This window comes from Leptodactylus fuscus, chromosome 1 (assembly GCF_031893055.1).
Source record: "Leptodactylus fuscus isolate aLepFus1 chromosome 1, aLepFus1.hap2, whole genome shotgun sequence".
NCBI lineage: Eukaryota > Metazoa > Chordata > Amphibia > Anura > Leptodactylidae > Leptodactylus > Leptodactylus fuscus.
This window is the reverse complement of record NC_134265.1, coordinates 292,524,925-292,669,103: the sequence shown is the minus strand read 5'-3', so window position 1 is coordinate 292,669,103 and position 144,179 is coordinate 292,524,925. Positions and strand designations below refer to the sequence as shown.

Here is a 144,179-nt window from a genome sequence, read left to right as displayed (position 1 = left end):
CATCGGGCTAATAGAATGCATTGGCCAATCAGCGCTGGCCAATGCATTCTATTAGCGTGAACTGAGTTTGCACAGGGGTTCTAGTGCACCCTCGGCTCTGCTACATCAGATTGCTACATCTGATGTAGCAGTGCCGAGTGTGCATCAGATGTGTAGTTGAGCAAAACTGACTCAGCACTGCTAAGTCTCTGCATTCGCATAGGAATGCATTGGCCAGCCTTCGGCCAATCAGCGCTGGCTCTGCCGGAGGAGGCGGAGTCTAAGGTCGGACCTGAATGGAGACTGGTGTGGAGCGATCTTAGACTCCGCCTCCTCCAGCAGAGCCAGCGCTGATTGGTCGAGTTCCGTACTCTGGCCAATCAGCGCTGGCCAATGCATTCTATTAGCCCGATGAAGTAGAGCTGAATGTGTGTGCTTAGCACACACATTCAGCTCTACTTCATCAGGCTAATAGAATACATTGGCCAATCAGCGCTGGCCAATGCATTCTATTAGCTTGATGAAGCAGAGTGTGCACAAGGGTTCAAGCGCACCCTCGGCTCTGATGTAGCAGAGCTGAGGGTGCACAAGGGTTCAAGTGCACCCTCGGCTCTCCTACATCAGAGCCGAGGGTGCGCTTGAACCCTTGTGCAGCCTCGGCTCTGCTACATCAGAGCCGAGGGTGCGCTTGAACCCTTGTGCACACTCTGCTTCATCAAGCTAATAGAATGCATTGGCCAGCACTGATTGGCCAGAGTACGGAATTCGGCCAATCAGCGCTGGCCAATGCATCCCTATGGGAAAAAGTTTATCTCACAAAAATCACAATTACACACCCGATAGAGCCCCAAAAAGTTATTTTTAATAACATTCCCCCCTAAATAAAGGTTATCCCTAGCTATCCCTGCCTGTACAGCTATCCCTGTCTCATAGTCACAAAGTTCACATTCTCATATGACCCGGATTTGAAATCCACTATTCGTCTAAAATGGAGGTCACCTGATTTCGGCAGCCAATGACTTTTTCCAATTTTTTTCAATGCCCCCAGTGTCGTAGTTCCTGTCCCACCTCCCCTGCGCTGTTATTGGTGCAAAAAAGGCGCCAGGGAAGGTGGGAGGGGAATCGAATTTTGGCGCACTTTACCACGTGGTGTTCGATTCGATTCGAACATGGCGAACACCCTGATATCCGATCGAACATGTGTTCGATAGAACACTGTTCGCTCATCTCTAATCAGGACAAAATAAAATAAAAAAAAGTCCTTCAAGGTGTATTCCAGTTCCCTTAGAGCAGGGTGTGATGTTGTTATAAGTAAGTTCTGTATGTTCTGTTCTGCTTACTTATTCTGCTTTGTCTGCCTAGCAACAGTGAGGTAGTAATGGAGGAGGAGCTGAGCTTAGGGGGAGGAGTTGTTAGACAGGGAGCCATGATGGAGCATGGAATGATGCAGCAGAGAATCAAGCTAAACTTATAGAGAACACAGACTGTATACCAGAGCAGCCATCTTCTGTAGCAAAGCTCACTCAGAAGCCACATGTGCCTCACACACAGGCTGCAGCCTGCTACAACTGTGGAGGTCCTTATCCTCATCAGAAACCATGCCCAGCAAAGGGAGTAACTTGTCATATCTGTGGGAAACAAAATCACTTTGCAAAAGTCTGCAGATCAAAATCACAATCTTCTCTCTCTGCTAAACAAGCCTGGCCACAGAAAGTTCAGGCAGTGCAGTCAGTGTCCCCTGCTGATGAGCCCGGCAGCACCTGCTTATTCTCAGTGACTGAGGGGTCTCGCAATGTGCATGCAATGTCTAATCCTAAACAAGTCATCTTAATACATGGCAATCCGGTGGAGACACTGGTAGATACAGGGGCGTCTGTCAATGTTATTAGTCATGCCACTTATAGCCAGCTAAAGAACAAACCTGCTTTGCAATGTACTAACCTGAAGATATATCCTTATGGTTCAGCTACTGCATTACCCCTATGTGGCAAATTTCAGGCATTACTAACGGCTGAAGGGAAATCCATCACGGACACTTTCTATGTAGTGGAGTGTTCTGCAGACACTCTTCTCAGCTGCAATAGTGCGGTATCTCTGGGCCTAGTGAAACTGGCAAACAGCGTAACACACTCTTCTGTCCAAGCTATTATGCAGAAATATCCTCAACTCTTTCAAGGCATAGGAAAGCTGAAAGACTTTCAAGTGAAATTACACATTGACCAGTCAGTCCAGCCGTCAGTTCAACCTCACAGGCGCATCCCATTCCATGTCCGCAAGCTAGTGGAGAAAGAGCTACAAGACCTTGAGACAGATGATGTTATTGAACGTGTCGAGGGCCCAACTCCCTGGGTCTCACCAATTGTTGTTGCGCCTAAACCTAAGCAGCCTGGTAAAATCAGGTTATGTGTGGATATGCGACATGCCAATCGAGCCATTCAAAGAGAAAGGCACATTACGCCTACCATTGATGATATTCTCACAGATCTAAATGGTGCAAAAGTATTCTCAAAAATTGATCTAAAATCTGGTTATCATCAGCTTGAATTGCATCCAGACTCCAGATATATCACAACTTTTAGCACTCATGTCGGTCTAAGAAGGTTCAAGAGGCTGAATTTTGGCATTTCATCGGCTGCAGAAATCTTTCAGAATGTTATCAGGCAGGTTCTTTCAGGAATACCTGGAGTCCTCAATGTTAGTGATGACATCCTTATCTTTGGCACAACCCAAGAGGAACATGACAATCACCTAGAACAAGTCTTTCAGAGACTGCAAACCTGCAATTTAACTGTTAATCCATCAAAATGCGAGTTCAACAAGACGTCATTGAACTTTTTTGGCTACATTTTTTCTGAAAATGGTGTTTCTGCAGACCCTGAGAAAGTAGCTGCCATAACCTCTGCTAGCCAGCCACAAAATGTCTCAGATGTTCGAAGTTTTCTTGGTCTGGTCACATACTGTGGACGATTTATACCTGATCTGGCTACTGTTTCTGAACCCCTACGACAACTCACTAAAAAGGATACTCCTTGGTCATGGACAGTTGAACATCAATCAGCATTTGATACACTTAAGTCCAGTCTTTCTAGTGACACGGTCATGGCCTATTTTGACCCACTAAAGTCTACTGAGCTCATTGTGGATGCCAGTCCTGTAGGCCTTGGTGCAATTTTAACTCAGGTGTCCAAAACTGGCAGTATCTCTACAGTCTCCTATGCAAGCAAGGCTTTAACAGAAACGGAACAGCGCTATTCTCAAACTGAGAGGGAAGCTCTCGCAGTTGTATGGGGATGCCTTCATTTTCATCTTTACCTCTTTGGTCGTCCATTCACAGTGGTCAGTGATCATAAACCACTCATTCCAATCTTCAATAAACATTCATCAAAGCCACCCCCACGACTTGAACGCTGGCTACTCCGCCTGCAGAACTATCGCTTTCACTTGAGATATGAGGCAGGAGCTGGGAACCCTGCAGACTATTTTTCAAGACACCCTTCACCACAGTCTACCAAAGACGACTTGCCTGCCACTGTCTTAGCTGAGGAGCATGTAAATTTCATTGTTACCCATTCTGTGCCAAGAGCAATGACCCTCGAAGAAATTAAACATGCGGTGGATTCTGATCCCCAACTTCAGTTGGTAATTGACACTGTTCGGTCTAAGAACTGGAACTCTTTTCTAGCTGAGACTCGTCTTCAACCGCAGGGCCAAACAGCATATTTGCAGGCCTTCTTTAATGCAAGACACTCTCTTTCTGTATCTGACTCAAACATACTACTACGTGACAACCGCCTGGTCATTCCTCAGAAACTTCAGAGTAGAGTGATCGATCTGGCCCATGAGGCCCATCAAGGTATAGTTAAAACAAAGCAATTACTTAGGGAGAAAGTATGGTTTCCTGGACTAGATAAACAAGTGGAAGCACTTATTGCCACATGTATACCTTGCCAAGCAACTACGGTGGACCATAGCCGAGCACCAGTACAAATGACACCTCTGCCAGACAATCCATGGACTGCTGTGAGTGTTGATTTCTGCACTTTGCCAGATCATTCCTATTTACTGGTTGTCATAGATGATTTTTCTAGGTTTCCAGTCATTGAACCCGTTTCCACCACCTCTGCAAGAGCTGTCATACCAAAACTGGACAAAATCTTCTCTGCATATGGCATACCTGAAACAGTGAAGACTGACAATGGGCCACCTTTCAATAGTGCAGATTTTCAGTCTTTTGCAACTTATCTTGGTTTTAACCACAGGAAAATAACTCCTTACTGGCCTCAAGCCAATGGTGAAGTGGAGCGCTTCATGCAATCAATCAACAAAACTCTTCGGATTGCTACCATGGAACACAAGGATTTGCAGCAAGAATTGTACAGATTCCTTAGACAGTACAGAGCCACCCCACACTCTACTACAGGAACTCCGCCAGCGACTGCGCTTTTCGGCAGGCCTTTGCGCATTAAGCTTCCATACATCCCAGTAGTTCACGTCCAGACTCCATTGGTCCTCAATGATTCCCTTGCCAAAGGCAGGATGAAAAGATATGCAGATAAGAGAAGTTGTCGCTTCAAACAGCTGGATGTGGGAGACTGGGTCCTTGTTAAAAGGCTGAGACCCAGTGACAAGTTATCATCCCCTTATCATCCAGAACCCTTTCAAGTCACACATGTCAAAGGTACCATGGTTACTGCTCAACGCCAGGGTCATCAAGTGACACGAAATGTCTCCCATTTTAAAAAGCTTCATGACTACAACCCAAGAGCAAGTGCAGAGGAGACAGATGATGAGGAAATTTCACCAGGTACAACTGGTTCAGCAACACCAACAAGAGATACCTCCGAAAATTCACAGACTGTTTCTGATAACGAGATGTCTCAACGCTACCCGACAAGGATAAGTTGAAGGCCACCAACGCACCTCAGGGACTATGTTCTGCAGTAAAATTTTCTTTTCAGTTCGGACCTTTTATTTATTGTTCATTTATAAAGTTTGCATTTTATTTTATTTTTTTTTATAAGAAGGGGAGAGATGTGATGTTGTTATAAGTATGTTCTGTATATTCTGTTCTGCTTACTTATTCTGCTTTGTCTGCCTAGCAACAGTGAGGTAGTAATGGAGGAGGAGCTGAGCTTAGGGGGAGGAGTTGTTAGACAGGGAGCCATGATGGAGCATGGAATAAAGTGTTCTGATCTACAAGAGTAACCATCTCATAGTGGACTTATTCCAGAAGACCTGCATCCTCACTACAACACTACACAGGGGTGCCCAATATGTCGATCGCGATCTACTGGTAGATCGCAAAGGACGTATGGGTCGATTGCGGGATGCAGGGATCCCCGGTGTCTGCTTGTTCACAGTGCAGGCTGAGAATCATCTCCGGACACGGGCAGGCGGGGCTGCCGCAGCCTCAGCCTGCCAGTGTCCAGAGATAACTCTCAGCCTGCGCTGTGAACAAACAGACACCGGGGATCCCTGGGCGGCCACAGAACGCTGCTGTCTTGCTCTCGCGATCCGCCCGCCCCTCCCACATGCCCGGCCCCGCCCACAGGTCCGCCCAGTCCCGCCCTAGTAGATCTTTTGCCTTGGTCAGCTAAAAAGTAGCTCACACACTGAAAAAGTGTGAGCACCCCTGCCTTAGAGAGACCTAAACTATTAAACACTATATACTCACCTCTCTGTTCGGCCAGTGATCCAGTACAGAGTCTCATTGCTGGTACTTGTTTGCTTTCCGCTAACATAAGCGTGTCAGCCAATCAGTGACACGCTTGGTTTTATCCCTACTACTACACTACTCAGTTATTGAGTGGCTGATGAGCCCCCTTGGATAGACAAGACTGATGTCCAAAGACTTAGCCAGTGGTTCAGCATAGGGGGAAAACATGTCCAATGTTATCACCATACAGTGAACATATAGTGACAAATACCAACTCTACACAGGGCTCTAGAGTCCATTTAAGTGAATACAGGTGACGTCTCTGACTGTAATAGTTCACATTTCCTGTCTCTTCCATCTTTACCACCATGACCATTTCTTCCAGCTGTGATTTGTCTCTGTAAAGTTTGTAACACAGAAATTTTTGGCTGCTCACTTTTCCAGACACCTGACATTGTCCTCACCTATATATAGTCTGCATTTACTTTTCTGTTAGCCCCAGGTATAAACTCCCCAGAATGAATAATACTACAGAGTAAATTAATAATGTCCCTGTGTCCCCCTTAAATAGTGCCCCTGATTATTAATGCCCCATGTGCAATAAAGCGGTTTTCAAGATGATCAATAAAAAAAAATCTGTAGGATTCTAACACCTGGGACCCTGACTGATCAGCTATTTGAATAGACCATGGCACTTGTGTAAGCGCTGTGCTCCTTCTCTGTTTATATTGTATCATTCAGTTCATAATGGCCATATAATATAACTACAGCCTCATCCTATATACTTCTGTGACAAGGCTGTAATTACAGTGCTTGGTGTAAACAGGCGCCATGGCTCCTTCAAACAGCTGAAGTGGCTTGCAGTTTACAAGAGCTGCAGGATGCATTCTAACTAGATCAATGTCTTGTAGATGCCGATCTAGTTAAAAGTATAGCATGTATATAGGATGAATCATTGATCCCAGAAGCCTCTGCCCCCCACTAACTTTGCCTCTGTTGATGTTCTTTGCCCATAAAGCAAAGGACAACCATTACTGCAAGTTATTACTGCTAAAGGTGGTTCCCTTACATCCCACCAGCAGCACAATAGAGGGGTATTTCTGTCCCTGTATGCTGCTAGGACAGAATGGAACTTTTAATGAACAAACAAATGGTTAAATATTAACCCTTCCTCTTCCTTAATATAAGGAAGGAAATACCTCCTGCCCCCTTCCCAATGTGTTTTGTTTAGAGATGAGCGAACAGTGAAATGTTCGAAGTTTGGTTCGAGTAGCCGCTCAATACTCGACTGTTCGATCGAATCATCATCAGAGATGTAGCAGAGCTAAGTGTGCACTGAACCCTGCTGCACACTCAGCTTTGTTGCATCAGAGATGCACTGAACCCTGCTGCACACTCAGCTCTGCTGCATCAGAGATATGCCGGAGGAGGCGGAGTCTAAGATCGGTCCACAGCAGTCTCCATTCTGGTCCGATTTAGACTGCGCCTCCTCAGAGACGAGCCTCCAGCAGAACCAGCGTTGATTGGCCGAATGCTGTACTCTGTATGGCATTCGGCCAATCAACGCTGGTCAATGCATTCCTATGGGAAAAAGTCAGCTTCCGCATATCGCAAGCTGACAGGGATCCGGAACCAGCTAGAGCCCCAAAGAGCTGGGTGAGTGACATTCCCATCTAAATAAAGATAATCCCTAGCTAACCCTGCCTGTACATCTATCCCTGTCTCACAGTCACATAGTTCACAGTCTCATATGAACCGGATATTAAATCCACTGTTCGTATAAATTGGAGGTCACCTGAATTAGCCAGCCAATTACTTTTTCCAATTTCTTTTTGATGTCTCCGTTGTCGTAGTTCCTGTCCCACCTCCCCTGTGCATAAATAAAACAAAAACAGAAAACAGCACCGAGCTGCATATGGTGAAGTACTGTAAGGTAATTTGAAAAAATAGGTAAGATAGCCTCTCACCTTGGATGGTTGTATACACAACCACTTATTTAGGCTTTTGAACCACTTAGGGAGGGGGGTTCTGCCCTGGACAATGAGACTGCAGGATCCTGTACCACCCTTGGTGTCAGTCGAATATTAGAAGAGGACCCGAATACAGAGAAGATCACTGCGCTCAGTTGATGAGTAAAAAAGTCCTTTATTTCGGTAGAAGAAACACAACGCGTTTCGGGCATCTGCACCCTTTCTCAAGTGTATGTACTTGGGAGTGGCTTTATCTTGGGGTTAACTATTGCCTCCTGCTTGGTAAAGTACTTTGTAATACCTGTCCTCAAGTAATCCCTGGACAGTGTAAAACCCTTGAAGCCAAAAACAGAGACACTGCTTTATGTGGAAGGCGTAGAATACTCTTATACAAAGAACATGTATAACCTTGAATGAAGATAACGCAACACCATCATGGAGGTGCACCTTTTCTATGTTGGCATCATTTTTGCTACATAAATAATGAAATGGGGGAATGTGTTGTGTGTTGTATGTCTAATCCTATATTTACCCAATTTTAAGACCTTCTAAGGACTAGATTTTTTCTTTTTATTATGCAGTTATACATAAAATCCCTAGAATTCAAAGAGAATGTCATTGTTTTTCTCATCACTGTGGGTCATAAATAGATCATCCATAGTGGGGTTGACTCCTTCCAACTCCACAATCAGCTGATTGCATGGCCAGGCACAGCCCAGTACATGGAAGTGTAAGGTGGTGGTAGCCACGATCTTTCACAGGGTAGCGTTATGCGTTGGACTAACATGAAGATTCCATTGAATATAATCCTGTGTACTATTGTGTACATTCATTTATTTTAATTTCAAATGCACTCATAGTTCTGACATTCTACCATCACGCCTTTTAGGAATCAAGTCTAGTCCAATATGGAACCTTAGTGTGATCTGTGTGAGTAGTGTCTGTAGCATTATCTGGGCTTCTTCCCAAAAGCTAGCAGTACAAATGGCAACAGTAGCCAGGAGTAGCAGGAGCAGTGAGACCTGTGCACAATCCTTGTACGGACAGGAACACTGTAGTGTGCAACTGCTGTACGAACAGGAACACTGTAGTGTGCAACTGCTGGACTGCACCTCCAACACTGTCTGTGAAACTACTATAAAGCTTCTGTGAACTGTTGTGAAGAGCTGTTGTAACCTAAAAATATTTCAAGTAAAATGTCTGGAGAAAGTTCTGGCCTGTTCACTCCCTTGGGTAATCTGGCTCAATGGATGGAGTGGTGACTAGCCGGTCAGAGCTGTGCTGGTTTGTGCAGAACACTAGGCTCTCCATTTGGATGATTGGTGGGATGCTTAGAGTCAGACCCATACTGATTGACTATTGATGACCTAAGAATAGACCATCAATAGTAAATTCTGGGGAAACCCTTTTAAAGGTATGAGTGCATGAGATGGTCTGCGTGATGATACTCTGCAGGCAGTCTTTCTAACAACATACTTCAGTACTATCCTCTTTACATTTCTTTTGATGTTACAGTCTCTGTAAATCCTAGGATGCACACAGTTTAATTTTATGGATAACAACTGTCTCTATTTTTATTCTTAAGACGTTAAAAGTGTCTAGCCCAAATTCCTAAGTGATAATTTATTTTGTGCAGCTATGTAGGTATTTGTGTGAAGTTCATGGAAAGAAGTGTGAAGAAAACTTATCCTTAGCTGCAGATCTGCTCGGGAACACATTACATGCTGTTAGATTTGATGTCTGATATGCTATTTAGTCTCTGTACTGTCATGAGGGCGGTGTCAGGCAGGAGCAGACAAGGGCTGTCATTCTGAGCTCTGACGCTGGCTGCCTCTGATTGGAAGTCTAAGTCACACCCCCTGTCTGACACTGCCCTTCTGACATTACAGAGCTTAAATGGTATCAGGCACCAAAACTAAATCTGCCAGAATCAGTGCAGCGGCACCTATTAACAGATACTAAGAACTTGTATTGGTGGAGGTAGTGAAAGGTCTTCTTTAAAAGACTTGCAGACATTTATTGAAATCACTCTGACATCCCCTTTAAGCTTGGTATTTTAGTTCAGCCCCACTCTAGCAAAAGAATGGGAAATTCAGACATGGCTCATGGACAAAAGTGATGGTGTTTCTGTTTTCTCTAATCTCATACATACCTTTAAAAAATATTAAATTTGTGATAACCCTAGGTATATTCTACTGTCTGTAGTTTACACATATGGATGCACATTCATTAAGACTCTATGCTGGTCTCATCTCTTTTGCAAAAAGTGGGTGAGGCATGGTGGGTCGGGGCCAATGGCCATAACAAATTTACTAAATAAGGCTAGTGCCCCACTTAGCGTACACTGGCTAATCCCATCCACACATTGCAGATACATATTTACAGTGGACATGCTGCGATTTCAAAAACTGTTGTGTTTTCCCTATACAGTGGCTTACAAAAGTACTCATACCTTTGAACTTTCTCACATTTTGTCACTGTACAATAGCAATTTTAAATGTGTTTTATTGAGATTTTAAGTGATAAATACATTTAAGTGGTTGTAAGGTGACAAAATGTGAAAAAGTTCAAGGGATTTGAATACTTTCACAAGCCTCTGTAGGTATAATTGAAGAAAGCAGAAAGTCTGCAGAGGAAAACTCTATGGACTCTCTTTGAAAAGCACTGCGGAAAAAAACGTGCTGCATTTCCTCAGCACTTTTTGACTGCAGCTCGCTATGTGGGGCCTTAGCCTAAGGACTTGTTCACGCGGGGCACGGGACTGCGTATTTTGGTCCCGATTCTGATGCAAAGTTGCAGCTTTCCCCTCCAGAATAGGCTCAAATGAATGGGCCTAGTCCGGAGGGTGCTGTCGCGAGGCAGACACGGGGGATGAATCAGCTGCGGAATCCGCCTGAAGAAAAGGCAGCTCGCTTCTTTTTCCGTGAGCAGGAACATAACGCTCATGGAAAAAAGGAAGCTAGCGGTCTACATAGACCTCTATTATGTGGGGGCGGATTCTGAGGTGGATTTGGCATCAGAATCTGCCCCCTCTTGCCCCTTGTGAATGAGCCCTAAATGTCAACAGAGATCTGCACCAGCTATGACCAGTGGAAGCTGTGTCTGACAAGGCAAAGGTATCATCAAGATATGCAGTAAAAGGCTTTGTTTACAGATCAGTATGCCATCCGTCCGTTTGAATTCAGTTTGAAACTAAAAACGGACTGATGCACATACTGATTGTATACTGACACCTTTTTATGCTGATAGCAAACCATGTGTGTCCCCTAGAGGACAGATAAGGGGATTAAAAGTAGCAATTGTTTCCTATCAGCATAAAAAGGTGTCAGGGCTCGTTCACATCTGCGCCCGGCACTCCGTACTTCAGGTTTTCGTTTCCTGTATAAAACAGAGCAGGAAACGGAAACCTGCAGAAGTCTTTCTCAACCATTCATTTGATTGGGTGAGGAAGATGTCCGGCCGTGAGCGTTTTATGTTCTCCGCCGCGAAACCAGGTTTTTTAATCCAGACACAGAGTCAGACATGCAGTACTCTGTGTCCGGATTAAAAAAAAAACGGTTTCGCAGCGGAGAGCATAAAACGCTCACCGCCGCTCACGGCCGGACCCGGTCTGTGGTTTCGGTCTTCTTGCATGCAGAAGACGGAAACCACAGAACGGACTGCTGAACGCAGGTGTGAACCTAGTGCCAGTATGCAATCAGTATGTGCATCAGTCCGTTTTTAGTCTCAAACTGAATTCAAACTGACAGATGGCATACTGATGTGTGAACCAAGCATAAGGCACCATTCAGGAAAAAAAAAATTGTCGAAAATGCATATACAGACATAAACATTAGGTAAAACAACGCCTCTTTACATAAATGTGGGCCAATAAATATTTAATATATCAAAAGACATGTGTAATACATATGTACTATAAAACATAGACATCTAGTTATAGACTCACCATTCACGTAGAATTAGAAATACTATGATAGAAAAGAAACATATCGGAATACCATAATAAATCTAAAACTACTGTATTTCTATCATTCTTATATAAATATACGGACACATAATGTGCAGTAAATCTGAAAAAATATAAACTCAGCCCTATATATATATATATATATATATATATATATATATATATATATATATACACATTCAGTTGAAATACTTGCTATTTGGGTGTCCCTACATTCCAGTAATACACAGCATCGTGGAACTTACACCATCTGGTGGTTAGAAACAAAACTGCTAGGAAGATGCTGTTTTTTTGTAACTTTTTATTGAATTCTTTGTTTCCGTTCCATTCAAGATTTAGTGGATTATAGGAATTACACACATATTCTGAGTTTACCATTGCCTCACCAAACAAGAAGAAACAATATGACATACAGTAATGTGCAGTCTCTTACAGTCAATGATACCAAATAATCTGCAATTTCCTGATCCATAATAAAGTGTCCATAGGTTACACTGGAGTACCCTACAGGAAATGTTCCGAGGAGACACTCTTCATCTAAACAGAACCTGTATTTGTGGACTATTGATGGCAGCGTAATCCTTTCCATTACATGCACACAGTTCATGTCATGACTACAGTCTAGTAGCCTATTGAGAATCAGGTATATAGGCTCCTAGGAATTAAATGCTAGTAATAGGCTTTATAATAATCTCCAAATGGGATGTCATGCTGCAGCTTGTTACTGTGTCACATCCAAGGCCCACTGAAGGGTATGCCATAAATGTCCACTTCTGGGACCCCCAGGGCTCTCCGACCCGCATCTCATGGCTACAGTGGAAGAAGAGTACATCTAGAATTAGAATACATGGATGCTTTTTTCAGAAAGAGCTCCAGTTGTTCTTCTCGGACACTGTCACCTCTATTAGTCACATGCCAATAGAGATGGGCGAACCTTTCAATATTTGTTTCACTTCGCATGGCTCAGGTCCCAGAATCGTTTCGATATGAACCACAACTAAAACTAGCTTAAAACATAGTTATTAAAATGTCAGAGCTCCTAGGATACTAGGTTAGCTCTCTAAGGGAGGGTTCACACGGTGTAACGTGCCGCGTGATGTGGCACGTCTACGCCGCGGTACCCTTTGCGGGCCGTACACGCTCCCATTGATTTCAATGGGAGCGGGGATCGTATGCGCAGCGCTAGTTTGCGGCCGTGATGTTGCGGCCGCAAAATCACGGCCGCAAACTAGCGCGGCGCATACGATCCCCGCTCCCATTGAAATCAATGGGAGCGTGTACGGCCCGCAAAGGGTCCCGCGGCATAGACGTGCCACATCACGCGGCACGTTACACCGTGTGAACTCTCCCTAAGGCAAACATAGCCAAGATTACGTCAAAGTGAAGGGACATGTATCTCTATGGAAAATGGATGGTAAGCAGAGGATACAAACTACGAGTTTAACCATACACTGCACTGTCACGCACTGTAATGCATTTTAAAACTGAAAACGCTCCAAAAACGACCCTTTTTGGGGGAGAAGGTGTCTGTGGTTACTTATACAAAAGTGACAGTTATATTACAAAAAACTATTATTTTGTAGGAATAATAGCTGTTTTAATGACTTGTAAGTGCTACAGGCTTGTTATTTAGGAGACACATTTCTGGCTGTGTGCCTAGTTGAAAAGCCATAAAAAATATCCTTTTATAGGAGCAGATGTGAAATCAAAATGGTTTTGTTTTTTGATGCCAACACTGTGGTTATGCCAACATTACGGTATAGTCAGGGCCACTTTAACCTTAGAGCCAATGGTGCAGTTGCATCAGGCCCTATGGTAGGACAGGTTGCCCATGTGGGGACAGGTTGCCCAAGGCAGAGGGTCCGGGCTGCCCAAGTTGCAGACAGTGATGTAGTAGGGAGCCGTTCGCTTCCTCCTTCACCACCTGGCCGCTATTTTTTGCTCCCGGTGTCCTGGGAGCAAGAAGCGCAATGTAGTGACATCACTTACATGGCACCTACAGTATTTCTCTTTCAAGTCTCTGGGCCCAGAGAGAGGAGTGAATTGGGGAACGGGGAAAGATGAGTATTAAGGTTTGTTTTTGCTTTGCATTTATACAGAGGGGGACATGAAACTGTGGGAGCAACCTGGGGGGGGGAGACCATGACACTACAGGGGCAACCTGTAGGGGTCATGACAGTGTGGGGGACATACTGTTTGGGCAATCTGGGGGTTGGAGGGACATGATACTGTGGAGGCAACCTAAGGGGAGACATGACACAGTGGGGGAAAACCTGAGGGGAACATGACACTGTGGGGGCGATTTGGAGGGAGGACATGACACTATGGGGACAACTCGGGAAGGAGGGACATGACACTGTGAGGGCAACCTGGAGGGGGACATGAAAATGTGGGGGCAACCTGGAAGGGGACATTATGAGGGGGCATTATAGGCAGCGCCGCACCTCCCATGAGGCGACCTGAAGAGAGCGCTTCAGGCGGCGCTATGCCAGGGCCTCAGGGAGGGCGGCATTTTTGGTTACCTAAGCCAGTCCAGGACAAGCTGTCCTGGACTGGCTTAGCACCGAGCGGTGGTTTGGGGAGGCCACTGGAGCAGCGCTGCTCCAGCAGCCTCCTCTCACGCTCAGGCAGAGAGCAGGTCGTCTCCGTGCCTGCTCTCTGCCAGCGAACGGCGCTAAGCCCCGCCCCCTGAACTTTGCCACGCCCCTCCGCTCTGCCCCCTCCTCCCGGCAGGGGGGGGGCGGCTTTCTGTAGTTCGCCTCGGGCGGCGAAAGGGGCAGGTTCGCCCCTGATTATAGGGTCACTAGAGAGGCATTATACTGTGTGGGAGCCACTACAAAGAGTTATACTAAGTGGGGGCTAATGAGAGGCATTATAATTTATATTTATGATTATAATTTATAATCTATGTAGGTCATGTATTTTTAGGTGGTGGTGATGGGGGGGCACAGTATAATGCTCAAGAGTGGCCCTCACCAGTATTATATGCTCCACAATGGTACAGGGTACTCCAAATACATCAAAATAAGCCTCAAAAACCAAAATCAATAATAACCCAAAAAATGAGACAATACAAAAATACTATGAAAATACAGAAGTAATTTATTAAATATCAAAGATACGTAAAAAAACATGCAAGACACAGGGAAACAAACAAAAGAAGGTTCACCACATTGTGGCAAACAAATACCAAAACCCCTCTCACTAACAATTGAGCAAGGAATCCCCCAGTTAATAAGCACAATGTTAGAAGGGAAGTACCAAAAAAAACAAAAATGACCCAAAATAATGATAAAAATGATAAATAAATAGAATCACCATAAAAAATAAAATAACACTACATACCCAAAGTCACGTTGAATATTAATGGACGCCAAAATAGGGGAGAAACGACTACACATTGAGATTGAGACTAAAATTACAGTGCTTGACACGCGTTTTGCCGAAATGGATTCTACTAGCAGAATGGCCAGTACATGCACAGTATTGTATTGGGAATGACATGGCCGTGGAGCACTACACGTATGTGTGAGATTGAACTGTGGGAGCTGTTATGCAGACATAACACACAGAGCCCCACCACAGTATATGCTCCATATGGTATATAATGCTCCACAGTATAAAATGCTCCCCTGAGCCCTCCACAGTTTCCCCACATTGTATATAATACTCCTCAGTGGCCCCACACATTGGCCCCCCATAGTTGCCCCACGTGGTATATAAGGCTCCACACAGTATAAAATGCTCCCCAGAGCCCTAACACAGTATAATACTCCACAGTGGCCTACACAGTATACTACCCATTAGTGGCCCCAGATAGTACAATATGCTTCCTTTCTAATGATCTTTTTACTCCTAGGCTAGTAACAGTGACAAAGGGACATCCTCTCTGTCTGGAGGAAAGAAATTTTCACCACCAACAGACGGGGATTCTTCACAGTAAGATCAGTGAAGCTATGGAACTCTCTGCCCCAGGAAGAGGGCCTGGATGCCTTTCTTGAAGAGAACAATATTACGGGTTATGGACTGTAGATTTTAAGGACACGTTGATCCAGGGTTTTTATACTGACTGCCAGATTGGAGTCGGGAAGGAATTTTTTCCCCTGAAATGGGGCAATTGGCATGAGCCTCATGGGTTTTTTTGCCTTCCTCTGGATCAACACTGTAGGGATTGTAGGGTTATAGGTAGGACTTGATGGACAACCTCATCTACTATGTAACTTTGTAACTATACTCTGGGGTCTCTTCAGACCCTAAAGTATAATAATCAAAGGCTCAGGAAAGGTAAGGAAAAATAACAGTTATACTCACCTTGCCTTACATCTCTTGGTAGGAAAATTTGTAAAAAGGATGGGATCCAGCGTTTTCTTCTTAATTAAAAACTTCTTATATTGAGTCAACATGTTAAAAATATATCAGCATTAATGGTTAGACATGGATGATGAACAGCATAGTAAAAATTGCCACTGGCTGACATGTTTCAAACGAAACAACCGTCCTTAGTCGTAGCCTAGTGCAACTAAGAATGACCAGTCTATAAGTAGTGTGGGATCCCGTGAAATCACCTTACATCTCCTGGGCCACCCTGTGCTTCTCCGCTGTCCCCGTCACTGACGGTTTCCTCTTCTCTGTGGCTGAGGTCACACGTTCTGGGTATCACTGCTGAGGCCTGTGATTAGGCCTCAACGGTTACGTAGGACAGGCTGCCAGAAGATTATGCCGGATGCCTAAGACAGGTGAGTAAAAATGTTTATTATTTTTACTCAACTTGGAAAGGAGCCCTGCAGCACCTGACACTGGGTCCATTTCTGTTTTTTCCAGGCTTGACTCCGGGTTCATAAGATCCTTTGGGTACGGGGGCCCTGGGCAATTGCCTAGTTTTCCCCTAACCCCAATGCTGGCCCTGCCTATGGCCATACATAAATAATAACATCTATATACCAGGAGTTGTCTTGTACTGTAGATTGAACAACTAAGGATATGGATGCTAGTGTAGTGGTAGATATTGACTCTATACAGAACTTTGCAGACCATTTAGGTGAATACAGTGCGGAAATATTTACCGTCTTACAGATTATGTCTCTGACTAATCGTTCACATTTCCCATCTCTTCCATCTGGACCACCATGACCACTTCTTCCAGTCTCTATGCAGTTTGCAATACAGACATCTTTGGCTCCTCACTTTTCCAGTCACCCGACCCAAATTGTCTTTACCTGCACATCCATCCTGCTGCTATCCCCAATTATAAAATATATAATATAACCCCTCTATAATGAATAATACCCCCAAGTGCATCTTTATATTATTAACTTTCCTGTGTACCACCTTTAAGTAGTTTCCCTTATTAATAATGCCCCAGGAGTTTCCTAATTAAAAGGTAAAAATGAAATTAGTGGGGTTCCAAAACCCTCGACCCCCAGGATCAGCTGTTTAATGAACTGTGGTACCTGTGTATGCCCCATAGCTGATTCTCTGCTTACATAGTGTCATTCATGTAATGTAACTACAGCCTGGTCCTATACACATCTATGTGACTAGGTTGGAATTACATCACACGATCACTATAAACAGATAGCATGTGATATAAAGAGGCACAATGGCCCCTTCATACAGCTGATCAGCGGGGGTTCACTTATCTTTTATTGATAATCTATTCTCAGGATAGACCATCTATACAAATGATCTGGAAAACTCCTTAGGGCCAGGACTGCAGGTGGCGGAAACATTGTTTTCTGCAGCGTTTTACAATTCCTGCAAATTCTAGAGAATCCCATCCACACATTGTAGAAAGATAGGTGCAGCAGACACACTGTGATTTCCAAAACCATTGTGATTTGGAAGTCACAGCATGTCAATTATACTGGCGGTTTCCCTATAGGTATAATGGAAGCAGATAGTCCGCAGAAATCTCTTCCTGGGAAAAAACATGCCACGGTTTTTCCCGCAGCACTATTTTGTTGTAGTTCGCTATGTGGGGTCCTAGCCTTAATAAAGGCCAAGAGCCACCTTAATTAAATTAATGACCCCCTTATAATATGCCCCTGATTCCCCCTGACATAAATACTGCACCTCAATGACCCCTTATATAAATGACTACCCCCTAATGACACCTTATATAAATAACCTCCCCCCCCCATATTCATAATACTCCTTTACATAAATAACCCCCCAATCATATTATTTCCTCCAATGAATCCTCCCTTATAGTGATAATCTCGCCACCAAATTACCACCTTATACTGTTAAAATACCCACAATAGCGCTAAAACCCCCTAAAAATATAAATTATACTTATCTATCTGCGATCCTGATGATTGAAGCTGCAGACTCCTTTTCGTGACCCGCGCTCTATGTGCAGTGTTCACACACAGTATGTCTGTGTTTCAGTGCAGGAGTCGCTATGATGTCATCGCACTCGCCTGTGCCGAGCAGCAGATATACTCTGTGTGACGTCTTGGTGTATTGTAAATCGCAGGTCTGAAGTGTCTTGTGGCTTACAAGACAGTTAGTTGCAGAATGCGTTCTAACTAGATCGGTGTCTGCAGCAGGTACTGATACAGTAAATAGTAAAGCATGTTTCAATGGCGGCCCAAGGCCAGCCGCCCACTCTGCCCTCCCGCTAGCTACACCAGTGCATCTCCCCCTAAAATAAGCCATACCATGACCATTATAGATATCTGACCACTCATAAATGAAACCTTTCTAACATATTACATTGAAAGAACACCAAAGAAACATCTCCTCCCCTGTATACCCAGATATGTAGGTAGATGAGGGGATCTATACATTCATAGCTATGGAATATATAGTAATGTATCTGGATTATTTGGGTTTCTACACAACTACACTTATTCTGAAATGCTAGCAGAGATTCTGGTGGACTATGGGCATCACTGCCAACCCTGACCTAAAGTCACAACATCTGCCCCATCATCAGATAATAAAGCATTAGAAGAACCAGCCATAGAGTTCTCCATTCCTCTGGACACTGGACTATCAGTCATGATGCCCACATCCTATATGGCAGAGCTGGTACATGTAGTACTGGCAGGCAGGTGGCATCATGTGACCTGCACACGACTAACTGACGTTTAGTCTCAACTGTCGACGGCAGAGATAGGACTGGACTTCAGGATTACCTGCGGATTTATAGAGAATGGCTTCTACTGGACAACAAAGAGAAGGTGAAAGGAAGAGAGAGGAGAAGAGGAAGAGAGGGGAGGAGAAGAGAGAAGAAGGGAAGAGAGTGGAAAAGAGGAAGAGAGGAGAGAAGAAGAGAGAAGAAGGGAAGAAAGTGGATAAGAGGAAGAGAGAAGAGGATGACAAGAATGGATCAAGAGATATAAAGAAGAGGAGAGAAGAGAACGCCAGAATATTGGAGGATGATGAGCCAAGACCGGGCAGCAGCCAGGACCCTACAACATCCAGCCATTTGGCAAAGTAAGTGATATAACTTCTTACTTTTTGATAAAGGGAAAGAAATAATTTTGTATTTTATTTGTTTTTTATCTGTAAGCAAGCTATTGTTTCCTGTTATCAGCCAATGAATGTATATCAGTCTAACTGTAGTTTCTACCAATTGCATGAATTTTAGAATGTCTAGAAATGTCCTGTTCACGCCTTCATATCTCATATCTCCAGTAACTTTACATCCATATGTGTGACTGTATCAGCAGCCCTTTCTGTATATACCATTGCACTGTAATAAGCCTCTGTATTAAGTGTCGTCTGCTAGAAAGGGCTAACCAGTGTGATGGAAAGCTTGTCTCAGGGAATGAAGGGCCTGTTGTATATTTGCTAATATTTGGTCATTCCCATAAAGTCCCCAAGAGCAGACATTATATTTGCTAACTTCTGCTGTAGGGTCTGGTTGCCCCCTGACTGACTGACCATTCAGTCCATCTCTCTGTCACAGGTAGCAGAATAGCCAGAACCCCTGCAGATAAATCCTCAATGTAATAAATGTTATAGAATTTCCCCTGTAACCAGTATTAATGATTTTTTTTTATCTTTTTCTTCAGGTGTTCCTGACATCATTACCCGGCAGAAACACCTTCATGGCCGTCAAGGTTGTCACCAAGACAGGACGCAACACAGCAGTTCTAATAAGAGAGCAGCAGATACTCCAGAAGGTCCGAGACTGCCCATTTCTTTGCCACAAGTCTCGGGATGCCGCGTATTTCATCACGGAGTATCTGTCTGGCGGCAGCCTGGAGGATTTACTTAGAATGTGCGGCAGTCTGAACATCGACAGCGTAAGGCGAGTAAATGACGGGGGAAAAAGACTGAAAGTGGACTGAAGGAAGGAAAGTATAGGGTGACATGACAGATCAGGTATAGAAGAGACTGGAGGGATTACAAGTGGCCAAATACAGTGCCTCCGCTATCCTGCTGGAGACTGACACTTTAATATTAATGGGATATTAAAGAAGTACTAGAGAAGATTTCATGTCACTGACTTTATACTCTGTCCTCAGATTCTACACAGCAGAGATAGCATGCAGACTCCAGTTCTTCCATGGACACAACATCATCCACAGGTAAGTAGAAGATGGTGGAAATAATGTACCCAGCTTTTCCAGAGTCCTGATTGATACCTGGTTTTGCTATAATACATGCCATGTCTCACATGTCATCACCTCCTTGGATAGATTTGCCAATCACTTTTATAATGTGTCATCTGTCTTCTTTCATTGCAGAGATATAAAGCCAGCGAACATAATGTTGGATGGAAATGGTCACATCGACCTGGGGATTGTCCGCGATGGTGTCACCTCCACTAGTAAGATCCGTGGAAAGGCGGGCACACCAGGTTATAAGGCCCCCGAGGTGCTTCTCAGGCAGGAATTCAACACAGCAGTTGACTGGTGGAGCCTGGGGATTGTTGTATCCAGGATGGCCATCGGATTCTCCCCATTTTATCATGGCGGCAACATCACCACAGACAAGCCAAAGCTTCCATCTTGGCTGGATGCCGACCTAAAAGATCTGCTCCTAAACCTGCTGGAGATAAACCCTGAGAAGCGGCTAGATGTGAATAGTAACATCAGAGACCATCCATTTTTCCACACCATCTGCTGGGAGGATCTGGAGAGTAGGAGAACACCCTTCTTCACAGCAGCGTCTATAGAGCTGTACTTTGAGACCGGGGAGGAACGCCGCCCCTCCCCTCCTGATTGTGCTTGTCCATAGACTAGTACTGGGGGAGGCATGTTCCTGACTGACTGTCAGGAACACCCTTCTGACTGTGAAGAGCTACGGTACTGGCACCGATCGCTCTTCACCTGGGGCACAGATCGTGAAAGCCAACAGTGTGCTGAATTCAGCACACTGTCGGCTTTCCAGCGGTATATAAAACCGCATGTGCCCCAACTCTCGAAAGGTCCTCTTTAACCGTGAAAAAAAGAAAAGTCCTCAAGCCCAAGGAAGGGGCAGACAGACATCCAAAAGCCCCCCTCCCCCTTCCCCAGCATCTCAAACCCCCCAGCACTCCAACCCCCCCTATCATCATCAATCTACAGATAGGAGATAAATACTTGGAAAATCACTTTTTTTACTATATTTTTGCAGCAGAAGCTTACTTACTTCTGCTCTCCAGCCTGCGCAGCAGTCTTATGACTGGAGACCGCGTAGGAGGGCAGACACACGTCAGGTGCGGGCCTGATTACGTGGCTACGTCACCTGGCGTGGGGGGGGGGGGGCAGGGCCGGTTTTAGACAAAGTGGGGCCCTGGGTAAAATTAAAAGTGGGGCCCCAAATTTTTAAATATTTTACCTGCTACATAGTTATGAGGAGGCCGGGAAAGGTGAATAATAAAACCCAAACTCACTTGTTCCTGGTCCTTCTACCCCTGTCTGGTCCAGCCGTGCCCCAGGGCTTGTTCCAGCGGCCGTCCTCACCACATCTAACCAATGAGGCCAATCAGGAGCCACAGCAGCCTAAAAAAAGGAACCGGGCTGCCTCACATATGTCACCTGTGATAAAGTGTCCTTTCCATTGGCTGCTGATCGGCCTCAGCAGTCACGTGTAGCAAGGACTTGTGCTAGAAAAGGCCAGAGCCACTGGAGACATCGGGGACAGGCGAGTATGGGTTTTCTTTTTCTTATTTTTCACCTTCCCTGACCATTTTGCAGAAAACTGTAATTCCTGGGCAACCCCTTTAAAGGGGCACTGTCATTTGAATAACGTGTTTTTTGATATTCATATGCCTGAATTTAAAAAGGCTATTCAGGTGCTGCTATTCTTTTTTTAAAGGACTCCACCCCCCTGTTTTTATTACATAACTGTAAAAACAATAGGTAAATGAGCCTGTCTGTTTATCCCGGGCGTTCCTCCAAGCCTCCGGCACCTCCCTGCATCATACCTTCAAACTGCCCCCTCTTTAGCTTGCGCTCAGAAAATTCCTCCTCCTCTCTCTCTGTAACCGCCTTCAGTGTCTCTCTTCTCACTCCTTTACATTGAAATGTTGGGCATGAGCAGTAATGCTCCATTCTGAGTGCTACTGCACATGTCGAGCGCCATTTTCTTGTGGACAGTGGAAGAAAGCACACAAGAAAAGGTGATGAGACGCTGGAGGCGGTTACAGGGAGGGAGGAGGAGGAACTTTCGAGAGCACAAGCTAAAGAGGGGGCGGTTTGAAGGTATGACGCAGGGGGTGCACGGAGGCTTGGAGGTACAACCAGGGTGCACGGACAGGCTTGTTTACATATTGTTTTTACTGGTATGTAATAAAACGGGGGGGGGGGGTCCTTTAAAAAAAAAAAAGGCTATTCAGGCATATGAATGTCTAAAATCACGTTATTCAAATGATACAGCCCCTATAACATCTCAATATACAGAAGCCCAGTTCTCATCTGCGTTCGGGCCATTCTGTTCCCCTATCTGCATGAAACATGCGGAGAGAAAAGTCCTAGAAACAGCACTTTTCTTTCCACATTTTTCATGCGGAAACCACACGGACCCCATTATAATCTATGGGGCCCGTGGGTTATCTGAAGGTAACCGCTTTTTAATGCTTACAGGGTTCCGTTTGGGGGGTCCCCATGCAGACTCCATGAACGGAAACCTGATGTGATGAACGCAGATGTGAATCAGGCCTAAGCAGCACATTATAAAATACAATTCTAGTATGTACAATGGTAGACAGGTATAGAAGCAAATACAGATGGATAGATAGACAGAGATAGATAGATAGATAGATAGATAGATAGATAGATAGATAGATAGACATTGATATGCTGTATATAACTACACATATACCCATCTATTCACACACATACATTCATATACAACATATACTTACACACACACACATACCCCTATCTACACACATACAAGACTCACACAGTTAACAAATATACACATCTATACAAATTTTACCCAAAAAGGTGCAGCTCTGTCTGGCAGTGAAGAGATCAGCTAATCGCACAGGACTTCTCCTCTCACACTCCCTGAGGAGGAGGGGGAAGGGCGACACAGGAAGCTGCTCAGTGCAGGGAAACTTTCGCAAGCAGAGATCGGCAGCCCCTGTATCTGCCAGTGATTTCTCCCCTGCCGATTGAGCCCTAATGTTAGGGAAAGTATGGGGCCCTTGGGCGATTGCCCAGTTTGCCCCCCCCCCCCCACACACACACTATAGGGGACGTTAGGATGCGGAGAGCAAGGCAGAGAGCCTTGCTTTCCGCTAAGGATAGGGGGAGGCCGCTGGCAATAAGCGAGTGATGAAGGAGTGTTGCGTCCACAGAGCCATCCCAAGCCAGGGCTCTCTTCCCCTGCTGTGACACTAAGCCAGTCCAGGACAGTTCGCACGCAGCTTGTCCTGGACTGGCTTAGGTCAGTAAAGATGTTGACACCCAGCATAGCGCCGCCTGAGGCAGTTGCCTCGACCTCACCTCATTAGAGGTCCGGCGCTGATTAGATGTCCATATATTATTCTGATAAATGAGTAATTGTCCCTAATGTCATCTTCTCCAAAAGTCAAGATGTGCATGTCCTATACATCTAGGAGAGATTCTTCACCTATGTGTTAGGTTATATATCACCTGTCCACCAGTCATTACATGATAGGAAATGTTCTACACAGGGCCGCCGATAGGCCAGTACTACTGCTACTGGCGTCAGGGGCCCGGCCAAATTTAAAAATGGGGGGGGCCCGGTTTTGGCCCGCCACCGTGTGCCGGCCCCCTGGCGCCGGCAGCAGTCATTGTATGTCCTGTTTCAACTCAGATCTGCGTCCAGAGGACGCAGATCTGAGTTGAACACATACGCGGCTGAAGCGAGGAGCTGACACAGGTCAGCTCCTCGCTTCGCCACTGCCGCCTCTCTTGCTGACACAGCCTCTCTTGCTGACACATATGCGGCTGAGCCGGAACCCGGCTCAGCTGCATATGTGTCAGCGAGAGAGGCGGCAGCGGCAAAGCGAGGAGCTGACACAGGTCAGCTCCTCGCTTCAGCCACATATGTGTCAGCGGCAGCGGCGAAGCGAGGAGCTGACACAGGTGAGCTCCTCGCTCCACCGCTGCCGCCGGCTACCCGGCAGTGTAGACGCGATGTGATGACGTCACATCGCGTCTACAACTGTGCGCCAGTAAGAGAGAGAGGCGCGTAGAGAGCAGCGGGGGAACGAAGGAGAAGGTAAGTGTAATGTGGAACGTGAAACTGGGGGCAGATGAAGGAGAGGATGGCATGACACTGGGGGCAGAGATGGAGGCACATGAATCTGGGGGCAGAGATGGAGGGACATGAATCTGGGGGCAGAGATGGAGGGGACATGAATCTGGGGGCAGAGATGGAGGGACATGAATCTGGGGGCAGAGATGGAGGGACATGAATCTGGGGGCAGAGATGGGGGGACATGAATCTGGGGGCAGAGATGGAGGGACATGAATCTGGGGGAAGAGATGAGGGGACATGACATTGGGAGCAGAGATGGAGGGGACATGAATCTGTGGGCAGAGATGGAGGGGACATGGATGTGGGGGCAGAGATGGAGGGACATGAATCTGGGGGCAGATGAAGGAGAGGACGGCATGACACTGGGGGCAGAGATGGAGGGACATGAATCTGGGGGCAGAGATGGAGGGGACATGAATCTGTGGGCAGAGATGGAGGGGACATGAATCTGGGGTCAGAGATGGAGGGACATGAATCTGGGGGCAGAGATGGGGGGACTTGAATCTGGGGGCAGAGATGGAGGGACATGAATCTGGGGGCAGAGATGGAGGGATATGACATTGGGGGCAGAGATGGAGGGGACATGAATCTGTGGGCAGAGATGGAGGGGACATGGATGTGGGGGCAGAGATGGAGGGACATGAATCTGGGGGCAGATGAAGGAGAGGACATGAATCTGGGGGCAGAGATGGGGGGACATGAATCTAGGGGCAGAGATGTGGGGACATGAATCTGGGGGCAGAGATAGAGGGGACATGACATTGGGGGCAGAGATGGAGGGGACATGGATCTGGGGGCAGAAATGGAGGGGACATGAATCTGGGGGAAGAAATGGAGGGGACATGAATCTGGGGGCAGAGATGGAGGGGACATTAATCGGGGGGCAGAGATGGGGGGACATGAATCTGGGAGCAGAGATGGAGGGACATGAATCTGGGGGCAGAGATGTGGGGACATGAATCTGTGGGCAGAAATGGAGGGAACATGAATCTGGGGGCAGAGATGGAGGGGACATGAATCTGGGGGCAGATGAAGGGTGTATATGAAGCTGGGGGAGAGACGGAGGGGGGACATATAATTTACGGGTGACTGTAGGAGGATTATAACGTGTGCGGGCAAATGGAAAATTAATGAGTGGGCGTAGTCAACATAACAGTGGGTCGGGCAAAATTTCCAGCGGCGTGCAAAGCTTTTTGGTTCTTCAAAAGTTGGGAGGTATGGGTACGGGGGGCAATGGAAAGATGTTAGAAGGTGGAAGGGGGGGGGGGGGATTGTTGGGGCATTGGGTGTGCAGCACTGCGGAGAGGGAATTGGGGCAATAATATATAATATATAAGTTTTTAGCTGGAGAACTACAAAGCGCACAATGCCTCCAAAGGTATGTGTGCTTTGTATTAATAATGATGTAGACTGCTATGTTACTAGCATAGCAGCCTGTTTGGGGGTGGGACTTTCACTTTAAAGGAGTGTTCACATTGCGTTTTTGGCCTCCCTTGCCGGGATACGTTGGTAACCAGTCACAATCAGCTCCCCACTTATCCCTGCACGGAGAACTGCAGGCCCCCTCTTTTTTTTTAATGGCCAGTTCTTCGTGCAGGGATAAGTTGACAGCTGATTCTGACTGGTTACCAACGTATCCCGGCAAGGGAGGCCAAAAACGCAATGTGAATAAGCCCTGAGGATTTATTAGGAGGGCTCTTATAGATGGTGTTGGCTCTCTATAGGCGCTGTCACACGTAGCAGATTTTACCTGCAAATAGAATCTGATTAAGCCTTGTAATGCTGCTAAATAAAGGGAAATGTAATACAGAATTGGTATGACGCAAAATAAGGTAGTTTTAAAATGGCGGGGGAGGGGGGGGGCAGACACTTAGGCTGTATGGGGCCCCAAAATTCCTGATGGCGGCCCTGGTTCTACATATCTGGTTGGCACCTTTATAGGTATCCAGCACATGTGCACAATACTGTACAAGATGGAGGCTGAAGAACATATTATAGAGTTCAGGGTCTTTTGGCTGTATAGGGCCCAGGGATTTCTTATGGTGGCACTTGGCACAGTCATCTCCTTATACAGGGTCGGACTGGGGTGTCTAGGGCCCACCAGTGGAATTGTTTCTAGGGGCCCACCGCCGGGACCCTGCAGATCAGCGGCGGTACCAAGACACGACGACTAAAGGTAATAACAAGTCGGGAGCCATGCTGCTCAGCCACTATAACATGTGCACTACCTCAATGTACTGCTACACCTTGTATGGCAAATGAACAGCATGGCTCCTATAAATGCTACTATTACCTGTAGATGTTCGGTCCTGGAAAAGGCTGATCTGCATAGGTCCTGACTGTTGTATCATCGCAGATGTAATATTGATGGCTTATCCTAAGGACAGACCATCAATATTAGAAAGATGAATAAATCCTTTAGGGCTACTTCACACGGAGATACATGAACTCTGCATGTGAACATTCCGTCGCAGATGCCAGGCATCCCGTCATGGCATCCCGCTCCGGATTAGGCCCAAATGAATGGGCTGGAGCCTCGCGCCGCGCATGCTGAGACTGATTCAGCCACGGAATCTGCGGCAAGATAGGGCGGCTTGCTTCTTTTTTCCGCTACTAGCTAGCGGAAAAAAGAAGCGAGACGCTCCCACTGAAGAGCAATTGGGAGCAATTTTTGGCAGCGGATTTTGCGGCAGATTCTGCCTCAAAATCCGCTGCCAACTTCCCCGTGTGAACGAGCCCTTAAAGTGGTTGTCCAGGAATTGGAGCAACTCCTGTCCCAGGCGGAAAGTGTTAAATAAAAAACAAATAAATAAAAAAGCATACTCATCTGTCCCTGTCACTCCATTGTGCGCTGCCAGTGTCCATTCGGACTCGTGTTGGCGCCTCCTTGCTGGGAGTCCTGCACCTCATGTGATCGCTGAGACTAGTTAGGTAAAGAATTTCCAGAAATTAGACCGAACAGACACAGGCGGGGGACAACGGGGTGCTGGAGACAGGTGAGTGTACTTTTTTTTTATTTGTTTTTTTATTTTTACACCTCCCTGGCGCCCACCACGGTGATTACTCCAGTTTATAGACAACCTCTTTTAAGGGGATGTCTGGGCCAAATTTTTATGGCCACTTCACTGGTCTCCCCCAATACAGTGGTCTTTTCACTGGTCCCCCATAATGTATGGGGTACAGTGATGGGGCCATTATATTGTATGGGAGCAGTGATGAGGCTGACATCCTGTGCGGAAGGGGGATGTTAAAATGTGTGGGGCATATTAAAGGGGTTGTGCAGGGTTAATCTTTTATATGGCCTATGCTCAGAATAAGCCATAAATACCTCAAACCTCACATTGCAGAAACACAACGTCTTTGGCTAATATAGAAAAAAAAAAATACCGGTATGTGTTTTACAAAACCAGCAAAGTGAATGAAATATAATCAAATTTACCTCATCCGCAGACTGCAGGAAAAAAAGATGGGGAACAGCCACAAACTCTAAAATGCGTGCGCTTCTAAAAACATGGCTGGTTACTTTCAGCTGCACAATCGGGAGAAAGTATCGGGAAAATGCATCAAAATACAATAAAAAACGCTGTGGAAAAAATACATTAAGATTCGCTGCTATTTATTCCACAAGGTTTTTGAGCTGCGTCTCGCTGTTGGCCCTCATCCTGATCATCTCAACATACTGTGGACTAGGCAACACGTTGGCTCAGTGGTTAGCACTGCAGCACTGGAGTCCTGGGTTTGAATCCTGCCAGGAACAACATATGCAAGGAGTTTGTATGTTCTCCCTGTGTTGCGTGGATTTCCTCCCGTATTCCAAAAATACATACTGATAGGGGAAAAAAATGTACATTGTGAGCCCTGTATGGGGCTCACAATCTATGTTAAAAATATCTATCTATCTATCTATCTATCTATCTATCTCCTATCTATCTATCTATCTATCTATCTATCTATCTATCTATCTATCTATCTATCTAATGTGTACTACACTATAAGGCTAAGGCCCCATGTAGCATCCCGCAGAACAAAATGCTGAGGGAAAACTCTGTCGGCAACGCATCAGTTTTTCCCACAGCACTTATTGCAGAAACTCCAGTTTCCACTGAGGACTTTCTGCTTCCATTATACCTATAGGGAAACCGCCAGTGTTTATGTAGGTATAAGTGACATGCTGCGAGTTCCAAAACCACAACAGTTTTGGAAATTGCAGTGTGTCCACTGCATGTATTTTACTGCAATGTGTGGATGGGACTGCACACACAATATACGTACACACTTAGGCCTGGTTCACATCTGCGTTCAGTAATCCATTTGGGGAGTCCGCATGGTGACCCCCCAGAACAGACTACTGAACGCATTAGCAAGCGGTGTGCAGTGAAAGCACATGGACCCCATAGATTATAATGGAGTCCGTGTGCTTTTTGTGCGGTGTCCACACAGAACATGCGAACAGAAAAGTACTTCATGATCTACTTTCCTGTCCGCATGTTCCGTACAGAGACCGCGTGGAAAGCACACGGACTCCATTATAGTCTATGGGGTCCATGTGCTTTCACTGCACACCGCTTGCTAATGCTTTCGTAGTTCATTCGGGGGACCCCCAAGCGGACTCCCCGAACAGATTACCAAACGCAGATGTGAACCAGGCCTTATACATATACCATATATACATTATTATAGCATATATACTCACATATACATTTATATACATTCATATATATACTTATATCAATGTATGAATACTATATATACTCACATATATACATACACTCACTCCTACATATTATTATAATATACTGTATATGCATACCTGTATACAAATATACAGTACTCACACAATATACAAGACACAAACTTTAAACAAATGTACACATATACTGTATACATATTAAATAGACAGATTTTACCAAAATAATATACTCACATTTTCCAGAAGAGTGAACCATCACAGCAGACTGCTTCCAGTCTTCCCCACACGCTCCGATGACTCACTGTGAGGAGGAGGGGGAGGGAGGAAGTCCGGGCAGCACAGCAGGTCCTCACAGGAAAGCAGCAGCTCAGTGAGAGGAGTACGAGCAGCCATTATAGCTGATGCTGAAGCTGCACACGTGTCCTCCGATATATACTTTCCCTATATATTGGGAGGACACTGTGCAGCTTCAGCATCAGCTAATGGGGGCCCATGTGTGTTGAGGCAAATGCAGATGCATTGGTCAGGTGCTCGACTGGGGGCCCCTGACCAATGTATCTGCATTAGTACAATGAGGACTTAACAGTCAGGGCTCAGGGCCCACCTGGGGATTCACCGGTTCCTTGGTGGGTCAGTCCGACCCTGTCCTTATATTCAGATAAGAAGATTACTCGCCATTTCCTTCCAAAGTAGTTGCAGTTTATATTTATACAATTTCTGAAGTCAAAACTAGACATGGATGAAAACGGATGTGAACTGGGAACCTAGTAAGGAATGATGGTAATCTCCTGGGTATCTTCAATATAGAGAAGGTTGTGTCTACCGCATCAATAAACCTGAGCGCGTCTTTACCCATATTCATGTTGTGTGTGTTTATGGTGTAAGAACAGATATTTCTGAAGGATCTTTTCATATTATACAAACATGCTACATATGAATTTATACTTAAGAGACAAGATTTTATCCTGCCAGTACAAAAGTGTTTCTAAAAGAAATGTCTAGACAATGACATTAAATCATACTTACATTACCAATGGACCTTGGGGGTAATTTATCATTCTCATTACATCAGAATGGAAGAAAATGTTTCAAGTATTGCTATAAACCTGTTTTTGCACAAACATTTGCACCATTTTGCCACGTTCTACTGTCCACAGCACTAATTTTGAAAAAGAGTACGCAAAAAATTTCAACTCCTGTAGTCCGACAAATTTTGTATAATTTATGCCAAAACCTTTTGTATACTATAGCTGAATGTAGTCCAACACATAGCAGGCATAGAAACTTACCTAAGTTACGAAGAGACTGTTAGAGGGGTTGTCTGAGATCCAGACATGAAGGATACTGATGGCCGCTACAGCTTCTCGGGATGAGGAACTGAAACTCTGCTCCCATTCATCTAACTGGCCCTTGTATACAACTTCCAGTGTCTGAATCAGCTGATCAGTGCTGGGTCTTGGTGTCGGACCCCCATCAATCTGATACTGTGTATAGGTCATGAGTATCCATGATACCTGGCATTCAGGCAACCCCTTTAATGATTTAGGCTCATCTTAGTCTGGCATAGATGACATAAGACTGGTGTAGGAAGTCTGTGTAAATCTGCAGTGAGTCAGGGATCAGAGTTTTCAATGTGAATTTCTAATGAAATACACAACTATCTAGTATATTGGTGCTAGACAGCCCCAAATACCCAGGGTCATATGGCCATAGCCTCCGCCGGTGAGTATGTACTTGGACTGTGCTTGCGCTCCTGCTTATACCCAGGGCTGATTTTATACAAAATGGGGCCCTGGGCAAAATTAAAAGTGGGGCACCAAATACTGAAATATTTTACCTACCACATAGTCACATTCTGTTAATTCGATGTGCTGCAGTGCCTATCGCTGGTACTTACAAGGGGTGTTCTTAATGTCTTTTAAGGGGTTGTTTGTAAAAAAAATTTGCACAAACTTGCGAGCCTTATCTTTAAAGAGCAGGTGCACAAGCAACAAGGCATATTCCCTTCCCCACACTAAAAAATATTTATATACATACAGAGTTATCAAATAGGACCACTATACTAAGACTAAATACTGTCACGTCACCCGCTGACTGCTATTCCAACATTAAATACTGTCACGTAACCCGCTGACAGCTATACCAGGACTAAGTACTGTCACGTCACCCGCTGACTGCTATACCAGGACTAAATACTGGGGGGGGTAGAGTTGGGGGGGAGAGTGGTGGGTATGGGGGGGGTGGTTTGGGGTATAACAGTCCGTGGAGTCTCATCATCCTCTTATTTGGTGACAGCTGGACACGTATTGGGCAGCGATCGCCACAGTGGCCTCTTCTTCTCCCAGTAGGATGTAGAGTTTCCTCTTCTCGTCTGCAGATATGAAGTCTGGGATGTGGGCAGAGAGTCTTTGGTAGTAGACGGCCCTCACAGCTGAGTATTTGGTGCAGTGTAGCAGGATGTGGGTCTCGTCTTCTAGGACTCCCTGGTCACAGTGCTGGCACAGTCTGTTCTCCTGTGGCTTGTACGTCTGCCTGTATCGTTCCGTCTCTGTCTCTAGGTTGTGGGCGCTCAGTCTGTACCGGCTCAGGGTCTGTCTGTGTTTGGGGTGGGGTATTCTCTCCAGGTAGGTGGCCATGGTGTAGTCCCTTTGCAGTGACTGGTACACAGGGAGTTTCTTGGAGTTACCAAGACTAAATATTGTCATGTCACTCTCTGACTGCTATACCAGGACTAAATATTGTCACGTCACCCTCTGATTGCTATACCAGGACTAAATATTGTCATGTCACTCTCTGATTGCTATACCAGGGCTAAAAACTGTCATGTCACCCGCTGACTGCTATACCAGGACTAAATACTGTCATGTCAGTCACTTACTTCCAGATTCCCCTCTGCCCTCATAGTACAATCCACAAATAGCTGTTTTTACTGTATAATGTTCCCCTCATAGCTGCTCAACACTTCACGACTATCCAGACCCCTTTTATTTGCAGATTCACCCTCATAATGCCAGCCAACAATTAACCTCTTCCTGCCCTGCACTGTAATAGGACACTGCAGTAAGCAGGTCGTTTCTAGGAGTCATGTACTACTTACTGGTGAGTGCTGGCGCCTTTGTGATTGAATGCCATCAATCACAAACACAAGTTCCCATGTTCTCCTGTGTGAATGGATTGGCGTTCATGCTCATTGCTGTTCCATTCAAAGATTACAAGACAGATGGCAACAGGCTATGTACGGTATATCTAATCTATACATACATATACACACCTTCTAATTTAATTTTTGATATCACACATACAAATATGGAATGATTAATATTTTATTTCCCCATTAAAAAAAAAAAATAGAACAAATAAACTTGAAGTTAAGAAAACCATGTAAGTGCTAAGCAATGTCAAGTTGAGATCCAATGTTCTCATGTTATTAATGTCCAGAAAATGTTAAAGATACCATAGAAAAATAATACAGTACCTAAAACCTGCTATGTTGGTAGTTCGTGGACTAACTTGGAGAACCAGTGATCTAGATGAATGCTTCGAGAATAGGTCAATGCTTGACCACTGCTGGTTTGTATATCATCACTTTGTATTAGTGCTTGTTGCATGAGGAGATTTACACAGATTTTCCCATCTCAGCAACTTACCCCATCCAAAGCACAGGGAATATGTTGCAGATCTGTGGGGGGTCTGACCACCGGTTTACCCACCAATTATGATAAGGGGATGCTTTGCTTCCTGCTCTGAGAGAAGTGGTGGTCCGACAGGAGCAAAATATACTCCATTCGTTTCAATAGCACTGCCGGAGATAGATGGTCACTGTACTTCAGCTTTCTCTGGTGGTTCCATTGAAATGAATGTATAAATATGTTGTAGAAGTATATGAGGCTGCAAATATTTTCTATTCATTTAAATGGGTTTGTTTCTGCATCGATCAAACAAGAATGGTTTCTGAAACCTCATTCAGATAAATGTGTAGTCCTATGGTCTAATACGGGTAAAGTTTAATCATTGTATAACATTATTTGGTGGATTTTTAATATCCCTCCATGGTTTTAAAAAAAGCTCTGCTTAAAGGCCATCCTGATATTCCTGTTCACACAGCTGCTCAGTGTCACAATGTATGAGTCTAAAGAAAATTGTCTATGAACATCACATAGTACAAATATTAAGTATTTCCAATAACTGTACTATAGGAGGATAGCTCTTACTAAGACAATGTTAGGGTAAGTTCACACAGGGTTTTTTGGCAGGATTTTGAGGCCGTATCCGCCTTAAAATCCTGACCAAAAAGACGGCTCCCATTTAAATCAGTGCTTTTTTCTGCTTGTTCCACCTGAAGACACTCCCTCCCGACTAGGTCCATTCATTGGGCCTAATCCGGAGCGAAGTATGCGACTGTATGCTGCTGCAGATCACCGGCATCCAGTCGCAGCTACCCGTATTTTGGTCCGGAACCTGAGGCAGCCTCCGCCTCAGGTTCCGGATCAAAAAATCCCATGTGAACTTACCCTAACAAGCCCATCAGTAGTGCAAGCAAGACTAGATAAGGAGGTCTTTTCAGGCTCTGGGTATAAGAAAGATTATGCCCATTCACTGACAGCAGATCTTGAAAAGTTTCAGTTATACAATGGTTATGCTTTTTTTTTTATTTTTGCATAAAATTATACAATTTTTTAACAGGAGACATCACTTCAATGTTTATTCTATTTATACATTTTGGATTACTAACTGCTAACCTTAAAGAGGACCTGTCGGCAATCCTGACACGTCTATTGATAACAAGTCTAAGATAGCAAATCTGTATCATCTTTTCTTAGAATGATGCACTGAAACAAGGCAAAGTTATAGGAAAAGATGATCTAGATATCTAGAATTACTAAAAGAGACTCGGACGTCAGAATATCTAACAGGTTCTCAATCTCACATGGCACAAGATCTGGTCAGTTTTGTCTGAAATCAAAACCAAACTAAAATAGTCAACGTAGTCTAAGCTAAAGTTCCTATATACACAATTCAGTGGTGATGTCCCCAAAATCTAATTCTGAACCACTGTAAAGAAAATGTGTATATAAAGCACCACATAAAATGAAAAAGTCACAATTTATAAAGTGCAAAATACAAAAACTCTTCCACATTTATTTATCCTTTATAATTTGAGCTTTCTGGCAGAACAGATAAGGGCCTAACAGGAGAAACACTGACCAGAGCAAAGTGCCAAAATGATTTAGTGGCTGTCATCGTACCTCCCCTACAGAAATGGACACCTATCAGCACATTCTCAATGCCCCAACTGAAGAGGTTGTCAATCTATGTTAAACAATTGCAATATGTACGAAGTAGAAAAATAAAACAAGGTGTTTCATAACGTGGATAGACAGTCATGAAAAGTCACAAAAATGTGGAATATTCTTGCAGTCTGTGTATCCTTTGAATGGTCACAGTCAGTGAGTAACAACTGGCTGTGCTTGAAGAGTTCTGCTTTATTTCAGGATCTCATTCTGACGGTAAGGCCCAATACGGTTTGTATGGTGGTAGCGGCAACTGGATTTGTGGCTGATTTCCACAGTTATACTTGTATCTCCCGTGTGCTACATACAAATCAGACTCCTCTCTTCCACCCGCAATAGCATTTAGGATTTATTAAGAGCAATTCAGGATCCATATGATGGAAAATTAAGAAGTTTATGTTACTGAAATAATTTATTTTGTCTTCTTTCCTTCCTGTGTCTTCACTTTATCTCTGTAGCTGCTGTACTGAGAGTCAGTGTTGAAGAGTTTGTCCCACCATGTAAACGTTGATGCATAGTTACCTACAAAGTTCATGTGATGGAAATCGTGGAAGCGTGCCCCAGCATAGAAGGGTATGATATGCAATGGATTCAAAGGGATGTCGTAACCACTAGAAGAGAAAACAAAGTAATAACTGAATCCAGATTCTGGTAATAAAAACTCACACAATCTAAAGACTATGATTCACCCACTATCTCAAAGAGTCTGCCAGCAATTTTGACAACTAAAAACTGTTGCCAGCACTATATAGAATATGGGCAGCGCAGCGTACACACGCCAGGGATTAAGGTCTGGCAGACTGCATGACCAAGAAATCCATGTACAAATGCCCAGGGGTGGCCCCTTCACGTGTTGTGCTCGGGGCTATCTGCACTGAATGCTTCTTAACCCCTCCCCTCTAAGAGATGGCTCTAGCCATCTCCCGACTGGGTACTAGAGCTGTCCCTCTAAATATATATTTCAATATACAATGTACTGGTGTATAGAGCTATCTCTATATACCAATACATTTTGTAGGGAAAGAAATGTACTATTTAGAGAGAAACACTGCTATTGAATTTACTGAAGCTTATGCTTCTGGATTTGCATGAATCATGTTGTGGATTCAATCCCTCATCTGACCCCTAATGAAATTGAGAGATATATTATTAGTATCCACTTTACTGAGGTGAGGTTACTGTGCAGTGAATATTAATGAGCCAGCAACCGGGTGAAAATGACTATTCATTGGATGGCCAGGTCCATGTGAAAAACCTAGGTGAGTTGATATGTCTGCAACTGCAGTGTTGAGGTCATTTGCTATAAACCTGCATGTCCCAGATGGATTTCACTTTATTTTAAGGCAGTGGGAACTTAAACCAGGCAAATACTTTCCACTATCATTAGGGTCCATTCACACGGAGGAATTTGGTGTGGAATTTCAGCGCTGAAAAAAAAGCCTCCCATTGACTTCAAAGGGTTCCTTTTTCTGCTATCAGAAAAATGACCCATTGGCTTTTTTTCAGCGCTGAAATTCCAAACATAAATTCCTCACCATTTTCCTCCGTGTGAACGGACCCTTAGAGATTGTTGATGAGTCCTATGAAAATTCAATGCTGGGAATATTCTTTGCAATTATATGGTACACATGTTCCTTTATAAGGCATCATTCGATAAAACATAAATGCTGCTTACCTGTGAACATCTATTGTTTCCATAAGTCTGAATATAACCCAAGCCCACAGTAGAATGACATGATTGCAGAAGACCATAATACCAATGAAAAAACCAGCTCCCAAAATTAAGGTTTCAAGGGGGTGAGCGTACTCGGCTTGCATTCCAAATGGAGACTGTAAAAGACATAGAAAACAAATTATCAATTAACAAACACACATTAAAACCAGAATTTAATTTATAAAACAATATAATGTACTCTGATTGCACAGATGTTGCTTTAAGGGGAACCTGTGAGGTCAAAAATGCCTTCCAATACAATAATTGTGTTGCATAGAGGCCTTTAATAGGAGTAGAAGACACATAAAAACAACGCAAAGATTATCGTCTTTTTATGCATATGCAAATCAGACTACAAATAGTTCTGGTGTGGGCTTCAATTGCCAGAATTGTCTCCGCTTAATGGTTCCCTTCAGCCTCTGTCTCACGGCTGTCTATAGGTAAATCTGATGAACGAGACCACTCCATTAAAGCATTTGCAAGTCGATTTGCAGATCCATAAAAAGATGATCATCTCTGTATTGCTTCATCAGTTATGACCACACAGTTATGTTTCTGCGCCTCTTAAAGGCCTCTACATGGCATCATAGTAGACAAGTTAACACTTCAGTACTCTGCCCTCTCTATACTTACAGCAAACTCATGATGTACTTTGTGGATATATTTGTATATACGCTTATGGTGCAGGAGACGATGAAGGAAATAGTGCCAGGTATCTTCAATGACTGCGCAGCCAAAACACTGAGCGAGTAAGAAATACCTACAAGAAACGACCATATTGTTACAGAAGCAGATTTTATTACATTATTAATGTAGTTAGATCCCACCTATCCCCAGAATTGATGATAACTGTCCGATCACTCGGAGTCCCCCAACAAGTGGATTGAAGGTTGAGCATTCATGCGGCCACTCCATTCATTGTCTGACACACAGCTGAGCACTGTACTTCACTGTCTCCATTAGTCCCATAGATTTTGAAGGCAGAGGCGCTGTGCATGCTTACTCATCCAAAGTTCTCCTCACTGCAGTTAGACAGTGAGAAGACCAAGGGTTTAAGACCCCCTACTCAAGTAAGAAGTGAGGTAGAGTCGGTCATATGACCATAGTCACTATAATAATAACATTTTAGATTTGTTGAGCGTTTCTCATAACCAGTTACTTACCATCTGGGCATACTGTCCCAGTCATATGGAATGTTAAAAAATTCAGTGAAGTAGTATGTGCCACAGATCAAAGGAAGCTGAATGCAGAAGTGATTGAAAAGGAGCATTTTAAAGCACCTCCATTGGCCCTCCCATGTTTCTGGTCTGTCCTATAAGGAAAACAGAAGTCAATGTCAGATGCTGTGCGAGAAAAGTATCATGCATCCAAAATATTAATATGGTTGTGAGCAAGTTATCCCATGTGCACAGAGAATTTTTTGAGAAGTACTGCTTACACATCTGTCTCAAAGGGGAATGGGTGTGTATGGCCTCCATGAGTGCACGCATGCTAACAGCAAATGAGTAGGTGCTCCAAGTAGTGTGTGCATGTATGCTGACAGCAAATGCTTTATGTTTCCATGCCTGCATAAAACATATCTTACATCTGAATCTATGTGGAGAATGGTGGTCCCCCATGCTAAATTGCCACATCCAAGCGGAGAATAAATGGAGAGGTAGGCGTGCATATGGAGGACTCTCTAGATTTACTGTTATGCTTGCTATTTCTACATTCACTTGCTGCTTGGAAGCGACAACTGCCTCACAAGCCTGTCTCTATGTCATAAAATGTCTTAAGATACCACTTTAAATATTGATCATGTGAAATTTCCCAGATATCCTGTCCCACTGTAGAACACTACAATCAGCCTTTATCTTTACCATCTCCCTACACATAGATGGTGGATCACAGTGGGTGCCATAGCCAAAGGGTCTTTGCTGTTTTACAATTGTGACCATAGCACCTGGTTATTTTCTGGTATTGTCAGTTTCTTAGAAACAAACACTGTTATCTGCTGCAAAATTGTGTTATTATGGATACTATGACTTTATTTGGGTTATTTTTTACTATTTATCTGTTAATTAAACAATATTGTGAATGTTGATAACTTAAATAGGGCTCTCGTTCTGGAGCTGAGTGGGCACCATGACCGCTGAATTTCTGCTCTTCATAGATAGATAGATATGTATAGTATTGCAATCTATGACATAAACAATATACTGACTGTGGGTTTAGTTACTGTAATTCGGAAACGAAGGAAGGGGTTAAAAATGTTTATATTTGAGTTTTTGTTAAAATGTACCGTATAAAAGAAAATTTAATACATGAAAATTTTAATCGGCCCACTTTACCTACAATACATATAAACAAAAGCAAAGAAAACAAACATGGTCTATCAAACTATAACTACATTTATCATATATGATGAACACTAGCGTGGAAAAAAGAAAAAAAAAGTTGAAACTGGCATATTGACATTTTTTTTCAGTGTTTTACCTCCTATAAAAAATATAAAGAAAATGTAATCAAAAAGTTCTATGTATTTATGCATCCAATAATGTAACTCCCATTTTATTGTATTTGCTATGTGCTCAGGCCTAATGTAAAGATGTAGCATTTACTGGGGGAGGGTCACTTTAAATGGCTGTATCTCCGGGTTAGAAAAATGTTTTTTGACAGCACATGAAACCAGAGACACAGCTTGAATTGACCAAATGCTACAGCTCTACCTACTTACAATACAAATGTGTATGGATTTCCCTGGTAACAGCTCAGGTACAGAGTTACTAGAGAGAATTTTGGAGCCTGTTTTAGATTAAAAAGAAGTTAGATTGGTGAACCAACAATGTCCCGACATAATAGCAAAAAAAAAAAAATGAAATAAAATGGGAGTTCCATTTCAACGGAGAAGCCACACCTTCTTATGTAACATGAACAGTATAGAGTACATACCTGTTGGATTTTGAACCTTTGCATGAAAGGTATGAACTGAAATAGAAAACCAGGTAAACAGAAGAGGAAATAGATGAACTCATGAACAATAAGGGATCCCCATGTTGCAATCTGGAACTTGGTGTAGTTGTCTAGCATGTAGGTCCAGGCATACTTAAACGGTCCTTGCAGAGGATTGTCTGGTAGGAGAGAGTCAATGTACTCCACAGCAAGATATGCTGAGCTAAGAACACTGTCGTTGGAGGCCATTTCTGGTTGTTAGTGCATGGAGATTGACAGACAGGTGTAGATTCCAGGGGTCCTGCAATAGGCAGAGAATAGAAAGTTCATTATTGTGAATGTGCAAAGATTTTATCATGGAGGATTGTGACAAGGCAAAAATTCTAGCAATGAACATGATGAGATGTGATATAAACCAGTTAAGTCTATAGGTGACTTGTATTCGTAGCTGATCCTACACTAGCAGTCAGAGTTTAGGCCTCATTTGCACACTTATGACGAGAGTGAAATTTTACAACAAAATTTCAAGCCAATTTGTATGTGGATGTTATATTTCTGATAACACACCCCACTAGACAATGCTGTGACTTAAAGGGGCTATCCACTAATGATACCACAGGATTGGGGATAAGTGGCTGACCTCATGCAATCCAGCCGACTCCAGCAAACACAAAAACAGGGGTTCACAAGTGCCCCATGTGACTAGAGCAGCGGTGTCTGAAGGGGATTGCCACTAGAAGACCACTGCAGAAATAAATACAGTAAATGTGATTACACAAAGCATGTCCTCGCCTTATTGATATCACATAGACTTTAGGCCCTGTTCACACAGTCTGGATGTGATGAGGCTTTTAGTGAGACCCCATACTGGAATCAGTATTCGGCACGCCTCCTAAGCAAGTGCAAGGAGTCTACAAGCAGCCCTCTCTATGATGTTATATAAGCAGTATGCTCAGTCACCCGGTGGACTGCACCCACAAATACCAGCTGTGAGTGAAAGTAATCCTGGCGCAAACCTTCAAATGCACAACTACAGGAAAGATCCAACGTCAAATCTCTTGACGCCAGTCCTGTAGATAATGCAGTAAATGTATTAAGCCCGATGCATAGTGTTCCAGTCTTATTATAGAGGGTGCTGGTGTAAGGTGTGAGAGAAGTATTAAGAGGCCCTATAGGCAAATTCCTCAGACGTGGCCGTGTGCTAAAGCCTTGTACACATGGCCAAGTTTCCACAATGGATTTTCTTGGGAATCTGTGGGAAAAATGCGGATTTTGTTGCACATTTATCCTGAATTATAGGGTGAAAATCCACAGAAGAAATAAAATACCCAAAATGCACATCAATTTCTATACAGATTTCTGTGATTGATGAAAATCTCATTTACTTTGCTAAAACTGTAATGCACCGAGGACTTCACACCCAACGTGTCTGATATGTGTGAACAGACCCTAAATGGGGGAAACAGATGTGACTGGTGAACCACAGAAGTGCAGCTGCGCCTTCCCATAGACTGCACTCATCCTCAAAATATACACCGACCCATCAAATGATGAAAGATGGCAAAGTAACTGCCAAGTGTGAACAAGGTATAACCACCATACACTGTGACATGTGAACTTGGCCTCACACCTACACATTCAAAGGCTGCTATACCTTATACAGTACGGCCAGCCATATGTTATACAACACATAAAAGCACATATATACTATAATATATATATATTATATATATACACACACACACACTGGTGATATATATACACACTGATGATATATATACCGGTATGATATCTATCTATCCATCCATCCAAATACCTTCACCTCTATATATTAGAATACTGTGTGCAATGTTTTCTATGCACACATACACCTGTTCTCCATTCATATACATACATATATAATCCATACACTAGATGTATAGGCGCTCACCTCTCCCAGGTTACAGCCGTCTAGCAGGGCTCTATAGACGTGACTCTCTTTATATCTTCCTCTCTTCAGCACCGGGACAGTGAAGTCCCAGCTGTCACGCAAACACCGAGCGATCCCTTTTTTGAACTCTGATTGGCTGCTCTTACTACGAACTACATACGTCACTGAGCGGCTTGGGTTCTGATTGGTTAGCGGCATGGAGTGAGCCTAGGCAGACTTTCCCTGCTAGCCAATCTTTAGCCGCTGCTCGCTGTGTTCGCCACACCGTTGTCACGCCCCCAGTCAGATGTTACGTATCTACCTGAGAGAGGAGGGTGCGCTACAGGGGCGGGACATGGCCGCACGGTCACTATGGTTACAGTTTTATTATTTAAGAAGGCGGGAAGCTTGCGACTTCCGGGTATATTGGGTAGTCACGTACCTGGCGTGTTATGGCTATACATGCACGCTAATAAGACCTTACATTATTCCTTAGTGAGTAGCAGTATAGCCACAGCTGAGATGACCAGGCTGCCTGTCCTACCTGCAGAGTTGCAATGACGTAATAATGGTAATAAAGAAGAAGACTATGGCTTATGGCTGCTTCAGTTCAATTTAAAGAGGACCTTCCACCACCTCCAGGTCTTCACATCCTCTAATAGTCGCTGCTCAGCTGATTCTGGCTTATGCTAGGTTCACGACTGCATTCAGGTTTCAGTTCTTTGGCTCCACTTGGGGATTGGAAGAACAGAAACCCAGTCTGTTTAAAGGGGCTCTGTCAGCAAAATCATGCTGATAGAGCCCCACACATGTGTGAATAGCCTTTAAAAAGGCTATTCAGGCACCGCTAAAGTTATATTAAACTACCCCCCAGTTTTAAAATAATACCCTAAAAAAGAATGTGATCTACTTAAGCATCGTGCACGCTGGGCGGGCTTTCAGGGTGCGCCGTCTTCTTCATCCACGCCTCCTCTTCCTCCGATGTCCTCGGGTCCCGTCTTCCTCCGGCGCTCGCGAACTGACATTGATAAAAAAAAAAAAATGGGCTGAGCGCATGCGCAGTATCCATAGTAGAAGCCACATGTCCCCCCTTCCATCTCTGCCCCCAGATTCATGTCCTCTCCATCTCTGCCCCCAGTGTCATGCCGTCCCCTCCTTCATTTGCCCCCAGTTTCACGTTCCACCTCAGTGTACACATTAAACTTACCTTCTCCTAGCTCCCCCGCTGCTCTCTCCGCACCTCTCTCTCTCGCGCACAGTTGTAGGCGTGATGTGACGTCATCACATCACGCTTACACAGCCACTAGTTGGAGCGCCGCGGTAAAGCAAGGAGCTGAGCTATGACAGCTCCTTGCTTTACTGAGCTATGATAGCTCCTTGCTTTACTGAGCTATGACAGCTCCTTGCTTTAGTCGCGTCAGTTGTCAACTCAGATCTGCGTCCGGAAGACACAGATCTGAGTTGAGTGCGTGGCTATTCTGGCTAAGCGGCCGCTCACCTATTGCAGCCGCCCACGTGCGCACGCTATTTGGAACACTGATAACAGGGTATAATGTGTGTATTGTATTGGACTAAAACACACATCCGCTCACAGGCTTGCATCCAAATTGTACACAAAGCTATGTATAGGAGGTAGTCTGACTGGGGATACATTTTGTCTAGGGACTCCAGCTGGTGTATTCCCCTATTGAATGACGACCATAGCAGGAACCCATACACACCACACAACCAGGATGACACCGATTGTCATCAGTACCGCCAGTAGCCTGCAGGAGCCATTACCTATAGAGGAACTTCATGCACGGAGGGTTGTTTTATGTTTACTATCCTGGATATAGGGGATGTGAAACTCCATAAAGCAAGAAAAGTGTCTGTGTGGGTATGAGTCGTTCTGAGTCATGCATGATGTTAAGGAGGCTGCCCTCTATAGGGTGGCGTACAGAGTGCACTGTTCTCCTAATTACATCCTGGAGAATAGATTTGCATATTTTTTACCCAGAATCCCTAGTGGAGCAGGAATGATTTGTAAGTCTCCGTACTGCCTATGTAGGCAAACACTCTCCCTGATGTGTACGATTATCCCCTGACCCTGGTATGAAAATAGTAATAAATAGAATTTAGGCAGACTACAAGGACAAACTTAGTTATTATATTATCATAAAAAGGATTGTCCAGTGGACAAAGTATTGGGATTATGGTTTCACCTGCACAGTTTAGCGCTTGTCGGATCTGCTTACTTATTGGTGATGGAGGAAGAATTAAGGATGCAGTCACCATATAAGCCTCTCTCGAGTACAAAACTGGCTTGATGACTACAGAACCCTTACAGTCTCACGCACCAACCTAACCATGGGTCAAATACACACAGACTACCTGCTTCCTATTGGCAAACATGATTTCCCTTCCCTCCCCCAGCAGTATAATAATGGGGTATTTCTACCCCTGTGTGCTGGTAGGACAGAATGGAATTTTTTATTGAACAAATAAACATTAACCCCCTAACGCCCTCAATGTAAGGAAGAAAGTACCAACCTATTAATGTGTGGGTTTTTTTCTGTCCTGTGCTGGTGGAACAGTTGGAATGAAGGTTTTTCTTTCTCTATATTGAGTATCAGAGATTTTATCCTGTAGTACTTATGGCTCCTCACTCCTGCTTTTATTTTCCTTTTAGGACCCTTTTTTCTCCAATGCTCAAGTCTATCTTCTTCATTTAATGAAGATGAAAAAATGAACTATTTCTCCTGCAGAACTTACATGTAGAACGGGACCTACGGTGTCGGAGTTCATCTACGGTTAATTGGGGCTTGTTCAGGGTTGTGCATTGCTGGGATCGCAATGCACGGTGTCTCTCTCCTTGCTCTTGCACTACAATTCCTCTTCTCCAGCTTTCCTGTGAGGGACACCAGAGTTGATGCGTGGTGCCCGTCGGCTGGCTCCATAAGTCTCAAACCCACACCTTTGTTAAAGGGAACGCTCCCTTTGTATATTTTCCGTTCCTCCATGGGTTTTGGAGAGATTAGGGTTTTTTTATCGTCTTTCTTTTTATACAGTTGGAAGAAATTGTGCAGGTTACTTTTTACAGTCATAAAATTTATAAAGTTTAAAAAAAAAAAAAACGTTTTAGCAGTAGGATTCACATTCTGTGGCTGTGCATCTCTTGCTTGTTATTCTATCCCTTGTACTTGAGTTAAAGGGATCCTATCATTAAAACACAATTTTTTCTGGTTCATATGTAGCTATTCTTTGCCTACCTTTAGATATCTTCTCGGTGTCACCGTTTGGTATATTATTCGGTTTTCGTCGGTATGAGTTCTCTCGCAGCACTGGGGGTGGGCCCCAGCGCTCAAACAGCACTGGGGTCGTCCCCAATGCTGCAAGAGAAATCTCCAGCGTCGCCTCTATCTTCTTCAGGAACGGCCTTCTCTGCACGTCTTCTTCTGGAGCTGGGTTCAAACTTCTAGGCCTCGGGCAGAGTAGACTGCGCATGCCTACAGGCCACAAGAAAATGGCCGCTTACGTACTTTGTAAGCGGCCATTTTTCTTATGGCTGCGGGCAAGCGCAGTCGGCTCTGCCTGAGGCCTAGAAGTTTGAACCCAGCTCCAGAAGAAGACGTGTGAAGAGGCCATTGCTGAAGAAGATGGAAGCGGCGATAGAGATTTCTCTCGTAGCATTGGAGACTCCCTCCGTGCTGTTTGAGCGCTGGGGCCCGCCCCCAGTGCTGCAAGAGAGCTAATTTGCATACCGATGAAAACTAGGATTTCTACGGAACGGCGGCGTGGAGAAGACATCTAAAGTTAGGAGAATAGCCTTTCTTAAGGCTATTCCTACATGTTAACCAGAAAAAATTGTGTTTTAATGATAGGATCCCTTTAAGGTAGATTATTAATTAGCTTTTTTTGCAGTTGTTTGTATAAGGTTTTAAGCTAACTTTTCTTGTGTTTATTTTTTATGTCTTCTCTTGCGTCTGGCAGTGACAAATCTTTCAGGCGTAAGTCTGCGTCCAAACGCAAACATTTGACTTGTCGGTCCTGTGAAATCCCTCTGCCTGACAGCTATGAATTCAATATGTGCCACCAATGCTGCCCAGAGGAAACCTCTGAGGAACCAACTATCAGAGATATGGTTATTTGGGTCAAGGAATATGTCCAGGACACCATGAAGGACTTGAATGAGTCCTTAATTCATTTGTCTAAGCAGCCCAGACACAGTGAGGCATCCGCTTCAGTCATACAATCTAATGAGGAGTTCATGATTGTTGATGAAGCTAATTCTTCATCTGCAGATTCAGATATGAATATAGCGAAATTGCTTTTTCCTCTGGAGAAAATTCATAGATTATTGAAGCCCATCAGGTCAGAGGACCATGATGTTGACTGTGGGGAAGCCTGTAGTTCCAACTCTAGGGGCCTAGGACCTTTAAAGTGGACAACATGCTTAAAAGAACTATGTTATCCAAGAAGTGTGTTATCCAAGAGATTCAGACACCATTCTCGATATCTGAGGACCAGTTTGGGACTTGCGGTCCGCTGCCTAAAGTTGCCACGGCAGTCGCCAAATTGTCCAGGAGAACATTTGTACCCTCTGAAGATGGGTCTAACCTTCAGGATCCAATGGTCAGCTGAGTGTTTCCTAAGGAAAGTGTACACGGCTTCCTCTGTACAGCGCTTAATTGGTATTGCTACTAGTGAGGTAGCCAGAAAGCTGTGCTCCAACCTCTCTTCATTAAAGAGAGATAATGATTCAGGGGTCTCCCAAGACAAATTATTATCCATTTTCAAGGATATAGCCCGTGTAACGGATTACCTCAAAGAAGCCTCTATTCACCAGGTGAAGTTATCTGCCAAAGCTATGGCCTTGTCTACGGCTGCCCATCACCCTCTATGGTTAAAATCTTGAATGGCGCATAATGCTTCAAAACGTAATATTTGTGGGTTGCCATATGAACCGGACAAGTTTTTTGAGCAGGAGCTCGATAAGATTGTGGAAGGACTGGTGGACAAAAAAGGAAAATCCCTTCAAAAGTCCTTTCATGGACAGGGCAGACAGCATTGCAAAGGACAGTTTGCTCAAAGACCATGACCTTCCCAGAGAGGGAATCCCAACCATCATTTCTCCCATGACGACAGGAAAGTTAGAAAGTCAGATTTCTGACTACTACCTGCTTCCTCCTCCAAGACATGAAGTTCCTGTGGGAGGACCTCTTTCCTTTTTTCTACAGTTCTGGGAAAAATGTGTAAATTATAATGATCATCTCCGTAGTCCCAACATCAGCACAGTACTGGTGTATATATGCCCCTGTGTGGTGGTAGGACATAATGGAATTTTTAATAAACAAATGGTTAAAAATTAACCCTTCCCCCCAATGTGTAGTTATAAATTAGAAAAAAAAATACATAACAGAGCCTTGTGCTGCTGTTGGGACTAAGGGAAAACAGATGAACGTCATAATCTAAACTTTCCTTCCGTCCCACCAGGAGCACAATACTTGGGATCTAGTAAGAAGAACCCCTAGGGAGGGCTCTGTTGAAGAATAGAACTTAAAATGGAATGGACAAAGGAAGTGGCCTCCGTATCGTGGGTGTTAAATGTATTATAATTTGCAAAGGTATGGAGAAAACTACAGGAAGCTGCAGAGTACCTTTCTGCCCAGGAGGAAAGTCAAGTTTATGGCTTCCTTAATCCAGCAGACCATGGAGGCCTTAGAAGCCTTGAGCCCTTTATTCTTCCCAGCAAAAGTAAAAAAAAAAAAAAGTCTCTCTAACCAGCTAAAGAGCAGAGATCTCTAAATATAAAATCTGAGACATCTGACAATATCCAGGCAATGAAGTTTAACTTCCTCTGGGGTTGACAGACTAGGATAGAAGAGTGGTAAAGAAATAACTTTGTTCAAATTAGAATATGAGGGTTCCCCAACTCCCATAGCAGAGGTTACGGCCAATAGGAACACTGTTTGTAGTGTAAGAAATTTAACATCAACCTATTCTAGAGGTTCAAAGGGGGATCACATAATTCCTTAAGGCTCAGGCCCCACTTTCCGGAAATGCAGCTTTTTTTTTTTTTTGCAAAATTTGCAGCAGTTTTTTGAGCCAAAGTCAGGAGTGGACTGAGCAGAAGGTAGAAGTATAAGGACTTTCTATATATGTCCCATTCCTTTTGCAGCCACTATTGATTTTGGCTCAAAAAACAGCAACAAAATCTGCATTTCCGTAACATGGGGCCCCAGCCTAAAACTGTAGACAAATCCCAATGGAGAATTGGATGGGTAACAGGTGTTCTGACCTGCATGCACCCTTAAAAAAAACTTTTAACCTTACCTAAGCAGGCCGACTAGGCTGCAAACTGGAACACGGAAAGGCAGCGGCAAAAAGACCCAAAAAAAATTAACGATCTGCACTCTTAGGAATGATGAAATCCCAAGTCACTCATGATAGAAATCAAGCCTCTTTATTGTTAAAACGAAAGCACCAGAACCTGAACCTTCAAACTGGAAGGACTAAGGCCTTTGTCCAAGCCATCCTGAAGGAATTCCAGGATCACTGTAATGGAAGGAGGCTTCAGTAGTTGAGACATTGAGAGTATTATGGCTTAGAGATAATAAAAATCCAGTTATTATTTCAGAAAATTAGAATATTATGAAAGACCAATTACAAATTAAAAATGATCTTCAATAGAGAAGTATTGGCCTGCTGAAAAGTATGTGCAGTATATGCATTCAATCCCTGAGATTACTTCATCGATGCGAGGTGGCATAGCAGCGATCAGCCTGGGGCACTGCAGAGGTGTTATGGAATCCCAGGTGGGTGGTCTGATCAGTGACTGACAGCTACCTGTGTATGTGCCATCATAGGGGGAGGCTGTCACTCTCGGTTAGGACAGGCTATAGGACTCAGTTACCCCCTTAGAAACAGCAGGGAAATAAAAGGATAAATTACAGCAAAACTATTTAGCATTTTCTGCTCTATAACATACTGCCTGCAGATTAGACTACATTTTCATGGTGACTGGTTCCCTTTAATCTGCTCAGCAATAGGTACTAGCAGATGTACACACACACAAAAAAAAAAATCACACGTCATGGTCTAATAATCAGCATTTGATATGTAGCTACTATGGATAAAAGGAGTCCAATATTCTTTAAAGGAAATGCATACACATCAGTGTACATGGATAGCACACTGACCCCATTCATTTCTAACGGCCCGTACACATGACCGTGAATTACATTGTATGCCGGCTGACATTCTGTGCCGCAAAATATGGAACAGGTCCTATTCTTGTCCGATTTTGCAGCTCTGCTTCCGCGCCTCCTGTTCACTGAATGTAAGGAGCTGCAGAAACATGGGCGTTGCATGGGTGGTAAATGGATGACATCTGTGTGTCCCCCATGCCATTCATTCAACCGGCTTAAGGGTACATTCACACGTAGGAATTTGCAGAGTCTTGCTCGATCTTGCTGTGGATTACGTGGCTTGAGACTCCCTGCTGATTAGGCAAATTCATCAGTGGAAAGTTGCAACGAAATGCCAATGTCTTCCTGAACACGGAGAGTGATGTTTATTTTTTCACGGCTCTACTGTCAGGTACAAAAAAAAAAACAAGCTGCAGTGGGATGAGAAATACAGCTAACATGTGGACCAATTTTTCTCAGTAAAGTTGTACGAGGGCGGATTCACACCAGCGCCCGGTCTCCACTTTGTATGTTTCCGTCTTCTGCCGACACGAGATTGAAACCCGGCAGTCATTTCCCGCCCGTGAGCATCTTCTGGTCTCTGCGGCGAAACAGTTTTTTTTTTTTTAACCACACACTAAGTCCTGCATGTCCGACTTTGTGTCCGGTTAAAAAAAAAAAAAAAGTTTTGCTGCAGAGAGGCAGAAGACGCTCATGAGCGGACACTTTGCAAACCAATTCAAATGAATGGGTTTGAAAACGGACTGCCGGTTTCCATCTCCTGTTCAGTTACTCAGACAGAAGATGGAAATCTGAAAGTGGAGACCGGGCGTAGGTGTGAACCTGCCCTGAAGGAGTCTTTAGTATACAAGACCATATAAAAATTGGTGCTGCATAGGGAATTATGTAGGCACAAGTCAGGCGACCAGTTGACAACAGCCAGGCAGTAGAAAAGGCAATAGCTTTTTTTTGCCATTTCTGTGCCCTGTATGTACACGCTGTGCTATTTGTACTACTGTCTCTCTGTTCCCAGCAACCACATAACAGCCAGGACAACTGCTGCTGTATCTTCTGCTTGGTTCCAAATAGTATGTCTCCTGTAAAGTAACTTCTAAGAAAACCGCCTTCATATTTTATCAGTCATAATCTACCAGTCAAAATAAAACCAGTCAGACTGTGATACAAAATTTTTATTGAAGGAAATATGTAATAAACTGAACGTACATTTGTGAGTGTTAAAAAAGAAACCCACAACTGTTCATAGCAAAACCGCTCTGGTAATAAATGCATTGAGATACAGCAGATGTAGGCCTATGCATCGAGATACGGCAGATGTAGGCCTATGCATCGAGATACGGCAGATGCAGGCCTATGCATCGAGATACGGCAGATGTAGGCCTATGCATCCAGATACGGCAGATGTAGGGCTATGCATCCAGATACGGCAGTTGTAGGCCTATGCATCCAGATATGGCAGATGTAGGCCTATGCATCGAGATACGGCAGATGTAGGCCTATGCATCCAGATACGGCAGATGTAGGCCTATGCATCGAGATATGGCAAATGTAGGCCTATGCATCCAGATACGGCAGATGTAGGCCTATGCATCCAGATACGGCAGATGTAGGCCTATGCATCCAGATACGGCAGATGTAGGCCTTCCATGTTAAGTAACTCCACTACCACCGACAAGGACTGCAATAAATCATGCATATTCACTTGATATCCACAAGTTTATTTGGAAAACTGAAAATCATTGCCATGCTATACAGTTCCTTCACATAAATAAAGGAATTACAAGGAAATTTGTGCAAATCTATACAAACCACATCATAAATAATCATTGATTCATAATTTATTTTTTTCTATAAAAACATTTGGCAATGCTTCTTTTACACCCCCTCCCCCCCAAAAAAAATACCACCGAGCGGATCATGTGGCACTTTTTAAATATACATATAAAAAAATACAACTCTGTCTCACAACAGTACTGGCAAATTTCCTAGGACTGTGCCCAATATAAATAGTGCAGTAACCCAACAGTTGGACCGCTTTGATAAAAGCAGCAATTACAATTATACAGTACACGTATGCACAGACATACACACACAGTTCAGATATTATTCACATAGCTGAAAGAAGCATCCTTGTATGTGAAAATATGACTCCTAACATTCTATCCATGTAGATCCCGGAAAGATAAACTTCACTATAATGTCTAGTCCACTTCACCTTACCAAATACACATCACTTGAAATCCTTCTTTATAAAGACATCCTTTAGTCAACCGTGGTCAGCAAGTGCTGGATGACATGAAAGCAGCTTTTTTTTTTATGTCACAGTTGGGAAGCAAGAATTGTGAGAACAAGTTTCACAAACCATATTAAAATCCAGACGTCTGCTGCTCAATACAGAAGAGCTCAGAGCAATACTTCAACCTAGGGTAATCTTCGGCGGCTGCTGCGCTTTACTGCAGACGAAAAACCTTCAATTTTCTCTGCCACAGCTTGTAGTCACAAGCTAGGAAGTAATACCACACTTCACTTTATACTTGCACTGTATACGAAGACGAAAGCTCGGATCATAATGGCTTATCAATAACTGTAACACCTATAGGAAAAAGAGAAGACATGGACAATGTTAAGAAGGGGAATATATTACATATGCATAATATTTGTTATGGCGGTGTGACTGCCGGAGCAGTGTGACCGCCAGAGCGGCATACTTATGCAACTAGTTCTAAAAAAAAAAGTGTGTATCTCATCCTAGGAAAGCAGAGTGGGATAGGCAATTCTTGAGAAAGTTGGATGTTCAGACATGTGGTCTGTTAATTAGCAGCCAGGTAGAAGCCAAACAGCGGGCGACCACCGTCTAGTGCCATCTACCCACTGTCTGGTCTGGTACCATGATGACCGCAGAATGTGGCCGCTCGAGTCACGCTTGAAATACGCAAGCGATGAACAATGGATCCGCCCATCAGGGGGCGCGACCACTCAGAGGAAAGCCGTGATTGGTTAATCACGGCTCCGCTGTTCATTCTGACTTCGCAGAGCCTGGTCCGCCCCCCTTAGGGGAGCGTATGTTCCCTCATCTGGGTACATGTATTGGGAGAATACGGCGGTAAGTATTGAAGAAAAAAATACATCACGATACTAACTCAGACCGAAACTTGGCCCAGTGTTCCTTTGCCATTTAGAAACAGATATATGGTGATTTTCAAAAGGGAAACTCAGTTTGTTTCTTTCTCACGTCTTCATTATCTCTCTGAATACATTTGTCGTTTGTGGTGTTACCGCATCATGTGAACTGGGATCACCGGAGCCATGAGATGTCACAGCTATTATAGTAAGCGGGGTAAATGTCATAACCCTAAGGTACTACATTGCGCTGTAGTCTATATGTACATGCCCCTGATAGAGACAGATTTAATGCTCTGTCCCCACTCCTACCTATATTGCATGAGGATTGTTTCAAGTGCTGGGCAGATATACTCCCAAGCCTCCATATATCCCTGTTGGACTAGATATATCGTCCGAACATGACCCGCATCAAGAAAACTACTATGATGCAGATATATATTATAGCCAATCATAGGTTACAAATGGATCCCTTACACCGACCACATATGGACCATATCCGGATAGCTCATTGATGCATATCATAGCATCCATTTATATCGGTTCGCAATGCTAAGAGTAGCCAAGGACCATTCAAAATGACCCAGATTGACACATATAGTATTCCCCCTAACATGAATATATATAGGCCCCACTACTGCCCCATGCACCTACTGTAGGTGTAGGAATTGTGTGTCCATGAAACATGTCATATTATAATGGACTATTTAGTAATAACCTACACTGGCTAGACTGGATATACCAGTGGGCCCACAGGTTAGTTTCCCCATACACCTCACATGATGGCTAAGCTCATAGCAATATATTAATATCAATTAATGCCACATAGAATCCCCATTGATGTTACATGGGTAGTTTGACAGTAGTGGGAAACGGGTGAGGTTTGTATGTAGTTGGAGACGCTAGTTTAGTGGGGAAATAGTCCATCTAATGTACCGGAAGTTCCTTACTAGATTGTCCTAATACAGTCCAGGACATCTCTACTGCATCAGGAATGGGTGAAAGGACAACTCTTCATTTAGACCTGCTGGTTTCAAGGCATTTAAATAGAAGATCCAGCGGCATTCCCGCTGTAAGATCTTCTTCTCAAAGTCCTCCCCCCCCCCCCCCCCCCGTATTGGGAGTTTGACCACCTCGAGTACCATGAATCGAATACTGGTGGGTTCACCCTCATAAGAACTGTTCGATACTGGGGTATCAGCACCCCTGTTGATGTCCCCCACATGCTCCAAGATTCTACGTCTCAGTACCCTACAGGTCTTACCAATATACTGTTTGTTGCACACACACGTGAGTAAATACACCACCAACTTAGTCCTACATGTCGCCAGACATTTTACTGGAAATGTTTTTTTTGGATGATGGTTAATGTACTCCTTGCTCTGATCAATAAAGCCACACGCTCGGCACCCTCCACACTGTCTTGTGCCAGTTGTTCCCGTAGACCCCAACCAGGTGGGATTTCTGTGGGGAGTATAATGGCTTTGTACTAGCTGATCCCTAAGGTTAGGTCCTCTCCTATAAGTGATGCTTGGTGACTGTCCGACCAAGTCTCCCACATCTGGGTCAAGGCATAGAATATTCCAATTCTGCTTTAAAATTTCCCAGACCTTCTTGCTCGCAGTCGTACGTGCCGATAACTCGTATTTGGGAGGCATCGTCATCACGGGTCCTAGGAACTAGCAGGGAGGATCTATCCTGTTGCCTAGCATGACTGTAGGCCTGTTTGAGGGTATAGTCTGGATACCCACGAGATTTAAATCGCTCTCTCAGGTCGTCTACTGCCCTTTTCAATTCAATAGTCTCAGAGCAAATCTTTTTGGCTCTAAGGTAATGCCCCTTCGGAATACCTCTGCGAAGGGGAAGGGGGTGCCAGCTGGACCACCTGAGTAGAAGGGCTCTAATGGTTATGTATTAACCCTTCCCATACTGCTCCCACTCGGAGGAAGAAAAGGGCCTGTGGTGCCACAGCTAAGAGTTCTGGTATGGCAGGAGGCCTACACCTTGATAGAAAGGGCGCTATATAAAGTCTGTAGTTATTGGTCTAACAGGATTTGTTTTATTATTGATGCTGTTTCTGAATCCAGTATTATTTTCCTGTTTCTGTGGCAACTATCTGGGGAAGGCATTCTCACTTGCACCAGTGTCTGCCTGCCTGGTCTCCAATCTATTCGCCAGAGAAACTACATGGGTGATGGCTTCCTGACGGTCAGTTTTAAAACCCATTCATTTGAATGGGTTTTAAAAGCAAATCCCCAGTGTCTGTATGCAGTCTCTCCACGGGGAAGCCATTTTTTTCCGGACACAAAGTCAGATATGCAGTGCATTGTATTCTGTGCATTGTATGTGATTCATATTTTAATTTTTGTTATCTTATTCTCAGCAAAAAATGTCTATATCACCCTTTCCAGTGAAATAAAGCAATTGTCAAAAATTTCCCAGTTAGGTCGGATTCACATCAGTGCCGGGTGTCCAAACTGGGAATTTTACAATATAATCTAAAATTCATATAAACACAAAATGTTGCTTACCTGCATAACTTCTTCCTGTGCTCATACAAGATGGCAAAAGTGTCCATTTGTCAGTTGCAGGGTTATAATACTCCACTGACGCCAAATTACAAGACCCATCATCACCTCCGACAACATATAACATGCCGTCAACCGCACAAACACCTAATAAAAAGTAAAAAAAAAAAAAAACAAACGCACAATTTATTTTCCTACATGAAGTTAACGTGTGTTCTTGCGCAGATATGTTTGTACAGTGAGTCTATGTTAATTTGTTACCTGTGGAATGTATCCGTCCTGAACTCCAAAAAGGTTTCAGAATATCATTATGTAACTTTCTGGGCTTATTTGCTGAAAAAACTGACAAGTAAGCCTGTTGAGCTAAGGCCTGCTTCACATCTGCATTCAGTATTCTGTTCGGGGAATCCGCATGGGGACCCCCTGAACGGAATTCTGAACGCATTAAAAAGGGGTGAGCAATGAAAGTACACGGACACCATAGACTATAAAGGGGTCCATCTGTATTCTGTGCAATGTCCGCACAAGTCACTTCTTGAAGTACTTTCCTCTCCACATGATTCGTGCATTCGGAAAACACACGGACCCCATTATAGTCTATGGTGTCCGTGTACTTTCAAAAGCTTAACACTTGTCTATGTATTCGGTATTCCATATGGGGACTCCCTGAACAGAATACTGAACACAGATGTGAACCACTGAAATCGATAGGTTTTAATCCAGACAATTTGAAATCAGTTTTTGATTTCGAACAGATTTGCCGAACGCAGATGTGAGCCAGGCCTAACTCCGATTTATTAAATGGGACGTTTTAAAAAGTTGTAAAAATTGTTACAATCTCACTCCATAAGCAGTATGGCATAGAAAATGGAGCAACATCTCAGGACAGAAGAGTTAGGTTACATGCACACAAGTTTTTACGGTCCCCCAAAAATAGATCCATATTCTGCAAAAACATGTCCATATGTGTCTGTAATCATGAATCTGCAAAAAGACTTGTACAACCCCATACAGTTGTATGTGTGAGTCTATGGTGAAAATATTAATAAGGACCTGTTCACCATTTTGTGGACGTTTCAACACCACAAACAATGATGTGTAAAAACTATGGATATGAAAACGGGGCCATAGAAATGAATATACCATATATGCCATCTGTAATTGTGGATAATATACGGAAAACAACAACATTATGTGGCTTTTGAGAATTCTGGCAACACAGACTCTAGCAATGACTTAAAAAGATCCAAGGGTTTGCAAAGTAGCTAGTGTCCAAGTAAAACTGTATTTGTTCAAGGGACCAGAGTGAAAACTGCAAATTTTGGGATTTTTTTATTTTTTTTTTAGGCTGGACAATTGTGAATAGTTACAATAAAACAGGTTAAAAGAAGATGATTGAAATAATGTTATTTTTTTTTACAGATTCCAATTAAAATAAAATGCTCTCATACAGGTACAGTAGCAATGGGGCTCCCGTCTGCTGCATGCCTTCTCCTACACGAACGCCAATGTAAAATCCTAGTGCTAAAGTCTATAATGTTTGATCCATATCAGAAGAGAGCAGATAAGAATTGGATTTACTCTGTACAACTCACAATGCAAGAATCTGTACAGATAAGTCAAGGCCATTGTACAGGATGAGACCTCATAAAGCTCACAATAGATACATCCTAAGTAATAAAAGCAATGAATATAATCACATACAACCATATGGCATCTAAATGCAAAGATCCATACAGAGAAGTCAAGGCCATGATACAGCATGACGTCTCCTGAAAGCTTAAAATAATAGAAGCCGCTTCTATACAAACTGAACACGGTGAACCTCACTGAACTCCAACATTTTATGGACAATGTAAATATTGCATCATGCAGAACAGAGGTCTGCTGTGCTGTGTCAGGATCCTTGCACTAGAGACCTCTTCAGATATCGCTGTATGGACCTCATCCTGATATTTTACATTGCCTAAACAAAATTGAAGTTTTTAACCCCTTCCCGCTGATGGCATTTTTTGATTTTAGAATTTCAACTCCCCACATTCCAAAGCACAGAAATTTTTAACATTTCTATTCACACAGTCATATAAGGATTTAATGTTTGCGGGACGAATTATTCTTCATTATGGTACCATTCAATAATCTGTACAATGTTCTGGGAAGCTGGAAAAAAATTCAGAATGAGGGGGAATTGGGGGGGACCTTCTTATTCAGACACCACTTTCTTTTATATTTCCATGTACGGTGGACGCATAGGGCGTGACTTTTTGCAGGGTCATGTGTAGCTTTTAGTTATTCTATTTTGGGGCATGTCTATTGCTTTGACAACTTTTTATACAAATTTTTATCACCGGCAAAACAGTGAAAAAACATTGGTTTGCACGTTTGATTTTTTTCCCCCTGCTACTGTCCTGTTTACCGTATGGAAAAAATATTTGTAGAAGTTTGTAGACTGTTTCACAGTAAGTTTGAATGTGTTTCACAGTCATTTTTTTTAGATTTATATGTATTCTAGGGAAAGGGGGGTGATTTGAACTTCTGTTTTTTTTTATTTATTTTTATTTTATTTACCGTATATACTCGAGTATAAGCCGACCCCCCTAATTTTACCACAAAAAAACTGGGAAAACGTATTGACTCGAGTATAAGCCTAGGGGGGGAAATGCAGCAGCTACTGGAAAATTTCAAAAATTAAAATCGTTTTTGGGTGCAGTAGTTGCTGGGTGCTGGGAAAGGGAAGGGGGTGTTTTGGTTGTCTGTCTGTCTGCCCCTTCCCTGAGCTTGAGGACTGTTTTTTTTTTTTCCCCCACTTGGAATTCAGTCTGGCTGAATATAGGGTATCTATAGGATACCCTATATTCAGTAGACTGGGCACTTTCAGACACAGGAATACCTAATGTGTTTGTGTTTCACAGTCATGTTCTACTTTTATATGTATTCTAGGGAAAGGAGGGATTTAGAACTTTTATTTATTTCATTTTTTTATTATATTTTTTAAAGCCTCTATTTTTCTTTTCACTACTTTATGGGAGATATACATTACTATTGCGGCTGGTCATAGACCCCCCCCCCCCAAATAATTTTTATTTATTTTTTTGCTTGCCTCGAATATAAGCCGAGGGGGTCTTTTTCAGCACAAAAGCTGTGCTTAAAAATTAGGCTTATACTCGAGTATATAAGGTAGTTTTATATGTATTCTAGGTAACAAGTGGAGATTTGAACTTCTAATTTTTTTTGTTTTTTTCTGTTTGGACCTGTTTTCTGTTGTATTGCAGCGTATGGGAGATTTGTTACATCATGGCAGTCGTCGGGAAGGGGTTAAAGAGATAGATGTGCGGTATTATATACTACTAGAAAGCCAATATGGACCCAGTGCTGGGAATATCAGTGATATCAGTGCCTGTAGGCTTTCAAGCAGGTCTAGAATAACGCACATCTATGAGGATTTGAAAGGTCCTCTTTAACCTTGCAGTGATTTTATTGTCAGTAAAGCAAGAAAACAAAATCTGATAGATAACCAGAGTAATTCCGAAGACACTGAATATAAAAAAAAAAAAAAAAAAAAAAAGTGTCATGATTTGGTGGATTTCGCTTTGCAAAGCCCATTGAAATGAATGATGGAAGGTGGAAAAACCGTGACGGGATTTTTGTAAAAGGGGGAGCTTGGATATAAAGTTTTTATGGAACATACCTGCATTTCGTCGACACATATTCATGTCAGCAACTTGCTTCCACAGATTAGTAGAGGGGTCATAAACCTCCACGCTTTTTCTAACTAATGGTCCATCATGGCCTCCAACTGCATACAGCCATCCATTTAATACTCCCACACCTGCAAACAAACAATATTAATAAGATGAAGGAGTCAAATACTGTAATGTAGGTAACATCTTTATAGCCCTTGGCTAAAAATAATCCTCAAAAATGCCAACAGGAGTACTAAATTTTCAGTACTGTAAACAAATAATATGTAGGGATACATAATGTTAAAAAGGATCTTTCATCACCTCCAATAAGATTTATATGCAGATGGAGATGCCTAACAGGTTTGTCTTATTTTGTTTACTTTGTGTTTTTTAAACTAAAAAGTGGGTTTTTGAAAGTTAGTTATTTTTTTTATACTTTATTTTGAACTTCTTTTTTCATATCTGTCCCACAAGAGGACTTGATCTGCTGATCCCCAGTCCACATGAACTCCTGGCTGCCATAGTAACCCCTCTTATCCCCCACAATGAGATTGTGCCGGTGGCAGGTAGGGGGCAATACAGCCGAGGCCCAGAAGTAATGCATTACAGCACCATACTATTATGGCACTGAGCATTATGTATACGGTCACTGAGATGTAATGCTATGGCATGGAGCAGGAGGGGTAGCATATTCAATGAGAACCCAGGAATCAGGCTTGTTGTAATTTAACGGTTCTGATCATTCTTTCTACTAACATTATCTATCAGGATAGTGTAAGTACATCCACATACAAATAAGAAAATTGGCCAGTCCCTTTCTAATAGATGGGTTCAGTCAACTTTGCTTTTATGTGTATGGGCATATTTTGGCAATCAAATTAATTGAACATAACTGTTAATCTGATTGAGTACCCAACACCCCTGCTGATCAGCTGTTTTCTGCAGCTGGTAGACAGAAAATGAGAGCAGTAACCATATAGCTCTGCCCTCTTTATAGTGGCCAGACCTGGTACTGCATTCAACTGAATAACAGCTAAGCTGCAGTGACCAAGTTTTGCTACTACACAGAGAACAGGGCTCTCGGCTCCATTCTCTGTATTAGCTGCTGACCCCCTTCCACCCCAATCTGATATTAGTGAGCTATTTACGATCGGTCATCAGAATTTGGAGCCTGGAAAAGCCCTTTAAGATGCCCATAAACACTCCATCTACATCATTTTGTAATACCTGCTCCACTCCTTCGTGTGCCCATTTCAGAAATGTAACTCCATTCATTTGTACTTGGGTTGTAACATTCAACTGTACTAAGACACTGTCGTGATGCTCCGTCATAGCCTCCAACAGCATATAGCATGCCTGGGAAAAAAAATAAAATCTTAATAAAATAGATCTCATTGCTAAGACCTCAAACACTGCTTACAATTGTCAAAGTTCTCCAATGAACAATACATATCTGCAGGACTCACCTCCAACAACACCAACTCCAACACTACTCCTTCTAGTGTTCATTGGTGCTACATGAAACCATTCATTTGCCTTCACATTATAAGCTTCAACAGTCGCCAGACCTGCAAGCACATATTAGTCATAAGAGTCACCGCCAATATTACATCATTATTCCATAACTTCAGGGGAGTCATCTGGAATTGGTTACTAAATGTGATTCTACTATTAGACTAGAGAGGGGGCTCTATATGAACAAACAGGCGAGTCGAAGTTTGAATCTATTTGGCGGCTATGGTTAGACGCCCCAGACTTGGAAACTTTATTGGGGGTGTGTTCATCATTTGGATGCTATCTGCTGTTTAAATTTTAGGGAACATGCTTGAATTTTTACTGTTACCTATACAACGTATGATGTAAGGTTACTTATATCCCACTTGTCTAATGTACATGCTGGTCTCTTCTTTGCTAAGGAGTGATAATGCTGTCGGTGGGAAGGGGGTGTCTGAGTAGTAGTTTTTGGTGCTTTCTTGATGTATGCTTGTAAAAGATAATTTAATTCAATAAAAAAAAAAATCGGAATTTAAAAAAAAAAAAAAAGCATTAAAAGCAAACTGCTGCTTTCTCCAAAAACAGGAGCACAACTATCCACAAGCTGTGTGTGGTATTGGAGCCCCATTCACTTCACAAAGGCAGTGCAGAGCTGTACAGCCTTCATATGCTATTGTGCAGGGCCTATCTTGAACGTCCTTGCTGCTCTACAGCATCTGGTACAGTGCCCCCTAGTGGTGGCAGCAGAGGTCTGCCTGGACAGGAGAATGGATAGGTGGATAGCAAATTACTGGCCCTAGTCATATAATGTGTGGGGGCAAAAAAGGGAGTCATATACAGTGTACGGGCCATATAATAAAAGGGGGCAAAGATGGGGACCATATACTGTGTGTGTGTGGGAGCAAACAAAAGGGGTCATATACTCTGTGGGGGCAATATACTGTGTGGAGACAAGAAAGTGGGTCAAATACTGGTCTGCAGACATACAGGCTTATGGGATCATGGGAAGAATATGCAAATCTGTCTCCCAAGATGTAAATAGGCAGACAGTGCCTCTGTTATACTGCCCTCTATATGAATCACCCTATGGCTGTATAAATCTCCACACACCTAATAGGTGGTTTCTCCTTAAGGAGGAACATTATCCCCATAATCTGGTCTCTCAGCCTCTCACTTCTACCAAGTCAGTTCTCTCTACGCTGCGCTGACGAGGTCCAACCAGACCGAAACAGCCGTCCGTAGCTGAGAAATTGACTTGGTAAAAATCCCACATTATGCAGTAAAGGCTTCTGGGAAAGTCGGGCATGATGTTCAGGGTGCTTCCTATAGAGGGCAACATAACAGAGGCACTGTCTCCCTATTTACATCTTGGGAGACAGATTTGCATATTCCTCCTATAAAGATTGATGAACAATCCGTAGGACAAGATTTTTTTTTTTCCCTAACAAAGTTGTTTGGTGTCTCTGAAATACAAGCCATGTTCTCGTTTTTGCCTCATTTTCTTTCTCATCGCCTACATACAGGGACAAGTATATATGTAGATATACTGTCTTTGCTAATTGATACAAGAAATAAGATTTGTATAACAAAATGATAACTCCAGAATTAAACCATCATAAACTCTTACCCGTACTGCCATCAAATCCTCCAACTGCATACAGAAGTCCATTTAGGACAGCTGCCCCTAGTGTACTCCTCCGGTCCTGCATGTTTGCCACACTTATCCATTGGTCCTTCACTGGGTCATAAGAATCTACTGTACGAACTCTGAGAGAGCCATTGAATCCTCCAACAGCAAACACATGTCCGTTCATATATACCACACCTAGGAATATAGGAATTATTAAACCATTAGTACCTCCAAGTTGTATTAACACTGGCTATATAGTCCGAAAATATAAAATTTATTCTAATATTTTTTTTTTCAAAATGGCCACTGTTATTTCGGTAAAACTTGCATAAATTAAACAATGGCAATAGGAAACTTTATAATATATCTCACCACAATATTATTCTTTTTTTTATTATATCTCGCCCACCTTTTCCTCTTGTTAGACTTTAAACTCACATATACCGTATTTTTCGGACTATAAGACGCACTTTTTTCCCCCCAAATTTGGGGGGAAAAGAAGGGTGCGTCTTATAGTACAAATGTGGCGCCTGGCATCCGCTGTACTAGAGAGACGGATGCCGGCACGGGATAGACGCCAGGGCCTGAGACATCGCTGCGCTCCTCTGCCCTGCATGAAGCCAGCAGCGGGAGGAGTGATGCTATTCTGCTCCTCCGTGCCCCCGCCGCTGGCTTCATGCAGGGCAGAGGAGCGTAGCGATGTCTCAGGCCCCGGCGTCTATCCCTCGCCGGCATCCGCCTCTCTAGTACAGCGGATGCCGGGTCAGTATCGGTGGCCCCTTCTCCCCCGGGGCCGGTCCCCACCGGCCCCGTACCTGTAAAGTTGCAGGCCGGCTCCTGCGCGGCGATATCGCAAGAGCCGACCTGTTCGGGTGACAGCCGGGAGCCTAATGAGGCCCCCAGGCCTGTCACTGCTATATTAGTATTGTGGCTGGGTCTATGACCAGCCGTAATACTAATATACAGAATGTCCCATAGACGGCAATACAGTTGTATTGCCGTCTATGGGACTTGTAATCAAGTGACTGCAGGTTCAAGCCCCCGGGAGGGAATAAAATAGTAAAAAAAAAAAAAAAAAAAAAAAAAAAAGCTTTAAAAATATATAATAAAAATATGAAATAAATAAAAGTTCTAAATCACCTCCTGTCCCTAGAATATATATATAAAAGTAGAAAATCATATATCATAAACCACTGGTTTTTTTTCAATACAAGGTGATCTAAGCAATAGATATTCCCCAAAATGGTATAACTAAAAAGTACTTCTGGCCCCGCAAAAAAAAAAAAAAACACTCTATGTGTCCCCGTACAGCTGCAGGGTCACCTGTCAATGTGGCCTTGCAGCTGTTGCAAAACTACAACTCCCATATATTAAATATTTTACCATTTTTTGCTTCAAATTTTTTTTCCCTATTTTCCTCCTCTAAAACCTAGGTGCGTCTTATAGTCCGAAAAATACGGTATCTGCTATATCTGTCAAGATACATACTGCAGGTTACATAAACCAGATTTCACATGTCAATAGAAGTCTAAGGAGAGGGGAGGTGGAGGATTGAGCAGGAGCTGAGGGAAAGACACATTGAAAGAATCTACATGGGCTTTGTTAGAAACTTCCTAAGGACTTCATTCACATCAATACAGGTCAGTACTTCTCCATATATGCCCAGCGTGAGACTGGAGCTCTTTCTGATAGAGAAAGTTAAAAGGGTTTTCAAACCTGAATATAGAGTTCTTGGAGCTTGTGAGACCATTTGCATATTTATATAAACTTTCTCAAGGAAATGGTGCATCTATACTATAGATATTATAGTACTATACAGTATAATGGATATGGTATAATGGATGGTGCTCATAGTAATGTCCACTGCAATGCACGGTGGCTGATTTGATAGCAGTCCCCACCCGGCAGCTCAGAGAAAACGGCAGCCTACAGATACTGACTGTAACAAGCTGCGCACCTGTGTGTCCATCACATGACCACAGACTTTCCATCGCATGACCATGGACTGATTTTTATCCACTTGAAGTAAACAATGAATCACAGCAAGCAGAGATCTAGAGAATTATAAGGAATTGATACAAAAGGTATAATGGAAAATTGTTTGTACAATGAAAAGTTATACATTTATGTTGAAACTGGACAATCCCTTTAAATGAAAGTTTATGCACGACATTGGGCACGTTAAACATTGTTGCTAATTTGAGCAAGGCGCTTTTTGCTTGTACATGAACAATAACACTATTATGTGACCATTGTAGTTTTTAGTACTAGTCCCCTCTGTGGGCTCTACCAATAGATTACAGTTCTCCTTTAGCTGATGGTTGGGGACTAGCTGGAATATGCTGCACACAATAAGTAGAGGAGAATCTGCTTCCTTAAGGGAGTCTGTCATAGGATAGTTTATATTAACTGAGACAGAGTGTATTTTAGGGGACATTATGTAGAATGAATGACAGCAAACAGAGATTTAGAAAACTAAAGAAATTGATAAAGTATATCAGAAAAATTTCATTTGCTGAAACTGGACAACTCCTTTAAGCTTTATAATACATATCTTTGTGATGATAACTATACAATATAGGAAATACGTATAAGCTAGCACATCTATGTTGCAATGCTAAGATGTGACGACACTTTGAAATCGTTTAAGAACACTGTACTTTCTATGGGGCCTATTTTTTGTTAAGCCATGCCTTTCTTGTCCTCATTTCGCTATGAATTTGGTGAGGATCGGCTCCAGGGACCATTTTTTAAATTTGGGGGGTCCTGAACTGTGATCAGAGCGAACTCTGATCGCGGGCAAACAATGTAATATTGAAATTGCAATAAGCCACAGCGCACAGTGAAAGTTATAAAAACAAAAGCTATAAGGCATACAGTACACTATTTAGAATATTAAATGCTGGAAGAACAATTTGTCTTGCAAAAGAAAAAAAAAAAATACAATAATCCTAACAAGGTTATATGAATGAGAAAAAAAAAAAAAAAAAAAAAAAAAAAGTTATGGCTTTTGAAAGACCGGGGAAAAATGATAAACTAAAAATTTGCCATGGTGGAAAGTGGCTAAATAGTGCCATGGCAAATGACTAGAGATGAGCGAACAGCCCCTCAATATTCGACTATTTGAACGAACATCGAATCCCATTATAGTCTATGGGGAAAAAAAGCTTCATTTCAGGGGAAACCACTATTCAACTCAGGAGAGTCACCAAGTCCACTATGACACCTCAGGAAATGATGCCAACACCTCTGGAATGCAACTGGGACAGCAGGGGAAGCATGTCTGGGGGCATCTAACATGCCCAAGTACCTGTATTACGCCACTAATAATGCGCGAGCTGACGTTTTCCCATAGGAATGCATTGACCAGCGTTGATTGGCCGAATGCCATACAGTGTACAGCATTCGGCCAATCAACGCTGGTTCTGCCGGAGGAGGCGGAGTCTAAGATCGGTCCACAGCAGTCTCCATTCTGAGATGTAGCAGAGCTGGCTGTGCGCTGAACTCTGCTACATCTGAAATGTAATTGATTGGAATCGAATACCTCAAACAGCCTGATATTCGATCGAATACCAATTCGATCGAACGCCGTTCGCTCATCTCTACAAATGGCATGTCCTGTAAAAAAACAAAACAAAAAAAAAGCCCTCAAACAACTACACAACGATCAAATATAAAGATATGGATCTTCATCATCAAGGATGTAAAAATGAAAACAAAAACTGATTGAAAGGGTTGTCCAATTTCCGACCAATATTAAGAAACAAATATTGTTTGTATAGGAAAAAGTTATATACCTTCTAGATCTCTGCTTGCTGTCTTTCAATTCTGTTCACTACTGGTCATGTGATGACCAATAGGTGCACAGCTCGTTATCAGGCAGATTAATTATTAAGAGAATATTTCTGGCACTCAATGGGAATTTTTCATATATTTATTTTATGCATCCAGAGTTATACAAGTAGACGTTTCGGTCAATTTAGACCTTCCTCCGTACAACGGATGCAGGAAGAGTGAACACATGGTGATTAGGAAAAGGTCCTAATCACCATGTGTTCACTCTTCCTGCATCCGTTGTACTGAGGAAGGTCTAAATTGACCGAAACGTCTACTTGTATAACTCTGGATGCATAAAATAAATATATGAAAAATTCCCATTGAAAGCCAGAAATATTCTTTCTTCATTGAATATGGCAGTGAGATGCCTTTTCTGAGCACCTAATCAATTAAATACCGAGTGACGGATCATTACATTTTAAGCAGATTATTAATTACTGTGCTGTGACTGTAACGAGCTGTGCACCTGGGTGTCTATCACATGACCATGGACTTGTTCATCGCATAACCAATGTACAGTGTTGGCCAAAAGTATTGGCACCCCTGCAATTCTGTCAGATAATACTCATGTTCTTCCAGAAAATGATTGCAAGCAAAAACTCTTTGGTATTAATATCTTCATTTGTTTTGCTTGCAATGAAAAAACACAAAAGAGAATGAAAAAAAAAAAAAAGTCAAATCATTGACCATTTTACACAAAACTCCAAAAATGGGCCAGACAAAAAGTATTGGCACCCTCAGCCTAATACTTGGTAGCACAACCTTTACACAAAATAACTGCGGACAACCGCTTCCGGTAACCATCAATGAGTTTCTTACAATGCTCTGCTGGAATTTTAGACCATTCTTCTGTGGCAAACTGCTCCAGGTCCCTGAGATGTGAAGGGGGCCTTCTCCAAACTGCCATCAAGAGATCTCTCCACAGGTGTTCTATGGGATTCAGGGCTGGACTCATTGCTGGCAAGTTTAGAAGTCTCCAGTGCTTTCTTTCAAACCATTTTCTAGTTCTTTTTAAAGTGTGTTTTGGGTCATTGTCCTGCTGGAAGACCCATGACCTCTGAGGGAGACCCAGCTTTCTCACACTGGGCCCTACATTATGCTGAATGTAATAAAGAAAAAAGGAAAGTTAAAACAGTGGCTCACCTCAGGCACAATCTTCAGGGTGCACGGCTGTGTAGTCCCGGACTCCAAGGAAAGACGAAGGGTCAAACAACAGAAGAAATGTTCCAGTCCGCACTCCTGAGATTTTCTTAAAATTTAACTTTTAATTTTTCATATAAAAATGGGTAAATCCAATACAAAAAATAAATGTGACTGTGAAAAACACAAAAGTGCGTTTAAAAACCCATGAACTGGCTGACGCGTTTCTGGGTATGCTTTATCCCTTAGTCATAGCCATGACCTCTGAGGGAGACCCAGCTTTCTCACACTGGGCCCTACATTATGCTGCAAAATTTGTTGGTAGTCTTCAGACTCCATAATGCCATGCACACGGTCAAGCAGTCCAGTGCCAGAGGCAGCAAAGCAACCCCAAAACATCAGGGAACCTCCGCCATGTTTGACTGTAGGGACCGTGTTCTTTTCTTTGAAGGCCTCTTTTTTTTCCTGTAAACTCTATGTTGATGCCTTTTCCCAAAAAGCTCTACTTTTGTCTAATCTGACTAGAGAACATTCTTCCAAAAGTTTTTGTCTTTCTCAGATAAGTTTTGGCAAACTCCAGCCTGGCTTTTTTCTGTCTCTGGGTAAGAAGTGGGGTCTTCCTGGGTATCCTACCATACAGTCCCTTTTCATTCAGACGCCGATGGATAGTATGGGTTGACACCGTTGCACCCTCGGACTGCAGGGCAACTTGAACTTGTTTGGATGTTAGTCGAGGTTCTTTATCCACCATCTGCACAATCTTGCGTTGAAATCTCTCGTCAATTTTTCTTTTCCGTCCACATCTAGGGAGGTTAGCCACAGTGCCATGGGCTTTAAACTTCTTGATGACACTGTGCATGGTAGACACAGGAACATTCAAGTCTTTGGAGATGGACTTGTAGCCTTGAGATTGCTCATGCTTCCTCACAATTTTGCTTCTCAAGTCCTCAGACAGTTCTTTGGTCTTCTTTCTTTTCTCCATGCTCAATGTGGTACACACAAGGACACAGGACAGAGGTTGAGTCAACTTTAATTCATTTCAACTAGCTGCAAGTGTGATTTAGTTATTGCCACCACCTGTTAGGTGCCTCAGGTAAGTAACAGGTGCTGTTACTTACACAAATTAGAGAAGCATCACATGATTTTTCAAAGAGTGCCAATACTTTTGTCCACCCCCTTTTTATGTTTGGTGTGGAATTATATCCAATTTGGCTTTTTGACAATTCTTTTTGTGGTTTTCCATTGAAGACGAATTAAATGAAGATATTAATATCAAAGAATTTGCGATTGCAATCATTTTCTGGAAGAAAATGAGTATTATCTGACAGAATTGCAGGGGTGCCAATACTTTTGGCCAACACTGTATGTATATCACATGTACATCACATGACCATGGTCTGGTTTTTATCCACTGGAAGTAAGCCCATTGAATGACAACAAGGAGACATATAGAAAACTGTGAAGAACCGATACAGAAATATTGGTCTGGTCCAGAAATATACATAATATTGGTCTGAAAGTGGACAACCCTTCAAGCTGTTCCAGCTCAGCGTTAGTAGGAACGGTGAACAAACCTGATCTGCATCTCCTTGAGGGTAACTCGGCCACCTGCTGCCACTGTTCTTCTTTGAAGTCATAGCACTCTACGCTGCGGATTGCCTTGGGAGCCTGGCCTCCAACCACCACCATTAACTGTATGGAAAAAAAAGGAATCCTGTTAGAAACTTCCCTTGTGTTTCTTACATGCCAACATCATTGCATAGAGCTGATTGAGGCCATGTATACACAGCCCTTTTATATTTCCTAGCACTTATTACTATACATGTCACCTTGTATACTAACAGCCAGTACACCAGAGTTTAATGGGCATTAGTATACAGGTGAGCTGCATAGTAACACGCTACTCATTACTGCAATTAAAAACTGCAGGTAATTCTTCAGTTACAAAGCACCATGTGAACCCAGCCTTACACAAAGCTAGTTACATGCTTTGACAAGTGCTCCTTTATCATACACTATTCTGTTAAATATAATTTTCTGTATCTAAGCAACACTGAATACAAAGCACATCTCCACTTATCTAGAGATAAGACATAGAAAGATTATACAGTATAATACCAGGTTTACTCTGCTATTACTAGGACATCAGTGCCCCCCTGTGGAGACTCATGAAACAGATCAAATAAGATGATAGAATCTCATAATACAGATTTCCTGCTGGACATTTATGTAACATTATACTTAATACAATATACTTTGTATATGTTATACACTTCCACATCCACAACACTCAGGTATGTTGCCGAGTACAATCCACAATATCCTTGTGACAAGTAGGCATGTAATTATAGTCTAGGAACAAACTCCTTGTGCTCGACTGTGACATAATCTGCTCCCCCACACGTGTTACTCATCCCTTTCCCACCCTAGAATTCCCACATTTATACTGTAAAACCTTATGTAGGTGTTATCACTGGATGAGAAATCTGAATTGCTCCAGTTCTGAGCACATCTAGTCCTACACAGGTCTCCGGTCCTACAAGTATTAAGAACATAGTTCTTTATCTCGAAAGAATAGTAAAGAAAAATATTAAAGGGAATAGGTCACCAAAATATTACTTATTTTTTCTTTATGTTTTGTTAACCTTGAAATTAAACATTTTTAAATTTCTGGAGCGATTTTTTAAATTTATAAAAATTATTCCTAAAAATCCTGAAGTTCTCACACTGTCCACTAGGCCATATAATAGGCTGAGATTTCTTTGCAGCAGCTACCTAACCGGTCAGCACACTGATGACAGCTATCATATACAGTACGTGTAGATAAGACACAATAGAGGATTTCACATTTGATCTACTCCACCCTCTACACAATTTCTGGGTCACAGAGCATGCCTAGAAAACTCTCCCATACAAGTGAATAGGGTCTGCTTCAGACCATTGTGTCTATGGCCCATGTCCTTTTATAGGGAATAGGAAGTCGCAGCAGAAAAATGTAAGGCTTCATGGCATATCCTGAACTTGCAAGATTTTGTTACTTTATTTTAAAGGGATCCTATTACTCAGACATGATTTTCTCTAAGTACCACGTCAGAATAGCCTTAAGAAAGGCTATTCGTCTCCTACCTTTCGTCGTATTCTCCGTGCCGCCGTTCGCCTACAATTCCGGTTCTTGTCGGTATGCTAATGAGTTCTCTCGCAGCATTGGGGGCGTCCCCAATGCTGCGAGAGAGCTCTCTCCAGCGCCGCCTCCTCTTCCTCAGCAGCATCATCTTCCTCCTATTCTTCCAGTGGTGGCCTGTAACTTCAGAGGCCTCGGGCAGAACAATCTGCGCATGCCCACAGGCCACAAGAAAATGGCCACTTCCAATACACTGCTGAAGAAGAGAAGGCGGCGCTGGAGAGAGAACTCATTAGCATACTGACAAGGACCGGGATTGTAGGCGAACAACGGCGCGGAGAAGACGACGAAAGGTAGGAGATGAATGGCTTTTCTTAAGGCTATTCCGACGTGGTACTTAGAAAAAATCATGTCTGAGTGATAGGATCCCTTTAAATGTAGCTATTACTATGGAAAACTACTCAGTACCCTTTCCACTTAAAACTGCTAGAGAGAAAAAAAAATCCTGCTTCGGTTTTCTGTGGGTAACTACTTTTTAAATGGATAGGTTTCCGTTTTTTTGGATCCCCAAGTGGACCCAAAGAATGGAAACCTAAATACTAGTGTGAAACTAAAAAGAGGCCCACCAAAAATGGTTTCATATAAAAACCTGATTTCTACAAATAGATCACTTTGTGGCCAGCTTTACGTAGCGAATGTGTCGCCAGAGACAATAGTTAACTGGCAGCAGCTGTCATGTACGTATTATGGCTGACTTACTACTAAAAGTGCGCTAGTATTGAAAAACTGGTATAAGATAAGATAAGATATTCCTTTAATAGTCCCACAATGGGGAAATTTCAGTGATACAGTTTCATAGATGGTACAGTAGTATATAACAAGAGAGAAACACATAGAAGCTCATGGCAGATAGAGAAATCCTAGGAATCATAGCAACTAAAAAAGAAAGAAACACAGACATACTGCAGGATCATTTAGTTCTCTGTGCAGATTGATGTTAATAATAATAATAATAATAATAATAATAATAATAATAATACAGCCGACTTGGTTGTAGGACACGAGGAGGGGGGGTCACAGCATGTGGATATAACAAGCAGAAATTTTTTTGCAGAGGTGGGGGACATAAGCAGCTATCATGATAACATGTGGCAGTTCCTTTGGTAGGTGGTGAGATCTCCTGCTCACAGCTGATAGTTCGGTATCTTGCATCAGCACTATTGTCCTTTTAACCACAAAAAATGCCCCAAATGTCCTTCATCACAAGCCCTCCTCCTTACCACAGTGTTCTGCTGCCCCAAGGAAGTCAGAGACCATCCAGGTATACATGGTGCTGCTCTCTTGCCAAGCTTCCATAACTCCTGGGGTAGGTGGGTGATGGTAGGTTCCCAGGTTGTAACAGTGTCCCACGTGTCCACAGTAATAGAAAGAAATACCAGTCAGCTGTAGCATCTTCACACATCAGCAATTGACGCCAGAAATCATCTCCTTGAACAAAGAAGTCCGCATTTCCATGTAGGTTTCTCTTCCATGCCGCATGTTGAGCCATGCTGTCCTAGCTGGGGGGATGGTAACAGGCACATGTGGAAACCAGCTGAACCAGGTCTTGAGTCCATGCTTTACAATGGAAACAAAAGGAACAAAAAACTCCACAGGGTCTTCCATTCGATTTATAGTTGCTAAATTCATAGTGCTAGATTGCTTGGTTACCGGATTCTTGAAGATATAGAGAAAAAGAGTGAAAAAGGAAAGAAAAAGTTTGCTCCCAGCTTGGAGTACTGCATCAAAGGCAGCCAGCCTCTCCGGGGGCGGCGCCAAAAAATATATACCTGCTTTATAGAACATTCATCAATTCTTTTTGCTTGTCAAGTGGGAGGGGGGGGTGCAACAAAAAGGGGTATGGTTTGTTGTAAAAAGGAATGTGGCTTAATTTTGGTACATTGTTAGAAACTATGCCAACCTTTTAGGTGTAAAGTTAGATGCACCAAATTTATCATTTGGCTTTTGACACAAACTGAAGACGGCGGGACCTTACTGATGCTCCACTTTCAACTTGAGCACAGCCAGACTACATGCGGGCAGGACTGGGGGGTGGTCAGCGTTCCCATTTATTTCAATGGGATTACTGGAGATAGTCAATCAGTCCCACCCACATTCAACCTAGCTGTGCTTAAGTTGAATATGGGGTGGGAGAAAGATTTTGCTGTCTTCAGTTTGTTGGACAACCCCTTTAAAACTTTCTAGTCTAAGCTCAATTGTTACTTTTAGATGGCATTAGTAAATCTGTCTCATTGAGTAGACGATAATGAAAAGGTATGGCTTTGCTGCACATTACTGATGAATCATGCCGGGAGCCGAACCACTCACTCACCACGATTTGTAGTGGTGGGTTTTGAGAATGCAGTGCTGCCCCACTGACGTCTATGGAGCGTCCCTGAAATACCTAAGTGCATCACTACAGTTTATGGTGAGTGGGCAGTGCAGCTCCTGGCATATAAAACAGCAGATCAGCAGGGGACTCTACTGCCAAGCCCCTCACGGATCGTGTATTGATGACCTATCCTAAAGATAAGTCATCAATATTAGAAAGAGATGAGCGAACGCTGTTCGGAGTAACCTTTAAGGATAATGTTTGACACTTGGAAGTAGAAAGGTCTTTGGCCAGTTTACATACAACAACCTGTGTCCTAAGACATTAGCTGATTTCTCATGTGCAAGTCAGAGCACAGATCTTATTTGTATAAGATAAGATAATCCTTTAATAGTCCCACAGTGGGGCACTTTCCAATGCATGAAATGTGGCATTACCAATAATTGTACGGTCATTATTTTGGTTAGTATAATTTTTCACAGACCCAGAGAGAAGTGATAAATAAAAATAAAATTTGATCTGCTTTTCACAAATCTGAAAAGCTGATCAACCTCAGTAAATGAGCAGGATGGCGGTGCTGTCTGAATCGCACAAATTTCACATGTCCATGGTTGCCAAAGCAAAGATACCAAAGTTAGGACCTGGCATAGATTTCTACTGAATTTTCTATTCCAGAAAACTGATGTCCATTTTAATGAATTTGTACAATATAATAAGTGAGGAACAGATCAGGGTTTGTGGCCCATGTTTAGTGAAAGAAATGTCCTTGCGCCAAAATGTAAAATACATCATCTCCTCTCCGTGGTGTAGAGGGATTGAGGAATTCCCAACCTCTCCTCCCAATATGTCCTTCTAAAGACCGCACAACTGCTAAGAATGAAAACACAAGATCCAATTTTTTTCACTTTATTTTTGAAAATGCCATGTACAAAAACAATACTGACAGGTGACAAAAGCAACAAAACAACATGAAAACTTAATTTTTATCATAATCAAAAACAGACCCTTGTCAATGGTGCGGCCATGCAATGCCTAAAAAGTGAACTGTGTGAGTGCCATGCTATGAAAAGGCCACGTCTCAAAGCCACCGACTTCGTACAACACCATTGGATTCAGAGTGCAAAAATTTTTTTTTTTTTAAAAAAAGGTAAACATTGTGTATTCTTGTAAGTAAAAAAGTCATTTCCATGTGTAAAGTTGTGAACAGACCTAAACCATTTCACATAGTAAAGACTAAAGATACAAAGTCAAGCTATCCATCATATGCCATAAATTCAGCCGGCTAGTCTGAGGAACAATTTGACTCCTATCCTCTTCGTGGATCTTGGAGTGTGCTCCTAACCAGGCTGATCACGCTCGCAGGAATTGGGCCCAAGAAATCCAAGAGTCCAGAAGGCAAAATATCTATAAGTCACTTTGCAAAAAAAAAAAAACTGTAGAAAAGAAAAAAGTTGCAATGCAATGAGAAGTTTGTGTACAAACATTTAGAAAAGCATCAGTTGTAGTTGGATTAAACAGATTTTATAGTTCATTTAGCAGTAAAAGGTGAATTCATACATGGCAGATTTGTTGTCGCAGTTTGATACTATCCTACTCATCTGAATAGAGGACTGCTGAAATCTACGTGCAATCGGTAGAAAGAACCCCATTCAGATAAATGGAACAGATTTGCACTCACAAATTGCTACAACAATCATGCCGTGTGCGAGTTCCCATAAAGCAAAAACGTCATAAGTTGACTTGTGGATGTCACTAAAAAGTCACCGTCATAAAAGGAGTATTCCCTTATTAACAGGTTATCCCAGATTCATAGGACCAAGGATAACTGAGTGGTCAGACTACCACTGGTTTCAAATACCCAAACATTTTAAGAATCGGGAAATTTGTACATGCACTACTCCATTTATTTCAACGGGAGCGGCAGAGATGGTGTATTTTTAAGGCAAGCCCAACCACCAGTCCATTCATACAAGAAACAGCCATGCCACCAATGGACTGCAAGGTACCCCCCTATTTTATGGATAGGGGATAACTAGTTAATACCCCTTCTACCTACCCAATACTTCTATTCTACCCTCGTCATTGGAGAACGTATGGAAGAAAGACCGGGCACAGTGAATGAGTGTGTGTGATGGTTATGAGCGGTGACAACATGCTAAGATATGTAGTGTAGTTCTTTTTCATGCTTATTTTCAGTTACTCAATGATCTGTAAATATATGTCATGTATAAGTTTTTTACAACTGTGTTGGAAAATTAGGACAAATTTTCGTGAAAAAATTAAATACATTTTGCAGTTGTGTCAAAAATGGAGACAAACATTAACTGGTTTATTTACAATAATATAACTGTATGTCACGGGTGGGCACCCAAAATGCAACATGACGCAATACATTGTGACAATGTCGCCAGCTTAGTAGCTGAGCTAGCGACATCAGGAGAGGAAACCAGCTGTAACACTCACCGATACACCATACAATAGTCGGGTACTGGTTAGCTCTCAAGGTGATGGGTGCCTATTGAGGGAACACACATTGGAGACTGCCAATCCTACTATGCAAGTGCGAATTCAGCAAGCTATAGGTCGCCAAAAAATAAATAAAACCAAACAAACTAACAAGCCCTGACACGACACTGAGAAAAAGTCTTTGACTTACAGAACACCTCCTCTGAAACCTTGGACTTTATATGATCCAGTAGTAACGCTTTGTCAGAACAATTTCTTCTAATGTAACACTGACTCCACAGCCAACAGTAGCTTAAGTAGCTCACCTCATGGCAAAGATATACCTCTTCAGTTGGCAAAGGATGGTTTTTTTTTTTTTTCCAATGGACCTATTGTCCTACAAATTCATCACGTGACATTGGCGGACTGTGTATGCTTAAAGGGCAATCTAAATCATCCTGGAATAAAATGACTTTGGGCTCAAGGGGACTTTTTGGTAACATTTTCATCCGCTTAAAGTTCATTCGGACATCCTGCTGCTACATAAAAGACCACGTTTTTAGCTACAACACAGATTACTGACACTTCTCCAACTGTAAAATCTTAATCTCCTTGATTATTTTTTTTTATAAAAGGAGATTTCGACCACAAGCGGAATGAAAATGGGACACCACATAATACGGTCCTATGAAAAAGTTTGGGCACCCCTATTAATCTTAATCATTTTTAGTTCTAAATATTTTGGTGTTTGCAGCAGCCATTTCAGTTTGATATATCTAATAACTGATGGACACAGTAATATTTCAGGATTGAAATGAGGTTTATTGTACTAACAGAAAATGTGCAATATGCATTAAACCAAAATTTGACCGGTGCAAAAGTATGGGCACTTCAACAGAAAAGTGACATTAATATTTAGTAGATCCTCCTTTTGCAAAGATAACAGCCTCTAGTCGCTTCCTGTAGCTTTTAATCAGTTCCTGGATAAAGGGATTTTGGACAAACAATTCAAGTTCAGTTAAGTTAGATGGTCGCCGAGCATGGACAGCCCGCTTCAAATCATCCCACAGATGTTCAATGATATTCAGGTCTGGGGACTGGGATGGCCATTCCAGAACATTGTAATTGTTCCTCTGCATGAATGCCTGAGGATTTGGAGCGGTGTTTTGGATCATTGTCTTGCTGAAATATCCATCCCCGGCGTAACTTCAACTTCGTCACTGATTCTTGAACATTATTCTCAAGAATCTGCTGATACTGAGTGGAATCCATGCGACCCTCAACTTTAACAAGATTCCCGGTGCCGGCATTGGCTACACAGCCCCAAAGCATGATGGAACCTCCACCAAATTTTACAGTGGGTAGCAAGTGTTTTTCTTGGAATGCTGTTTCTTTTTGGACGCCATGCATAACGCCTTTTTTTTTATAACCAAACAACTCAATCTTTGTTTCCAAAATGAAGTTGGCTTCTCCAAATGTGCTTTTGCATACCTCAGGCAACTCTATTTGTGGCGTACGTGCAGAAACGGCTTCTTTCTCATCACTCTCCCATACAGCTTCTCCTTGTGCAAAGTGCGCTGTATTGCTGACTGATGCACAGTGACACCATCTGCAGCAAGATGATGCTGCAGCTCTTTGGAGGTGGTCTGTGGATTGTCCTTGACTGTTCTCACCATTCTTCTTCTCTGCCCTTCTGATATTTTTCTTGGCCTGCCACTTCTGAGCTTAACAAGAACTGTCCCTGTGGTCTTCCATTTCCTTACTATGTTCCTCACAGTGGAAACTGACAGGTTAAATCTCTGAGACAACGTTTTGTATCCTTCCCCTGAACAACTATGTTGAACAATCTTTGTTTTCAGATCATTTGAGAGCGGGCTGTCCATGTTCGGCGACCATCAAACTTAACTGAACTTGAATTGTTTTGTAGAAAGAAATGGTCCAAAATACCTTCATCCAGGATCCAGGAACTGATTAAAAGCTACAGGAAGCAACTAGAGGCTGTTATCTTTGCAAAAGGAGGATGTACTAAATATTAATGTCACTTTTCTGTTGAGGTGCCCATATTTTTGCACCGGTCAAATTTTGGTTTAATGCATATTGCGCATTTTCTGTTAGTACAATAAACCTCATTTCAATCCTGAAATATTACTGTGTCCATCAGTTATTAGATATATCAAACTGAAATGGCTGTTGCAAACACCAAAATATTTAGAACTAAAAATGATTAAGATTAATAGGGGTGCCCAAACTTTTTCATAGGACTGTATATATACTTGTAAATTGTTAACGCCCCAGAGCTTATTCACTATAATGCTAGTATCCAATAACATTATGTCTGCTCATAGTATATACATAGGGGTAGAGTAGACTGCCAGAAACATGGACATAAATAACATACATAATAGCATATTGCAATATCTAACAACATTGTGCCCCCTGCCAGAATGTAAATCGAAGCAGGGTGAATGGCCAGGGATGGATAACATATGGGGGCTAAATGCAGCACTAGCACACCTGAAAGAGAGAAGAGATCCTGCTCCTGCCAGGTGAGTGCATTGGGGTCTGCAAAAAAGGGTCTTAAGGGTGCATATGCCGCACCAAGTCTCGTGATGGTTGTGATCCAGTGGAAGGCATTGTGTTCCACCAAACACATCCGTTTACGTGGGTTCCTGTCTGTTTGGAAATACATAGCGCTCCAATAACAAAATGTGAAAAAGCGAATAGTGGGCATGGAATTGGGTAAGAAGTAGAGTATAAGATAAGGGGGAAAATAAAGTGATGAAACACAGGATAACAACATGCGAGAAATAGTAAAGGAAAAAAAACCGGGAACATTGAAGATCTCACCATGGGAAGCAAACGGTGAAAGATATCCTAAAACTGCAAAGATTAAATTAGGTTACCACATGTAATTAATCGGATATGAATTAATCACATATATAAATGTCTAGATACAGAGAATGAAGAGATTGTGCATTAATGAAGAGTCCAACGATAGATCAGAATTATTTCTATTTAAAGCATACTGATCCAATTACCTCCATGTCGTGGCGATTGTCAGGTAAAGCATGGTTCACACTAGCGTCGGTGTCAGACAACTAGTCTCCACACAAAATATTGGGCAGACGTTAGCATCGGACATTACGTTTTTTATTATTTTAAATGGAACACCATGTGTGTCCTTTACTGTCAGTGTCCTTAACTGTCCGTTCACAAAGATATCAGATTTTTCAAGTAGACAGCTAAATCCTACATGTAGGTTTCTGCTGTCCGCTTGAAAAATCGGACATCTTTGTGAACGGACAGTTAAGGACACTGTATGATGTCCCATTTAAAATAATGTAAAGGACACAGCTAGTGTGCGATGCTAATGTCCGTGCAAGATTTTGCGCAGACATTAGCATCAGACACTGGCTGTCGGACACCGACGCTAGTGTGAACGCCCCCTTAGGGTATCACAATTACATTTTTAGGAACTCTATGACCTGCCTCGTGGTAGTGATGTGAACTGGTAGAATTTTTTTTTTTTTTAATTACAGATTAGATACCCTACTGCGGATGTGTGTTCTCCTCTACGTAGAGGGCACCACATGAGTATTTGAATAGATAGATCACATAGAAGGATTTGCATGTGAAATAGTTAAAATGTAAAAACAATGTCCTGTGTGAGGGCGTAAGACATATTTGTCATTCGATACGTTAGAACATTGTGCCCAGCTAAGGCAAGGAAATGTTCTGTGTCATGGTAAACTCAGGACCCAATGTCTGCCCCCATCATCATGCTCTGTATATTAGTTGCTCATTTGTAACAAGCTAAAGGCCTTTGGTAAGATATTCCAGGGTTTACATAAACACCTTTTGCACTCTGGGTACTAAACGATGGATTTAGGTTGAGGATCGTCTGTTGAGTGAGTTCTGAAAGTAGTCTCTGGCTATTCCCTGGTTGTAAATTTCTGCTGCATTTCCGAGATCATGGTGCAATAGGGTGTCAGAGAAGATACGTTTGAACTTCATGAATTGAGATTGTGGCAGGGCATTCTTGGTAGCATTCAGGTTGCAGCTAGAAAACTTCTGAAGAGTTACTGACCACAATAGTCTTTTGCAAAAATCGCAACCCATCAGCTTGTTTAGTCACTGAGAATGACTGAATGGAGAAACCAAGTTTCAGGAAGACCTAATTAAAGAGGTCATGAAATTCAAGGAGATTTATTTCTAGGCCCCTCCATATACAAACAAAGTCATTTATATACTGCAGCCATACACCAGAGTATTGTACACACACACACACACAATGTTGGTGCCAAGCACTGTACCCCATTGCTGAACATACAAATCTTCCCCACACTATATTAAAAAACAAAACCATGTTTTCCTCTAAAATATATTTTACTAATGGTAGCCAATTCTTGATGAGTGGTGTCCAGAGAGGAATGTTGAGTCATCCCATAAACCTTTGCCATTTTCACTGTATATGTATAGTGCTGCGGAATATGATGGCGCTATACAAGAAAGCATAATAAAGACTATTGACATCCAAGGTGACTTGGTAACAGTCACCTGGTAGATTTTTAATAAATAATTTCAAAAATAAAAATTAGATGTCTTGCATAGAAAGGATTTAGTGTGTTTGATCAGAGGAGTTAAGATTGTCTGAATATACAGCTTTCTTTCCCTCGCCGAAGTCCCAATCCGCTAGCTGTTCCATCCCATTGGATTATAATGTGGTCTTTTTCTTGTACAGTCACTAGTGCTAGCTTCTCGTCCTTACGGGGATTACTTGTACGTTGAAACCCAGCCATTTGTTTAGGTGTTAAAATATATATATTTTTTTTTATTTCTGTTTGCGTTAGTGAAATTTTATATATCTGTTTCAATAGGGTAGCATGAAAGAACTAGGTAGCCTCAAGCCCAGTGTGAGAGAAGTGGTTAGTGGCTACAGGGGCTGTCTGTAATAGTTTCAGTTTCACCATTTGGTAGCATTGGCCTCCCTGTTACATATATAAAATTTATTTAAAAAAAAAAAAAAAAAGTGTTGTGTCAGCCAGAAGGACAGGGTGTCGGGTCTGTATTCGCATTGTGAAGGCTAGATTGGTCTGTGAGCGTGCACACAGGGCCGGCGGCATCTCGCCGCTTGGCTTTACATATGTGACCTGTGCGTCTAACAGTCCCCAGCATCCGCCTCTCTATTACAGCGGATGCCGGGGAGTGTTGGACGCCGGCACAGGTGAAGCCAGCAACATCGCTATGCTTCTGCCCTGCATGAAGCCAGCAGCGGCAGAAGCGACGCTGTTATTCCGCTCCTCCACCTGTGCTGGCGTCTAACCCTGCATTGGCCCAAAGGGTAAACTACCCCCCTCCAGGCTCGCTCCCGTGCACTTAGCCCCTCCTCCCTCCCCCTGAGAGCAGCAGATACATCACTTGACTCAGGAGCAGCTAGGTCAGGGCTGTGGCCACAAAAAATGAATGAAGTAATATAGTGGACAAACAAAGCAGTTTTGCTGAAGCAGTGTATTTAGGAAAAGTCTTACATTCACATTAACAAGCAGTATAGATAGGATCCTTGTGATGGGACAACCCCTTTAAAGGGGTTGTCCCATCACAAGGATCCTATCTATACTGCTAGTTTATGTGGATTCAAGACTTTTCCTAAATGCATTGCTTTATCAAAACTGCTTTGTTTGTCCACTATCTTAATTTATTCACTTCATTGTTTACACTCTGTTTCTATGGCCCTTGGGATTATCTGCTCATTTGTCAAGAGTAGTGTAACAGCCCCACTTCTCGTCAAACTAAAAAGTGACAGGTGCCACGCCCCTTTTATGATGTAACCACGCCCCTTTTATTATATGACCACACCTCCTTTATATGATTATTTTGACGTCACTACGTCCCATTTTATAATTAACCCCACCCCTTTATGATGCCCCGCCCCTTTTATACACGCTTACCTTTTGCACTGGCATAAAGGATATTTCTTTGATAGAAAGGAATATCATTCATTTCAGCGCAAAGGGGTCTATAGTTTTATTTAAGATAACTAATATACCTTTTTATTGTTGGTGTAACCAGCTATGCGCTTCAGCACCGCAGCGTAGCGTCGTGAGTCATTTACGGACACATCCACCCCCGAAGACGGTAAAACATGTTGTGACATGTCCGTACAAAGTCCCCTAATACAACTACGTACCATGCTTCTGCGCAGGCGTGTAGAGTAAAACCATGTCTTGACATAGAGGGCATGTCCAAAATGATCGATTGGCATGCCCGAACATGTCTTTTCAGCATGACTTACGGTACGGGTGTGTTGTTTTACACTCCGTGCCTGTCCTTAACTGTACAGTTAAGGACACCCACGGACAGTAAAAGAACGCACCCGATGTCCATTTAAATCAATGCAAAATGTCACGGACACAGCTAGTGTCCGATGCTAATGTCCACACCAGATTTTGAATGGACATTAGCAGCGGACACCGATGGTAGTGTGAACGCTCCCTTAGACAGCTCAGTGATGAGCAGATAGGAGGGTCTTGCAATTTAAAGAGATTCTACCAAAGAATCCCGTTTTTAAACTACATCCACATTGGAATAGCCTTAAGAAAAGCTGTTCTTTCCCTACCTTTAGAGTCTTCTCTGCGCTGCCATTCTGTAGATATCCTGGTTTTTCTCAGTATGCTAATGAATCTCCAGACAGCACAGGGGGCGTTCACCCGTTCTCAAACAGCACTGGTGCGTCCCCTGTGCTGCTTGAAAGCTCTCCAGCGTCACCTCCATCTTCTTCTCCACCTTTTCTCCCGCATCACTGCACGTTTTCATCCAAAAGCGCCGACTGTGCGTGCCTGTCGGCCATTTTCCTGTGGCCTCTCCAGTTTAGCCACAGGAAAATGGCCGACACGCACACACAGTCATCACTTTTAGATAAAAACGTGCAATGATGCGGGAGAAGAAGATGGAGGTGACGCTGGAGGGCTTTAAAGCAGCACAGGGGACCCACCAGTGCTGTTTGAGAACGGGTGAATGCCCCCTGTGCTATCTGGAGATTCATTAGCATACTGAGAAAAACCAGGATATCTACAGAATGGCAGCGCGGAGAAGACTCTAAAGGTAGGGAAAGAACAGTTTTTCTTAAGGCTATTCCGATATGGGCTCAGTTAAAAACAGGATTCTAATGAATACCTTTAATTCTCCTACAGCGCCACCACATGAGAACTAAATTGTGCAGCTGCCATTCAAATCAATGGGCTGTATGCATTATTCAAGATTGGATCAGGTTCTCCATGAGAAACTGCTGCAATATATATATATATATATATATATTTTTTTTTATTATTATTATTTTATTTTTATTTTTTTTTGGGGGGGGGCAGTTTTTTATTTTTGTAAACTAATCCATTTTAAAATTTTCCAGATAAACAATAAACAGAATCAACGGTGAAGAACTCTGCCAAAAAAGACGGATAAAACATACAACAAGGTGATAAAACCTTATCCGCAGTAGAAGGTGCAAACAGTAGCCATAATATAAAAAAAGAAAGGGGGGGGGGAAGAGTACAAAAGAGAAAATAAATAGGGGGTGTGGGACGATAGACAGACAAAGACAGGAAAACACAAGAAGGGAAGAAGGGATGGGGAGGGAGGGGAATCAGAGACCATGGGTAGTACAGTATGAATCCCAAGGCGCCCAGATAGCCCGGAATTTTTCAACCATATTGTGGAATGGGCCAGTTTTGAGTTGGAAGCCCTATATGACACTGCATCCACTGTTTAGACAAAAATATCCTCCCATGTCTGGAGAGTACTGACAGCAGCACAACAGTCCAGAGAGAAGCCATCTCGTGGCTAGACTGGATAACAAATTGAGTTGTCCTGACTGGAGAATGCTCGTTTATTAACTTAGAATCTTTAAGAGGATATTTGACACAAAAAAGAAAGCCCCTCAAATATAACACATACAAACGCTAGGTTCACACCTGCGTTCTGGTTTCCGTTCTGTGCTTTCTGTCTTCTGCATGCCAGAAGACGGAAAGCACAGACCGGGTCCGGCCGTGAGCGGCGGTGAGCGTTTTATGCTCTCCGCCGCGAAACCGGATTTTTTTATCCGGACACAGAGTACTGCATGTCCGACTCTGTGTCCGGATTATAAAACCCGGTTTCGCGGCGGAGCGCGCAAAACGCTCACCGCTGCTCACGGCCGGACAGCTTTCTCACCCATTCAAATGAATGGGTGAGAAAGAGTCCTGCAGGTTTCCGTCTCCTGCCTCTGTTTTAGGCAGGAAACGGAAACCTGAAGTACGGAGTGCCGGCGCAGATGTGAACGAGCCCAAAGCTGTATATTTACAGGTGGTAAAACATTACAGGTTATTGTAGGTTCTTTAAGACATTTATAGAATATGCAATTATGGCCAAACCACTGGGTCCCCTTCATTGTTTAGCACAAATAGGCCTATGGGCAAGCTTGATACTATCTCCTCACGATAGGTAATCAGCATTTCATTTGGTTGGGGGGGTCAAACTTCAGACTCCACAAAAGTCATACAGGGGACAGTGACAAATCCATTGAATAGCCTCCATGCCTCAGACTTGCAGCTCTGCTCCTACCGAAGTGAATAGAAGCAGTGCTGTATTATACGGGCATGGCCGCTATCGCCTCAATGGTGCCTTCTGCTTCTCCCATTGTCCTCTATTGCTTCTAATAGGTAGTCAGCACCTTTGAGCAGTGAAGGCATCAAGAGTGGGACCCCCAAAAATTATATACTAATGAGTACTGATCAATATGAAAATTGCCCAGGGACCTAGAAAACCACTCTAAAAGGTGCCCATATAAAACTTCAATAGCTGATGCCGAAAAGGTTGTTGAGCCAACTGCCTTTCCTCCCAACTTCTCCAAACACACGCATGCTAGTCAGAGTGCATGCAATTCCATGGGGGAGAAGGGAATTTTTTTTTTTTTTGTAACAAAAAAACAAAACAAACAAACACCACACCACAATCACTGTCAGATACCACTAGAGGTTAATCGCTAATGGTCAGACAGCTTAAAAGTATGAAGGAATTTTATCATATGGTTGGGTGGTAAAACTATTTCCATCAACCAAAGAAATGGTGGTATACAAAGGCTTAATGTATTTTATTTAATCTTTAATCTAATTATTTAATCTAATTTAATCTAATTATTTAATCTATTCTTCTCCTACCCTTAGATGTCTTCTTCACGCTGCCATTCGGTAGAAATCACGGTTTTCTTCTGTATGCAAATGAGTTCTCTCACAGCACTGGGCGCAGTCCCCAGCGCTCAAACAGCACAGGAGGCATCCCCAATGCTGTGAGAGAACTCTCCATCGCCGCCTCTCTCTTCGCATGGAACAGCCTCTCCCTGCGTCTTTGTCAATTATCAGAACTTTCCAAATATAGAAGTTTAATTTTCAGACAGAAAAACATTGCTTTATTGTGTAAAGTTACTGGGTTCAGCCTATACGTGTTATGTTTAAAGCAGGTTTCACACATACTGCTTCTTAGAAAAAAAAAATGGGCAAAATATATTGCATTCAGACTTTAGCTATTGGGTAACAAAATCATAAAACATCAGGAGCATTTTTTGTGGCATTTTGACTTTCCTCAGCATACAGCTTGCTCAAGGTATGGTGTTCCAAGGATTGATGTATAAAATCTGAATAGATGATTAGGATGAGGATATAGGTTTAAAAGTCTTGTTTGTATTTACTTTTATTTCCTTTTTTTTCTAATTTTGTGGAGGAAGCATTGTGAAAAAAAAAAAAACTCTAAAGTTTTATACTGCACCTGGGAATTTTAGCACAGCCATCTTTATAAGTGATATTAGCTTTATTATGGTGTAACAATTTAGTATGGTCAGCAATGTGTTAAGTGCATATATTCCTCTAGTCCCCAGTCATTTTAAAGAGGTCTACATATATCATCTTATGACACGTGAAGTATATACACATGACGCTACACTCTAGTACATTACTTGCAATATAAATGACTAATCAAGTAGTCCAAGATGAAGAAACGGTGGCACTGCTGGAGTTTGTGATAGAACAAGATACTTCAGTATAACGATGAATGAATACGAAGAGTCCAGCAACTCGGAAGTGAACAATCAATGCCCATAAGAGCAATGCTCTACATCCATGAAAAGAAATAAAATTGCAAAAATTGAGAAAAAAAGTGGGGGCACTGACCCAGGCCGTGTTATAAGGGCATGTATAAGACTTGAAAAAGCACCAGTTGTGTGTGAAACATATGTTGCCTGCTTTATAACTGCACCTACTCTCTCCTTATACCGTGTTTTTACTGACATTGGAATAAAGGATTCAGTTATGAAAAAGACGCCCTGGGTCAGTGCCTCCCCTTTGTTTTCTCAATTTTGGATAAATGACCAATCAGCCAAGATACTGGACATAAAGGGGTAGTCCCATCACAAGGATCCTATCTATACTGCTTGTTAATGTGGATTTAAGACTTTTCCTAAATACACTGCTTCAGCAAAACTGCTTTGTTTGTCCACTATCTTAAATTTATTCACTTCATTGTTGACACTGCGTTTCTATGGCCCTTGGGATTATCTGCTCAAATGTCAAGTGAGGTAGCTGCCTGCTCTCAGGGGGAGGGAGGAGGGGCTAAGTGCACGGGAGCGAGCCTGTGTCTGTAGCTGTTCCTGTGTCTACACCACACGTGACCTGGTTTCCTGCTCTCAGATAAAGGAGGGGGGAAAATGAGTGCTGCTTTCTTATATAAAACAGTCTAAATCCTAGTGGGCTAAAGGACTTGGTCCCTTAGCCCACTAGGATTTAGACGACTCTATATAGAACAAGCTAAATCCAAGGGTTATAGAACCTTTGATGACATCACAGACCCTTCAGTCGTCCCATAGGATCATGCTATGTGGTGGGCGGAGCTACATGTTAATTTGGGGGCGGAGCTAAACTGGAGGTAGTCAGAGTATGGCTTTGCATATGAAACCCCACCCACCAATTGACGTCGAAAACCAGGAAGAAAGAATTCTTTGCAGCAGCGAAGACTTGTGAGCAAGGGACATGGGAATACCCCTTTAACAGGAGAGTTCACACAGGGCAGATATGCTGCAGTAACTGCAGAGTGGAACATTCACCACACATTTCATGCTATGCAAAGGTTGAAATCTGCAAGAAATTCCTTGAGTAAAGTCATATTTTGCTAAATATCGCAGACATCGCCAACATATTTCTGCCCATAAGGGGTACCACTAACTTTTTACTGTGTAAAAAGTAAAATGCTACAGTATCCAGATTCAGCTTCATCTAAAGAATTTTTATTTTTTTTAATAATTTATCTGCAAACTGTATTAGGCTGTATTCACACATAAAGGTTTTCAGTGAGCATTTGGGCCACATAATCTGGAAACGTCCTCAAACCATTTCCTCCAGTTTCATTATCAATTTATAATCCACCATTTCTCTGTATTTTATTTATTTTTATTTATCTTTTTTTTTTTTTTTTTTTTTTTTTTTTTTTTTAAAGAGGACCTTTCACCACTTTTGGGCACATGCAGTGTTATATACTGCTGGAAAGCTGACAGTGCGCTGAATTCAGCGCACTGTCGGCTTTCCCGATCTGTGCCCGGTGTAAAGAGCTTACGGTGCCGGTACCGTAGCGCTTTAGTGTCAGAAGGGCGTTTCTGACCATTAGCCAGGAACGTCCTTCTGCCTCGCGGCGCCTATCGCGCCGTGCTGTGGAGCGGGGAGGAACGCCCCCTCCCTCTGCTCACAGCGCTCGTCCATAGACGAGCATTATCAGGAGCGGGAGGGGGGGGGGGGGGGAGTTCCTCCTCGCTCCACAGCACAGCGCGATTGGCGCCGCGAGGCAGAAGGACGTCTCTGGCTAATGGTCAGAAACGCCCTTCTGACACTAAAGCGCTACGGTACCGGCACCGTAATCTCTGTACACCGGGCACAGATCGGGAAAGCCGACAGTGCGCTGAATTCAGCGCACTGTCAGCTTTCCAGCAGTATATAACACTGCATGTGCCCAAAAGTGGTGAAAGGTCCTCTTTAAACTAGTGCTGAATTTCTTTAGCTGTACACAAAGCAGACAATTTCCATGTTCTATAGACAACATAAGCTGATTGAAATGTAGTACACCTTGCATCAAATCTTGGGAAATATACACAAGAATATCATCCTACCTTGGGAAGACTGACAGGCGTTCTCTGCCTTGTCCGTGCGCTCTTTATCAATGTTCGTTGGTCTCCAGGAAGCAAGTGGTACTTCATGGCTTCAATGAGGTAATCCTTACAGGCACTGCTGTTTTTCACCAAAGTCTCCTCTTCTACTCTCTAAAAAACAAAAAAACAAAGAGGAAAAAGGCATTAGTTATCTGATTTCACAATCTTATTTTGGACTGCTGTTTCTCCCTTTCAGAGGAAATAAACTAATTTTTTAAATATATATTTAGATTTTTTTATTTTTTTTAACTAGCCACAGCCAATAAGTGCCGCAGGAAAAAACATTGCAAAATTTCTTGTATTATTGCAATTACACATGTTTTGTTATACACATTTATTTTCTGTGTGGGTACTGGAACAAGCCGGAAATTATATAATTCCACACAACGCCAAATATGGGTTGAATAAAATTTCTTGGGAACATGATTGAGGCTGCTTATCCATCATCCAGACTATCCTGAGTCGCAACCTGTCATCGGTTTGTCTCTTCTATCCATGTCCGAGAAGATTAGCTACAGTGCAATGGGTTATAAAGTTCTTCATTATATTGAGCACATGGTGATGGATTTGGGATATTGAGATTGAGTATTTGAGAACCTAAATTGTCCTAAAAATATCAGACCCGTTCTCCTTTTGTTCTCCATGCTTCGTGTGGCACGCTCAGACACAATGCAAAGATTGAGTTAACTTCTCCTTTTTATATGTTTCAGGTGTGGTTTTTATATTGCCCACACCTGTTACTTACCATAGGAAAGTGTGACAGAAGTATCACATGCTTGAAACCGTTACTTATCCATAAGTTTGAAAAAGGTGGCAACAATTTTTTCTGGCCCATTTTTGCAGTTGTGTGATATGTCCATTTTGCCTTTTTTTTTTTGTTTGTTTTTATGTTGTACCAATACACAGAAATACTTCATTTTCTGGAAAAATTTCAGGGTGCCAACACCATGACTATGTTACAATGTAAGTTTTTACACTCATTACCTGGACTAAATAATCTCTTGAAAGTAAAGGAAGGCGGACATGTTCCATTAGATGTGCCATGTGCTCCTGGCGCACATCTTTGTCGTGGTTAACCCAGGTAATGACTGCTTCAAATACCTTGAAAAGAAAATAAAGTAAATGGTTAGCAAGAAACAGATAATATGTAAAATCTGCATCTATTAAACCTCCTCACTGTACTGAGGTCATGGTCAATACAAAGAAATAGCCATGACCACATATTCTGATAAACACCACAATAATGCATTTAAAAGGTAGGATCAAGATCAACAAATCTATTAATGGAGAACAAAAGATCAGATAAAAAGAAAAAAATAAATAAAATAAAAACAAACAATAGTGAAAAGAACCACAGAGTAAAAGAGACCATAGTGTGCAAGTAACAGCCAGCAGAAGCACAAATACAGTATGCTGATGAAGACACAGAAAATAGTCAAATATTTTATCATAGCCCTCGCAATCTGCAAGTGGAGAGATTTGAAACCATGACCAGTGGAAACAGTTTGGCACTAACACACACTTATGAGGTCAACATGTCTGATATTTGGAAGGTTTTCCATTAATTTCAGAGAGGTAACTTAGAAGTCATATTCTAAAATTGCTTGATCTGATATTAGATTACGCATTTTATGCCATATCACTGGAAAGCCATAGCAAGACAATCCTTCAAACAAGACTAGAATGGCAATATTTTGTCACAAGGTTACATCTTCAGTTCCAGTGGCCAGATTCAATGGTAAGAATGATCTAATGTAGCACATTATCATGTCATGATCATCAGAAGGACATTGGACCACTAGACTGAGGACTTGACAGAAGTTACAATTAGGCTAAGGACACACGTAACGAAAGCACTGCTGAAACCACAGGAACAAGCAGCTACGTTTTCACTGCAACAATTGCTACGGTAAAACACATTTGAAACTAGTTTCTTCCTGCAGCTATAAATTGCCATAGTTCGTTGCCAAAGGAATTGCAGCTTCTAACCTTTGACGATTTTGCCCAATGTGTTGACAGGTTAAAGAGATAAGATGGGAAAACCTGAAGGCAATGGGAACACTACAAGACCTTACACAGTACAGAAAATCTGAATTTATTGGGTAGTGCTTTGTGTCAGACACTGTCAGACACTGCATATAAGAATCTTGCAATATAATATAATATATGCAAAAGTGCATTATTTATTTTTATACAATACTCTAACCCTATAGCCCTAAACACTTTCATCCCTTCCGGTATCTATATGAAATAACTGGGTAAGCAGACATGGGGTCTTGTGAAACACCTTCTTTAGCCAGGTTAACTTGTGTAACTTTTGTACTTTGTGGACCATTATTGTGATTTTTGTGGCCTGTCACAATGAATGCTTTTTGTACTTATGTACTTACTTGTGTTATTGGACTATATATGTTAAAGTAAATTACTGTACTTTGACACTCAAGACTATTTTATTTAACAATACAAGCTAGAATATAGACTTCATATTTGTGCTTGCAGTCACCTGCTCTTAATTCTTATACATCAGCTTATCTTAGGACAGATGGGGGGGGGGGGGGGCACTACATTTTCCATACAGCAGCTGGAAACTTGTGGTCACCCAGTAATATCAGAGCTGATCAGAGGCAAGTACAGCCAGACGCCCCAGGGCAAGGTGTTGACCAGGGCCACTGAATATAAGGAATTGCACCTTAAACCACTAACATTACCAGAGATTAATATTATAATCAGCAGAATTTCTGCAAACCGTTAACAGTAAGAGCAGCATATTAATTTCAAACACCCAGGTTTTCTTTCAGCTTTAAAGCAGACCACAAATTTACTACACAACTCTGCAGAATATTATACAGAGGTGATATATACAGTGATATGGTCTAGTTCTCACTAGACCATGGACTGTCCTCTAAATTAGATGTTTAGGTAATACTGTAAGACTTCATGCATAAAAGTATGCAGGCTGGGGGGGGTATCCCTTTTTTTTTTTTTTAAATGAACACTCAACAATCAGAGCGACTTCTGTTACGTCACAGCTCAAGATTGGATCTGCTCTATAACAATCACATTGTAATTGAGCACAAGAAGCCTCTCTTGCGCCCCCCCCCCCTCTAGTCTCTACAGTGTCATGAGTTGAGGACTAAATAAGTTTGAAGGAATAGCTGAAATAAATGCAAGTTTTACTTGGATGTCATGACAGCATTTGGTTTGCACTTATGGGAAACCAGTCAGCGACAATTACCTTCTCCTCTGACACCACAGTGAGCTTATCGCTGGCTATTAGGCTGCACACTTGTTCTATGCCAAGATTCAAGAACTCTTCACCTTGGACAATATCTGAAAAGTGTTGTTCTGTAAGAAAGAGAGACTATTAGAGTACATGAATGAATTATAATGGTCATTGTTAAGTGGATCTGTGGACAGGAATCCCAACAACCACATCCTCCGTCCCTGGGTTAGTACTTTGGATGCTTTCTTTTCTGTAAGTACCCTCGTGAATCAGAAGTAGCAGAGAAAAGGTCTGCCGTCTGTCCAATGTCATGGATATATTGTATGTCTTACATCATTATATGGAAAGAACTAGTTATGTTTTTCATCACATATTGATATGAGAGTCTAGTTTTCAGTGTTTATTTACATACAGCTATTACAACAGTTTCCTGGGATATATTTCATCTGACAACCTGCTGATCTGAATAAGGGGCAGGATCAACCAATTCTGGCTTGAAACTTCTGTTGGAGGAAAGAACCACTGAAAAGTTTAATTGAAAATCAGGATGGACAATATCGACTATACAAACGCAAAATAGACTAGAATGAACATTTCTTAGTCAATGCCTCTACATATAACCTACTTGGGGCATAAGAACCAATATTACCCATAACAAACGGCTGCAAAAGAACTCTACAATAATATGTATTTTTTCACAAGCAGAAATGAATCAAAACAGCCTTATAGGTCAGTCTCTTTCCTTGCTACATTTGCCATCATTGACCCACAACTCTGTCTAAATCTCTGTGGCTGCCATCTTCTCCAAGTGATATATAGTATTTCTGTAACTGACCTGCATAAACACTAGATAGCTGGTATGTAAGTGGCAGGCAAATACTAGATAACACAACCCCCTCCTCCTGACAGTACTCGTCCATCGACTTGTACTGGGGGGGGGGGGGGAGAAGGGGCGTTCCTCACCACTCAGTGTCATTGCTGGGCGATAAGGAACAACCCCTCTTACAGTACAGCGCTATGGACACTACTTTCAAGAGGGGTGTTCCTCACAGACTGTCAGAAACGCCCATCTGACAGTGAAGAGATATTAGTAACAACACCAATAGCTCTTCCCCTGGGGCACATAATGGGAAAGCAGACAGTGCGCCAAATTCAGTGCACTGTCTGCTTTCTAGTGGTATATAAAACTGCATGTGCCTGAGGACATGAAAGATCCTCTTTAAGAGGACTTTCAGTCCCCCATCCTCCTGATCCCTGGGAAGCCAGGCAATTGAACACTTATCCCCTGCTCTGTGACTTCCTATTTATATGCCAGGCTAAACCACTGAATTTTGGTTATTCATATATCACAATCCTGTTTGGATAGCGTACAGTTCGTGACATACCTTTTAACAAATGACACTGAGGATGAAAAATAATTGAGATGAGCAAGTTCACTTTAATTAACGAGTTGACTGTTTTGGATAATTACCCAGCTCTAGCTAAAAGCGCTCTAAATGCCCTGTAAAACTGCTGCTCCTTTAGCACTGAGTGACAATTTTCAGCATCTGCCTGGCACTTGCAGGTTGATATGCACATCCAAAGTTCCTACACATCATTATTGGTCTATGAGACTATGACAAAGCCCCCAAAGGCTGTAATCAGAACAGCCCCTTCATGTGCAATGACCCAGGCTCTCTGCACTGAACGCTGTACTATCCTCTAGCCCAGTGATGGCCAACCTTTTAGAGACCAAGGGCCCAAACTGTAACCCAAAACCCACTAAATTATCCCAAAGTGCCAACACAGCAATTTAACTTAAATACTCTACAGCTCCATAAATGGGGACAGTTACAAACCTGCAAAATAGTCGTGTAAGTGAGGCTTTACAGAGGTTTCAATGATACAAACAACTTTGAAGTGAAAGGTAATGGTTTGCATTTGGTATACTCTTGAACAAATAATGTTCACTATTTACATCGCACAATATCTGTTTTATAGTCACCGCACAGACTGTACAAATATCACATATGATATAAAACAAGATATTGTGTGATATAAATAGTGAAGGTGTCCCCAGAAAGTACAATGCGCACCACAGTGGGCTCCCACACAGTATTATACGCTTCACAGTGGGCTACCACACAGTATTATACGCTGCTTAGCTTACCTCCCACAAAGAGCAGCTGCGCATCCTCCTGACTGCAGGTGCTGATGAATGACGTCATTGCGCCTGTGTCAGGGAAGAGGTCATAGGCTTACACTGACTGCAGAAGCTATAGTAGAAGCTATTGCTCACTAACTGGGAATCCTGTACCAGATTCCCTGTTCGTGAGGGATCAGGGCATCGGCATGTGTGCCAACAGAGAGCTCTGAGTGCCACTTCTGACACACATGCTATAGGTTCGCCAACACAGCTCTAGCCACTCCTTTGCTTTAGCATCCAATCAGAATAAAACTTTGCACGGTAGAGATAAGGGCTGGTGCCCACTTTGGGCAGAGAACCCAGGGCACTACACAGAAGGAGCTACCTGCTGGAACTTGCAGTAGTGCTATGGGAATTAAAACATGATTTTTACAGCTGCTCTGTACAGATGCAGTAGGGTTAAACTAAACTTCTGCTTAAATTGGTGCAGTGTGAGGACTTTGTAGGCCACAAAAACAAATCAAAAGCCATTGGAAAAATATTTTCCAATTCAGCGCACTGTCTTCTTTCTAGCAGTATATAATACCACACCTCGATGAGAGCGTGAAAGGCCTTCATTAAAACGAGAGGGGGAAAAGAACCAAGATATCACGCTGCAGAAGTTTAACCAATTGCAGATGTTTGGGTTACATACACACGTGCTGTGTTTGCTTTATCCTGTCTTTTATTCCAAGAGTGAAAGATTTACATACCTACAAAACCCCCACACTTATTTTTATGCACCACAAACAAGTTACTTTTTAGCTGCCATTAACCATTCCCACTACATAAACTACCAACTCAATTAAAAAGCATAGGAGTGAGGGAGAATTTTTAACAAAAAGCTGCACTAGCAATGATCTGGCCCCAGTACAAGATCTAAAGAGATAGAGGTGGATGCCTTAAGGCACATCACATTATTAGGGAGGAAGTGTAAGCCTTACATTAACCTGAAACATTGAACTTGTTCCATGACAATGGGGCCAGAACTAATGTTTCTGACACTGCCATATTAAATGGGTTTTGGAAAATCAGTAAAAAGCAAGCTAACTGTATGACGTTAGATGTGTAGGGTGGTCTGCCTGTGGTATAACAGTGCACACCAAGGTAACATATCCATCAAGATTACCAGCGCAGTAATTAAAGGGCTCTTACGATAGAAGACATCAACTGCATATCCGTAGGAGGACAAATGCTGGACTGGTGACGGTCTCATATACTGTTACAGGAGATGGGTCCCGAGTCCCCACTGCTGCCCTAAAGCTGGGCAATGTTGCTGCACCTCATAATGCACAAGAGTCTATGGAAATGACAAGTGAGCAAAAAACAGTAGCTCTGACAGCATAGCAGTACCACTAAGTCTCCAATATCCCATTGAGGAAACATTGCTGGATGGGGATTTGATATTCAAAGGTCAGAAGGGCACATGGGACCTGGTTTCCCACAGAGAGAGAGAGACGTGGTCTTACAGTAATATGTGCATAAACACACACTGCCTATCATACTGTATTTGCAAAATTTCTTGGAAAAACAGACTTTACAGTCACCTGATCTAAGAGTCTTCTTCAGGTCAGCAGCAATCTTGACATCTGATCTAGCAGCATTTTGGATGCAGTTCTCACCTCAGGAAGCTGTAAGGATCTTTCTGTGATCTGCAATGTCATTGTAGCTACAAACCCATGACCTGACCAACTCAGACAAAGGACAGTTCACTGCTGTAGAACAGTATAGCAATGGGAAGGTGTCGGTCTTATATAGTAATTTATGTCTGTATAGTGTTAGAGAAGGAAAATGTGACACTACAAAAACATCCTCCAGTGTGCCTAGTTATTTGTACAAGTTTAGTTGGCATACTGTGTGAAAGATTTTTTATTTTTTTCTTAAATATATAAGACAATGGCGATGATTTATTATGCCTTGCAGGCCAGAAAAAAAAAAATAGTGTTTTAAAAAAAGTTTGCAATCAGGTTTTTCCACAACAATGTATGATTTTCCCATCTGCCCCTGCCACTCATTGATGGGGGTGTAGCATGGGTAGTGTATTAGAGGCACACCTCTCCGTCACTACAGGCTATCTACAGACTGGTAGAAGTGAAGCTTGAACATATACTGTAGTCCATGTGCAGGAAACCCCTGAAGGGCATGACATGGGTAAAAGTGAGGGAACAAATGTTTTGGATGCTAGTTTATTTCAGTATATTATCTGCAATTGTGAATAATATGCACGCCTATTCTTTTCTATGGCCCCCTACATACATCTGTAGTTTTTGGAGCTGTGTGTCTGGGCCATAGAAAAGAGCCACAAAATATGGAGCAAGTCCTATATCTGTGTTTTTTGGGCCAATATCCATTCAATTCAAGTGTATGGGTCAGTGAAAATCATAAATGGCACACAGATACCAGCGTGCCCCAGCCACTCAGGTTTCCTTGTCCCACACACCGCACATGAGATCTAAAGGGCTGGACCAGTGATTGTGAAGCTGTTGCCATCCTACTGCATTGCAAATAAGAGTGAGCGTGGTCATAACTACCGTAGATGAAAGCTAACTCAACTCTGGTGGGACTGGCTGACCTGCCTGACGTCAGGGGAATGAATAGTCTGGCATATTGGCATTGAAGATGCCTGAACTGGTTTGCCTTTACTGAAGATAAGGCACCAAAAGGTGTCTAGCAATGGCTTATTCGCCCTCTATTGAGAACCTCAGTATTTGGAGCATGGGGAGGGATGTTTGCGAGGAATAGTTCAGTCGGCAGCTCTCTAACATGTATATTCGGCTTAAATGGGTGTACGATGACCAGATTCGGTTCCTTAGCATTGACTTTATGTGCCGCACAACATAACTGCAGAGTAATCGGCTGGAGAGATGACACAGCAGAGCTGGATGTGTCCGCCCCACTAAAGCTTCCGCTGCATGTAATACATAAGTAGAAAGGGATTTGGCAGCCTTTGTTCATGCTCACTACCACCAATTCATTGTTCAGGGACTGTCATATTGTTTAAGTAGAAATATAAAATGTGAAAATAACCATTCATAAAGCAGACTATGCTAAACTGGGAAATATAGCTGGCAACAGCAATAGCAGATGGTGAGGAGGAAGAACAGAGTAGTCGCACAGCATTTGTACAATGAACACGCAGTACTGAATGTGGATTCTGTGGGGTAATTCTACATAGAAAAACAGTAGCAATGTGTCTGATTCCGTCTCAGATCTCCCAGAATACGTTATACCTATAGCTCATGCTAAATGGGTTACCCATCTTCTAAAAATCGATGGCCTAGTCATAAAATAGCCCATCAACTATAAAATCGAGGGGGGGGGGGGTGCGAGTCAGCAGCAATGCTCACGCACTGTAATTGTAGCATCTATGTTCATTGGTACTACAGCTCTGAATGGGACACTGCAGCAATACAGATAGCAATGGCTACTAAAGTGCTGAGAGTGAGAAGAGCCGCCCCAGCATGTGCACAATGCCAGGAGCTGCATGCTACAGCCAGAAAGTCGCACCCCTGACAAACCAAAATGAATTGTCAGGGATCAATCCTAGAGACAAACCAACAATTTTAATAAATGGAAATTCTCTTTAAATGTACACATTAGCTTTAATATGGAATAAGGTTTCTCCAATGTTAATTATTATTTAAAAAAAAAAAAATTATATTATATATATATATATATATATATATATATATATATATATATATATATATATATATATATATATACACTAGCTTTTACCCGCGACTTCGTCTGCAGTGAGTTGAGTATTGGGCGGACACAGACGTGTGAAACTGTAAAAGTGCTTTAAAAAGTTTGGTGGGCTAGCAAATGTGATTTGATGTGTTATATTGTATATGTTGTGATACAGACAATGTGATGTGTTATACAGCCTGTGTACAGGAGTATATATGTATCAGGCACTGTATATAGCAGTGATAGGAGATACATGTAATATATAGTATATACAGCCTGTGTACAGGAGTATATATGTATCAGGCACTGTATATAGCAGTGATAGGAGATACATGTAATATATAGTATATACAGCCTGTGTACAGGAGTATATATGTATCAGGTACTGTATATAGCAGTGATAGGAGATACATGTAATATATAGTACATACAGCCTGTGTACAGGAGTATATATGTATCAGGCACTGTATATAGCAGTGATAGGAGATACATGTAATATATAGTACATACAGCCTGTGTACAGGAGTATATATGTATCAGGCACTGTATATAGCAGTGATAGGAGATACATGTAATATATAGTATATACAGCCTGTGTACAGGAGTATATATGTATCAGGTACTGTATATAGCAGTGATAGGAGATACATGTAATATATAGTACATACAGCCTGTGTACAGGAGTATATATGTATCAGGTACTGTATATAGCAGTGATAGGAGATACATGTAATTATATAGTATATACAGCCTGTGTACAGGGGTATATATGTATCAGGTACTGTATATAGCAGTGATAGGAGATACATGTAATTATATAGTATATACAGCCTGTGTACAGGAGTATATATGTATCAGGCACTGTATATAGCAGTGATAGGAGATACATGTAATTACAATGTGATGTGTTGTATTGTGTATGTATAGTGGAAAGCTATATGTAAATGTGAGTAGAGTGAGGGCTACTCCTGAGGAGACAGTAAGGAGTGTGCAGGCAGGTTGAGGCAGGAAATGCCAGGCAGTGTGTGTGAGTCTATAGCTGGGGCTAGGAGTCCTGCTTTTGTGAGTCTCCTGCTAGGAAGCCATGTTGTTTAGTGGCACCAAAAGTAGCCTGTGACTCAATCCTGAGGGAAAACTATGTTTGTGGAAAATTGCACGCAAATCCGTGCAGACGTTTTAGCGTGATTGAGGAACAAACATCCAAACTCACAAACATCCAAACACACAAACTTTCACATTTATAATATTAGTAGGATATATATATATATATATATATATATATATATATATATACACAAATATAGATATAGATATATATGTACACACCTATATACACACACACACACTTTTTATTGCTTTTATAATGGATCATGTATGCATATAGGAGGATATGGGGTTCTATGTACAGTGCATACATCAGGTTTATAAGCCTGAATAGTTCAAGTAGTTATCAGAGCCAAATCTCACATTTATCCTATATATATGACCGTGCTAGTACTTTTCCTTTAACTTGAGTTACAGGTTTTTGTACTCTTGTCAGGAGAATTATGCCAGCAAATAACTTGTAGCACTTTGAGACCTCTAAGGCCATTCCTACAATTTTGCTTACCTAGTAAATTATCTTTAATTCTGTATGCAAATTGAGTAACAGAACCAAAAGGGTGTCAAGTCCCTGCAATTGCTGCAGGTCTTGATCCTAAACCCTACTCAACACCATCCCGTTTGCCCCTTTTCTGATGCCTCAGTCTTCACCCAGTATAAGCACAGTACGCTCTCTGCCGTGGGCAATAGTCTCACAGACATACTGCATTTGTCAATACAAACAAAATGTACCTACAGGTACTGGTGGAAAAGGCGCTATCAGGGCAAAAAGGGTCTAGTAAGCATAATTCACCAGATTCTTTAGAAGGGGTTGTCTCACCACAATGGATATGCCATGAATAATTGCTAGGTGCGGGTCCCAGAGGCGGAATTTCCTTCACTTGGCAGCTTTCAGGGGTCCCATATAATGACACTGCACATGTGTGAGCACCTCTCCATTTACTGCAACCAGGGCACCAGGTGAACTGGGATTCAGGGGGCCTGGAAATAAAGGTTGGCTTTAGGAGTGGCACCTTCATATACGGCACATCATGCGGATATACCATACATTTCTGTGGTGGGACAACCCCTTTAATATGGATCTATATTTTGAATCCTCATTTGCCTTCCATATACTTTTTTCCTGTAAGGCTCACTGGACGGCTTAGAAGAGTCCATGCCCAACACTCCCCTGCCACATATATTAAATCCACTGAATATGTATGAACTCCTGCTGAGAATGTCATTTATTTTCATTGCCCTGAGGTAAAACATAACCTCTACACTAGAAAGCAGTTGTGCTGCAGAAATGCCATTTCTTCAATTATATATTTACAGAAACGGTCGGAATATCAATAACTTGATGTGATTAAAGCCCAGTGCAAAACGCTTCTTTCAGGTTTATCTGACTATAGTTATGGTCCTGTACCCAAATTGCTTGTATACCGAGCTAGGATATGGGAAATGTAGAATTGGCCTGTACTGAAAACCTGCAGCTTCTGTCCTTGTGCCTGTGACAATGGGAGAAAACAGCCACTGGACGTAGCTTTCCTACCAAGCTTAGTAATGGCATGTTCACACTACAGTCATTACAGTCCATTGCTGTCATAAGATCTAAACATGATGGACACTTTCCTTCCTTATGCCCATTTACTTTTGTAACTAAAGACTTTTTTCTGTCAAAAAAGTAGAAAAAGCATTAGTTTTTTTTTTCTTTTACATTGTGGAAAATGCTGGCGGGTACATGATGGAAGGCCCTCCATCTGAATCTGTCTTAATATCCATTGGGAGAAGTGGACATAGGAAAAATAATTAATAATAATAATAATAATAATAATAAAAATACACACACACACACACACACACACACACACACACACACACACACACACACACATATATAGTGTGAACCTGTGTAACAAATTATTTGAATGCATATACATTAAGGTATTAACAATGGATTGTTGGAGTTACCTGCAAAGGTGTTAGCTTGATGTAACAGTTCTGTACATGCATGCATATCAGCAAACGCTCGGATCCCTAAACAGTTGGTTGGGTGAAGCTGGGATTCTAGAAACTCGCAGCAAGTTTTCCTCACATCTTGAAGCTGTAAGAGACTAGCTGCTGGCAGAAGAACCTGCAAACAGGGAAAGAGATTATGTTATGCCAAGAAAATCCTCAGACACACACGCATTCTGTACAGAAAAAAATATACTAAGAAAGCTTTTCTGTCTATGTGTACAGAACCTTAAGGCTACCATACACATAAGAGAAGCCTCCAGGTATCAGCAACACACAACTTTGCCCCAGCACACAAGAAAGAAAAATTCAGCACATTGAATATCAATGCCTGATCCTTTTGTTCTCAGGCTAGATAAGCCTCCTTCAGAACGGTTTGGCAGAGATTTGAAAGAATGAAGACACATGCATGCTCCGTGGAACAGAAGTTACAAATATACAAATAAGGTAGCAGGGAGGAATAGCAATTGACAAAACAAGCTTTCGGCTTTTACTTAACATGTATTGGCACCTTTACAATTTGACCTATTACAGATACAGAATGGAGACCTAGCTGCATTTACTTGGCCATATCCCCCATCAGTTGAACTTTAAAGGGGCTCTATCAGCAAGATCATGCTGATAGAGCCCCACATATGCAGCATACAGCATAATTTTGCTGATAGAGCTCCTTTAACATGTCTAATCGCATGGGATCATCCATTTAAAGGAAACCTGTCCCACTGAGCATGCTTTTTGCTGGATGAGGCAGGAAAAGAGGAGTAGACATGTAGGACTGTGCCCGACCAAAAATATACGGTTTCCCCATGAAGAGGCTGCATACAGACACTGAATGGGCTTTAAAATGAATGACAAATGAATGGGTTTTAAAACCGACTGCCTAGAAGCTGTCCCCCTACCCAGTTTCTCTTACGAATAGGACAGAGACCTGGCGGGCGGACACGGGCGCAGGTGTGAATGCCCCCTAAGTATGCGCCACTTTTTCTATCCTGTCTGTCACTTGAGAAAAGTGCGAAGATGCAAGACAGGTCAGGGACTCCTTGGCATGACTAATTTACTGTAAACGGATGTGAGTTACACCTGACATTTACACCAGTCCCTGATTCAATTTTTATGCATAGGGCCTCCTAGGAAATACCAGAATTAAGAGGTCGGACACTCCTCAAGGCAGGAAGATTAATATGACAGGTTCCCTGTACTGGCCTGGATGAGAGACTACACGCTAGTCTGTACCTAAAAATGAAGAGTGACAGATTTTCATGGCCATAGCTACTGACTTAGTCACACACCAATTTACATGGAAGCTGGTATGGAGACAGCGCCGCACCTCCCATGAGGTGACCTGAAGCAACCGCTTCAGGTGGCGCTATGCCAGGGCCCCAGGGAGGGCGGCATTTTTGCTTACCTAAGCCAGTCCAGGACAAGCTGTCCTGGACTGGCATAGCATCACCGAGTGGTGGATTGGGGAGGCTGCTGGAGCAGCGCTCCCTCACGATCAGGCAGAGAGGCTAACGCCACTCTACCACGCCCCCTTCGCTCCGCCCCGCCCTCTCCTCCCGGGGTGGGGAGGGCTTTCTGTCGTCCGCCTCGGGCAGCGAAAGAGTCAATTTCACCCCTGTATGGAGAGAGTCTTACACGTTGTTATAGCTCATTTCTGGATAAAAAAGGGATCAGATGGGTAAAGATGTATCAGATTTCGGTCCTTATTACTCTCATACACATTAGATCATACGTGTGTCTGCTGACAAACCTCAGACGTCTATGGCCACCCTTCAGTATAAAACCCATTTAGACTAGAGATGCAAACGTAAAATGATTATTTCCACATTTGTCGCTGTCTACAGCTGTAATTGTAGATATCTGGGTCAGACGATCAATGACTCACAAGATTAACAAGTTATTTATTTATTTAGTATAACATGCAGGAACACCTCCCAAACACAAACTATACAAGCAAACCCAACAGGATCTCCAAGTATCACTGGAAACAAGTCCAAGAGGGATGATACATAACATTCATTTCTTACACATTCATGGGAAGAAAATTTGGAGTATTATTACGACACGGTAGAGCAGCCAGATCTATGCAGATTCTGATCAAAGCATCTTATGTATTCTAATAATTAACAATGAGTAATTATAGTGTAGGTATGGCACAGCACTGCAATACCTAGAGCTGTGGGGTTCCAACACACAGTATAATATTGATGGCCTATCCCAAGAATAAGGGCTATAAATCTTAGAAACTGGATATACCCTTAAGTCTAAGGCTTCACGTAGCACTGAAGGAAAAAACGCAGCTGCAACGCATTGCTATTTTTCCCATAGGAAACCTATGGACTTTTTGCTTCCATTATACCTATGGAGAAATCACCAGTGTTTCTGTAGATGTAATGGACCTGCTACAATTTCAAAAACGATATTTCTCCGTATGTGTGGATGGGATTGACTAGAATCCCATCCACATTACAGGGACTATAAAACAAACACTGTTTTTTTGCCAAACCACTTACACCACATGGGGCCCCAGCCTTAAGTGGTCTACACCAATAACAGCAAAGACTTCATCCAACTTTAAAGACTGGGTCCCTATGTAGTTTAAACATCATGAACTGACTGCGTTGGAAATGCTGCAGCAAAAAACGAAACTTTTACAGTACCTGTGAAGTGGATGGGATTATAGCAGAAAAATATGTGCAGCAGAAATGGTGCTATTTCAAAAACGGTCAAGTTTTTGTAAATAGCAGTATATCAATTACAGCTACGGAGACGCTAATGTTTTCCCTACAGGTATAATAAGCATGTGTATCGCTTCGGGAACAGATGCCGCATTCTTTTCCACAGCGTTTTTTTTGTCTGAGGCTCACCATATAGGGCTGTAGCCCAAAGCTGCTTTTTTTTTTTTTTTTTTTTTGGCACGCACACGCTATAGTCGCAGCGCTGCTCTGTAGCTGATAATCCACCTCTAATGTGCAGCCCTGCACAGTCAGGCAAAGAGCAGCAGTGGGACAATGGCACACACCAGTAGAATGAGAAGAAGGAGGGGCCGTCCCACAGCTAGAGAGATAGAGAAGGGGTGTATGGGAGGGAGAGAGGGAGAGAGGGAGAGACAAAGACAAGAGACAGAGGGATAGAAGAGAAATTTGCCCAGTAAACCCCTTTAAGGGGCCAATGTAATTAATTATTTTGTGTATGTAGGAATGGAGTTAGGTACTTGTGCACATTCACATTACAAGTGCACTTTTTTTTTTTTAATAGATAAAACACACACTTGCAATTTACCAGCAGCAGAGATTAACATTATAGGCTTGTTACTCATATCTGCACTTACATAGCTGGCTAATAATGTCAGCTATTCGCGCTGTTTACCCTGATTCATTTTGCAGTTAAAAAGCATAAAATCTGTGGGTGAATGACAGAACGTGCTAAAAATACACATTCATAAAAATATCTGCAGTACACCCAGTTAAACTCTCAGTGCTCAAATGTTTCCTATAAAATGTGTACACCAAAAGGAGAGATTATTTTATTATATATAAATATATAGGATTAGATCTCTCATTACCTAGGAAACTTACAAGGAATCTTAACTGAACAGTACCTTCCATTTCCTTCAATACAAATCAATGTACGTCCTACCTCGCAATACCTGCTGCTCGTCTGTTCCAGACACCTCCAATTATTACCTATCTTAAAGGGCCCCTGGCACAGTGTGCATGCAGTATGTTATAGAGCAGGAGGAGCTGAGCAGACTGATACTGAATCTTTTCCCACATTTCTATATAACTTGTCATTCACTCATTTAAATCTCTGCTCCTACTTATCTTAAGAGTCCAGTGGGCGGTCCAAGTCAGTGAGTGACAACTCTATAAACTTAGTCCAGTTCTTAGCGATTGACAGTTGACTTTCTAAGCCCGAAAGGAGCAGAAAATTAAATGAATGACCAACAAGTTCTACTGAACCTTTGTCCACAGAGCTAGCAATCTGCTCAGGCCTTGCAGCTGTATAACAGGCGGCAGCTTCTCAGACAGCACATTCAGTGTCAGAGCTCACCATGTAGCTGACTCTTATGTAGAGTATAATTTTTTACATGAGATCCTTATCCTTGACTAAGGAGATGGCGATGAATGTGTGTAAACCGCTACATCAAGGACATAGAGACACCAACATGTCAGTAAATGTGTTTAACAAAGCGTTCCAAAAGCAACAGAAGAGCAAGTTTACATAACCATCTCGTGGCGTGAGACACAAGTGAATCATGGGTTTAGTCACCAACGTGCGGGCACAACATGCTTTTCGTATCGAGGATTTAATCATTATTTTGGTACATTTGCTGACTTATAATTCTCATCACCATGGATAAAGACTTATAAGGACAGCAAACGTGATGAAAAGCAGGACATGGGTTAGCTGGGGGCACATGAAGGCCACAAAGGGCACACTACCATACGGTCTGCTCAAGTCTTTGTATCAGGAGTCTTAATGCATGTACCGTAAGGTAAAATCTATCATTTTTATGTCTATAGCTTCTAGAAAGATCTGTTGCCAAGGTAACAGACAAACGCCATACAGTCTGATCCTGTCATCATAATCCCTTCCATCTGTCTCCCGATTCTAACTAACTTACATTTTGTAGAAAAGCAAGAATTAGGGAAAAACAGCACCAAATGGTACTTGGGCCAATGGTCTAATGGCGTGGACGGCACATGGATGTGGTCATGGTGAACTCACACAGGGCAAGTGTATGGGGCCACAGAACATAATGGGACAGCGTGCTAGGCTATTTTTTTACGACACGGTTGTGTGCATGAGGCCTTAATACACAAGAGACCTCCCATTCATTCAATAAGAAGTGCTCCAGAACCCCGGACTTCCTTTTCCTGTAACCGCCCCTTCTTACGCCAAGTGCCAGGCTCCTGCTTCCAGTCTATTGGGAGAATGTAGAAGGTTGCAGAAGAAGATGGAGGAATGGAGGATGGCATTTAAGGAGGTGGTGACAAGTATTACAGCCTCAGAATAATGGTCAGGCCAAAGCCTCCGCTGCAATAACATAAGTTTTTTTGTTTGGTTTTTTCACACAGTTTGCTACTTCAATATTTTTGGATCTTTTAAGTCTGAGGTCGATGTAATTCTGAGCATTTCAGAAGTCTTTACACTTGACAAATTCATCAAGTTCACGTGAGGCTGAATTCTTACAGGGTTGAGTCTTATTTTTCAAGGCTTCTGCAGTTCACCCTGGCATGCTAGATAGTCTGTGCTTAGAGAGTGCCATCATTTCTGAGTTTTTAATTCACCTACTTCAGAAGTGCCTACATATTCTCACAATGGGATTGAGATCTGTGGAGATTCCCAAAGCTAGACCTAACATTTCTATTTTCTGTTCACTGAATGACTTAGTTATCACTTTCGCCTTGTTACATGGTGCGCCATCAACTAGAAAAAACATTGTTCATCCCCAACTGCTCTAGTATCTATGAGAAAAGTTATTGTTGGAGGAGGTTTAGCTAACATTCCCTATTAATGGCAGTGTTTTTAGGCGATATTATGGGGGAGCCCATTCCCCTGGGGGAAAAGCAACTCCATACATGAATGGTTGCAGGACTCAGAGTAGGTCTCTTCTCCGGACAGTCATTCTTCCAGAAGCATCAAGAGTATGACATTCTACAGGGATGGCAGAGGTCTGGGGTAATGTTATTCTGTCTGATGAATCCCTCTTCAGACAGTTTGGGACACCTGGAAGAATGATTGAAAGGTGAGGGTTCCCAGGAGTCCTGTGTCAAGCCAACAATACGGCATACAAAAACCAAGTTGAGTGTGCGCATACAACTTGAGTTGCCATCAGTCAAGATTTGACGCAGGGATGGATAACCAGCATGTCAGAGCAAATTGTATAAGTCTTGATATAAAGTTGGGTCAACACTGTAAATATTGATTGCATATATAAACATGATATATTTGTTAATAAAAGTTAAAATTTCTGAAATGCTTAGAATTGTGCTTCAGTAACCAAAGAAACATCAAACAAAAAAAATAAATAAAAAATCCAACATTGAAGCAACAAACTGAAAATTTTTTTGCGTCCGTGTCAAAACTACAATATTTTAGCATGGTGACCTCAAATGTAAGAGGGTTCATAAGTCAGATCAAGAACCTCACCTGCACATTTTCCTCAGTCACTTTAATTTCCGCAGTGTAAACGTAATCTACCAGCAGTTTTAGCGTCCACCCGTCTACCTCTTTAATTCGGACTCTCTTTGCTCGACTTTCACTCATTTCACCTATTTAAAAATGAAAAAAAAAAAGCAAAAGTATAGTGATGCCTTAACATTCACATTATTACATAAAGATTAGGCTGAAGCGAATAAGGACAATATTTGTACAGCACTGCAATTTACGTTATATGTTATGCTACACCCTGGCTTTACATGGGTATATTAAAACCTGGTGTAACGCTGTTCTTCTGTAACAGTGTCCTCCACAGAGTCTTGCGCTTTTAAAGCTGACCTACAGCAGTGAATACAAATGGCTGGGCTGTTATGGAAACCTGGAGTAAAGCTGTGTGCATGTGGAGACTAAGCTCCTGCGAGCTTCTATTGACTAATAAGGGACATGTGTATGGCAGCTTGAATATGAGAGAAAGACTTGCAGGCTTCTATTGGCTAATGCAGGTCATTATTTGAGAATACTGTATCTCAGGAATGGTACGTCCTAGAGAGCTGACACCTGATGTACCTGTGTCCCAAAATTGATGAAGAGCAGAGGGGAAACCACATGGACCCCATAGACTATATTGGGGTCTGTCTATTTCCTAAGGGTAAGTTCGCACAAGATTTTTTGGTCAGGATTTTGAGGCTGTATCGCCTCAAAATCCTAACTAAAAAGACATCTCCCATTGAAATTAAAGGGAGCTGGTCAGTTCTTTTTTTACGGAAGCCGGAACAAAGAAGCGTCATGCTCATTTGTCTTGAGAAATCCGCCTGAAAACACTCCCTCTCGACTAGGCCCATTCATTTGGGCCTAATTCGAAGTGGAGGGCGCGACTGTATGCTGGTCACTGCACCGGCATCCAGTCGCAGCTACCCGTATTTTGGTCCGGCGACCTCCGCCTCAGGTTCCATACCAGAAAACCCAGTGTGAACTTACCCTAAGGTAATCACTTTTTTTGTGCGGATTAGGTTTCCAAATCCCAAGCAATCTTATACTGATAGCCTATCCCTAGGATAGGCTTCAATGTAAAAACTGTGAAATACCTTTCAATCAATTCAATATTTAAAGACTGACAACAAATGCTGCAAGGTCTGTAGCCGCCTGAAAAGAAAAACCTTTAAATAACTTCTCAGAAATAAAGTTTTGGTATTTGAAGCCACATATTGTAATTTAGTTCCCATTATAGCTCTGTACCATGGCATCAAAATGCCCACCTTTACCCGACGTGCCCAGGAACACCATGCTGTACTCTCAGATAAATCTTACAAACTCACAGTCTTCAGTACTGCTGGTTAATGTTTAGATAAAAGATTCCCTCCTGCTCAGTCTTTCAGGAACATTTCAGAGCCACAGCTGAGTGTTGGCTCCAGAAAGTAAAGCAATTAAGAGTTGCTGCAATTGTGTAATATTACACTGGGGTGGGGTCCTGGAAACAGCTGAAGGACACCATCGCTGCCAGCTGCAGGATTCCAATGTAAGCCAGACTGTAAAAACAAATACGGGAACTTCTACATCAGATGATGAAAACTAAGCCATGTACAGAGACAGGAAAACACCACTAGAGAGAAGAATGAGGCGGCCTTGTTACCTTTTAGAGCCACGATTACAGCTAGCGAGGGGTCAGAAGCCTCAAGGAGAGACCAAAACTCTTCATGGGAAACCTCTACCCCAAACCTTAGCTGCTTCAATTTCTTAAAAGGGAAAGGCAGTGGATTGAAGCATATAAGCCAGCAGCACAGATAGGCAGGCTCACCAATGGCATCTCCATTGCCAACAACTGCTACACAGACTGCTCTATACACGCCCTCCTACCCACAAACTCTGCCTTGTTGTGCCAGGGAACTCTGGCCTGGCACAGTTTTCACATTTGCACTACCAAATTATATGGGCATAGCAGTTTGCCATAAGAGCTGCAGTTCGTGCTCCAGATTTTTTATGGGGACAAGAGGGTTGCATTCAGGTGAGCCCGATACATATTAAACCAGCAACACAAACAAGTCACCCTGGTGACACTCCCTTTAAACTCGCATGACAATTTCCACATTAATGCCACATAGCACAATACCATCAATGCGTGAACCCTGTTATCTTTTAATGGAAACAGTCAGCATTACTGCTGCACCAGTGACACAGACAGCTTTTGCTGTCCAGGGTAAATGGTTTATGTGCAGCAAGGTATTGACACGTGGCTATAGTGTGGCCATCCATGCTGCAACTTTCTATTACACTGTTAAGCTAAGACGCCACATAGTGGACTGCAGCAAAAAAAAGTGCTGCAGGAAAACCCGGAGGGAGCTCTACTGCGCATGCGCAAGATTTCATTGAAACCGCCGGGCTTGAGGTGGTGAATCGCAAGGAGGAGGACATCAAAGAAGAGAGGAGGGCATGAACAAGCTATGATGCGAAGGGGTGCACGGAACGCCCACTGCACGGTGGGGAGGAAGAATGATTAGCAGCACCTAAATAGCCTTTAGTACTCAGGCACATCCTACTAACATTATACATGTGAAAGTCTGTGTGTTTGGATGTTTGTTCCTCAATCACAGCCACACGCCTGCATGGATTTGCCTACAATTTTACACATAGATACATTGGTAGCCAGCTTGAAATATAGGCTACTTACTTTTCCCCTACACTTCCAAGCTGCACGACCGCTACCGGCAAATTGCTGTTTCGGCGATATTGAAGGACCTGAAATGACGTCATCCCAGGTCATTGAACCGCCGCCCGATTGGCGGCTGCTGCTGTGTGGTAGGAGCCATCGGCCTGGCTGCAGGCTGAAGAAAATGGAGCCGACATGCAGCCTTACATATGAGTCGCGCGGACCAGCAAGAAGGGCAGGGCAGCACATTTTCAGTAAGTCCACATCCTCGCGGGGGAAGCACTGCAGCCTGTCACAGTATTGCCCGCATATCACGGTACCTCCATACATCGGCGTATGCTTCGCCGGAGCAGTGCCGCACCGCTATGCAGCAGAGCACAGACACTGGGTACAGGGGCATGGTAGGTCCGGGGGCACCCGGACATGAGGAGACGGGGGCGAGGGCATGCGGAGGAAGGGGAGCTCCCGGGAGGGGGCAGGGGTGCCACAGGAGGGAGGTCCGGAAAAGGAAGGCAGGGTGAGTCAAGGGTGCCGTGGAAAAGGGGGGTGCCATGGGAGTTGGGGGGCGCCCGGACCTGCACACGGCAGATCAGAACCAGCAGCAATGGCCTACATGTACGCAGCTCAATGCCAACCCGCAGACAAAGTCGCGGGCAGATGCTAGTGTGTCTAAAAAACAGAAAATCTACTGATAGAGCCCCTTTAAAAAGGTTTATGGCTTGTTCCTCACTAACAGTGTTGCCCCCATAATTGTGTGGCCATTACCAGTTAACCAGCCATAAACAATACAGTGGGTATGGAAAGTATTCAGACCCCTTTAAATTTTTCACTCTGTTTCATTGCAGCCATTTGCTAAATTCAAATAAGTTCATTTTATTTCCCATTAATGTAAGTACGCTCAGCACCACATACTGACAGAAAAAACAGAAATGTAGATACTTTTGCAAATTTATTAAAAAAGCAAAACTGAAATATCACATGGTCATAAGTATTCAGACCCTTTGCCGTGACAGTCATATTCAACTCACACGTTGTCCATTTCCTACTGATCCTCCTGGAGATGGTTCTATTCCTTCACTGGAGTCCAGCTATGTTTAAACTGATTGGACTTGATTAGGAAAGACACACACCTGTCTATATAAGACCTCACAGCTCACAGTGCATGTCAGAGCAAACGAGAATGATGAGGTCAAAGGAACTGCCCAAGGAGCTCAGAGACAGAATTGTGGCAAGGCACTGATCTGGCCAAAGTTACAAAAGAATTTCTGCAGCTCAAGATTTCTAAGAGCACAGTGGCCTTCATAATTCTTAAAGAAATGAAGTTTGGGACGACCAGAACTCTTCCTAGACCTGGCCCTCCAGCCAAACTGAGCAGTCGTGGGAGAAGAGCCTTGGTGAGAGAAGTAAAGAAGAACCCAAAGATCACTGTGGCGGAGCTCCAGAGATGCAGTAGAGAGATGGGAGAAAGTTCCACAAAGTCAACTGTCACTGCAGCCCTCCACCAGTTGGGGTTTATGGCAGAGTGGCCAAAAGGAAGCCTGTCAGTGCAAGACATATGAAAGCCTGCATAGGGTTTGCCAAAAAACACATGACAGACTCCCAGACTACGTGAAATAAGATTCTCTGGTCTGATGAGACAAAGATTGAACTTTTTGGCATTAATTCTAGGTGGTATGTGTGGAGAAAACTAGGCAACGCTCATCACCTGCCCAATACAATCCCAACAGTGAAACATGGTGGTGGCAGCATCATGCTATGGGGGTGTTTTTCAGCTGCAAGGACAGGACGACTGCAGCATTCATCTTTCCTTCAATTGCAAGCAGAGTACAAAGAATATCCTGGAAGAAAACCTCTTCCAGAGTGCTCTGGACCTCAGACTGGGCCGAAGGTTCACATTCCAACAAGACAACAACCCTAAGCACACAGCTAAAATAACAAAGGAGTGGCTTTGGAACAACTTTGTGACCATTCTTAACTGGTCCAGCCAGAGCCCTGACCAAATCCCAATTGAGCATCTCTGGACAGACCTGAAAATGGCGACCACCAACATTCACCATACAAACTGACAGAACTGGAGAGGATCCCCAAATCCAGATGTGAAAAACTTGTTGCATCATTCCCAAGAAGACTCATGGCTGTACTAGCTCAAAAGGGTGCAGATATTCAAAACTGAGTATTTATGACCATGTGATATTTCAGTTTTTGTTTTTTTAATAAATTTGCAAAGATATCTACATTTCTGGTTTTTCTGTCAAGATGGGGTGCTGAGTGTACATTAATGAGAAATAAAATAAACTTTTTTGAGCAACAAAGTTACATTTTAAGGGGTCTGAATACTTTCCATACCCACTGTACATTGTTAGCAGTCCAATAGAAGACTGTGACCACTTCACATAATCCATGTGTGTCCTTAAAAGTCGGCCAACTTGGGTAGGTTTGCCAAGTTATCATAGTGGACCTAAAAGTTAAATACAACAAAATATATTGTAACTATTTTAAAGTTAAATAACACATATTGGTAATATAAACCTCTCCACACACAGCTGCCCAAAAGGCTTATCTAAGGATTTAATATTGGTCTGAGAGTGGCCAACCCTTTTGTGAGAAATCTTATTTGTATAAATATATAATAGTTTCCTAGATCTCAGTTTGCCATCATTCATTCTGCTTACTCTCAATGGATATAAGCCAGTCGTTGGTTACGTAACCGCCAGACGTTGGTCATGTGACCGCGAGTGGTGCACAGCTGGTTAATAATCACAGCACAATAATCAGACATCTGCCTGGTAACCTGGTGACCTGTGATCACATGACCATGGACCAATTTTTATCCCCTGGTGTAAGCTAAATGAATGACAACAAGCAGAGATCTAGAAATCAGTGAGAAATTGATCCAGAAAGTATATTGGAAAATGATACAAACATTAACATTGTCACTTAATACTGGTTTGAAGGTGGACAACCCCTTTAAAAGGAAAGTAGTAATAGAAGAAAAAGCTTATCAATGGTGAATATACTAAACTACTCAGAGTCAGAGCACAAGCGTAGTCAACATTTTATTGTTAACATTTGTGAAGCCATGGATATACAAGACGACATTAACCAGATGACTATGAGACACAGAGCTAGAGAACATTTTCCTGTTAGGAGAAAACATGCAGATCCATATCTTGTCTGCCAGATTAGTGCAATAACCAATTAACTCTTAATGGGGATTTGTTCACAGACCAGAAAACAGGAACTTGCACCAAGTCCTTCAAATCCAGAGATACAGACTTGGCAACCTCTCATTCAACAAGCTACCAAGCATTTAACCTTGGTTTAGGGCAGGCATATCGAGTGACTTCTCTATTGATCGATTTGTTTTCTGACAAAAACCTATTTCTGAAAACTGTTACTCTGCAGTATGTTTACTAACCTGCTTAAAACTTTTGCACAATATCGTATGAAAGGTAGAAACAGAATGCAGAAACTATACAAAACTTCACAACAAAGCTGAATGAGTTTAGACTGGTACAGAAAGAGAACCCTGCCTGCCTGTCTGCATATACAATCTTCAAAGGGCGGGCGTGGTATGGAGGACAGAAACTTCTCATAAGGCGGTGGCAGAAGGTTACTGGATGTTGTAGCCTTTCCTGAAGTGATAGCTTTTAATCGTGGGAGATATGGGAAGGATTAAGAAAAAACAAACAAAAAACCTTGGACCTACCTGTGAGTGATCAGGCCATTGATGTAATAAGGGGGGCAGATTGTGGAAGTCCTGTACTATATATTGTGGTTAATGTGAATTATCTGTAAACCAGGCACTTACATGCTCACAAAGCTATGTCATACTAATGTCCGCAGGGTGAAGACACATACTAGAATGTAACCTTACCATTTGTAAATTGTAATTCTCCCCAATGTTTGCCAATCCCTCCTGCTCCATACACTGCCCTCACTTCCGGTCAGGCTTTGTTGCAGCCTATGGAGTGTACATTAACTAACTTGTGTAGGATGAAAGCACAAATAAAACTTCCAAAAGTTTAACTTTTCCCTGGAGTCATACAAGAACAATGGGCAAACATATTCTAAACGACTTTTTAAAAAAAAAATAAAAAAAAAAAAATAAAAAAAATTATACCTTAGATCACCCTGCAGTATGGGGACATCACTATCCCTAGGGGTACATGCCACAGTGAGCCATCCCCCTTCCTTTTCCCCCACTCACTGTTCACTCACCTCTGCTATACTCAGAGTATAATAGTAGCCAAAGGAATCTTTGGCATGAATGGGATTTTTTTTGGGGGGAGGGGTTTGTGCAAGTTTACTGCTTATGCTCGCGGCCACAAAAAAATGCCCACGGACAGACAGCAGAGCCGACTGTGCATGCGTAGACTTTTGAAGCCAGCGCCGGAAGAAGATGCAGGGAGAGGCCGTTCCAGACGAAGATGGAGGCAGCGCTGGAGATTTCGCTCGCAACATTGGGGGCGCCCCAGTGCTGTTTGAGCGCTGAGTACCGCCCCCAGTGCTGCAAGAGAACTCATTTGCCTGTACCCCCCTTTGCAGTGTGAGTTTATTCTCCCACTGCTATGACATCACGCATCCTACTTGCTAAACAGCAGTGCTCATGGAGCTGAATACCCCCTCTCCCCCCAGTGCAACAACTGCTTCATTTGATTTCAAATGTGTTTTCCTCCAAATCTACAAGTGTAACACGTAAAAGTTTACCACAGCATTGTGCTCTGTATAGGTTCACACTAGCGTTCGCTGTACATTCAGCGGGTCAATTCCCCATTCTGCATTTTTCAGGTGGAAACCCAGCAGACTCCATTATAGTCTACGGGAGTCCGCAGGCAAGTGATTTTTAAGTGGCCTAGGTTTCAATTTTTTCAGGTACCCAAGTGGACTCAAAGAACAGAAACCCCATTGCTAGTGTGAACCTAGCGTGACAACGGTGGCTGGTGAATATCCTTGGAGAGGTATTTGGTGCATTTCCTGTATGCAAGGAGGAGAGGAATAGGCATTATTTTTTAACCCATTATTTCATTTCCTAAAATATTACATTGCAGACAACCTCAAAAATCACCCAGTTAATTTGTAGTGGAATTTAATGCAATGTAGTTTTAGGTCACAAGATACACATAGGCCAACTACACTCAATATGTGGAGGTTTGTGTTTTATGGTGAAGTATAATCGAATAAGCCAATGTTCTGGGCGGGACTTAGAAGAGGTCAAACAAACTGCTATAACATATCAGCACAGCCCAACCCTGGTATTCTTCGTAATCGACCAGATAAGGTGTACAGGGCAAGTAACAGACCATAAGCTGAGCTGTAAATATATGGGCTTTGATCCAAAGCCAACCTACCCCTTTTCTAAAAAAGAACCAGGGAAATATCTACAGTATATGGACAGACCATGTAATATATAAGTGAAATTAAAAGTCATTCAACAGATTGTATAATATCCAGAATTTCCTTTTGAAGCCTACCCGTCTTTGATAGATCGTCTTACATTCCTCTAATTTGTAAGAAAGGGAAATAAATATTCATTATCTTCAGATCCAGCAGCTCAGGAAGTATCCCAGTACCAGAGAGAAAATAAAGTGAATATGAGCAGCGAGGCTGGGAAACAAGCAGGTCACTGCAGTGCGCCTATGCCTTTCATGCTGCTAGAATTAATTACATGGCCATTAAAATCCTTTAGAGTTCTGGCACACTAAGCTCCTCATAACCTGACGTGTTAGGGCACCAGGAATCAAGCCCAAGACTCCTGTGTGACCTGGCGAGGTGAGTGCTTTAGGGTGCAAGGTCAGCTTTTATACACATGATGCAACAGGTGAACAGAAAAATGACAAGTAGGCTTCTTGCCACAGGTCCAATGACACGGCAAGCTGTTGGATAGCATACAGTTAGCGAGATATATGCTTTAGCCAATGGCAGTTAAGATGGGATGACATGGATGCAAAATGATGTCAACTTGCCTACATCGTTTCGGTTATTTTGTGATTAATAACCCAAGCCCTAGGAGAAACCACAAGTTGCAATTTAGCTGCATGACAGTGCGGACTGTACTTTGACACTTAAACTTGTCTTGGTCTTCCAAGACGGACTAAAGCTTAATCTGTGATTTCAAATTTCTTCATCCTGTATTCCACCATAGTCACTTGTTCCATTCAGTGCCAGTACGAGCTGGGCTGCAAGTGACCCTGCTCAGGTGACCACATTGGCCACTTACTAGCCTCAGCAGTTACATGTTGGGTACCAGTGACCTCACCAGTACCAAACATCTTACCACTTATGCCAGCGTTGGCTGCAGCATTTCACTGGAGCCACTTCACTACTAGGTTAGTCAGTGCAGACAAAGAATGGATGGGGGACCTGATGGCAAAATGGAGGATACAATACATGTAAATATAAATAGATCTATAAAAAGATATATATGTTTCCCTCTAATTTACTGCACCCAACCAACATATTACTGTATAAAAACTGAAAAAAGAAAACCACAAAGATATACCGGTATATAAAAGTTAGTTCTTGTGAGAAAACCGCAATAATTTTGCCAGTTTAGTGATGAGAAATAGAAAGGTATGGAAGTGGCCGGCACGCAGACTTTGCCGGCGGCCGGTCGCTTAACCCCCCCGTGCCGGCTACGTCCATTCATTTCTATGGGAGCGTGCTATTAGAAATGGCTGTTCCGAATAGTGTTCGCTCATCTCTAGTAAAGAGTATTAAAAAGAGGACTTTTCATGTCCTCAGGCACACGCCATTTTATATACCGCTAGAAAGCTGACCGTGCAAGAGATAATGGTGCCCTTAATGATATCTCTTCACCGTCAGAAGGGCGTTCCTGACAAGTCTAGTTGGACTGTGAGTAACGCCTTCCCCCAGTACTAGTCTATGGACAAGTACTGTTGGGTGGTAGGGTGTGTTACAGAGCTATGGCCCGTACTGTCGAGAGGGGGGTAGGGGGGAGCGCGTTCCTCACGCCCCACTAGATGTCAGGAACGCCCTTCTGATGGTGAAAAGATAATAAGGGCACACAATGGCAAAGCTGATGAATTCAGTGCACTATCTGCTTTCTAGCGGTATATAAAACTGCATGTGCTCGAGGACATGAAAGGTCATCTTTATGTAAAGAGTATAGAAAAACAAAATAATACAAGGAACAATGCCATAAGCATCAATGCCAATACAATATAAAGTAATAAATTGCTGGCTACATCAAACTGGATTAGACGTGTCGAGTTTTTTCCATCTTATCCTGTGATGGCTGACTAGGAGTCTAGGAAAAGTAAAGCATGCCACCACACCCTTGTGCAGCTCAGGAAGCCAGCCATAAAGGCAAAGAAACACGAGTAGTACGGAAGATTTAAAAGCTATCCCCAGAAGGGAAAGCTGCCGTCTTCTGTGTATTCAGCATTGCAACTGAGATCAATTATTCTAACACATTCATAAGCACTTCTCACAAAGAAAAAAGGGAAATACCTGTAAACATAGCATGGAAATAAGGACTGCACGCTGCCAGAACCACCTTGTGAGCCGCTATCTCCACATCTTCTGCCACAATTGTCACATCACATAGTAAATTCTGACTGTAAAGAAGAAAAACAGGAAACCAAGTTAAATACAATATATCCTGTAAACCTGTATGTAAAATATATAAAGTGTAACATACCTATTTCATACATTCATATATCTTATATGACATTACACCCCAGGTTAAAGGGAATCCAAGTCGCAGGGACGCATCTTATAGGAGGCAATAGTAGTTCCTAGTGGAATAAACTAGGAATTGGGCAGATTTGTGTGTGTGTGTGGGGGGGGGGGGGGTTATAAAAAGATATTACCACACCAGAGCTGAGCTAGGTTTTCATACACATTTGACACACCAAGCTCAAAAGGTTAGCCATCACTGGTCTAAGAATACACAATGACATATGTATCATTTTCTCTAACAAAGTTTGTGCATTTTGCAACCTTCTATTTCAGGATTTCTATAAATCTACATGCAGCTTCCCCTGACATCACTTCTAATTAGGTACACATATAGATCTGTGAAAAAAGGCGTTCTTATTTGTGTGAATTTAGATCTCCGCTGCCTTCACACCCAGACATCAACAGGATAATTACATTAGAAAGGAGAAAGAGGAGGGGGGAATGTGCAAGAGCAAGCGGCTTTCTATTGCGGCAAAACAAGACCGCTCTTGTAACCGGATGGCTTTATTTGGATAATTATTGTCAATTATCTTCTTTAGTGCTATGATATGATTTTAAAGCTCTATTATAAGCTTTTAGATATGATTTCCATATTCTAAGAAATATGGGAAGTGTTTGTTGCCTCATAGGCACTTTCTGTAGTAGACACCTATTTCAGGAACAGTCAATGTCTGCAACATGACTTGGGACATTTCACATATATTCCAAGTCATGATGTAAGGCCTGGTAAAGTGTCAGACACGGACCTGAAGGATAGCCATCTGTGACAGCATAAAAGGGCAGCTTTAGTCCTACAAATGGCAGGCATTTTGCATTTAGTATACATACTACACATTCACATAGGAGACCGCACACAGTATAGTTACTAGACCTAGTTTTCTTCCTCTTCAATACCAATAGTCTGCAGTGACATGAAAAAAAAGGTCAAAATGTTATCCTGCAAGGAAGCGACCTGGATCGTATCTGGATGCCTGAACGTCATGGAAATTGTGCACGGATGACTAAAGGATGTCCCGTCATGTATCATTTCCAACTTTGTATTCTCCTTCCCTAGCCTAAAACCTTTTACACCTCAGACAAAGAAGTCTAACACTACACAAAGGTGCTGGACTTCATGGCGTACCAATATTTCAGAGACCGCACAGGGATCCAAAATGCCTTTAAATGTACAAGGATTAAAGGTTTTACTTATTAAGTTATCCAAAGGAGCACAAAATAATTCCGTCTAGTTGGCAGGGCACGGGACGGCTGTAGAGTTTGCTGGCAAACTGCTGAATTCCTTACTGAGCCATGTACACGGAGCAGGGAGAGGTTTCTGAGCAATCCCTTATCCCTCCAGTATGCCAAGAACCTGAGTACTAGTCACCTGCACTTTGCAGATTCATACATAGGGCTATATGAGGCCGTTTGGCAAGAAAATTCTACCAAAAAAGATCTTTCCATCAGCTTCTGACTCACTTTCTAATTTCAGGTCAGTTTGATCAGCTCATGTTAAAGAATCCACCACTTCCATATTACAACTAACAATCTGGATTATGTTCGCCACAGTACAGCACAGGACGGTGGTCTAAATAAATGCCCCATCCCTTTCCATATTACAGAGAAACAGCTTCAACACTCAGGTTCCATTCACAGGTTTAAGTTTGTGTATTGTGACAAATTCTGCACAGAAACTCCAACATCCTCCATACAAAGCAAGAAAACAGGAATTTTTATGAGCAAGTTATTCTTCTCATATTGTGTTTGGAAAGATGCACATTGGCCTGTTGTGTGGGGCCAATTCTCATGTAGATACCAGCACAAGAAAGGAGTGTCAGCCTCTGCTTATGTAGTCATATAAGCCGAAAAACACAAACATAACATATGTAAACAGTAGCACTACCCTCCAGACTGTACACCACTTCTAATACATTGGTGAACTGAATGCATATTGTAGCTGATGTAATCTTAGGATACAGGAGGTATCTTCACTTTTAGAAGATGCTACATGATCACACCCTCTATAAATAGAAATAAGTGCCTGGGTAAATCCTGAGTGGCATGCTATGTCTGAAAGCAAAAATAATACCTGCGGAGCTCATTCATAACCTTGAAAGCCTTCCTGGTGTGCCGCGGGTTCATGGTCACTGGACAGAACTTCTCAGTGTTCTCCTTCACTTCCACAGGCTTCTGCTGGCTGGTCTTCGTGCCACTGTGGACAAAATATACATATCTTCTTATTATACTCTTCAACCAACTCCTGTTGTCTCTCGAGTTACATCAATTTTTTTTTTTTTATGTAGATTGTGAGCCCCATATAGAGCTCACAATGTACATTTACATGCACATCTTACATTTGTAAGATGGGCGGAAAACGACTCAAACACGGGGAGAACATACACACTCCTTGCAGATGTTGTCCTTGGAAGGATTCAGAACCCAAGACACCAGCGCTGCAAGGCTGCAGTGCTAACCACTGAGCCACTGTGTTGCCCCTGCCTCTCCCCTACATTTTGTCCCATACTGTACTCAATACAGAACAGTATGCCACTGAGGGGCAGGAACTCTTAGCATCACAGGTAACTACAATGCTAGGAGAGCTTCTACCGACATACTGTCAGGCCAATGACTCCAGCTCAGATGAAACTTCCTTTGACGGATGAGAGCAACAAATAAAAAAAAAAAAAAAAAAAAAAAAAAAAGTCACAATTGTGTGAACTAACCATAACCTTTAATCTGCCAGTCAGTATGATGATGGCGATACCAGGTTTTTACTGCTTATGTTGTACTACTTTTGCACAAAAAGCCCCAAAACCCTGCAATTTTGTTGTTATACTGTGGGTTGTTACAAACACATCAATACCAAATCTAACCATTCCCAATTACACTTGTGACTGTACAGTAGTTGGCGTGATTGTTTATTGCAGTGTTTAGCACTACAATGCTCTCCAATACTAGTTTGCTACTAGCATAATCTTATAATGATACTTTTGGACTTAAGACCTCCATCACCCACATCGCCACCTTCATTACAACAGGGCTAGTAATGACGGTAGCAAACAGATGCCACTTCTAATAATGATGGTGGTGTCTTATAAGGGGTTAAACAGTGGCATCACGTACATGGCCCCGCTTTAGCTCCTGATCGGTTGCCATCTTCATCACGTACCATTCCGTTAGTTTGCAGAAATAGGTTCCTGCCACTGATCTAGTATGAGAGGAGATGGTGGTTTGGCCTATTGACCCCCTGTGCAGTACCTGGAGCTTCACAAATACAGTAGTATGGGTTTGCATTCAATACTTCAGATAAAGGTCATTTTATAGTACATGGGGTACTGAGAATATATGACGTACAGTATTTACTACAGGCAATTGGTCAGGCCGGTTTCCACCGCCATCTATAACATCCTTTGCATCACTATAAGTCACTCATTAACATACTGCAGTTATTATATCCACATGACTGATCACCTGACAAACAAGTACTAAAATCCACACTGCAGGAAGAAGTGATACGAGAACTGTACGCCGGCGCTGAAGCCCTTACTATTCACTTGTAGTTGGATGTTAAAGCTGCAATGAAAAAAAAAAATTAAAAAAAATAATTGCATTTAGTTCAGTTTTTTTTTTTTGGTACCCAAATTTTTTTTTTTTTTTTTATTTAAAAAAAAATAGGCAGAGTTCAAAAAACTGCACACGCCACATGAAAATTGCAAGGTGCATAGGAAAATGCTGTGTTGGTGCCAATTAACCCCTCCCCAAATCAGCAGCATCAGGTTCTCCAAGCATTAGGGCCTGGTCACACGAAGTAAACGCGTGTGTATTTGGCAAAATACACATGTAAAAATAAGGCTCCCATTGACTTCAATGACTTTTTTTTATTTTTACATGTGTGAAAAAAAAAAACAAACACATCAAAATACACGTGTAAAATGTCATTGAAGTCAATGGGAGTCGTATTTCTACACGTGTATTTTTTAAACATGTATTTTGCCAAAATACACGCGCGTTTACTCCGTGTGAACGGGCCCTTACCCCAATGGTTTATACAAGGTGTGGATAAACCATCAGTAAAGTTTTTGGCTGGGTGTTTTGTTTGTATTATGGCATTTTGTAGACACTCAAATTCAATAAGGAAAAAAACAAAAACACAACACCACACCCAAAACAAAATGAAACACTGCAGAAATAAAAATGTGTGTTTTTATTGTATCTTTTCCCCCACAGTGTTTTTGCTACATAGGCCTTAAAAAGGAATTGAGGTTTTATTTTTTACATATATATTAGTCTGTAGACCTTGAAGTTACACAACTTTCTAATATACATATACTTACGCTAAGTTCACACCTGCGTTTGGATTTCTATTCAGCGGGGGTTGCCGCCCCCCCCCCCCCCCCACTCAAACCTAATTCGCTTAAAAAAAAAACAAAAAAAACCAAAGTTACCCACAGAATCCCACAGGCTGTAATGGGGCCCGCCGGGATTCTGGCCGAAAAATGCAGAGAGAAAAGCACTGTTTGCATCGCTTTTCTCTCCGCATTTTTCAAGTGGACTGAGGAGCGGAAACCCCCAGCGGAGAGCAGGCACAGGTGTGAACATAGCTTTAAGGCTGAGGCCCGATGTTGCAGAAATGCAGCTTTTTTTGAGCCAAAGCCAAGAATGACTACAAAAGGAATTGGAAAATATATAGGAAACTCTTATACCTTCTACTCAATCCACTCCTGGCTTTGGTTTAAAAAAAAAAAAAAAAAAAAAAAAGCAAAATCTGCAGCAAGAAAAGTTGCATTTTTGCAACATGGAGCTTCAGCCTAAGGGCTCGTTCACACGTGAGCAAAGGGGAGGTTTTTGACAGCAGATTTCGCGTCAAAAACCTCCCCTTTACAATGGTGGTCTATGCAGACCGCCAGGCTTCTTTTCTCCGCTAGCGGCGGGCTGCTGCTAGCAGAGAAAAGAAGCGACATGTCCTTTCTTCAGGCGGAAGCCTCCTATGTCGGCTCATTCATTTGAGCCGACAGCGGAGGGAAAAGCCGCGACCGCGATGGTCGCAGCAGGCGGGTTTTGACCAGAGAGAGGCGCTGCTCGCCGCGGCTCTCTCGGTGTCAAAACCTGCAAGGGCAGTTCACATGTGAACTAGCCCTAAGGCTAAAACCCCACATTGATGAAATGCAGCTTTTTTTGTTGTAGATTTTGTGGCGTTTTCTTTTTGAGCCAGAGCCAAGAATTGCTACAAAAGGAATGGGAAACAAAGGAAAAACTTATATTTCTACCTTTTACTCAATCCTCTCCTGGCTTTGGCTCAAAAAAACCGCAACAATAAAAGTTGCATTTCCGCAATGTGGGGCTACAGCCTAAAGGAGTTTTCCAGATCCCCAATGCACATTTCACACTCATGAACTGTCCACAGGTTTTTCTGGCAAAATGAATGTACTGAATGTAGTTATAACTGCACTCCCTTCTGGAACTATAGGTGCGTTCTCATTAGGTTAAGCTGTTCACATTGTCTATTGCTGAAAAACTATATTTTTGAAAAACCACAAGTTTTGTGGGGTTTTTTTTTTTTTTTTTAAAGAAAAACAGCCTAAGGCTAAGGCCCCACATTACGGAAACACAGCTTTTTTTGTTGCAGATTTTGTTGTGGTTTTTTGAGCCAAAGCCAGGAATGGCTACAAAAGGAATGGGAAATATATAGGAAGTTCTTATACTTCTCAATCCACTCCTGACTTTGGCTCATAAAACCGCAACAACAAAAAAAAAATCTGCGTCTCTGCAACGTGGGGTCTCAGCCTAAAGGCTAAATTTACACAACCAATGTGTAAAACTGCCACAATTCATTGTCATGTGACTAAAGCTTAGGCCTCCTTCACGTGATCGTACTTTGATCCGCAATAGCAAATCAAAAGTATGGGCACATTCATTTCTCTAGACCCATACACACAGCCATAGTTTTTGGTAACAGCGCTGCATGGTACACTGGGTGGTAGTACCTTAACCCCAGTCACATAAACAAGTAAAAAGCTGTGATGTGTGAATAAGCCCTCATGTTCTCTTGTCTGTTTTGTCAGTAGTATAAAGTTTAATGATCCTTGCACATGACAGTCCTGTGCCTGAGCAGTAGGACCCAGCCCGAAATGGGCCATGTGCATAGGAGACAAGGCATCATAGTTATCATACAGGGATCTCCTGAGGGGTCCGATCACTACAGTAGTGAATTGACAGAACACATGTAGTCCATTACTGTTTTGATCATAACTTACGATGATGCACTGACTTCTATGCAAACAGCCCAGTTCAGAACAGGTCCTACCACCGACACAGACCATTAGCCACAGACGAGAGTCCCATACAAGGGTCCTGAGGCTAGAATCATAAGAATGAGTTTCACATTTGAAACTCTGTGTTAACCAGAGTTTCAGTGTGACAGGAGCGGAGTTCCTAGCATCATAAATATCTGTGCTGCTAAGAGTCCTGTCCTGTACTGTAATAGTTATGTATGATGCTAGGACTCCCTGCCTCCCAGTGATATACTGTCCTGTACTGTAATAGTTATGTATGATGCTAGGACTCCCTGCCTCCCAGTGATATACTGTCCTGTACTGTAATAGTTATATATAATGCTAGGACTCCCTGCCTCCCAGTGACAACTATTACAGTACAGGATAGTATGTCACTGGGAGGCAGGGAGTCCTAGCATCATACATAACTATTACAGTACAGGACAGTATATCATTGGGAGGCAGGGACTCCTAGCATCATACATAACTATTACAGTACAGGACAGTATATCACTGGGGGGCAGGGACTCCTAGCATCATACATAACTATTACAGTACAGGACAGTATATCACTGGGAGGCAGGGACTCCTAGCATCATACATAACTATTACAGTACAGGACAGTATATCACTGGGAGGCAGGGACTCCTAGCATCATACATAACTATTACAGTACAGGACAGTATATCACTGGGAGGCAGGGACTCCTAGCATCATACATAACTATTACAGTACAGGACAGTATATCACTGGGAGGCAGGGACCCCTAGCATCATACATAACTATTACAGTACAGGACAGTATATCACTGGGAGGCAGGGAGTCCTAGCATCATACATAACTATTACAGTACAGGGCAGTATATCACTGGGAGGCAGGGAGTCCTAGCATCATATATAACTATTACAGTACAGGACAGTATGTCACTGGGAGGCAGGGACCCCTAGCATCATACATAGCTATTACAGTACAGGACAGTATATCACTGGGAGGCAGGGACTCCTAGCATCATACATAACTATTACAGTACAGGACAGTATATCACTGGGAGGCAGGGACCCCTAGCATCATACATAACTATTACAGTACAGGACAGTATATCATTGGGAGGCAGGGACTCCTAGCATCATACATAACTATTACAGTACAGGATAGTATATGTATGATGCTAGGAGTCCCTGCCTCCCAATGATATACTGTCCTGTACTGTAATAGTTATGTATGATGCTAGGGGTCCCTGCCTCCCATTGATATACTGTCCTGTACTGTAATAGCTATGTATGATGCTAGGACTCCCTGCCTCCCAGTGACATACTGTCCTGTACTGTAATAGTTATGTATGATGCTAGGAGTCCCTGCCCCCCAGTGATATACTGTCCTGTACTGTAATAGTTATGTATGATGCTAGGAGTCCCTGCCCCCCAGTGATATACTGTCCTGTACTGTAATAGTTATGTATGATGCTAGGAGTCCCTGCCTCCCAATGATATACTGTCCTGTACTGTAATAGCTATGTATGATGCTAGGAGTCCCTGCCTCCCGGTGATATACTGTCCTGTACTGTAATAGTTATGTATGATGCTAGGGGTCCCTGCCTCCCAGTGATATACTGTCCTGTACTGTAATAGTTATGTATGATGCTAGGAGTCCCTGCCTCCCAGTGATATACTGTCCTGTACTGTAATAGTTATATATGATGCTAGGACTCCCTGCCTCCCAGTGATATACTGTCCTGTACTGTAATAGCTATGTATGATGCTAGGAGCCCCTGCCTCCCGGTGATATACTGTCCTGTACTGTAATAGTTATGTATGATGCTAGGACTCCCTGCCTCCCAGTGATATACTGTCCTGTACTGTAATAGTTATGTATGATGCTAGGAGCCCCTGCCTCCCGGTGATATACTGTCCTGTACTGTAATAGTTATGTATGATGCTAGGACTCCCTGCCTCCCAGTGATATACTGTCCTGTACTGTAATAGTTATGTATGATGCTAGGAGCCCCTGCCTCCCAGTGATATACTGTCCTGTACTGTAATAGTTATGTATGATAGGAGTCCCTGCCCCCCAGTGATATACTGTCCTGTACTGTAATAGTTATGTATGATGCTAGGACTCCCTGCCTCCCAGTGATATACTGTCCTGTACTGTAATAGTTATGTATGATGCTAGGAGCCCCTGCCTCCCGGTGATATACTGTCCTGTACTGTAATAGTTATGTATGATGCTAGGACTCCCTGCCTCCCAGTGATATACTGTCCTGTACTGTAATAGTTATGTATGATGCTAGGGGTCCCTGCCTCCCGGTGATATACTGTCCTGTACTGTAATAGTTATGTATGATGCTAGGACTCCCTGCCTCCCAGTGATATACTGTCCTGTACTGTCTATTCATGTCAAGTCGTATTAAAAAGGCGCAAGTATACCTGTTTAAGCAAATAGGCCCAAAGTGCGAATAGTTATTTAAGGTGTGCGTTTTTTGGGTTTTTTTGGAGGACATGTACTTAGGCATCACAATAAAAGTAGTCGGGGGGTGAGATGGGGAAGCACCAATCCTACTAATATTATAAGTGTGAAAGTTTGTGTGTTTGGATGTTTTTGAGTTTGGATGTTTGTTCCTCAATCACGCTAAAACGCATGGACGGATTTGCGTGCAATTTTCCACAAACATAGTTTTCCCTTAGGATTGAGTCACAGGCTACTTTTGGTGCCACTAAACAACATGGCTTCCTAGCAGGAGACTCACAAAAGCAGGACTCCTAGCCCCAGCTATAGACTCACACACACTGCCTGGCATTTCCTGCCTCAACCTGCCTGCACACTCCTTACCGTCACCTCAGGAGTAGCCCTCACTCTACTCACTCACATTTACATATAGCTTTCCACTATATAACACATCACATTGTCTGTATCACGACATACACAATACAACACATCACATTGTCTGTATCACGACATACACAATACAACACATCACATTGTCTGTATCACGACATACACAATACAACACATCACATTGTCTGTATCACGACATACACAATACAACACATCACATCACATTTGCTAGCCCACCAAACTTTTTAAAGCACTTTTACAGTTTCACACGTCTGTGTCCGCCCAATTCTCAAATCACCGCAGACGAAGTCGCGGGTAAAAGCTAGTGATAAATAATCCTCGTTGGCTTCAACTGGGTACCAGCAGAGCATTACAAAAAAAAAAAAAAATTGCAGAGGATTAAAAGGGTGAAGTCTACTCTGACCACACAACATGGTCAGGTTTATGATGTTTCCCGTCATGAAGAGATTACCAGGTCCGAGAAATTACAGAGTCCTAAGCCTGGATTTGTCAGTGTAGTAAGTTGTACATTACATACCACAAGTACATCCCAAACCCTTTTCCTGTCACCGAAGTTGTTTCTGGACAAGATTCCAGCCCTAGCACTTGACAATAAGACAATGAGCGTGCACATTCCTCAGGCCATGATCACCTGCTGAGACATCATCCAAGTTCTCTCTACCAACAAGAAATAACCACAAATACAGCCAAGTAATTGTAAGGCACACTGCGGGGCATTTTACTTGGAACCCAGACTAACCCGAGCTGCTGTTACTTCCTGAAAAAAAGCTGTAAAAAACAAGTCAGTTGTATTACCATGTGTCATAGCCACGTGTCGTCACCATTCACACATTGCTTGACAAGTACTTGATATACATGAGCTCTGCCACAAACCTCTGTCAGTGGTGGCTATATAGATCTATTTTGTCACCATTACATTTGTCAAGAACGCGTACGTAGCTGTTAGCGGCTAAAGATATCACGCAAGTTCGGTTCACATCTGCACATGGGGTTTGTTCGGGAAGTCCACAAGGGGAGCCCCCGATTGGAAACCTAATCCGCATTAAAAAACATTTACCTTAGAAAACCTGCGGACCAATAGACTATAATGGGGTCTGTGTGGTTTCCGCAGGAAAAATGCGGAGAGAAACATGCTGCTTGGGGAGAGGGGAACAGAATGGCCCAAACGCAGATGTGAACTGGGTCTAACTCCTATAAGTTCTTCAGTTTATGTGCTCCAGCTTGGCCACTTCTGGAGCCCCCAGAGAAGCCAACTGATAGCCACCCCTCCTTTCACACTGTACATTAACCGGTTAAGGACCGCCGTACGTAAAATTACGGCCTGCGGTCCAGGTACCTAAAGACCGGACTATTGTAAAAATACGTCCTGTCTTTAGGTACCTATTTCGCGGGGGGATGGGTGCGGGGAGGACGGGGGTTAGGTGTTACTAACACCTAACCCCTTCCTCAATAACGTCCAGTCGGAACTGAGTCCGACTGGACGTTTTAACCCTTTCGATCGCGCCGTGAAACATCACGGCGCGATCGAAAGGCATCCGCCGACAATTAAATCAGATCGGCACCCCCCGCGGCGAGATCGGAGGGTGCCGATAGCAGTAAAAGGTAGTCTGGGGTCTGGCCAGTGACCCCAGACTGCCCGAAGCCCCCACATACCTGGTGATCCTGCCAGGACCTTCTGATGTCAGGCTGTGCGTCTACACAGCCTGACATCCTGCTACGGAATGCCATGTGGGACACCTGCAGGCTGTGTCTCACATGGCATTCTATATCAGCAAAGTATTGCTGATTGAAGTGTCCTAAATGGACACATGAAAAAGTAAAAAAAAATGTAAAAAAAATAAAATGAAGTGTATGAAAAAAATTAATAAAGTTATAAAGCCCAAAAATCCCTTTTTCTCAATAGAAAATGAATTATATAAAAAAAGAACTAAAAAGTAATAAAAACAATGCATATTTGGTATTGTCGCGTCCGTAACAATCTGTACAATAAAACTGAAATAATATTTAATGTACACGGCGAACGCCGGAAAAAAAAAACGGAAAAAACTCGCCGGAAGTAATGATTTTTCGCCATCTCACCATACAAAATATGCTATAAAAAGTGATCAAAAAGTCATATGCATCCGACAACAGTACCAATAAAAAGCGCAGGTTGTCCCGCAAAAAATAAGCCCTCAACCAACTCTGTCAACTGAAAAATAAAAATGTTACGCCTCTTAGAAGATGCGATGCAAAAAACATTGATTTATGTCCCCAAATGTGTTTTTCCTCTGCAGAACTAGTAACACATAAAAAAATACTATAAATGAGGTATCGCCGTAACCGTACCGACCCGCAGAATAAAGGGAACATGTTACTTATACTGTACGCTGCATGGCGCAAAATTAAAAAAGTAAAACTCAATGCCAGGATTGATTTTTTTTTTTTAAATCCAGCAAAAAAGGGTTAATAAAATGTATTCAATAAGATGTAGACACCCAAAAATGGTGTCATTACGAAATGCATCTCATCCCGCAAAGAATAAGCCCTTATATGGCCGCGTCACCAGAAACATAAAGAAAATATAGCATCTCACAATGTGAAGACAAAAACCCTCAAAAATCGCCAAATTATTAGAACACAACTGGGTGCGTCATGTAGGGAATATATAAGCTGTGTGAGCGGATATCAGGGGACACCCCAGATTTACAGCTTATGAGGGAACAGACACCAGAAGTGACCCCTAAAGTGACCCCCAGAGTGACTCCCCCAATCATAGGAGCTACGGGGACATAGTAGGGAATTTGGTGTTTGCAATGTCCTCCGCACAGCTTATACATTCCCTCTTCGCCATCCGCTGTGCAGTCACGTCCGGGATACTAATACTCACTACACCCCCTGATAAATTCTTTGAGGGGTGCAGTTTTCAAAATGGGGTCACTCCTGGTACCCCATGGAATCCACTTTTCTGGTACCTTACAGGCTCTACAAACATGACATGGCGTCCAGATACCAAACATCTGAATCTGTGCTCCAAAAGCCGCATAGCGCTCCTTCCCTTCTGCACCCTGCTGTACGTCCAAACTGCAGTTTATGACACATGTATGACACATGTATGACACTGGTGTACCCCCGGATAACGGACATAATGTCATATGTGGGTATAAACTGATACTAGGGCACAGCCGGACACAGAAGGGAAGAAGGGTCATTTGGTTTTTGGAGCACAGACGGTTTGGTTTTTGGATGCCATGACACTTTTGTAGAGCTGAAACGCCAGTAATTTGGAATCCCCTGATAAATTACCTTATTTTGGAAACTACACCCCTGAAGGATTTATCCAGGGGTACAGACAGCATTTTTAACCCCCAAGTGTTGCTATAACTTTATATATATAACTATAACTGTAGTGGATTGTGAGAGGTGAAAATGACCATTTTTCCAGGAATACGTCCTTTCAGTGCGTAATATGTTGTGCCCACCTTGTATCAGAGATGAACGCTCTAAAAGCTGTTGTGCCTGGGATACCCGTTTAACAGTTTTTGGAGTGTCTCTGCTGACATAAGTCGGGCACAACATGTTGCACACTGAAATGGCAAATCTGTAAAATTTTCATTTTTAACTTCTCTATCAGTTGCGATTTCATTTCTGGAAACTAAATAAATGCAACACTCAAGGGTTAAAAATTCTCGCTACACCACTTGATAAATCCCATCAGTGGGGTAGTGTCCAAAATAGGGTGACATGTCTGCGGATTCCACTTTATTGGCAATTCAGGGGCTTTGCAAAAGTGGCAAAAAAAACCAAACTGTGCTCCAAAAACCAAAATAGCGCTCCTTCCCTTCTGTCCCCGGTTGTGCCCAAACAGCCGATTCTACCCACATATGGCATTAAGTACGTTATCCGGGGTACACCAGTGTCATACATGTGGGCATACACTGCTATTTGGGTACCCAGCAGGGTGCAGATGTGAAGGAGCAATATGTGCTTTTGGAGTGCAGATTTAGATTCTTCGTTTTTGGACACCACGTCACATTTGCAGAGACCCTAAAATTGCCCCTACAAAATGGGGTCACTTCTTGGTGAATTCCAGTTTACTGGAACCTCCAGGGCTCTGCAAAAACATCATGGCGCCCAGAGGGTCCCTCTAAATCTGTATCCCAAAAGCTAAAACGCACAGTGGTCCTTCCCTTCTGAGCCCTGCTGTGTGCCCAAGCAGCAGTTTACACCCACATATATAATTTTTTGACCCCCGGGATGGCCCACTTAATAGTTTTAGGAGTGCAGGTCTCTGACAACACAAAGTGGGTGCAACGTATTGGGCACCGAAATGGCATATTTTTAAAAATTTCAATTTTCATTTTGTAAATTAATTTTTGGGAAGCATTTTAGGCTCAAAATGATAATACCCCTTGATACATTCCTTGACAGGTGTAGTTTCTAAAATGGGGTCACTTTTGAGGGGTTTCCATTGTATTGATACTTTAGGGGCTCTGCAAATGCGACATGGCCCCTGAAAACTATTCCAGCAACATCTGCCCTCCAAAATCCAAATAGCGCTCTTTCCATTCTGAGCCCCAGCATGTACCCATACAGCAGATTTTGGCCACATATGGGGTATTGCCGTGTTCAGAAGAAATTGTGTAACAAACTGTGGGGGGCTTTTAATTCTTAAACTATTTGCAAAATTAAAACTATGGCGCTAAATGGACAATTTATTGGGAAAAAAAGTAATTTTTCATTTTCACGTCCCAATGTTAATAAAATCTGTGAAACACCTGTGAGGCCAAAATACTCACTCTACCCCTAGACAAATTCTATGAGGGGTGTAGTTTCCAAAATGGGGTCACTTATAGGGGGTTTCCACTGTATTGGTACTTTAGGGGCTCTGCAAATGCGACATGGGACCTGAAAAATATTCCAGCAAAATCTGCCCTCCAAAAGCCAAATAGCCCTCTTTCCATTCTAAGCCCCGCCATGTTCCCATACAGCAGATTATGACCACATATGGGGCATTTCTGTGTTCAGCAGAATTTGTGTAACGAACTTTATGGAGCTTTTTCTCCTTTATCCTCTTGTGAAAATTAAAAATTTGGGGCTAAATTGACAGTTTGTTGAAAAAAAAGTAATTTTTCATTTTCATGGCCCAATGTTAATAAAATCTGTGAAACAGCTGTAGGGTCAAAATGCTCACTCTACCCTTTAATATGTTCTGTGGGGGGTATAGTTTCCCAAATGGGGTCACTTTTAGGGGGTTTCCACTGTATTGGTACTCTAGGGGCTCTGCTAATGCGACATGGCACCTAAAATTATTCCAGCAAAATCTGCCATCCAAAAGCCAAATAGCGCTCCTTCCATTCTGAGCCCCGCCATGTTCCCATACAGCAGATTATAGCCACATATGGGGTATTGCCGTGTTCAGGAGAAATTGTTTAACAAACTGTGGGGGGCTTTTACTCCTTTAACCCTTTGTGAAAATGAAAACTTTGGAGATAAAGTGACATTTTAGTAATTTTTCATTTACACATCCCAATGTTAGTAAAATCTGTGAAACAACTGTAGGGTCTAAATGCTGACTATACCCCTTGATGAATTCTGTGAGGGGTGTGGATTCTAAAATGGGGTCACTTTTGGGGGGTTTCCATTGTTTTGGTACTCTAGGGTCTCTGCAAATAAGGCATGGCGCTGAAAATTATTCCAGCAATCTGCTGTTCAAACACCCAGTGTCGCTCCTTCCCTTCCATGCACTGCCGTGTGCCCAAAAATCAGTTTACACCCACATGTGGGGTATTTCTGTGCACGGGAGAAATTGCACAATAAACTGTCAGATGCATTTTCTCCTTCAACCCTTTGTGAATGTGTTAATTTTGGGTCTAAATGAATGTATTAGTGAAAAAAAATGAAATGTCTAAATTTCACTGCCATATTATTTTTATTCTTATGAAATGCTTAAAGGGTTAACAAACATCCCAAATGCTGTTTTGAATAATTTGAGGGGTGCAGTTTTGAAAATGGGGTAATTTATGGGGGTTTCTATTATACAGGCCTTTATAATTACTTTCAGAACTGAAGTGGTCCCTAAAAAATTGGTTTGGAGAATTTTCTTGTAAATCTGGAAAATTGCTGTTACACTTGTAAGCCTTGTGACGTCCAAAATAAATTAAAATACAATCAAAAGATGATGCCAATATAAAGCAGAGATATGGGAGATAATATTTATTCATGTATTTGGATGGTATGACTATCCGCCTGAAAAGCAGAGAATTTCACATTTTGAAAATTGCAATTTTTTTCAAATTTCCATCAAATTTCCTAGTTTTTTTATAAATAAATGCAAAAATATTGATTAGTGTTTACCACTAACATGAAGTATAATGTGTTACGAGAAAATCATCTCAAATTCATTTGTGTAAGTTAAAGCGTCTCAAAGTTATTGCCATTTAAAGTGACACATGTCAGTTTTGAAAAAAGAGGCCTGGTCTTTAACATACTTTTGGGCCTGGTCCTTAACCGGTTAAATGAGGTCAGGGACAGGCAACATAGTGGCTCAGTGGTTAGCACTGCAGCCTTGCAGCACTGGAGTCCTGGGTTCTGAATCCTTTCAAGGACAACATCTGCAAGGAGTTTGTATTTTCTCCTTGTGTTTGCGTAATTTCCTCCCATACTACAGAGACATACTGATAGGAAAAAAAAATGTACATTTTGATCCCTATATGGGGCTCACAATCTACATAAATAAAAAAAATGAGGTCAGGGACTGGAGATAGATGTGGGTCCCAGAGGTGACATTTATAGCTGAGGTCCCACTTTGCAAAAAAGTTGCCTATATTGCCACTCTTTTCAAGCAGAAGACAAGAATGGCTACAAAAGGAATGGAAAATATTTAGGAAGCTTCTTAAACGGTTACCCCTCTGCTCAATTCACTCCTGGCTTTAACTATTTAAAAAAAAAAAAAAAACACAAGCGACCTCGGCCTTATAGTCTACAGCGAGTTTTGTACATTCCAAAAAAAAAATTTAAAAAAATTTCAGCATGCTTGGGGTCAGGCATTTTTCCCACTGTTTCAGCTGCCACCTCTCCATTCACTACAACCACAACAGGTGGAATGTTTTTACATTCTTGACCACTTAATGTAAGGCTAAGGGAAAATGTTTCAGGTAGCCAAAATGTGTTTTTTTTCCAGGTTTGACAAGTTTACCACTGCTTTTTTTTCCCTGTAATGTTGGGGACAGTGGAAAGAAGAGAGCTTAAAGGGGTTGTCCCATAACAAGGATCCTATCTATACTGCTGGTTTATGTGGATTTAAGACTTTTCCTAAACACATTGCTTTATCAAAACTGCTCTGTTTGGCCGCTATCTTAATTTATTCACTTCATTGTTGACACTGTGTTTCTATAACCACTGGGCTTATCTGCTCATTTCCCAAGTGACCTAGCTGCCTGCTCTCAGGGGGGAGGGAGGGACTGAGTGCTGCTTATGTCTGACAAGTAAGCTCCTCAGATAGGGGTGGGGGAGGTGAGAGCTCCAGGATTTCTGAACTCTATCTTCAACTCTTCCACTTATCAGTCAGTTTAATTGAATTTGGCTGATAAGGGCTGATATAAGGAGTCCATTACCTCTGTATGTAATACAAACTGACTCAAATCCAGCTCTGCTACATCAACCTCTAAATCAGCTTTATACTGTGGTAATGCATTTACAACCAATCCCTCATTACTGACTGCAAACATAGCAAATAGCAGAGCAAGTGAAACCCCACCCACCGATGTGCCCAGAAAACCAGGAAGTGAAAAGAGCACAGAGCCTGCAGGTTGGTGAACAAGAGTGATGGGAATACCCCTTTAAATAAAATGTTTCGCTTTGCAGGGATTGTGGTGGGCACTTCTAGAGTACTTTATGTGCCCATTTTTACATACTGCCCTTTATGACGTTTTTCCAAGATTTATCATCATGTGTCTGCATCTAATTTGAAGGTTTTTATATCTGGTAAGCAATTGCACCTTCATAGAAAATTAGGCACACAACACAGAAAAAAAAAAAATAAGCCACCCCCATTAATTTTTAAAAAAATATTTTTTAGGCAATAGATATAAGCTAAAGGTGTATACAACTTAAGGGAGCGTTCACACTACCGTCTGTGTCCGCTGCTAATGTCCGTTCAAAATCTTGTGCGGACATTAGGATCGGACACTAGCTGTGTCCATGACATTTTTCATTGATTTAAATGGAGATCGGGTGCGTTCTTTTACAGTCCATGGGTGTCCTTAAGTGTCTGTTCCCAAAGACGTCCGACTTTTCAAGCGGACAGCAAAAACCTACATGTCGGGTTTTGCTGTCCGCTTGAAAAGTCGGACATCTTTGGGAACGGACAGTTAAGGACAGACACGGACTGTAAAAAAAAAAAAAAAACGCACCCGATCTCCATTTAAATCAATGCAAAATGTCATGGACACAGCTAGTGTCCGATCCTAATGTCCGCACAAGATTTTGAACGGACATTAGCAGCGGGCACTAGCTGTCAGACACCAACGGTAGTGTGAACGCTCCCTAAGCAGTCAGCAACTTGTCACCCACACAGAGGGAGGAACAACCCAAGAAGAGGAGGAGGAACCACAACAATAAGGAGTGAAACTAGGGCACCAGAGAAGCATACAGAGTTATAGAGGGATTCCCATGAGCACAATCATTTTGAAGTTTGTAGATCGTTAAAAGAAACATTTTTTGCAAATATAAGGAAACATTTTGCACATTTTTAAAGATTCTCTCTAAATATCTTGTGTTCCCAAGTTGTTGTCTTGATCAGTTGCCAGTGGATACAACCATGAATGCAGGACTTTTCTAAGGTCAGAGAATCAGCCATGATTTCCTTATTGTGGCCGGGATATCTTCTGATACATGTAGTGTCTCTGCATGATAACCCATCTACAATAAGAAGATCATGGCTGGGTTCCTGACAAGTCCAGACCATAGAAACGTTCTGAATTTGTGGTCGTAACCATTGGCAACCGATCAAGACAACAGATCGATTGCCAATGAGGATTAGATGAAAATCTTTAAAACTCTGCAGAATTTTTAACTACTTATATTTACAAAAATGTTTAATTTTTAATTAACTATTATCCAGGCTTTAGCTCAAACCCGCAACAAAGTAAGCGCGGGTTAACACTTGCGCCCGATCTCCGCTTTGTAGGTTTCCGTCTTCCGTTTCTGTAGGTTTTTTTTTTTTTTAACTGGGCACAAAGTCCTGCATGTCCAACTTTGTGTCAGGTTAAAAAAAAACAGTTTCGCCGCAGAGAGTCAGAAGATGCTCTCAGGCGGACATTTAACAAACCAATTCAAATGAATGGGTTTGAAAAGTGACAGCCGGTTTCAGTCTCCTGTCAAGTTTCTCGGGCAGAAGAAGGAAACCTGAAAGCAAAGACCAAGTGCAGGTGTGAACCCGCCCTAACAAAAAAAAAAAAAGCCGCTTTTCCGCAACATGGGGCCTTAGTCTAAAGCGCCACAAGGCTCAAGCTTTGCAGCACTAATCCCACTTCACACCGCTCAGTGCCACCTAACTAGGACTGGTAAGGACCTTCCCCCTGTGCTTGTGTCATTCATCTACCCCACATCTGCGCCTTCGGAAGTATACCTAGTGTACACACTGTACAGATGTTAATGCCACAGCCAGGCCAGCGCAAAGTAAACTCTCCAGGAAGAAGATCCTTACCAGGGCTGGATGAATAGTACTGAGCGGAATGGGATTAATGGTGGGGAGCTGGGGCCCTGAGACTCCCCATTAAGCTTTCAGTTCATTTGCTTATCTGTAAAAAATAAATTTTTTACTGGATGAACCTATGTTTGCGAAAAAAGATATTTGGGAAAGTGTGTCCACCACCATATTTAAAAAGAGAATTAAATTTTACTGTTATTTTGCCATGACTTCTCAGATGCAGAAAGGGTGCAGTCTTCTACCCTACCACTACATTTAAGGATCCTTAAGGGTACGTTCACACGGGAGTTTTTTGGACCGGAATTTGACACGGTGGCCGCCTCAGATTCCGGTCCAAAAAACAGCTAGCTGTGAGTGGATGCCGGTGGAGTGCACCAGCATCCTGTCACGGTATTCTGCTTGGGATTAGGCCCAAACGAATGGGCCTAGTCCGGTGGGAGGTGTTGCGAGGCGGACGTCTGCATCTGAATCAGCCGCGGAATCCGCTTGAAGAAAGGGTAGGTCGCTTCTTTTTTCCACAAGTGGGAACAAACCGCCCATGGAAAAAGAAAATGACCAGCTCCCATTGATTTCAATGGGAAGCAGTTTTTTGAGCCGGATTCTGATGCGGATTCCGGGTCAAAATCCAGTCCAAACAACGCTGTGTGAACCCGGCCTAACCATTGACATTTAGGAGAGCTAGATCACAATCCACAGGATGTAAGAAAACATTCCATTGGGAAGTATTAGGTTATGTTAACCCCAGGACCCATGTGACATTCTGATCGTTCTTTCCAGGGCTGTAAAGTCTGTAGGCCAAACCACCGACTCGGATCTCTCTATTTTTCTACAGCCTGACCCCTTTGTAAGTGGCCGACAGCCATGGCCAGACAGAGACCATAAAGATCCCCTAATTTATTAACACACGAGTGACTGAATGCCTACGAAAGTAAATATGCTACAAACTATACACTATTAATTCCATGATAAAAGAAATTGGTAACCTTTATCCCTGACTCAGTCCACAGCTCAAAACCAAATCTCACAAACATGATGAGCAAGTGGCCTAGACATTCCCTAGCACCAGATAAGCTTATTATCTAATGGCAAGTGAGCTCAATTCCACAAGCTGTCGTGGGTTTACACCAGCGTCTGAACTCCGTTTCCAGGTTTCATGCAGAAGACGGAAACCTGTCATGCCGAGTCCGGCCGTGAGCGCCGGTGAGCATTTTATGCGCTCCGCGGCGAAACTGTTTTTTTTTTCAAACCGGACACAGAATACTGCATGTCCGACTGTGTCCGGTTTAAAAAAAAAAAATGGTTTCGCTGCGGAGCGCATAAAACGCTCACCGGCGCACACGGCCGGAGACTTTTCAAGCCCATTCAAATGAATGGGATTGAAACATGCAGGCAGGTTTCCGTCTCCTGCCCCTGTTTTGTGCAGGAAACGGAAACCTGCAGAGCGGAGACCGGTCGCAGATGTGAACTTTACTATAAACTAAACTATAAACCTTACTATAACCCCTAGAGCAGGGATAGGGAACCTTCGGCTCTCCAGTGGCTGTGAAACTACAACTCCCATCATGCTCTATTCACTTCCATGGGAGTTCCAAGAACAGCAGAGCACGTATGCATGCTGGGAGTTGTAGTTTTGCAACAGCTGGAGAGCCGTACGTTCCCTATCCCTGCCCTAGAGCCTATATTGTGAAATATGGCAATAGTCTGGGAAAAGAATCAAAACAATCCAAGGCGGCTGAGTATACATCTCTTCTGATACAAAGGCAAATAAACTTCTGCCATACACCTGTGTCATCTTCCGGAATAAAGTTTTAACCCCATACACATAAGATGGATAACTGGTCCCACAGAATTTGTCAGAATCTAGTATGTACCATTAAGGTTAGGTTCACACCTGCACCCAGATTCCGTTCGGGGATTCCATCCCCATTTCGCTTGAGAAACGCAAAGAGAAAAATATTTTTTCGGCGGAAACCCAGCGGACCCCATTATAGTTTACGGGGTCTCAGAGTAAACGCTTTTTAGGCAGATTGTGTTTCTGTATTTCAGGAACCCAAGCGGACCTAAAGAACGAAAACTGGGTACAGGTGTGAACCAAGAGGGCTAGGGCGCCACACTGCAAATTCGCAGTGTTTTGGCCATGGCGGAAACACTGCAGAAAAATCAGCACTTGGAAAGTGGACGGGATTCTGGCTAATGCCATCCCCACAGTACAGAAAATAAAAAAAATGTTAAAAAATAAATAATGCAGCAGAAGAGCCGTGTTTTCAAAATCGAAGTATGTGAATTATACCTGATATTTTCCGTATAAGTATAATAGGGGCAGAAAATCCGCAGAGGGAAAATCTCCAGACTTCCTGTGAAAAAAAAACTTTTTCGTTGAGGCCCGCTACATGGTGGCCTTAACTTAAAGGGGTATTCCAGGCAAAAAAAAATAAATAGGTCATTAATACCAGATCACTGAGGGTCTCACACCCTGCATCCCCATCAATTGACTATTCTCAGCACAAGGAATGGCACAGGAAGCAGACAGCCCGTACAAATGAATGGGGGCTGATATGTAGTACTTGGTACGGTCACTACACAGTGAACAGAGCCATCTGTTTCCCGCTCTATTTTCTGTGCTCATTAGGCAGAGTTCACGCGGGGTTTTTTGGGCCGGAACTGGAGGCGGAGGCCGCCTCAGATTCCGGACCAAAAAAAACGTAGCTGCGACTGGATGCTGATGCAGTGCACTGGCATCCAGTCGCGGCACTACACTCCGGATTAGGCCCAAATGAATGGGCCTAGTCGGGAGGGAGTGTCTGCAGGCGTACTTCAGAGGCTGAACCGGCCGCAGCATCCGTCTGAAGAATAAGCATGTCGCTTCTTTTTTCCGGAAGCCGGAACAGACCACTCCCGGAAAAAAAGAACTGACCAGCTCCCATTGATATCAGTAGGAGCAAAATCCTGACCAAAAATACGTAGTGTGAACCCGGGAGCCTTAATAGGAGTGCCAGTTGTTAGAACCCTAATAATCTGATATTGGTTCCCCATATAGGATAGTAACTCCATGTCCTGCTCATTCTGGGGAAGATTCCACTTGAGATCCCCTACTGAAGTGAATGCGAGGCAGATTTTCAGAATCAGCCTCAAAATCAGCTTCCAAAATCCACTTCAAATTCCTAAAGGAGAAGTTCTCTGCCTGATAAATTTAGTATTACATTCCTCTGTGTGAACCAGCCCTTAGCCAAGAGCATCCATTTATTTGCTACGACCTTGTCAAGCAGCCACAGAGATAGCTTTAGGTACCAGCGAGCTGAGCCTTGTATTATTTATGACAATGTGTCTGCCCCAGTCTTCAGAATATCAAGGACAGGTGAGAAGTTAGTGTCAGTGCTGGGATGCAGATCCCACATAACAGCAAATCACAGGCACAGAGCTCTGCATAGGAATGGTCGCTGCGTACACAAGCCGAGGAAAACTGATTCACATCCTTTCCCACAAAACAGGAAGAAAGGCCAATCTATTATATCCAACAGGAAGCACATGGTACAGTATATCCTGAGTAATGCTCCGGCCATAATGGCTCATCCAGGCACACAGAGGAAAGAACTATAGCTCTGGGTAACAGGGTCACACCATATATTTAGAATAAATGTTATATACCTACTGCAGCCCCCTCCAACACTACACAATCTTACACTGCCATCCAGAACTGGTAACCCAGGTCAATATAACCACCGGGACCTTTACTGCACCTGAGCAACAAGATCTAAAAGATTCCCCCACAAGTTACAGTGGGAGCCCCCACACCCTTACAGTCACTCAACCTAGTTTCAGCGGTGATATTCGGGCTGAGCCTTGGCCAGATTTATGGACCTGAACAAGTAAGCCCGAAGACGGTCTCCTTGTATTATAGCTATGTATGATACTAGGAGTCCCATAGTGATGACAATATAGGACTATATGACTGGGAGGAAGGGGCTCCTAATATAATAGATAAGTATATTGCTCGTAGTCCCTCTCCATGTATAATCTGGTCAGCACAGGGGCCGAGTATCACAGCAGAAACTAAATCATGTGAATGCAGGGTAAATACATGAGACCCGGGCAAGTCAGACGACCGCAGTGCACAAGGTTGTCTCAGGTAACAGTTATCCTTAAAGGGGACTTCCCTGTCCCGACATCTTTATTTCAGCAAATACTTCAAAACAATCCATTTCTCAGAATTTTTGTTCTGTTCCTCCTAGAAATGTATGATTTACGCCAAGTTCACACCTGTGTGCGGATTTCCATTCGTAGGTCCACTTGGGGATCCCACAAATGGAAACCTAATCCGGTAAAAAAAAAAAGGGGAGCTCCCTGCAGCCCTCAGACTATAACGGAGTTCGCCAGGGTTCCACAAAAAAATGCATAGGGAAGAATGATGAACAAAAAGCCAAAACGGGAAACCAGAACAGGTGTGAACGAAACCCAAGTTGACAACTGGGTGTTACCAGATGGGGAGTGTCCTGATACGACCTGTCGCTGTCCAACCAAAGCCGCCACTCACACCATACATATAGAGACCCACCTCTTTGACAAGGCGGAATCTCTAACACCCAGTTGTCAGCTTCTTCACACATTTCTTGGAGGAATAACATAGGAAGAGTAAAATACTCGAGACATCTGGTGTGGACCCTGACTTCAGAAGGTCTGTGCCCACCAGCTATGGAGGAAAGAGTTAAATATTATTGTATGAGGGGGCACAGGGCACATCCCCCACCCAGGGCAGCAGATGGCTACAATGGACACCTAGACGTATCAGTGACATATGCCAGGAGTGTCACACCAGTCCTGCAGGGATTCCTATTAGGATGCCGGGACTATCGCTGGTCACCCCCAGGGCAGCTCACACTGTCCCCATACACGGGACACACAGACAGAGCAGACATGACAGCACTGCTGCCTGCTTACACTGCGGTGACAGGCGACGTCTCCATGCTGCTGGCTGAGGGAGCGCTGCGGGCAGATGTCAGCACCATTCCACGGGCTGGCAGAGCGGAGAGCCCGCACCAGTAGCAGTAGTGGACGGCTCTCCTGGTTCACTCCATGCCCGGACAGCTCCGGGTCGCTTCCAGCTAATCCCCACACGGTGCCCGGCTCCTCGGATGTCTGCAGTACACGGCCGCTCCTGTCCGCCCTCAGCTCAGCCGGCTAGCAGCGTGCAATCCTGAGCGATCCAGTCTCGATGTGAGCGGGTTACTACGAGGTAGTGTACTCTGTATCAACATCCTGATCTGGCATCTCGGGAGCCAATTAGGACGCTGATCTGTAAAAGTAGTGGCGCCCTCTGCCTGTGGAAGACCGACACTACACCGTCCAGTCATTCAGCGGCCGCAGGTTCATGCACCGGATATAGTCATATCCTATGGAAGTTCTGTATAGACAGTGACTGTATGGGCTGTGCTTACCCTGTACACTACATACTAGGCCTATGGCGGTACAGAAGAGCCGCTAACAAAGTCATACCCCTCTTCAACTAAAAATGGGAGTGGCCTTTTAAGGTGTGGTCTTAAATAAAGGGAGTGGCTAATCTACAGTAACTAAACTTCTGGACTTCAACCTAAATTCTGTAGCAGGACCTCACCCACCATGTGCAATATATAAGGCTGGGGCCATAGAGCGACATTAGTTACACCTTTACTAAACTTGCAACTGTAATGCGAAGCAATGTCGCACAATGTGATTCCGGTGCAATTTCACTGCAATGTGCATTTGTCTGTAATGGCTTGTGTTTTTAATATAGAAATTAACTGTTCACATCTGCACAAATATCTGAACAGTACGTAAAATTGTAGCAAAGATTGTAAAGACAAGCAATTGCTGTTACACGGGATACGATTGTTGTCTATAGGAACGTGCGACATTGCCTTGTGACATAAAGTTGGACAAGGTTAGATTCTGTATGATTGTCGCGTTGCCAATGGCTTTTTTTTTGTGGCGTAACAATTATCGCCGTGCGGCCCTAGCCTAATGTGGTGTGTACCTATATGGTAGAGGGCGTACCGGGCTCCTCAGCACCCTCTATAGCCATTCTCCAGCCTCTAGAAGCGTGTTCTTAATTCCAGCCTTGCTTTTCTACAAGAAAAAGTTAAGGATTAGCCTACAATCAAATATATGAGCGATTCGTGAAAAAGGGCACCCCTTGGGTGCAATAGTGGCCATCAAAAATCTTCATTTTTCACAGTTTTGCAAAACATTCATGTGAATGTAGCCTTAGCCTACTATCACGCAACAGTGAAAACTAGCCGTTTTTTAAAGGGATTCTATCATAAGGGCTAGTTCACATGGGGCAAGAGGGGACAGATTTTGGCGCGGAGTCCTCCTCAAAATGCGCCCCCTCAAAATAGAGGTCTATGTAGACCGCTAGCGTTCTTTTTTCCACTAGTGGTTTGTTCCCGCTAGTGGAAAAAAGAAGCAAGCTGCCCTTTCTTCAGGCGGATTCCATGGCTGATTCAGCCGCGGCGTCTGCCTCGTGACAGCACCCTCCGGACTAGGCCCATTCATTTGGGCGTAATCCGCAGCAGAAAACTGCGACGGGATGCCATGCACTGCATCTGCATCCCGTCACAGCTGCCGCAACGGAATATGCACACGCGGAATCCCTGTGTGAACTAGCCCTTAGAAGCCCTTTTTGAGGTAATACTACGTTGGCTATTCTTCCCCTACCTTTATAATTCTGCTCTGTGCCGACGTTCTGTTGATATTCTGGGTTTTCTTGGTATGCAATTGAATCTCCAGACAGCACAGGAGGCGTCCCCTGTGCTGCCTGAAGACTCTTCAGCGACACCTCCATGTTCTTCAACCGCGCCTTTCCACCGCTGTGAGCCTGCATTCATGATGGAAATCCCGTGCATGCTCAGATGACTCTGCCTACAGGCTTTGAGCAGAGTGACTGTGCGTGTCTGTTCAGCCATTTTATTGTGGCAGCTTACATGAGCATACTTTTCCTGTAAGCGGTCACAGTAAAATGGCCAAACAGACATGCGTAGTCGGGTCTGCCCAAAGCCTGATGACAGAGCTGACTGAGCATGGCCAGGATTTCCATCCCGAACACAGGCTCGGCCCGGTGATGAAGACGCAGCGGAGAGGTGCGGCTGAAGAAGATGGAGGCATCGCTGGATAGTCTCTTCAGGCAGCACAGGGGACCTGTGCTGTCTGGAGAATCATTTGCATACCCGGAAAAACCCAGAATATTAACAGAACGGAGGTGCAGAGTAGAATTATAAAGGATGGGGAAGAATAGCCTTTCTTAAGGCTATTCCGGCGTGGTGTTACCTCAAAAAGGGATTCTAATAATAGAATCCCTTTAAAGAGGACCTTTCATGGTTTGGGGCACAGGCAGTTCTATATACTGCTGGAAAGCCAACAGTGCGCTGAATTCAGCGCACTGTTGGCTTTCCCGATCTGTGTCCCGGGTAAAGAGCTTTCGGTCCCGGTACCGTAGCTCTTTACAGTCAGAAGGATGTTCCTGACAGTCAGTCAGGTACGTCCTTCTACAAAGCAGCGCCTATCGCGCTGTACAGTGTGAGTGGGGAGGAACGCTCCCTCTGCTCACATTGCTCGTCCATAGACGAATATTATCAGGAGCTACGGTACGGGACCAAAAGCTCTTTAACCGGGGCACAGATCGGGAAAGCCGACAGTGCGCTGAATTCAGATTACTGTCGACTTTCCAGCAGTATATAGAACTGCCTGTGCCCCAAACCATGAAAGTTCCTCTTTAAAGGCTGCATTAAATTCTCGGGACTATTTACATGACTAATGTCCGATTTTTATCCAGTTTCATGGATCTCTTATTACTAGAGATGAGCGAACAGTGTTCTATCGAACTCATGTTCGATCGGATATTAGGCTGTTCGGCATGTTCGAATCGAATCGAACACCGCGTGGTAAAGTGCGCCATTACTCGATTCCCCTCCCACCTTCCCTGGCGCCTTTTTTGCTCCAATAACAGCGCAGGGTAGGTGGGACAGGAACTACGACACCGGTGACGTTGAGAAAAGTAGGCAAAACCCATTGGCTGCCGAAAACATGTGACCTCTAATTTAAAAGAACAGCGCCGCCAGGTTCGCGTCATTCTGAGCTTGCAATTCACCGAGGACGGAGGTTTCCGTCCAGCTAGCTAGGGCTTAGATTCTGGGTAGGCAGGGACAGGCTAGGATAGGAAGGAGAAGACAACCACAACAGCTCTTGTAAGAGCTAAATTCCAGGGAGAAGCTTGTCAGTGTAACGTGGCACTGACGGGCTCAATCGCCGCAACCCAGCTTTCCCAGGATCCTGAATGGAATACACTGTCAGTGTATTCCCGTATACCCGATATATACCCCGATACCCGTTCCAACGGTGTGCCCCCCCACCTTCACCCCAGAAATACCCTGCAAGTCCCCTAGCAATAGAATTGGGGCTATATACACCCACAATTTTTACTACTGGTATACAGTGCCATTGTCTGACTGGGAATTCAAAGAATATATTGGGGTTATAAATACCCTCATTTCTTGCTACTGCCATATAGTGCCAGTTTCTGACTGGTAATTCAAAGAATATATTGTGGTTACGTGCACCCACAATTTTTACTACTGGTATACAGTGCCATTGTCTGACTGGGAATTCAAAGAATATATTGGGAATACAAATACCCTCATTTCTTGCTACTGCCATATAGTGCCAGTGTCTGACTGGGAATTCAAAGAATATATTGGGGTTACGTGCACCCACAATTTTTACTACTGGTATACAGTGCCATTGTCTGACTGGGAATTCAAAGAATATATTGGGAATACAAATACCCTCATTTCTTGCTACTGCCATATAGTGCCAGTGTCTGACTGGGAATTCAAAGAATATATTGGGGTTACGTGCACCCACAATTTTTACTACTGGTATACAGTGCCATTGTCTGACTGGGAATTCAAAGAATATATTGGGAATACAAATACCCTCATTTCTTGCTACTGCCATATAGTGCCAGTGTCTGACTGGGAATTCAAAGAATATATTGGGGTTACGTGCACCCACAATTTTTACTACTGGTATACAGTGCCATTGTCTGACTGGGAATTCAAAGAATATATTGGGAATACAAATACCCTCATTTCTTGCTACTGCCATATAGTGCCAGTGTCTGACTGGGAATTCAAAGAATATATTGGGAATACAAATACCCTCATTTCTTGCTACTGCCATATAGTGCCAGTGTCTGACTGGGAATTCAAAGAATATATTGGGGTTACGTGCACCCACAATTTTTACTACTGGTATACAGTGCCATTGTCTGACTGGGAATTCAAAGAATATATTGGGAATACAAATACCCTCATTTCTTGCTACTGCCATATAGTGCCAGTGTCTGACTGGGAATTCAAAGAATATATTGGGGTTACGTGCACCCACAATTTTTACTACTGGTATACAGTGCCATTGTCTGACTGGGAATTCAAAGAATATATTGGGGTTATAAATACCCTCATTTCTTGCTACTGCCATATAGTGCCAGTTTCTGACTGGTAATTCAAAGAATATATTGTGGTTACGTGCACCCACAATTTTTACTACTGGTATACAGTGCCATTGTCTGACTGGGAATTCAAAGAATATATTGGGAATACAAATACCCTCATTTCTTGCTACTGCCATATAGTGCCAGTGTCTGACTGGGAATTCAAAGAATATATTGGGGTTACGTGCACCCACAATTTTTACTACTGGTATACAGTGCCATTGTCTGACTGGGAATTCAAAGAATATATTGGGAATACAAATACCCTCATTTCTTGCTACTGCCATATAGTGCCAGTTTCTGACTGGTAATTCAAAGAATATATTGGGGTTACGTGCACCCACAATTTTTACTACTGGTATACAGTGCCATTGTCTGACTGGGAATTCAAAGAATATATTGGGAATACAAATACCCTCATTTCTTGCTACTGCCATATAGTGCCAGTGTCTGACTGGGAATTCAAAGAATATATTGGGGTTACGTGCACCCACAATTTTTACTACTGGTATACAGTGCCATTGTCTGACTGGGAATTCAAAGAATATATTGGGAATACAAATACCCTCATTTCTTGCTACTGCCATATAGTGCCAGTTTCTGACTGGTAATTCAAAGAATATATTGGGGTTACGTGCACCCACAATTTTTACTACTGGTATACAGTGCCATTGTCTGACTGGGAATTCAAAGAATATATTGGGAATACAAATACCCTCATTTCTTGCTACTGCCATATAGTGCCAGTGTCTGACTGGGAATTCAAAGAATATATTGGGGTTACGTGCACCCACAATTTTTACTACTGGTATACAGTGCCATTGTCTGACTGGGAATTCAAAGAATATATTGGGGTTATAAATACCCTCATTTCTTGCTACTGCCATATAGTGCCAGTTTCTGACTGGTAATTCAAAGAATATATTGTGGTTACGTGCACCCACAATTTTTACTACTGGTATACAGTGCCATTGTCTGACTGGGAATTCAAAGAATATATTGGGAATACAAATACCCCCATTTCTTGCTACTGCCATATAGTGCCAGTGTCTGACTGGGAATTCTAAGAATATATTGGGGTTACGTGCACCCACAATTTTTACTACTGGTATACAGTGCCATTGTCTGACTGGGAATTCAAAGAATATATTGGGAATACAAATACCCTCATTTCTTGCTACTGCCATATAGTGCCAGTTTCTGACTGGTAATTCAAAGAATATATTGGGGTTACGTGCACCCACAATTTTTACTACTGGTATACAGTGCCATTGTCTGACTGGGAATTCAAAGAATATATTGGGAATACAAATACCCTCATTTCTTGCTACTGCCATATAGTGCCAGTTTCTGACTGGTAATTCAAAGAATATATTGGGGTTACGTGCACCCACAATTTTTACTACTGGTATACAGTGCCATTGTCTGACTGGGAATTCAAAGAATATATTGGGAATACAAATACCCTCATTTCTTGCTACTGCCATATAGTGCCAGTTTCTGACTGGTAATTCAAAGAATATATTGGGGTTACGTGCACCCACAATTTTTACTACTGGTATACAGTGCCAATTTCTAACTAGGAATTCAAAATGCGCAAGGCTCCCG

The 144,179-nt window shown here is 42.7% G+C and overlaps 2 protein-coding genes across 2 annotated transcripts; both read right to left on the bottom strand.

Annotated features, from left to right (window-relative positions):
- Positions 1-33,861: 33,861 nt before the first annotated feature.
- MSMO1 (methylsterol monooxygenase 1) lies at positions 33,862-40,899 on the bottom strand. Its single transcript, XM_075257982.1, has 6 exons — positions 40,807-40,899; positions 38,877-39,177; positions 37,106-37,254; positions 36,576-36,702; positions 35,904-36,058; positions 33,862-34,839 (listed from the first exon to the last, which is right to left on the bottom strand). The coding sequence occupies exons 2-6, from the start codon at positions 39,123-39,125 to the stop codon at positions 34,641-34,643; spliced, it is 879 nt and encodes a 292-aa protein (XP_075114083.1). The 5' UTR covers positions 39,126-39,177; positions 40,807-40,899; the 3' UTR covers positions 33,862-34,640.
- Positions 40,900-49,500: 8,601 nt separating this feature from the next.
- On the bottom strand, positions 49,501-138,310 carry KLHL2 (kelch like family member 2). The gene is made up of 15 exons (XM_075258014.1): positions 137,984-138,310; positions 116,319-116,441; positions 114,020-114,126; positions 103,894-104,015; positions 97,693-97,855; positions 88,794-88,903; positions 86,543-86,659; positions 85,520-85,669; positions 66,979-67,096; positions 60,425-60,622; positions 58,770-58,871; positions 58,531-58,659; positions 57,309-57,449; positions 53,624-53,767; positions 49,501-50,565 (listed from the first exon to the last, which is right to left on the bottom strand). The coding sequence occupies exons 1-15, from the start codon at positions 138,049-138,051 to the stop codon at positions 50,537-50,539; spliced, it is 1,821 nt and encodes a 606-aa protein (XP_075114115.1). The 5' UTR covers positions 138,052-138,310; the 3' UTR covers positions 49,501-50,536.
- Positions 138,311-144,179: the final 5,869 nt, after the last annotated feature.

Bases quoted from the DNA above. Each gene is read 5' to 3' on its own strand.
- KLHL2 (XM_075258014.1), bottom strand. From the start codon at position 138,051: ATGGTGCTGACATCTGCCCGCAGCGCTCCCTCAGCCAGCAGCATGGAG. The intron at 58,872-60,424 runs GTAAGAGTTTAT...ATGTGCTTGCAG, and splicing joins AGGATTTGATGGCAGTACGG to GTCTGGCGACTGTTGAAGCT. The intron at 53,768-57,308 runs GTATGTTCCATA...ACTTTTTATTAG, and splicing joins TATGTGTCGACGAAATGCAG to GTGTTTGTGCGGTTGACGGC.
- MSMO1 (XM_075257982.1), bottom strand. From the start codon at position 39,125: ATGGCCTCCAACGACAGTGTTCTTAGCTCAGCATATCTTGCTGTGGAG. The intron at 36,703-37,105 runs GTAAGTAACTGG...CGTTTCTTGTAG, and splicing joins TGGGACAGTATGCCCAGATG to GTATTTCTTACTCGCTCAGT. The intron at 36,059-36,575 runs GTAAGTATAGAG...TGTCTTTTACAG, and splicing joins AAGTACATCATGAGTTTGCT to TCTCCATTTGGAATGCAAGC.